The sequence below is a fragment of the Corvus hawaiiensis genome, chromosome 4 (assembly GCF_020740725.1).
Source record: "Corvus hawaiiensis isolate bCorHaw1 chromosome 4, bCorHaw1.pri.cur, whole genome shotgun sequence".
Lineage (NCBI taxonomy): Eukaryota > Metazoa > Chordata > Aves > Passeriformes > Corvidae > Corvus > Corvus hawaiiensis.
This window is the reverse complement of record NC_063216.1, coordinates 87,356-209,251: the sequence shown is the minus strand read 5'-3', so window position 1 is coordinate 209,251 and position 121,896 is coordinate 87,356. Positions and strand designations below refer to the sequence as shown.

At 48.7% G+C, this 121,896-nt stretch overlaps 5 protein-coding genes and 3 long non-coding RNA genes across 19 annotated transcripts in view; 5 read left to right on the top strand and 3 right to left on the bottom strand.

Annotated features, from left to right (window-relative positions):
* Positions 1–2,593: 2,593 nt before the first annotated feature.
* WASHC1 (WASH complex subunit 1) lies at positions 2,594–43,955 on the top strand. 6 transcript variants are annotated; one of them, XM_048299995.1, is made up of 12 exons: positions 4,064–4,222; positions 6,127–6,207; positions 14,831–14,984; positions 33,496–33,607; positions 34,318–34,464; positions 38,988–39,124; positions 40,048–40,183; positions 41,251–41,455; positions 41,935–42,099; positions 42,320–42,478; positions 43,069–43,137; positions 43,707–43,955. In XM_048299995.1, exons 3-12 carry the CDS (start codon positions 14,836–14,838, stop codon positions 43,856–43,858), a joined length of 1,431 nt encoding a protein of 476 aa, XP_048155952.1. In that variant the 5' UTR covers positions 4,064–4,222; positions 6,127–6,207; positions 14,831–14,835; the 3' UTR covers positions 43,859–43,955. The 6 variants fall into 6 exon arrangements, with proteins under 6 accessions (XP_048155953.1, XP_048155951.1, XP_048155950.1 ...); XM_048299996.1 differs by lacking the exons at positions 4,064–4,222; positions 6,127–6,207 and adding an exon at positions 2,594–2,751; XM_048299994.1 differs by lacking the exons at positions 4,064–4,222; positions 6,127–6,207 and adding an exon at positions 3,864–3,902.
* Positions 43,956–44,807: 852 nt separating this feature from the next.
* Positions 44,808–61,640, bottom strand: DDX11 (DEAD/H-box helicase 11). Of its 3 annotated transcripts, none has more exons than XM_048299981.1 (26): positions 61,458–61,640; positions 61,144–61,368; positions 60,570–60,656; positions 59,041–59,198; positions 57,886–57,931; positions 57,243–57,350; positions 56,619–56,706; positions 55,946–56,148; positions 55,219–55,371; positions 55,075–55,121; positions 54,221–54,300; positions 53,022–53,066; positions 52,829–52,896; positions 52,387–52,425; positions 51,798–51,921; positions 51,144–51,281; positions 50,573–50,685; positions 50,132–50,204; positions 49,663–49,766; positions 48,957–49,106; positions 47,014–47,082; positions 46,736–46,836; positions 46,242–46,326; positions 45,587–45,662; positions 45,266–45,420; positions 44,808–45,139 (listed from the first exon to the last, which is right to left on the bottom strand). In XM_048299981.1, exons 1-26 carry the CDS (start codon positions 61,608–61,610, stop codon positions 45,110–45,112), a joined length of 2,718 nt encoding a protein of 905 aa, XP_048155938.1. In that variant the 5' UTR covers positions 61,611–61,640; the 3' UTR covers positions 44,808–45,109. The 3 variants fall into 3 exon arrangements, with proteins under 3 accessions (XP_048155938.1, XP_048155939.1, XP_048155940.1); XM_048299982.1 differs by having other exon boundaries at positions 51,144–51,278; XM_048299983.1 differs by lacking the exon at positions 44,808–45,139 and adding an exon at positions 45,760–45,796 and having other exon boundaries at positions 45,276–45,420.
* A 164-nt stretch (positions 61,641–61,804) lies between these two features.
* On the bottom strand, positions 61,805–71,029 carry LOC125324557 (zinc finger protein 883-like). Its single transcript, XM_048300565.1, has 2 exons — positions 70,659–71,029; positions 61,805–64,157 (listed from the first exon to the last, which is right to left on the bottom strand). The coding sequence occupies exons 1-2, from the start codon at positions 71,027–71,029 to the stop codon at positions 62,816–62,818; spliced, it is 1,713 nt and encodes a 570-aa protein (XP_048156522.1). The 3' UTR covers positions 61,805–62,815.
* LOC125324329 (acrosin-binding protein-like) lies at positions 65,991–70,486 on the top strand. 2 transcript variants are annotated; one of them, XR_007202931.1, is made up of 3 exons: positions 65,991–66,097; positions 67,316–67,531; positions 67,903–70,486. XR_007202931.1 is itself a non-coding variant. In XM_048299998.1 (3 exons), the coding sequence occupies exons 1-3, from the start codon at positions 66,453–66,455 to the stop codon at positions 68,019–68,021; spliced, it is 369 nt and encodes a 122-aa protein (XP_048155955.1). In that variant the 5' UTR covers positions 66,351–66,452; the 3' UTR covers positions 68,022–70,486. The 2 variants fall into 2 exon arrangements, 1 of the variants encoding a protein (XP_048155955.1); XM_048299998.1 differs by lacking the exon at positions 65,991–66,097 and adding an exon at positions 66,351–66,486.
* Positions 71,030–78,409: 7,380 nt separating the features above from the next.
* LOC125325319 (ras and Rab interactor 1-like) lies at positions 78,410–86,845 on the top strand. Of its 3 annotated transcripts, XM_048302237.1 has the most exons (3): positions 78,410–78,910; positions 79,178–79,303; positions 86,024–86,845. In XM_048302237.1, the coding sequence occupies exons 1-3, from the start codon at positions 78,844–78,846 to the stop codon at positions 86,152–86,154; spliced, it is 324 nt and encodes a 107-aa protein (XP_048158194.1). In that variant the 5' UTR covers positions 78,410–78,843; the 3' UTR covers positions 86,155–86,845. The 3 variants fall into 3 exon arrangements, 1 of the variants encoding a protein (XP_048158194.1); XR_007203279.1 differs by lacking the exons at positions 78,410–78,910; positions 79,178–79,303 and adding an exon at positions 84,600–85,601; XR_007203280.1 differs by lacking the exons at positions 78,410–78,910; positions 79,178–79,303 and adding an exon at positions 85,608–85,918.
* Positions 86,846–106,104: 19,259 nt separating this feature from the next.
* Positions 106,105–107,215, top strand: LOC125325381. The gene is made up of 2 exons (XR_007203309.1): positions 106,105–106,142; positions 106,768–107,215. It is a non-coding gene; the product is annotated as an uncharacterized LOC125325381 (long non-coding RNA).
* Positions 107,216–113,293: 6,078 nt separating this feature from the next.
* LOC125325475 lies at positions 113,294–119,173 on the top strand. Its single transcript, XR_007203349.1, has 2 exons — positions 113,294–113,572; positions 117,169–119,173. It is a non-coding gene; the product is annotated as an uncharacterized LOC125325475 (long non-coding RNA).
* Positions 119,174–120,090: 917 nt separating this feature from the next.
* Positions 120,091–121,896, bottom strand: part of LOC125325474 — a 3,860-nt gene continuing 2,054 nt past the window's right edge. For both annotated transcript variants that reach the window (XR_007203347.1, XR_007203348.1), the window contains exons 3-5: positions 121,369–121,573; positions 120,665–120,757; positions 120,091–120,562 (exon numbers count right to left, since the gene is read on the bottom strand). This is a non-coding gene — a long non-coding RNA (uncharacterized LOC125325474). The remainder of the gene's footprint in view (positions 120,563–120,664; positions 120,758–121,368; positions 121,574–121,896) is intronic.

Here is a 121,896-nt window from a genome sequence, read left to right as displayed (position 1 = left end):
GTTGTGCCCTGGAGAACTTACAGTCTGATGGGCAGTGCAGGCACAGGGCATCAGAAGCGCTCTGGCACTCATGAGGAATAAGTAATGTGATGCTGGTGAGTGATGTTTAAAGCTGTGACTCCAGGGCTGAGCAGTAGGCTTGGATGATAGGGAGAAAGTGTAGAAGCAGAAGGGGTTGAGGAGGAGAAGGAACAAGAGTGGTCAAGAGGGGGTACAGGTATGGTACTTCTATCAACTTCACGCTCTAGTTTGTTCCTCTCCACTGCGTTGTACCCCAAAGCCCCACTTCCAGGGGAAGAGGAAAGCTACATGTTTGTGAGGAAGTGTGTGGAAAAAGTGTCTCCAGATATCTGAGTCAGAAGGGAACTTGTGCAGAAAGAAAGGGGGCTACACTTGGCCCTTATTTTAACTCCCTGCAGTAAGAATACCTCAGAGGTAATGCAGATATTAATGTTATAGTTAGAGCATCTATACGTCATGGGGAAATAAAGGTACTTTGCCTTTTACTTTTCACTCCCAAATGACAATACACAGTTTAGTTTTGTCTTGTTTCAACATCTTGTGAGCATATACTGATCATTAGTGTGCACTCAGACGAGGTGCTAATTATCACCAGACACAGAACAAGAGACAGATGTTCCTTCCTGCTTGTTCTTCTAAGGCAATGCTACAAGCAAAGCATTAGAGTCAGACCTGAAGCAAAACCTGAGCTCCAAACACTTCTAAAGGTTAGGTGAGCTCAATCCTACATCCAACTGCAATAGCAAAACATCCCTCAAATCTGAAAACCCCCAAAACAAGAGGGATGTCTGGAGTAACAGCTGATCTGTGTTCCGGCCTTGTGCAAAAGCAACTCAGACAGTTCTGCCTGAATGTTTGACAAACGCTGTTCAACAGACTACAGGAATTTCCAGCACCTTCAAAATACAACCACAGCAGCACTCTGTATTCTCCTCACCTTCCCTTTTTATTTTTTTCCTTCAGGTTCTGAGTTTTATGTTATTAAATTTTGGTATAAAACATTATAATAAATATTAAGCAGAAACATTTTCCATCCTAAAAATATCAAAGATGGAAAAATATTATTGTTTCCCTTTTTCTAGTGAGAAAAGTTGAGGCACTAATTACTTGCCCAAGGTGAGTTTGCTCAGTAAAAGATAACAAAAGAAAGAGAAAGTTAATTGACTGTTTTGAAGGTTGAGTGTTTTGCCTTTTTTTTTTTTGACTTCAGAAAAAGCATCTTTTTTTACTTTAGAAAAAGCACTCTGGTGGGAAAATGCAGTTTCAGAAATATGAAAATGAGCTCAGATACAATGTGAATCTAAAAGGATTGGCTGCTGCACACGAATTTGTGGCTGTGACACAACAATAGATGAGCGATCAATTTGTGTATAGATATTCGCAACGGGTCTAGCCTACAGGAAAAAAATGCTTTTATGCAAGAGTTCTGGACAGGGTGGAAGCACTTGAATACTGTAGTGATGGAAAAGCTAACAGACAGAAGAAGTCTCTAAACAGTAGTGCTCCTTTTGTTGGAGGAGAAGGATACTGTGTGTGACTTTTTGTTGGCTGGAACTTGCCAATGCAAGGTGGGGTGAGCTTGGTGGTGACAGGTGCCAGTTGACTCCCTGAGAGCAGCCCTTGCTGAAATAAAAGGGTCCTGTCCTCAGGACGACAAAAAATAGCCAGTGAAAGGTTATGAAATGTACCCAGTAAACATTGTTCTGGAGACAGAAAAAATTGTGTCCTGTATTCCACTGGCTGGGAATCATGTTCCTCCATCTCCACCAGCCAGTTCCACGAGCCAAGCCACGCAGCCAGATGTAGACTGGTGCCTTTGCAGTTGAATTAAACACTGTGTGAAGCACCTGCTCTCCTGATTTGCCTCCGGATTCTTTCTGTGCTGTTGTCCACACTTACTTGTGCCTGGTTAGACAGGTTTTGTCTGCACAGGAAAGAAGTTTGATACATGACAACGTTACCCAGGAGTTCACAATCATTTACAGCCTCTCACCCACTACCAGAGTCCTCCTAGTGCTTTATCCAGTCCAGTGCTACCTTGCTATTGCTTCTCACCTAGGACTTGCTGGGTCCCTGCTGCTCTGCCCACCCAGCCCATGATCTAGTGTTCCTTTTCTCTCTCTGTGTTAGCTCTCTTTTTGTCCTTTAATGATGGATTTTGCAAACTGGCTCCTCTTCCTCAGGTTGGGAGGGGGACATGGGAAGGGACTGCATCAGCCTGCCATCATCTCTTGCTTTCTCTTGTATTTTGTAAATGGTTTGAACTGGATTTCACCAAGCAGCAAAAAGCACTTGGAGGGCTTTCCGTCAGCAGTATATAAATAAAAATGGATCAGAATAGATTGGATTGTTGCTTCTTACATCCGCTTCCCCATTTTGTTTTTGACAGGTCCTGGCACCCACACACACTAGATCTGATTTTTTTGTCTGCTTTGAGTTTTTGGCAGGATTTTCCATTCCTCATAGAGAGTTTCAATAGCTCCTACCCTGGTCCTTAGTGCTCAGGCCTCGTGCCCTTATGCTTTCCATACTTACAGGTCTTACCAGGCCCGTCATCAAAACATCACAAGGGCAAGAACTGCACCTCCTGCACGCTCTGAAACAGGGAAGCTGCTGCTGCTGCTGGCTCCTGATCTCCTTTGCAACTCCACTGGGTCCAACATCACTCCCCCACTTCAGTCTGCACTTCCCACTGTAAAGGAGTGGAACTGAGCAAACAATCTGCAACAGGTAATTTATGTAATGAATGTACCCTTTTCCCCTGAGCTGAATATGCATGAGTGGGTGCTGATGTCTTCAAGTGCATTCCCTGTTTGAAGAGGCTTGCCTCGTTTTTTTCCCCTGTGCACCGCTTTTAATGCTACATATCAATCACAAGTGTTCCCTGGTGCATCCAAAAGCTGGTATTTGCTATTCAAATAGTGTGAAGTTGTAACTGTTTACATAAGTTTTGAGAAATTGTTTCTGATCCTTAAGTGGGAAAGCATTCAAATACCTCTGTCATGTGCAGCACATAGCCCTCTAAAGTGTGGGTTTAATGTTTACAGATGTACTCTCGCAATTCATTTTTCATGAGCGTTTGTGCTGGGAGACCTTGGTTGCTTCAATGTGTGCACAAAGGGAAGCGTGAAAGCAACACGATAGCAAAGTAGTGCAACATTCTTTAAAATTCCGCATTCGGTAAATCAGCTTTTAAATTGCCCAACTCTAAACATGAGCACTGGAGTGTGAGTCAGAGATTCCCCCTTTTGCTTGCCATGCTTTGTGCCAGATAACGTGGAAGCAAAACAGCATCCAGGTGCAGAAGTCGGGCTGGAACTATTAGGGAGTGTCCAAAGGAGGGCAAGGAGCACGGTGAAGGGTCTGGAGCGGAAGCCTACGAGGAGCGACCGAGGGCACTTGGTCTGTTCAGCCCGGAGAAAACTGAGGGGAGACCTCATTGCAGCTACAGCTTCCCTGAGAGGGGAAGAGGAGGGGCAGGCACTGGTCTCCTCTCTGCAGTGACCAGGGACAGGACCCGAGGGAATGGCCCGAAGCTGCGCCAGGGGAGGTTCAGGTTGGGTCTCAGAGAAGGTTTTTCCCCCCGAGGGTGGCTGGGCACTGGACCAGGCTCCCCAGGGCACTGGGCACAGCACCAGCCTGACGGAGCTCGGGAAGCGTTTGGACAACGCTCTCGGGCACACCGCGGGATTGTTGGGCTGTCCTGCGCAGGGCCAGGAGCTGCACTCGGTGATCCCCGCGCTCCCTCCCAGCCCAGGACACCCCACGCTTCCGTCGCTTCCTCTCGGACCGCGGCCCCGCGGGGGCGCCCTGGCCGGGCGGAAGTGACGCGCAGTGGGGGCGGAAGTGGCGCGGTGCGGGGGCGTGGCGGCGGGCGGCAGGTGAGGGGCGCGCGGCGCGGCGGGGAGCGCGCGCGGGGGGCGGGGCCGAGCCCCAGCCCCGGCTCCCCAGAGCGCCGGGAGGGCCCGAGCAGGGCAGGGGAACAGCTCCGGGAACAGCTCCGGGAACTGCTCCGGAAAGCAGCCGCGGCTCCGGTGGGTGCCCTCCCCCGGGCCCGAGCGGGGCCCCGCGGGCGGCTGTGCCGGGACTGCGGCCCGTCACGTCTGAGGGCCGCAGGCACCGCCCGTCGGGAGCGCCGCCAGCTGTCGGGCAGGAGACCTTAGCAGCGGCTGTTTAGAAAGGATAGCAGCGTCGGAAAGTGGTTCGTTGCACTTCTTATCCTGGGTGCATTAGTAAGAGCGTTGCCTGCAGGTCAAGGGAGGTGATCCTGCCCCTCTGCCCAGTGTTGGTGAGGCCACACCTGGAGTGTGTGTCCAGTTCTGGGCTCCCCAGGGCATGTGACACATGGAGCTCCATCAGAGAGCGAGAAAGTTGATTTACGGACTGGAGCATCTCTCTTATGAGGACAGGCTGAGGGAGCTGGGCCTGTTCAGCCTCGAGAAAAGGTTTTCCAGACAGGTTGTGGAGTCTCCCTCGTTTATATTCAAGGACTGTTTGGGTGCAATCCTGTGCCATGTGCTCTGGGATGGCCCTCCTTGAGCAGGGGGTTGGACCACATAACCCACCGAGGTCCCTTCTAACCTGACCCATTCGGTGCTGAGCTATGACATGGATTGGGAAATCTGGCAGGCAGGCATGGAGCATGAAAACCTCAAGTTGGCAGTGACATACAGGACTCCTGAGCTCCACACAGTGCTCCAGGGAATGACAAAGACAGTGCCTCTTTTCAGTGTAGATCAGGTACCCCGCAGGGACAGACAGGAGATGCTGCAGCCTGAAGGGAGGAACAAAAAAAAGAGAAGGAGGTGTCTGAGAGAGACATGAGACTGTGTTGTGAGTTATGTGATTTTTCCTCAGAAAGTCAGCTAATGGCTTGTGATGGGGTTTGGGTGTTTTGTACTATTCCAAGTACACTCCCAGGCCAGTAGTTGTGCTGTTGTAATGATTTGTGAAATAAACACATATTGTCAGTGTTTGCAAGTGAACCCAAACGCTGATGTGAAAATTGCAGTTATTGGAATAATCTTTTCCTATGTTCAAATTAAAGAATGAAATAAAAATTTTGTTCAAAATAAAGAATGAAATGGCCAGCAGTAAGAAGACCACAGGGCTACTAGACCTAACTGTGCACATGAAGAAAGGATGCTGATGGATGTAGAGAGCACTGTGATTCCACATCCAGCAGTGATGGTCGTTGATAGTATTTATTTTAGTAATCAACAGGAATTCCTGTGATAAGCTTTCCCCACTCCTTTTTGTTCTTTTATTTGTTTGTGGGGTTTTTGTGGGTTTCTTTTTCTTTTTTTTTTTTAGGTATTAAATGTTGTTCAGATATTGAATGGGTGAATACCACCTGGATTTTCCCAAAGGCCTCTTTCCAAAGAAGAGGCTAATTCTTGACTCTGTGCAAGTCACAGTGCAGCTTCCAATAAGGAGCGTGGGGTAGTGCTGACTGTGGTTGTGGCGTTTCACGTGATTGAGGCAAATGTCAATTGGGAGTTTGCCTGGAATGACCTCTTTATTTCTTGGAGGTTTCATGGTGGGTGTTGCTGGCAGTGATTTGCAGTCTGGGCTGACCTATCCTGGAGCAGATGAGGTAGAAGCTAAAACTGCTCCCATTCCTTGCCAATTCCCTGAAACACGGAGCCTTCCTGGAGCAGTGAAAGGAAGCGGAGCGGAGAGTACTGCCCTTGCCAGAGGCAAGGCCTGGAAGCAAAGTGGCTTTGGCGTGTCCTTGTAGAAGCTTTTCTGCGTGACAGTTTTCTGGGAATCAGAGGTGCTCCAGTCAACTGTCCCTTGCTTAGACTTTATTTTAGGAAGGTTATCTGATAAATTCTGATATTTCATTATGTTTGTCTTGTCCGAGTAGTAAAGCTGGGATGTAGAGGCTGCCTGATTTATCTATATCTGTATTCCTGGGATGTGTTGAATGGGGGGGAGACAGCCACACCTCCAGAGCCCTGAGGGAGAAGAGTGCCTGAGGCACTCCCAGAGCAGCACAGGCTGCTATTCTTAGCATCTGTCCTTCTTCTATCACTCTGGATATTTAAACTGAGTTTTAAATCTTCATTCCTTCAGATAAAAAGTGCTGTTCTCTTCTCTCAGCTCAGGAGTTCATGGGCCAGAAAACTGAAAGTAGGTAATTCCTGGGAACTACTCTGCAATCTGGCTTCTGAGTAATACCAGGTAACTGTAGTCACTTTAAACTGAGCTTGGGAGTGAAAGGGAAGGGTAGAAATTGAGGGCTGGGGAAAAATAGTACTGAGGTAATCCTGAAAGCAAGGCAGATTTTTTTCATAACATTTTTTTAGTTTGAAGGTAATGTGCAGAGGAAGAAGAGGATTATGTGTGAAATTGTTATGTTTCCCATGGCTGTGGTGTAAGAGATTGAAGGGAAACATTTTTATCACTCAGAAAAGCAGTTTCTGTAGCTAATCAGCTCTGCTTAGACCCCTTCACAAGATAACCTTTCCAAGAAAATAGTCCATCCAGGTGTCATTTTTTTGACCCAGCTTTTTGCCAGCTCCTGTCAATCAGGCCACTCTGTAGGGATATTCCTTCTAGCAAATGTGAACAGATTTGAAGACATTCCTTATTTGGTGAGTTCCCCTCCTGTCATCTTCTAGAAATGGAACCTTTGCCTTTGCTTTTGAATGTATAAAACAGGCAGGAACTGATGTGATTGCAAGTTTGATTTGGTTGTTTCCTTAACTAAATGTCTAAGGATTTGTTGTAATGGTGCATGTGGAGCCTGGGGTTTGTAAAACTCCAGAACTTTGGAGCAGAGGGTACTGAATGTGGAGGTGAAAAACGGGACATTGTGAGTTAGGGTTTGTAGCAGTGAGATGTGTCAGTGGTTAGATCTGCAGCTAAGGTCCCTCTGCAGGAGGGTGAAGCTGATTTTGTATCAGGAAACTAGAGGGAAAAACTAGCTGGGTTTTTTAGTCTTGGTTTGGTTTTTTTTTTTTCTTAAGTGCTGTGTTTCTGGAAGTAAGTATTCCTGTGGTCTGATAGTGAGAATGAGAAGCTCCAAACATTCTGCAGGGAGTCTACGGCAGCATTCCAGTTAGCCCAGTTTTGCAATTCCATTGTTTAAGAGAACTTATTGCAGAGAAGTGGCTCTCTAGAGGACTTTGCATAGCCAGTGGCTTCTGTGCACTTCAGGCATACAAAACCGAAGTGGCCCCGTTTAGGAAATCGAAGAAAGAGCTGTGTCTGGATGTTTGGGATGGGACCCTCAGCTTTACTTATGATGTCTGTATAGTAGGTGTAGCTAAGCTACTTATTTAGGCTTCTTTTGTAATAAGTGGTGATAGGAAGGGAACGCAGGCAATTAGCAGAGTGTTTGTGGTCAGTTGTATATGCTGCCCTAGAATCCATCAATTGTTCATTAGAGCGTCTGATTGTCTCCATTACTGGTGAGAGCCAAAGGTGGCAGTCGCAGAGGGGATTATCTGATTAACTTTGAACATCAACATCTGTCTGTCAAAATGAGCTTTATGTATCCAGCTGGAGGAAATCAATTTCAGCCTGTGCTTAGAGGACAGGGCCTTCTCAGCAAGGTGATGCGGTGAGGGAGGCTGCCTGTGCTTCACAAAACAGAGCTCTGTGTTGAGGGGAAAGATTGTCCTGAAGACAGTAGTGGCTTAGAGGGAGTCTTAGCTTATGGAGCTGGCAGGATTGAAGTGCACCTCTAAATTCTTTCAAGTCTCTACTTTTCAGATTCTCTTTAAAAAAAAAGTAATGTAATAGCATTCTCCCTTTTGGAGAGTCAATATAATTTGTTTGTACGTGATCCATCTTTAAATGTCAGGTATTTTGCAATTTGCCAAGGAGTTGCCGTATGCTATTGTAAAGCCGGGCTCTGAGATCTCAAATTTTGATTCTTTCTCTTAAGCCTAAGTGGAATACGGCAGTATGTGACAAACCAACAAATCTAAGTGGCTCTAAGTAGTTTTTAGGGAAAGGGAGAGTCTCCAGATTTCACCTATAGTAGCTGCCACAGGTACTGTTTCTTTCAAAGCAAAGTGTCTAAGCCAAAGACACAAAGGCCCTGGCTTCTTGAGAAGGGGCTGCCTTAAATGCTGGGCTCACATTTTCAGAAGCAGATTTTTGACAGGCCAGTGCTTTTCTTTAGGTAGTCCTGCTGACTGTCAGACTCCTCAGTGCTCTACTGCTCCTGCAGGGCCATGGTGTGCTGGGACACTGCCTCCTTTTGAAAAGGTTTTGGCTGTTCAGGTAGTCCCGTATCACTAGCACTTGTGGGAGCAGGAGATGCCGTGTAGGATTCGTTTTCTAAGTGGACTTTTTGTTGGTGGTGTTCTTCTGAGGTGATGCTATACTGTAAGGACAGGCTGAAAGACTGAGGTTGAGTAAGTACCCTCTAAAGCTGGAGGAGAGGAGCAGAAATGGCTTTTACAGCTGTGGCTAAAGTAACTTTGTGACGTAGATGTGGCAGAGGTGTGCTCCTGCTGCTGAGAGGGAGGGAGAATGATGGCTTCTCAAGCTTTTCACTTTCCAGCGCCTGTTGCCAGTTTTTGTGTCTGGGGAACTCCAGCTCCTCAGTTTAATTCACTCCTTGAGAGTGGGCGGGGTGGGACAGCTGGAATGGAGAGCCTTTTGGTTCCTGGAGTAGCACTCGGAGGCAAAATCCTCGCCAATGCCAAGTGCTCCAAAGATGAAGAAACCCCAATCTTGTCTAAAATAGCTACTAGAGGTCTTGAGACCAAAGCAGTAACATCTACAATGGAGTTTGAGGGCACTACTATAAGAGACATCTAGTAACATGAGCACCCTGGTGGAGTACAGCCTGCTACAGGGCCTAATTAGGGTCTTATTAATGCTTTCTTTCATCACTGCCTTCCAGCCTTCAGATGGTGATTAGATCTATTTATAGGGGCAGAGTTCCTTAATATTCAGCACAGTGTACTTCTTGCCAATCAAATCAGTAGCATCTGCATCTTTGATTGCTGCTTAATAACACTGTAGAAGATGGTTAATTAAAAAATATAAATAGACTTTTCATCCTCTTAACTTACTGAAGTGCTTCTCTTCTGCCCCCACTTTGCTTCCCCAAAAAAAACGTAAAGTTGGATTAGCACAGGGACTGTGGTGAACCTCTTATCTCACTTCTGGAAATGTATCCTTCTCTCCTATCCAGGATAGTTATCTCTTGTGTGCTCTGCTGGAGGACTAAATTTCATCCCCTCCTGCAAATGTCAACACAGGGCAGAATGATTTTTTCCTGCAAAATAATAGGACTTGTATGTAGGCTCTTATGCTGCATTTGAGCGATTACTAGCTTTTGTTTCAGTGTCTACATCTGTGTATGTGCACACACTGCCTTATCCTGCCCCTGAACAGGAGGAGCATGTGCAATGACATGTTTTGCTTTTCTAGCTTTTCAAGTCTCTTTTTTAAATACAGTTGTCTGGTTTTGCAGCTGGTAAACTCCTATGAATGTGCTTTATCTTTGGAGGACAAGGTGATGTAATTATCTTTTTTTATTGTTCATATTTTTTCCTTGGAGGATTTAATTCTGGTATTCGTTGGGATAGCCTCTAGGCAAGCCTCCAGAACAATCAAGGCATGACTTGAATATGCCAGCAGATTTGACCGTGGGAAAATGTTTGTCCGGGTAAACATGGTAGAAAGTATTACATGTAAGAAATTACTCTCGGTGAAGAATTTGGGATGACTTCTCACCGTTAACCAAGTTATTGATGTGACTTTCCTCTGTCAGAGGAAACAGCACTTCCTGATAAGCTATGCCCAGAGCCTGTCTAGTCCATCTTTTCAGTGTGTTTAATCTTAACCTGTAGTTCATTTGTGGCTTGGTCTGTTCCCACTGTGGAACCATACTGGTGGTAGTTGGGTAGTGGTATGTGGTGAGGGATGTGCAGACCTGTGTTTTATTGCGTATTGCTGATCTCTATGTCTTCACAGGTGGCTACAAGGCATTGATCTTTTATTAGGATCCTACAAAAGAGAGACATAGGGTTAGAGACAGCCTGCCACTTCTTTTTGGAGATGTTACTGCCTGTGGGAATTAAAGGCCTCTAGTTCTTGCTGCCTTTCCAGTGCAGTGACAGAAGCAGCAGCACAGTAATTGCTAAAGCAGCCCTTGTAGCTTTGAAGTATACACACTGATTTTTTTCAAAGTATTTAATCCCTCTTCTCCCCTGAGCCTGCTCTTTTTAGTTTCTTGAAACATGTTAAGGAAGCAGGTATTGTTGATGGCTTGCCTTATTCTCCCTTTATTTTCACAGCAAAGTACACATCTGGTAAGTGCTTGTATATAGCTTTACATTCTGCCTGTGTTGAGGGCAGCCAGGCTATTTTCTTAATATTGCCTTTGTTTATGTTCCTTTGAAAAACTAAGATATTTTAAGGTTGTGGGGTTGTTTTCTTTTAGATAATTATCCCAGTGGTCAGTCCTCCATAGAGCAGTATTTTCTAAGGAACTTAGGAAAGGTTGCTTCTTTTACAAACTCTGTTTGCTCTGTAACAAGTTCTTTTGAGCTTGCCTTAACGTAAGAAGTTTTATTCTTATGGAGAGAGGTGAGCAAAGCAGGTGGAGTATTTCTCTGCCTATCCAGAGCAGTGAATTGTATACTTCCTTTTCCAGGTGCAGAGCTTCACATATCCCTGAGTATTAGACTTGGCTGTGGTGAGTGAACAGTAAGCCCAGTTCTTGGTTCCAAATGCCTGAAAACCCTGGAGTGCTCAGCCTGTATTTGGCCTGGTTTAAGTCTTTTGGAAAGGCAAGACAGTCTGGTGGAGACTGATTCTGTTTCCCACTCTTGCTGTTTCTCTCAGCTTTTGCCAGTATGAGTGTTGGAACTGAGAGGGAGAGAACAGCTTTGAGTGCAGAGGGACAGCCACCAGCCCTGAGGAGCTTTGGAGCAGCTTGCCGGAGGTGAAAGGCACAGACAGCTTAAGGCAGAAGTGCAAATCTGAGCAGTCAGTAGCTTTAGTCAGAACTTCCAAATCAGGACATAGCACTTGGAAGCAGGTGGTGCAGTGAGAAAACAACCTTTTTCTCTTTGTTTTCACTTTAATAAGGTAAATGAGGTTATTATATAACATCAGAGCTTATTTGTCTTGATCATGAAAGTTGACATAGAAAAAATAATTGAATAAAGAATGGCTGGAGCCCCCAGATGCTGCAGCTCTTTTCCAGAGCCTCTTTGATTACAAAAAAATAAAAGCTCTATATTGCTGTTTCTTCTGCTTTGTGCGACCCATTGGTGGTCACACCACTCATGATTACATCTCTTGGGTGATCTGACATCTGTTTTTATGACTCATACTTGCTTTGGGCATGTGTGTCCATTTCTCACTGTAGCATCAGAGTATTTCATATCAGCTGTCATAATTCCAGCATGCTGTACTTCCTGCTGAAACACACCAGCTCCCTTTGTAAGATTCTGGAGTGATGCTGGAACCAGTTTGTTGCTTTGCTAAAAGTCCCTTCCATGTGTAAGGTATAAGCAGTTTATTTGCACCTTTGCTGTTTATGTTACATGAAGGCTTGGCACCCATTGGATAGGGTAGAAGAGTTGACATATTTTCACATGCAGCACTCACTTTTTTTTTTAATGTACTAATTCTGATAGTGGAGCATGGCAAGAAAATGTGCTGCTTCCTTCTCAATGCACTGGAGTTTGAGATAAAGGAAGAGTCAGTCTTACTAAGTGACATTCAGTCTTTGCTTTCCTTCCTGGCTTCTGCTGGGAATATTTTGAATTTTCTCTGTTAAAATATTCGTTGTTCCTACAGTCCCTCTCTGTTATGTGAAGCAATTCTCCTTTTATTCTAAGCATGTGGTGAGGCCCTTACTCAAATTGATTGTAAAACTGGCTTATTTCTCCAATTACTTTGGTCCTAAGAGGTAACAAATAGCAGCTGTAGCATAGAATTTTGCCCAAGTCTAGTCATTTAGTTGTTGCTGTTTTCCCTCCTCCTTGCTGTAGATCTCGAACTTGTTCTCTTGCACAGAAGGAATTATCTCTTGTGTCTGTGTCTGGCAGCAGTTTCCAGAGTCTGCCGTATTTCTCCACTGTGGTTTTCTTAGGAAAGGTGAGAATCTGAAGCTCGTTTGAGCATCTTCATTGAGAACCTCTGAAGGTGAAGTTTACTGACAGACAAACTGTGACAGTGTGAGCAGGAGCATCCAGGGATTTTCCTGCTTTGCCCAGTCCTGGGTGCTCCTCTCTTTGCAGGGCAGCAGTGGGACCTGAAGAACAGTCTGTAGCTTCTGACTGCAGGGAAAGAAATGGTTTGGGGGAAGCTAGAGGAGTGCTGCTCCCGAGTGGGAAAATCTGTCAGTCAGCAGCTGAACTGAGCTTGGTTTTAGAAAGGTCACTAGGAGAATTAGAATTGGTGAGAGATCTGAGAGATCATATTGGGGCTGTATAGTCTCGTTTGGTCTCAAGAGGTGAAAAGCTTGGCTTTCTCAGGATTACCTTTACACAGGTTTTGATAGTGAGGCAAGTTTCAGAAGTTTCCTTCTTGCCCCTGCTTCCTACTATGCTTCATGACTGGACAATTACAGCTGTTTATCTGGCTGCAGTAAATTGGGTCATTGAACTGATTTGAGTTAAAAATAGGCATCTCAAACATCAGCAGCACTGATGCAACAGCAGAGTTGTGGCCAGTGGCAGGGAGGATCATAAATTCTTTTTGCTGCTGGGGCCAGAGTAACTCACAGCCGTGTCCTTGCTGTGTTATCTGCTCGCTTTATTCCGTGGTGACAGTCACATAGTAGATTTGAAAGGAAAAGGATTGAAGCTTGATTGTGGTCAGCAGATCAAAAACTGCTGTCTCAAAATTAGCTGTACTCCTCTCAGATTAACTTGTATGTTTTACAGCTCTAAATAATAATTTCCTGTCTGCTGAGTAGGCCCAGTCAAGAAGACTAATCAGTGTGCAAACATTGCCGCTAAAGAGTTCAGATGCGGAGTCTGGCTGCCAGTGATGCATGAAATGAAATAGGTCTAGGCTTCCTAGACAGGCAGCAGAGCCAGCTCTCTAATGGCTGGGCTTGATCTTGCAAATTTTTTAGCTGTGGAAAGGCTTCTACATCGCATATGATATATTTCTAAACACACCCACCAAAAAAAACCCCCAAAACAACCCAGTAAACCCCCCATCCCAAAAAGAATACCCTTAAATAACAGCCACATCACATTTACAGAAAGCTTTTTCTACCCTACTGTACTTTTTCTACCCTTCATCTTGAAGGACAAATTTGGAGAGGATGGATGGTGTTTCTTAAATGTACAGAAATGGCTGTGGGCAAGTCTAATCTGTTATCTCTTCATTTTATGAAGCAAGATAGGGAATTGAAAGAATATGTGAAGACCCCTCTAATTTTCACATATTAAACTGTTGGTTTATGTTGTGACTATCTCTTTAGGCTCCTGTCTTGTGAATTTCTCCAGTGTGGGCTGTGTTTCTATGTTATTCTCAGCCTGTGCTGCCATAGAGCCAGGAATGCAGGTTGCACGCAGCAGTGCTCTCTGGACTAGCTCCTGCAGACTTCCAAGTACCACAGAGGGAATGTGGTGCATCCTGAGATATCCCTGTCTGTTTCTGATACCTTGTTTTTTGATCCTCCTTTGTTTTGCTTCTCCTGAACTTACTGAATATTTTCTTATACAGAGGTACAGAGCTCTGTGTGATATGAGCACCTGTAAACTCTGTGTTTTTTACAGCCTGAATGGGAAGAGACACAGAGGAAACAACTTTGAAGGGAGTTATGTAGACCTAGCAGTAGAGTTTGGGTTAGAAAACTTTATGGATACTCTACTCTGTTCGTTCTTCAGAATGTCCTAACAGTAGTGTATTTGTGAGTTTGCAATTTCTAATGTGCTCAGAGAAATGGATTTTTTTTGTCTTTGTATTCTTCCATGTCCCAGGAACTTTTTTGTTATTTTTGTAAGTAAAGACATGAGAGGCAGACTTTTTGGGAATTGCTGAGGGAGAGGTGAGCAAGGCTCAGGATGGAAACATGAGTGATGGGTGATTGTCTCCTGGCTGAGCTATAGAGCAGTGGTACTGGCCCAGCTGTATCCAAAAGTGTGCATACTGCTCTCATGTGTGTGTTGCACACAACTGAAACATTTCAGTGACTGGTTAGGCTTGAGATGTGAAAGGATTCTAAAATAAGGAGGCTTCTTTCAAGATAGTTACTAAGGAACAATCCAGTCACCAGAAGCAACAAACAGCTCCTGGGAGTCTCAGAATGGAAGAACTCTCATTAACCTACTTGGAGCAAGGGGGCATGTGCACATGCATGCCTTGTAATTTCATGGCTTCTGTTCTTAGAAGGGACTGATGGTGTGTTTCTTGGACCAGAAGTGTAAGATGAAATGCTGCCTTTTGCTAATAGGGTTGGATGACCTGAAATATATCTGCACACATGGAACGTGAGGAAAGGGAGGAAGGGACAGGGTGATTTCTGATGAGTCTTGTTGCCACTCTGAATTGACCTTGCTTCTAACTCTGGTCTTTGTTTTCAGCACGGTACTGAGCAGAGATTTGTTAAGTAGCATGCTAAAATGAAACGAAGGTTTCCAAAAACATTCAGATAAGCAAGAGATTCCCACCTCACTGTAGCTGCCTTGAATTTATTAAAAATCCAATATGTCAACCTTACTACTTGTGCCTTTCTCCTCAGCTCACCAATTCTGTTGCAAATGCTTTCCTAAAGTAATTAGTGGAGCAGAAAGTAGAAGTCCCTGAATAACTGCTGTGATAAAATGGCAGTCTGTTATTGTAATGACCTATTTGTTCTTTCCTTTAGGTACAATGGCCGCAGTAGCCCAGAAGCACTTTTTGGAAGGGCAGACATATTCAGTGCCCCTGATCCAGCCGGACCTACGCAGGGAGGAGGCTGTGCAGCAGGTGGCAGATGCACTTCAGTATCTGCAAAAGGTGTCGGGTGATATCTTCAACAGGTAAAGTGCTCTCCTGAGGGGTTGGGTGCTCAGCATTCAGCATTACAAAACAGAGTGCTGTGATTAGGTTGCAGCAGTGAAAGGGCATTGTGTTGGTAAGCAATGGAAGTTCAGAGAAGGGATGAAAAAGGACCAGATGCACTTCAATGTAAGTTTATTAGATTCGAGTCTGTCAAAGTTAAGCATAATGAAATGGCTGCAGTTAGCCAGAGATTGTTGGTTATTAATTTTTTATTCAGTGGCAGACTTCCACAAATTGCATTACTGCTTCTGCTGCACTTATCCTTTATTCCTTCTTGCTCATGTATTAGAGGGGAGGCTTTGTTATTTAGAGTATCTTGAAGATACGTCTTTTTGAGTCATTGTGCTTGAAGCAGCAAAGTAGAAAATGTCTCTTTGTTCTGATCTCTGCAACATACAAACTGTTCTTTTTGGGCTTCTGGTGTTTTGCACTTCCCTTTTGGTTGGAAGGGCTGAGTGCATGAGACTGGGTTTCTTGCCACAGTATCATAATCCATCTAAGCCCGTCTCTTCAAGGTTTTGGTCCAGACTTGGCATCTGTTGCATATGATCATGTTTAGGATTGGATCCATAAGACTGCCTATGTAGCAGATCAGAGAGATTCTTGTGTTTGCTTGCAAATGATGGTAGCTAACGTGATGCCTTTTTCCATCCAGTGCCATCTTTGACATCTCAGTGCTCTGAGATGGTGTGTAGTATCATTGGGAAGGAAACAGATCAGCATTTATCTTCTCATAGCCTAATTAGTAAAAGCAAATGCTTTGGTTTCAGGAGGTCCCATGACTATCCAGTTTAATTTATTATGGTGTGAGCAGGGTCATGACATTCTGTCTTTTTTTGAGTTTTGGAGGGTTTTTTTAAGGGTAGATTGAAGTTCTTTGGTTTCTGATAGTGCTACTTTGAAGGGCAGCCTTTGGGTGAAAAGCAGTCACCAAGGCTGAGCTCAGGTTATTGAGGGAAATAAAGGCTTTCCACTGGAATAGTTCTTTGTTTGGGCAAGAGCTGTGTGTGGGCTGGATTAGGTTGAAGACAAGGTCTCCTTCATTTGTGCTCTTCAAAGTAGGGGAACACGTCATGATCTAAGGCTGGGAGAAGGCTTTCTAGAGCTGCCGTAAACATGTGGAAAGCACCTCTCAAACTTGGGCCTGGTTGGCAGGTTGGCCTGTCTCTCTCTGTGGGGCAAATAAAACTCTTGGTAATACAGGAGTTGCTCTTTCTCTGTCTCTATTTTTCCCTATTTTTCCTCTCCTCACTGCTGTCTAACACAGTACCCTGTAATTTCCCTAGGGAGACAAGCCTGCTGCTTTGTATGCAAGTCACTCCCGAGTACTGAACAGTGACTGTGATGCTGTTCCCTCACTCTTCGGTGCACTCATGACTTTTAATTACCAATTTTCTCCAACAACAGAGGAGGCTTCATTGGCTTCTTTGTTTGCTTTGCCATTCCGCTGAGGTCTTGGCTCTCTGATATAATTAATAGCAATTTAGTAATTATGCAGGCATCTGATGAGAAGTTCCATGACCTTGGTTGTTCCATGTCAATCAAGGGGCAAAGCTCTCAAGGTGAGAACTTTGGCACTTAGTGAAGAGTGACCTTTTATCTTCCCTTGCCTGAGATAAGGCAGCTCTGTCTTCCATTTCCAGGAAGGAGCTGCCTTATCTGGGGAAGCTGACTGTTCTGATCTGCAAAATAGCAGCTTGCAGTGTTGATGGAGAGGAAACTTGTTCACTGTGGGAGACTTGGCTGAGTGTGTCAAACTCATTACTTCAGTACTACAAAGATGCAGATGTTCTGAGGTTGTTTTGTGGGAACAGTTGGATTGGTACAGTGCTTTTGAGAGTGGCAAGCCAATCTGCTTTGTTGAAGGTGGAGTGAAAGTGTCTCTTACTTTCTATGAAAAAAGGAATATTTCCATTGTTTCCATTTTAGCTAATCAAAGTTTCTGCTCAGAGTTGTTGCTGACATGACAATTGAGTATGAATTCTTAAAATGAATGTGTCAAGATGACACAAGAAAGATACCTTTCCATTTAGGGAGTTAGAAAAAAATACAAGGAGCTTTCCTCCTCTTCCCCCCTTTTTGGGCAATTTGGGAAATAATCCATGTGACAAGTCTCTGCCAGCCTCTCTTCTTTCCAATCATTCTCAAAGAAGCTTACTTGTTATTAACTGTGGCAAGATACTTGGTGAATGAGACACTGGAGAGTTCATTAGTTCATAGACAATCAAGGGATGTGCAGGTGCAAAACCACAGGTTAAGCTACAACTGAGACCCAGAGCATCCCCACTTGGCCCAGCCTTGGAGAGCAGGCCTGGACTGCAATCAGGAATCACTTCGAGCAGGATACATCAGCTCAGCATCCCTCTCCATAATATTCCTAACCCTCAGGGGCAGAGACCCACCTGACTTTTTCCTGACTTTTCCCAGCTCTTGGCTGCTGGGCAATACAGGTTGATGTCTTAGGCCAGTGCTGTCCAGCAGTGCCTTCCTCTGAGGAAGTCCTCTCCTCTTGGTGCTGATATCAGTGCTGTGAGGAGATCAAGAGGCTTCATGTCCTTCTCAAATTTATGCTTTGAAGTAATGGAAGTTTTAAGCTTGTGTTAACTGAATCCAAGTAATTAATCTGTTGTGGAAGCTGCAGTAAAGATCAGATTCCCTGCCTGTAGTTACTGAGATATTAATACATACCATTACTTAACATAGCCAATCTGACATAATACCTATTTGAATTTAACTCCTGGACTTTTAAGGAGGGTTTTTAATACAGATCACAGGAGGTGGGATGACCAGTTTAAACACTCAGTTAACAGTAGTTTTTCATCTATTTGTTTTCTCATTACCGGTATTTTCTGGGTGGGAGCTTGTGTTGGAATCATGTGCTTTGGAATATTTTACAAGAATGTTGTTGTGATAAGTACTTGAAATAGGTGATGGGTTTAGGTTTCCTGATATGCCCCCCTAGTTAGGTAGGCTTGTCCTTTGGGATTTCTCAGTTTCTGAGGAGTTTGTGTTGGCAGGAAATGTTAATAATCTCTAATGTTGTCAGTTTGCTATTCGAAGCGTTCACTTTTTAGTAATAGATGTGTGGAAAATTGCTTTTGCAAGTTATCTCATGGAGTGTTACAGCAGTAGAAAGAAATCAAATACTTGGGATTGGAATGTTGTTATCAAGGTCCTGGTTTCCTTTGCTTGTGATCCAACCCCAAATTGTCCAGTGTACAAAATTTCTCATCCTTGTACTTCTTTTTTTCAGTTTATAGAAGAATTTCTGGTTGTTATTTTTGAAGATCTTTATTCAGTGTCTTTTGCTTGTCTGGAATAATATTTTGCTAAACCAGTGTATCCTGTTTCCTCCCCAGTTGGATTCAAACTGATTTCATATTACATATTTGAAAAGGTCTTTAATATTAAGCAAAAGTTTAACTGAGAACCGTAGCTGGAAAACAAAAGCACTGTGGAAATGCTGTTAGGGGTGATGAAGAAATCTGGTGAGGCTGTGATAAGGAAGGTAAGGAGTAGCTGGCTGGGCAGCAGAGCCTTAAGGGATGTTTAGGACAGGAGCAGAGCTGAGATGTGAGTCGTTCTGAAATTGAAAATAGGAACAAAATCATAATCATGAGGTGCATTTGGGTGTTTTATAGCCCTCCTTGTTTTAAACTTATTACTGTGATTAGTCATGATGATCGGTAATGGAAGTGGGGGACTGAATACATCAGTGTAAATGTATTGTATTTAGGAGGCCTGTGGAATGGAAACTTGCCAAGAAGGGTCTTGCTGCAAGCCGTACTGTGCTGTTTGTTGTGCAGTGGGGCTCTGGAATGCAGCTTGGAGCTTGGACACTGCATGGTGTTGGTTCCTCTGCTGGCTGCAAGGGTTGGATCTTTCTAGGAGGAGAGCTGTCCACTGTGATGGCTCACCATGCAGGTGAGTTTACACCAAGAGACGCACTGTAGCACAGGGAACCAATTTTTCTCCAGTTAATTTGAGAGTGTTATGACTCTTGTTTAACAACAAAGTGCCTCGTGGCACTTTGAAGTTATCCCAGGGGTCATCTGAAAGAGGATGCTAGGTCTAGTTTAGTTTCAGATACCTCTCATGAGAGGCTGTGGGAGCAGTCATTTGCTGCCAGGAAGATTAAGCAGAAGCAGTGAGGTAAAGAGTGAGTGGAGTGTCCTGCAGACATGAGGAAATGGAGTACGGGGAAGACATTTTGCCTGCGGATAGTTGTTATTCTTGTAGATGTATGTCCAAGTAATGTGGATTTATTTTCCTTTTAAGTGTAGCGCACCCTTTGGAAGGCACCATTCATGTGCCCTAATCCTCTGGAAGCTAACTTTGACAGCTTGTAAAGATGTAGCTTTGTCTTAGGTTACAATGTAAGATGTAACCAAAAGTATGTATTCTATCACCATCTGTTAAAAGCAGGTGGGGCAGGGTTCTTTATCTCTTCTGTGGCACATCCCTGATAACTCCCTCTGGGAGATGTCTCCTATTAATGGGCCTCATAAAATTACATCATCCCTTTGTGAGATGCTCCACCCAAGGGGAGGAACCAACCTGGATATAATCTGAGGTTTGGAACACCGCAGTCAGCCCTTACCTACTGGATTCCCAGAGGACAAGGGCTACATAGCCACCACTGGACCTTCAGAGGAGACCAGACCCTTCTACAGGATCACTGCTTCAGCAGAACCGTGTCTCTCACCTCAAGAGGAGTGCAGCCACCACTTAATCAGACTGCTACCACCACCCTGCCCGGCAGGGTGTCGGGTCATATCCTGACTCTGTCAGGTTAGGCCAGTGTTTCCATAGTATTGCCTTGTTATACACACTAGTAAAGAACTGTTATTCCTGTTTCTCATAAAATTGCCTGAAAGCCCCTTAATTTCAAAATTATAATAATTCGGAGGGAAGGGGATTACATTTTCCATTCCAAGGGAGGCTCCTGCCTTCCTTAAGAGACACCTGTCTTTCAAACCAAGACAAGCTTCAGAGGTTCCCAGACTGTAGGAAGAAGACTTCAGGAGGTGACTCGAGGTTGTGATCAGCATGCTTGGAAGGCTGGGGGCAGCTGGCACTAACAGGCATCCTACACCCTTAAGAAGAGGCAAAGGGGGAGTGACTGTTCTGCAAGAGACTAGGTTGCAGCTCTTTCTGGATGCTGCCAAAATCCTTAGGCTTAAGATCTTCTGGGACCTGATCTGATCTGTGCAAAATTGCAGGAGATGTATTCTCCTACTCCTGGAGTTGGTCTCAAAGCTGCTAAGTAAAAGGAGGCACACAACAATTTCAGACTTTAAGGAGCTCTTGAGAAGGTTCTTTCTACTCTTACAGTGGTAGTGGAATATCTTGTGGAAATATGAAACAGTTTGATCAAAACAGACGGCATGTGTAGTAGGAAAGGCAAACAGTAAGGAGAAACTAAGGTAATTTCAGTGCATATTAACTGTTGATTTATTTTAGCTTGTGCTTTTTTTTAACCCTGAGGGGGAAGTCTCTTGTTTGTGCTCTGTTCCTTGTTGGAGAAAATTCAATATTGAATAGCAGCCTTCAGGTTCCTGTGAGTTAATTTTGTCCAGCAATAAGTCTCTGTTAATTAAAAGGGTTTTGGCAAAGATCTTATGAACTTCCCCATCCAGAGAGTTGTTCCTTTGCCCCGTGGTCCCTGAGCACAGGTGGCTGTGGCTCTCTGGAAATAGGCAAGGAGAGGCAGATCATAACAACAGATCAGTGTGTGCCTCACAGCAGAAGTGTTCCCTTATTTCTTAGCCCACAGTTTTGGCAATATTGTCAGATTCTCCCACTATTTGTGACACAACTGCCATGTTATTCTTTTATTACACTAAGTGATAGCTCTACCTTCCCAACCAGCTTCAGACACTGGAGACTCACACGTGTTGGAGTAATTTTCTGTTCCCGTGGATGACTTTTGTGTACTCAGTCAGCCCTGGAGGGAGAGATTCAAACAAATCATTTTGTTTTACAGGCGTGACTTCCATTAGGGATTCAGCATGGAGAAAACTGTCTAGAAAATAACACTGAGTGGCTTGAAATGTGTATTACAGGCTGTCTCCTATGGAAGTGGGAAGTGTGCACACCGAGGGGAGAGTTGGGGGAGGAGCACCAGCGCCAAAGGTCTGTTCTTCACACTTGACTGGTGGATTAAATTCCCTTTCCATGGTGCTTCTTTCTGACTTGCTGTGGTGCTGTTGCTGGGTTTTGCAAATGGGGAAGGTTATAAGGGTTTAGATATAAATGCAACTGACAGTTGAGTCAGAGCAGTGCTTTTGGAGACAGTAGACTCATTTGTAGATGCTAAGGAAGGAGTTTCTGGTTTTATTCCATCTAAATCCTCCAAAACCTAAATTACCCACCTGGGGCTTCTCTTTAACACACTCTGCCATCCAAATTTTTTATCCCAGGCTCCAGAAACTTTCATCCCCTTCTCTAAATCCTCCAGACATACATTTTATTGAAGGAATTCACCATGCTGTGCCATTAATAATTTTATCCCCTCCTTTCCCTGGCACAGCATGGGGAATTGGATTCCTTTCTTAATTTATCTAAGAATATGATCCTTATTCTGGATTAATGTGCATTATAAAACCAAGTATTTGCATTTTAATATACTTCTAGGACTCTTGTTTTAGATCAACCAGCAAAGCTGAATCTGAAAACATGCTTGATGCCTAAGAGGCATAACAAGAAATTCCTTTTAGAAGAGGAGGTAAAGCTGTTGCACTTCTGCTCTGTGGTAGTGCAGTAGGAATAGCTTTTCTGATTATCTATGACATATATATAACAGTCCTATATATATATATATATATATATGTATATGTATACACACACACACACATATATAACATTCCAATAGCTCAGTACCAAGAAGCAAGGAAGTTCATGGTCTCCACAGTGCAGTTCTCTCTGTTGCTTTGTCCCAGTAACTGGGTAGTTTGATTTTGCTTCAACAAAACTTTTGAAAGTGACATCCTGGATTTTGTTAATTGCAGAATGAACTCAGACTCCATGTGGTTTTCTTTCCTTTTGAGGAAGGGAGGGTGAGAAACTCACAACTGAGCACCTGGCAGGGTTTTCTTTCTTTTTTCTAGCACATGGGCAATTTAGGGGATGGGGAACAACCAACCACACAGCCAAAATCATGCCCTTCATTACACTTCATGCTTACTTTTATCTGGGATGAGGGGTTTAGCTGCTGTTAAAGCATTGATCATGAGAACTTTTCCTGTGTATGTCACAGGGAAAGTGGTTAAGCTGTTAAAGTGTATGAATTTACAGGTCTGGCAGTTTTGGGGTGGGGAAGGAAGTTTAGAAGGTACACTGTACGAATTTGTTCTGGTGTTACTGTAAAGATAGTCTTTCCAACAATGACTATTTGTGAGTTAGTGCATGGGAAAGGTAATTTCTAAAATGACAATGGGAAAAATGAAATCATGTGTCTAGACCAGTTCTAAAGGTGTCTGATCACTGACATGCCTTACACTGTTTCATTGAAATGACAGAGCAGCTGTCCGTGCAAGCAGAGAGGTATCTGCTTTTTGATGCTGTTAGGAACATCTCTGCTCGTGGCCCAAAGTTTTCAGGGGAAAAGTAACTAGAAATTCCTCAAGAAAGTAAGAAAGTGCTGTAATCACTCAGGAAAGGTGTTAGATGAATAAGGTATCATAAAGAGTTGTTCTAATTTGTTGAAGAAGCACACTCAAATTAGCTTGTTGATGGGCATATCATAGGAGGTGCCTTCTGAGATTTGAGCGACTGCAATTGATTGTAGGAAAATGAAGAAGTAGCACTAAACAACCTCTGTTTCTGAAGAGTAAGTATTATGAAATAAAAAACTCCATTTGCAAAAAATATGTGAAGATATCTTTCCTTTAAGAGAAGAAGGCGTGTTTTGAAACAGAGGATCCATTAAGAGAAGTTCTCTCTGAAAGCAAGGGTGAGAAAGGGAAAAAAAGCTGCTAGTGAGGAGGGTTTGTAACTGCCAAAGGGCTGGTAAGTGTTTTTGAGAAAGTGTATCTTAAGTGGTTGGACTTGTTTAATTGTAGCAAAATTTTGAATGAGTCTTGGGAATCCACGCTGCTCCTCACAGGATGCTGAACAGGATCATCGCTGAGCAAAAGAAGTGAGTGCAAGGAAATAGAAGAAATTTCACTGAGATGTAAGCTGTTGAAAAGTACAGGGATCACTGCAACAAACATGATAACCAGAAACATAGTACTGAGTGCAAAACAAAGTGACCTGGACACCCCAAGTCATGCTTCAAAGGCTGGTTTGGTCATTTACCAAGTATCTGATTACAACTTCAGCAGGTCAGCACAGTGAGGGAAGACCACAGAGGCAGATCCTTATTATGTGATGCAAGTCAGAAAGGAAGTAAGCGTTTTGAGAAGAGATGAAGTGTAGTTGTCTTTGAAACAGACATTTTATGGTAGCAAGTCCTTTTTCTTGGTTAGGCTTTCCTTCTCCTGAATATTCAAGTCCAATTTTGCAGGACAGCAGTTTTTATAGAGTAAGCACTAGCTTGTAAATGATAGCTTTTAGATATGTGTTATTAAAAAGTAGGGTTCAACTTGTGATCTGCTAGTAAAATTTCATGTGATTGCCATCAGCTGCTTGGAAGTGGAGAAAATTTCAAGTCAATGCAAAAACCTTTACTTGTAGACATGTGTTCTAAGTGTGGGTAAAGGCTACATTTTGGATTCCAAGAAAGAAGTGGTGGTGGTGAGAGAATGGTCAATGTTTTGTGTCAGTCCTTGCTGGCTGTAGTTTTTTCTGCAGAGCAGCAGTGGGATGGATTTGGTGATGGGAAGGCACTGAAAAAGGCAGATGAACTTGCACAGGTGGCCTTAAACTCAGCAAAATGGAAAATTAGGCAACTACTGAAAGGTATGTGCTAATTCCTGTGAATTAATGCACAGTTGTTCAGGTTAATGAATTATGGACTGAAAATCGGATCTGCTGAGACTATACTGTGAATTTCCCTAGGTTTTCTTTGTTCCAGGGGACAAATTATTCCACTCTTGGTTTCACAAGCAACCGAGATTTAATTAACACTTGGAAATTGCTTTGAGATCTTTGGGTGAAAAGCTATGAAGTTCTAAGGATATTTGATTAAATGCAAAGAAAAGCAGTACTTTTCTTGGAGCACGATGAGAGTGTGAACTCCTATCACCAGGAATCATTTTCTGCTCTGGAGGCAGGCATGTTTTGCTCAGTATTCTTATTCTTGATGACAATGGCTTGTTTTGGTGAGATCAACAGACTAGGAGCAGTGTTTGTGCTGTGTGTTGTCATGGTGTAAAAAACCTCCATCCCAATAAAGGAGTGGGAGCTCAGCTTTCCGGATATGTTCAGCCTTACATCAGGGCAGGACCTGCAGGGATGATCACTTAATTGTTTTTTGCTACACTTGTGTGACTGAGTACTCCTTACCTTGGTCAAGAAAACTGATTTAAAAGCATTTGGAAGGTATGGGGGAAAGCTAGGAATAAAGAGTAACTTCCTAACTGCCTGGCTGGGGGAGAGGAAGGCTCTGCAAATGGTCACTCCTCCCACATGATCATGGGGGTGTATTTTTGGTCAAGTGAGGCACAGGCTAAAAGGGCTGGGAGGGCCACTTGTCAGTACTCGTTTCCTGCTGTTGCTACCTTCAGGTGAAGGTCAGGAGAAACAGCATTTCTGGCTGGTGGCTTATGAATTTCTCTTGCAGTCCCACCTGGGAGAGGGCACAGATCAGACATTTCAGTTGAGGCTGATCTGTCTCCTGTGACTACTGCTAGTAGGAAACTGGAGCGTAATGTCAATTAAGAGTGAGCTGTGTAACAGAAATAATGTCTATGTAGAATCAGACACAGTACCCTCAGTGATCCAGAGGAATCTCAGACCTTTTAAAGGTGTTAGCTCTCCCTGCCGCCTGATACAGTTCACCACAGGGTCACCTGGATGTTTCTCCACTGCTTGTGTTTCCTGTGACTCTGTAGTGATACACATTTTCTTTTCAATGGGGACGGGCAGGAGGATCTTTGGCTAGTCCGAGAATGGAGCTTTGATGTGAGAAGGAGAAACTAGTGTTTGTGTACACACAGTTGATTAATTTAAGGTTACAAGGCGCCAAAACACCTTCTCAAGCTATCTGCCAAATAAGATCTATTACTTCAAACAACATGGAAAAAAACCTTACTTTTGACAGTCTTGTAAAATTCTGTCCAAACAGGATTAGCCTTCCTTTAACAAGTGATTAAAAAAAAAGAAGATAAACAAAACTGAAAACACTTAAGGCTATTGCTACAAAAGATTGATCTTCAGTGGGTAAATACTTACGAGATTTTTGCGAGGATGAGTGGAGACTCTAAAGATAACAATCCAGTTACTATACTTTATTAGTAACTTTTCTAGTAAAAATACTTTTCTGTGTCATGGTTTAGCATAGTTTGGGTTTTTAGTTAAGGAGGGGCTCCATCAGCCGCTGAAGTGATTCTTTGCAAAGACCTGCTTACAGTTTCCTCTAGACCCAACAGAACCAATCAACTGGCTAGTGTGAATACTGGCAACTTTTTAAAGCCACTTAAGAAGCTTGACACGCCTCTGTGATCCACATTTAAGAACGAACAAACCCCGGGAAAGCTCTCTCTTGCTTTCGGACAGGTAACTGGGGGCCCGCGGCGCGGCTTGGCTGAAGATCTCAGCCGCTTCTGCTCGCTGGACGCGCGGCGCAGCCCCCTCAGTGCGGGCCGGGAGACAGCCGCCCCGGAGCCCGCGGCCCTGCTCCGTGCAGGCCCTCGCCTTGTGCGGCCAAAAATTCATCTGAGGCTGCCCTGCCCGGCAAAGATCATGTGACCAACAGCGATAAGCGAATTCCAGCTGCAAGGCCCGGGTGAGATTAACCCTTTTAGTACTGTAAGATTTCTCCAGAACAGATGAAGCCTGCAGACATCAATCCTCTCCCAAGTCAAAAAAAAAGGAAGGGTGAAGGCATGTGAAGAGAATACCGTAAAGACACCAAAGTCAGTGAAGAAGGAAGAGCTGAAGCCCTGAGGGAGGAGAAAGAGGAGATGCTTCAAACCTAGAAGCTGAAATTCCTTTGTAAGGCTATGGTGATGGACTATGATACATCAGAGTACCCATTGTAATTTCATGAAAGCATGGGGGGGTGGAGCGTTCAAACTGCAATTGTGAGCAAAAGTACTTGTGCTGAAATGAGCAAATGTTGAAGTAGCTGTGATTTGATGAGAAACTTGAACAGAGAGAGATGACAGTGATGAAGACCCTTGCTCCCAGGGAAAAAGAAGACCTCTCTTCCTAGAGATGAAGATGCTCCCAGAGATGGGTGAAGAGAACCTTTGCTTCTGAACAGCTCATCCTTAAAATGCTACCCCATTAGCTAAAGATTGGACCCTTGAAAGCAGTTGTGGGGAAAGCTGTAAGTCGAGGGAAGGGATTTTCACATGTGAGCAGAGAACCATCCCGGGTGGTTGTCTTGCTGTGACATTGAAGCCATGAGAGAGCTGTTTCTTGTGGAGATGTCTCCATAGCATGAGCAAGAGAGACTCCTCTCCCTAAGTGAACTGAAAAAAGAGATTATTATAGAGGTGGTAAACTGACTAAAAAAATCTCAAGGGTTGTCTTTTTACGTTGTCAGTGGGAGAAGGGAGAAAGGTGGGGGGAAGAGAAGTGTTCTGAAGGTTTAGTCGGACTTTTTTTTCTTTCTTTTAGGTGTGTTAATAAACTTCTTTATATTCTTTTAAGGTTTGTGCCTGCTTTGCTTTCTCCTAATTCTTATCTCACAGAAGGAAAATAAGTAAGTAATGGATATTTTGAACCAAACCACTACAACTAGTTACAGTACTAGTATCAGTTACTACACCACCGCTCCTATGAGGAAAGGCTGAGAGAGTTGGGGTTGTTTAGCCTGGAGAAGACTCCGAGGAGACTTCATTGCAGCCTTTCAGTACCTAAAAGAGGCTTATAAGAAAGATGAAGACAAACTTCTTAGCAGGGCCTGTTGTGATAGGACAAGGAGTACTGGCTTTAAATTAAGAGGGTAGATTCAGACTAAATATAATGTAGACATGTTCTGTGATGAGGCTGGTAAAACACCAGAACAGATTGCTCTGAGTATTCAGGGTCAGGTTGGCTAAGGCTCTGACCAACTTGGATCATCTGAAGATGTGCCTGCTCACTGCAGGGGATTGGACTAGATGGCTTTAAGGGTCCCTTCCAACCCACACTATTCTGTGATTCTATACTGACTGTCATCAGCTGCCTAGTATCTCAAGACTCTTCCTGTGGCTACTGCTTTGGGTAGCAATTCCACTGCCAATGGAGGAACTCAAAAGGTCACTTGTGAAACTCCAGCAGTACTGGTAAAGAACCATTTTATCCATTTGTTCTTTAAGAAGTAATGGAGTTCTTAAAGTCGTCTTTCCCAAAAGTTGTCACTGTGATGGTAGAACCTGTGTTGTATATGTATAATAACTCTGTCAATGGAGAAGTAGTTTGACCAAAAGTAGCGTGTACAGTTTAAAGATCTAATGGTGTATTTTATTTGCAAACACAGACTTTCTGCTTAGTATATATTTCTTCTAAAATAACCAAAAGCACATCTGCTTTTAGATCAGTTGGTGGTGGGAGGCAAGTAAAGAGCTTGGAAGGTGGAAGAGGAACTTGTTTGTGACCTTTTTCTACTAAGAGAAAAAGAGAAGCTGCTTTTCTGGAGAGGAGAACAAGCTGCAGAGGAAAGGGGAGGAGGGTGCTGTGATGATAGGTCAACATTCTAAGTTTCCAGTTTTACATAAACTTAATTCACAGTAGCAGGAGGGCCTTGTGAAATGAGAGGTTAAAAATCAAAATGAAATGGTTTTGTGTCAGAACATGACCTGTGGAAAGTGATATATGCCAGATCCTGCTGAGGATAACCTGGCAACATGGATCACTCTCCAATCTGCAAAGCCATTCGGCATCACAGGAGCACGGCAATATGCGCATACTGAAACACCTGCAAATCAGGCTCGAGGAGCAATCAAAGTGAGATAAACATTAATTAGTATAATATCCAAACCCTTAATGGAGGAAGGAACGTTGATTACACAGCCTCACTTGGGATTTCTTTCTGTCAGAGATGGTGTATGATGACAGTTTCTGATTACACTTACTCAGACAAGAAGTAAGACTTCTAAAACTGCTTAAATATGGAGAGAGAAGAGCAGAAAGCAAACAAGTTGATCTTTCTATGAGTGGTTGAACATGTTTGGCTCTTCATAAGAGTATGTATTTTTCCTTTTTGCCTTTCAAACTTTTGAGGCGAATTGGCTTTGTGAGCCAGTTTTGAATGCTTCCCTGGATCACTGTAAACCATAAATGTCTTAGCAGACTTTCCTTTGCTCTCCCCATCTTAATCCTGAGATGTTGCCAGCTGCTGGGGCAGAAGCACTGTGTGGGAGTGGAGAGTGGGCTTCTCGCAGTGTTCATTTTTGACACTGTTTTGTTCCCTTGTTACCCTGCTCCAGCATCAGCTGCTTGGAGAGTCTGGGAATAAAATAAAATACAAGAACCATAAACTCCATCACTTCTTATTCATGCCTCCTGCAGTAAGGGAGGAATTTAATAAAAGCACACTTCATTTAGCACAGAAAAAAAAGGCAGCTTGACTTTTAGGCAAGAAGCCAAGGTTTTATAAAATAAATTTACTATGTGTACCCTGAAGTTTAGAACAGCAATGCCAAGCATCTCCCTGCTATCTTTCTGGCTTGTAGCTTGGGCTGGGAGGTGACCAGAAGCCTGATTTGCTGTGATGTGTTCAGTCCTCATTTATGGAAAAAGTAATTTAATACTTCGTCTGCCTTATCCTCCTGTGCAACTTCATTTCTCATTCTGCTCTGTAATGTTCTTTCTCCTTGGTTGATTGCTTACTTTTGTACTTCAGACATAAAATTGAAATTCTTTGGTATTCTAGAGAGGTTTGCTCCAGCCTCTGTGCCTACCCTTTCTTGTTCACCTCAGTGTGCAGCTTGCCTATCCTCTCTCCTACTTCAGAAGTTTTGTCATCCCTGTCACTTTCGGGTGACGTGGACGTTCAACACAGGGAGCAAAGAGTCTCCTGCTGCTGTGATGCTTCCTTACAGCTGAATTCTGTCTTTCTCATCCACCTTTCTGAGAATCTGCCAGCCTGTCTTTAAACCTTCCCTGATTTTAAACTTTTTTTCCAATGCTGTCTGATCCCTAGCAAGTACAGATGATAAAAATCAGAATTTTTTTGGTTGGCACTGTGGAGTGCTTGGAGACTCACATGCAAATGTAGCATTATTGCCACTTCTGACAGTACTGTCAGGCAGTATCTAGTGTCCTGGATGCCAGATTCCTAATGCCTCAAATCTTTTTCCTGTGGGAGTAAGGAAACAGTGATTTTCCCACCATGAATAGACACAGATACAGTAGAGGTCTTTCAGTAGACACCTGAATGTGAGATTTATCAGAGGAGTTATAAGGGAATCAGAGGCAGTGATCTGCTCTGTGGTTGCAGATGGGGCAGAGGATAGGGGGCCAGCAAGAGAGGCCCTGAAGGGCTCCCAAGAACTGGGAGGAAGTATTCCTGGAACTTGCTGTGGGTGTTGGAGAAAATTGCCTGTAAAATGGAGAGTAGCTTAAGGCAGCAGGATGAGGGCTTTAGAACAAAGGAGAAACAAGATCTAAGTTGGGGGTGAAGTGCAGAGGGGTTGAGGGCAAAAATATTTCAGAGGGACAAGAGAAAGTGAAAGCTTGAATCAAAGCAGCTGAAAGATTGGCTTTAATATCTGCTTAGATCAAAAAATGAAAGTCTGTATGGATTAAGAGATAATCCACTAGATAGATTTAATCTGCCACGTGTATTGCTTCCTCAAAGAAAAGCACTGGGAGGGGAAGGTTGATTTGGCTCAGTGCCCAGCATTTGAAGGTAGGTGATGTATTCTCCTTTTTCTACGGACCCCCCTTTCACTTGTCCTGGATGAAGCACATTACTGCTGAAAGGGAGGGGCTGTCGATGTAGCCTCCTGCTCCTTTGCAACTCCAAAGTCACATTGAATTTAACTAAAGGCGTGTATCAGGCAGAAAAGAGCACTGAGAGCAAAATAACACAGTAATGACTAAGAAAGTAGGCATGGGGTAGGTTCAGATGCTCATGATGGTTTTGGCTGCTTGTGCAATGGGTTCTGAGAGGCAGTATTGGGCCATTTTGTTAACACTTACCTCTCTTGTCCTGATTGTCCTTGTTCTCCCTTAAGTGGAGGTTAAGGTCTGAGTGCCACCTTGCCAGCACTGCCCCTGCAATCCTTGGCCACATCCCTCCATCCCTTCCTTCCTGTTTCCTTTCTTTACAAAAACTGGTTGTGTCCTCTGAGTAAGTTCAGTTTCCACAGCAGTAGAAATAGTTGATCAAATGTGAGAGGGTTTTCTCCGTGTATTTTTCCAGTAAGAATATGGTATTTGTCTCTTCTAACTAACACATACAGCTGTATCTTGAACTGTTCGTGCATAACAGTCATGCACTTCTGGGAGCTTGTACATGTGATAGAATTTGGATTAATTGGATTGAGGCGGTTTCTTTTTTTTTTTTTCCTCAAAGTTATCTTGTTCAGCAACAAATAAATTAATTCTATAGACTGATATGTATTCCTTCTGTGTTGTGGGCCTCCACTGTACCACCTCAGGTGAAGGTTTTTGGCAGATCTCCTAAGGTCAATGGGATTTGGGCTGTCAAATCCTAGAGCACGAGATCACAGGAGAAAGTATAGTGCCTCAGAGAAGATCTGTCATGGTTTGAAACACCTGAGCTGGCACTGGACAGCTTCCCCAGCTTGTGCTGGGAGTGGGCTGTCTGCCTGGTACTGTCTCCTGTTACTGATTATATTTGGTGGGCAGTGGGGATGGATGTCTTCTGCCTTTTTTTTTTCTTTTTCTTTGAGTGAGGGAAGAGAGAGGAAGAGATTGGTACCTGGTGAAGCACTGGGCGTAATGTGGGGCAGGAAGGGGAATGAGGGAAGTGTTTGACTGCCTCACTGGACCCACTCACATTCATGGAGTGAAAGGGAGGAGAACACTTACTGGTTTCTAGGCCTGAGCTTGCATAACTATTTGCTTAGCACTTCCTTCTGGGAGAGAAATATGTGCCTTGTCAGATCCTGAAAACTGTGTCTGGAAGTCAGCAGGGTACTGGCTAAAAGGCAGTTGATACCTTGCTTTTATTTGGAGCTTCAGGAAAGCTTTGTGAAGTTCTTCTAGGAGAGAGGTCTACTCACAGGTGAGAAAGAAAATTGCATCATTGATTTGAGGGAGAGCAGCAAAGCAGAAATAAATAGCTAGGTTTTTTCAGCTTTGAAGGGAAATAAAAATAGTCAGATGCCCCTAGGAGCAGTACTGGAAATAGTGTCAATCAATACAATTATGAAACTTCTAGAAAAGAGGTGAACTGTGAGGTGGGAAAATTTGCTGGTGAGAGCAGTTAGGGAAGATTTAGGTCCTTCAGAGGCATCTCACACTTGAACAAAACAAGGCAATGGGACAGCCCTATGACACATGGAATTTGCTGCAGACAGGTGCCAGGGAATGCGCACTGAAAGGAACAACAGAAACTACTCTGAGAACTTATCAAGTGTGTAAGTGATGTGGACTTACTCCACTGAGGCAGAAGGAGGGTGTGGGAAGGAAATCATGAACAGATTTGTACTCAGTGTTGGTACAAAATACAAGCTGTTAGACTGTGTTTAAAATAAAAGGATGGGGAAATGGAGAATAATTCTGAGAGGGAGAATCTCATGAGGTTCAATTTTGCTCATCTCCCACTCCAAACAGAATAAGGTAGAAACAGGCTGTGTGCTATCATGGCATATGCATCAGGAAGGATTTTTCATGCCTCGAGGAAGAGGAGAGCATGGCTGTAAACAAACAGAAATACTTGACGCTGTTTAGAGAAAGTGGGGTGGTTTTTTTCAGAATGGTACAAGGAGAATAGGCTGCTTGTACTTACTGTTTTTCACTACCTACATTGAGGGGGGGCTTTATATTTCTATACCATAATAGGGATTGTGCTGCCCAAAGTGAAAATACAGGAAAAGATGGATTTGGTACAGTTTGAAATTGGGAATCATGGATCACTGCTGATCTCAAATTTGTTACTGAAGGGAATTAGACAGACAGAGCAGAAAAAGAGCATGAGAGCTCTCTCCTCAAAAGCAAAGAGAGACTCCTGGTGAAACTTAAAGACAGTACTTGAGATTGATTTTTACAGGCACAGAATGGTCTGATGGAACTCATTGCTACAAAACAGTGCTGAAGTGGGGTGCTCTCTCTCCTAATGGGTTATGTAGCTATAAAAATATTCTTCCCTGGCTTCACTGGAGGGGTGAAAATTCAGAAGACTTTTCAGCTTTTGACCTTGAAGCTGGGGAGAACCTGCCGGTTATGCATGGGGAAGGAGGGCTCTCCTGAGAAGGTGACCCCGTCGTTACCTGTAGCTGATGCCTGCTCCCAGCATCCCTCCTAAGCTCTGGTTGGACCTGTGAGACAGTTCCAGCAGCACGGCAGCCCCTGTGCACAGCATGGAGGCAGTTTCAGTTGTGTCCCTGGCTGCCAGGTGGGAAAGGAATATGTCGACAGTGTGAATGCAGAGCTACTTAACCACTGACTGCTCTCCCCTGCTGCCACGGAGTGCTTTTCACCTCAGTCCCAAAGCATTCTGAATCTGATCTCTTGGCATAGTTTATCCCCAGCTGGCAACCAAGCACCACACAGCCCCTTGCTCACCCTACTCCCTGCAGGGTGGGGGGGAGGAGAACTGGAAGGGTAAAAGTGAGAAAATTCATGGATTGAGATAAGAACGGTTAAATAATTGAAATAAAATAAAACAATCATGTAATGTAAATGAAAATAACAGAAAAGAGAAATAAAACGCAAGAAAGACAAGTGATGCAAGTAAAAACAATTGCTCACCACCAACCAGATGAAGCCTCTCCAGTCCCCGAGCAGTGGACCCCAGCCAACACTCTCCCTAGTTTGTATGCTAAGCATGATGTCATATGGTCTGGAATATCCCTTGGGTCAGTTGGGATCAGGTGTCCTGGCTGTGTCCCCTCCCAACTCCTTGTGGTGGGGTGAGAGGCAGAAAAGGCCTTGACTCTGTCTAAGCTCTGCTCAGCAATAACCAAAACATCCCTGTGTTATCAACACTGTTTCTGTTGCCAGTTCTCTATCTTTCTGTGCCTCAAACAGCCACAGGAACATCATGCTGTGAGTCATGGACTAATCCTACTTTATGCTGGAGTACCTAAAGCTCTCAATAGGATGGATACAAGCATGTCTCAGCCAGCACTGTTTTGCTCTGTGAAACAACCCAATCCCCTGAGATCCACATCCTTCTCTGAGGGGCTGGGCATTGGCTGTTGCAAAAAACCCCCAACTTGTTCTGGATTCTTCAGCTTAAGAAATGTTCTTGCCTCCTAGAATCTCTCAGCGGGTGGAGGCCAGCCGGGCACAGCTCCAGGCAATTGGGGAGAGAGTCACACTCGCCCAGGTGAAGATTGAGAAGATAAAGGGCAGCAAGAAGGCTATTAAGGTAGTGACTTCAATGAAGGCTGCATGGCCTCTTTTCTTTCTTCTTTCTTTACTCCTGATGTAAGCTCTGGAGAAGAAAATGTGCTCAGCTGCTGCAGCTGCTGCCCACTCACCTCTCCATGACTTGCTGCTGGGCAGGATTGTGATGAGAATCCCGTTCCTAACTTGGCTAACTGATGAATTTTAGACCCATGAGCCACACAGCTCCAGGCTTTATGTAGCCTTTATAGGCTTCTGTCCCAGCTGCTTCCTGAGAAAGAGAGAAGGCCTGTGCTGAGCTAAGCCTAACGGTCTCACACTTCAGGCTCATAGACACTTTGATTATTTGAATGAAAGCTGCTGTTAGAGAGACTCCCCTTAGTGTATCTTAATCCCATAGAGCCGTGTAAAACTGGTGAAAATCCTTCTTTCCCCATTCTTGCTCCATTTTATAGCCTTTCCAACTCCTTTCCTGCCAGTGGAAGCCTTTTTGCCAGTCATCTCCTAGTACTTTTGGAGAGAGAGAAAGAAAAGCTCTGGCAGTTCCAGATTCAGAAGTGGCAGCCCATGCGTGTTTGGGTCTGTGCACATAGCCCTTAGGAGCCTGTTGACTCCAAGGCTGTCCATTCCCACTGGCAGCACAGATTGCATGTTTACTCCACTCCATGTGTTTCTGTATTGTAGGATTGCCTAGTTGTTGGGATTTTTCAGTCCCTCCTTGTTTCTCCATAGGTATTTTCCAGTGCCAAGTACCCAGCCCCTGAACGGCTGCAGGAGTACAGTTCAATTTTTGCTGGTGCAGAAGACCCAGCTAAACAGAAATGGCCAAGACACAAGATTCAGAGCAAACACCGAATGCTGGATGAAAGAGCTTTGCAGGTAAGGCGGAGAACAGACCTTGGGAAGGACAAGCAAAGAGGCTGGTAATCTCTTTGACAAAGTGGGCCAGGGCTTTGGGACATAGGCTGGGAGTAGAATATATTTTCCTTTGGTCTGTCAGTGGGGAGGGTGTGAGGTCAGGCTGGGGAGCTTGTGGAGATGCCAGTTGGAGAGGGCCATGTCAGTACAAGAGCTTGTCTAGGTGGCTGTCAACTGCCAGGTCTCTGGAGCAGTTCCATTTCCTGAAATGCTTCTGTTTCCTGCAGCAGTGTTGGTGGGTGATGCTGCCTGATCTTAAGGCTTGGCTGTGCATAGTGAGGCAGCTGGGATCAGGCTCATAGTTGTTTCAGAAATAGTTTCTGAAGGCTCTGATGTAAGTTCTGGTGAGAGGGGAAAGGTAAGAAGCCTTGTGAGTGTGTCAGGAGAAAAAGGAGTCTTTCATTAGAGCATTTTTCTGCCTCAGGAAATCATTGCACTTAGGCATTGTCCCTGGGTTGGAAGGAGAGGAGGAAGAGTTGCCATGCTTGAAGTTTAAAAGTTGCAGTGTATGTGCGTGTCAGGAGTAGCAGATGTGCTGTTCCTAGCAGGTTAAGGATCAACTTGACAACTTCCCTGCTTTCCTTTCTCCTAAAGAGACTTCCTTCTTCATCCTTGTGTGACTTGGCCAAAAATAAAGCTGCCACTGAATAATTTATCATGCTAAATTTTCCTGAGTGTTAATGGAGTTGAGACCTCACACAGCGAGGTAGTTATGAATATTTCAACCAGGCCAAGGAAGCAGGATTGCTGGCCCAATGGACAGCTGGCAAACTTGAGCAGGGTTCCTGCTTCCTTCCAGTCCTGCCAATAGCACAGGCAGAGCTTCATGGGACCTGCTGGTGTCTGGCAGGGAGGCCAGCAAGTGCTGCTGTCTGGCTGGTGGCCCCATTGCACTGGAGTGTGGGGGGAGCACAGGCAGGCAGGGAGTGAACAGGGAGATGGGTTCCCCCCTGAAGGGCTGGTGCCTAAGTACAGCCCCTTGCACAGGGAAGGGATTGAGAAGAACATCAGCTGTTAAAAAGGAGTGTCCCACAAAGAACAAATGGTGTGCCTGTTCAACTGGCCTGCTGGCTCCAGTAAGCACCGCATGCCATTCCCCACAGCCGTCTGCCTGGGATGCCACCTCTTCCAGTCCCAGTCAGTCTCTCTACCACTGCCATGTTCTGCCCTTTGTGACTAAAGCTGCCATCATCACAGGGACTTTGTTTCAGGCCCTGGGGGATGTTTGCTCCCCTCTTGCAACCCATCTTTTGATCCTCCTTTGGGACTGTTGGTCTTTCTCTGGCTTTGCTGAGTCTGCCTCATGCAGCAGTTGTCACTCTTGCCAAGATCACACACATGAGCTCCTGCAGCTCCTCTGAGGGGTGGGGGGATGCTGCTGTCAGCTGGTGAAGGATGGAGGGACTGATGTGCTGAGTGGGGCTCAGTGTGGCCAAGCTCCAACCACTTTCCAGGGGGACAGGCCCTTCTCGGCCATAGCTGAGCCAGAGCCTGATGTGCCTTGCAGTAATGAAACGTGACAGGGAGAAGTCTAATGTTTGCATTTATGCCCTCCTCAATTATTCAGGGCTTTCATCAGAGACTCACTGCCTGTTTTCACTTCTAACGAGAGCCTCTTTGCTGGGAGCAGTTGCAATGGCCTTTACTAAACTGCACTTGCACACGTGCACACACCACCTCATCAGGAGAGCAAACTCTGCTCAGGTCAGTTTGAGGGGAAGTGGTGGCAGCCCGTGCTCAGCCTTTAGGGTTTTTGCTCTGGGGGATAAGCAGCTGAGTTGGAAATGTCTGTTGTTCTGCAGTTTATTTTAAAATGCTTTCCCCTTGGAATTTCTTCTTGCCCCCTCCACCCCAAGCAAGTGAAAACTCAGCTGTTTAGAGGATGCTGTTTAGGTTGGTAAGGGTAAGAAACATAGTGCTTGTGGTAAGACTGGAAAGCCAGTTGCTTTGCACACTGCAGTGGTGGCAGCAAGGCAGGGCTCAGCAGGGAGCTGGCTGCAGCCCTGTGGGGCTTCCCAGGCGCTGGGTACTGCTTTTGTAGTGGGAGCTGTGTCTGGGTGCTGCACATGCCACTCAGGAGACTGGAAAACAGGGTGGGAGACATGGTCTGCCCGGGCTTTGGAAGAAGTCCAAGCAAAAGACACCATCCACTGCTGGAGTAACCTTGCTAGGCTTGGCATGTCCTTGTGAATTCTGCCTCTCCCAGAGCCCACCATAGGCATGTGGAGGCTAAAGCAGGTTTTTGTCACTTGCTCATCTTGAAGTGCTTTCCCAGCTGGCCTCAGCACTCCTTTGGTGTGGGGGGAGTGGGATTTCTGGTGCATCACACCAATTCCCTTTGTAATAGTGTGTGTTTAATTAAACTGAAGAACCAGAATGACTTTATATATTTTTAACTGTAGGTTCTTAGGAAGAAAACCACCTGAAAATGCAGTGTCCTTGGGGGTGTGATCCTGCCAGGTGCCAGACCCCAGGCTGGGGTGTTTGAGCATTCAAGCACACCCCCCCCCCCCATGACTTCAGTATGTCAAGGTTGCCAAACTTTGGCATAAGAACCTAATGTTCCTATACGAAAACTAATTTTTAAACGGCACCTTAACTTCTGGAATTCACAGTTGCAGGGTATTTTTGACAGCATGTAGTTGTTCCAAATTTCAGAACAGATCTAGATATTCAAATAAGATTAGCACTTTGATGGCATTTAAATTTAAAGGATTATATTTCATGTTTCAGAATACTCATGCTTAGTGCTTTTATAACTGCCTTAGATGAGGCTTGTAAGTAAGTGTAGGTAATGGTTGCTTTCTCACTACACCCTTAAAGTGATGCACAATCTTCCAGTGCTAACTGAAATCTACAAAGAGACAATTAAAAATATATATATATGACTTGAGGGCTAAGTGTGTCTGAACAGTTCTAGCAAAAAAAGCCAATACTCCCTCCTGCCTAAAAAAATTAAACATTGGGAAATGAATATTAATGATCAAAAGAACTTTTATTTTTGAGTCTCTGCTTCTACAATCTCTAAATAACAATTTATATCTTTTTGCCTATTTGCTTCTATAAAAAAATAGAAGGTGTTAATTTCAGTGTATTTTTCACAAGTTGGAACCTGAATTAAATCAAAACCTTCCAGGTCCTTTCTTATAGCATTTTTTAGTCTCAGAGCATTATATAAACTCTTAGTGGATTAACTGAGCTGTGACTAAGCCATTTCCTTGGATTTCTGGCTACCAGATTCAAGACTGAAATTTCAATCAACAGGAACTGCTTGTGTCACTGAGATGTGGTCTTAAAACTGAACCACCAGTGGTCTCCATTTCCCCCATACAAATACAAGGAGGGAAGAGGGACTCAGAGAATGGGGTGGTGCAGGGATGCTGGAAGTAGTGAGGCAGTGGGAAGCTGTGGACAGTATTTGGAATGGTCATTTTCTGGTGGCAGAAGAAAACCACAGGTGTGGCCACTTATTTAACCTGACAAAATGCTCTGGGTTTCTCCTGGTATGAACACTTCCTGCCTTGTAGCTGCTACTTGCCCTAGTTGTGAAGAAAGAATAGTAAAGAGTTGTGAAGGGGCTGAGGAGGGGTCTACAGAGGGGCCTGAGGCAGAGGTTTGTTCATCCCAAACTGTCTCTGTTCAGGAACTAATGCCTTTCATCCTTCTAGAGCAGAGTGCTGTGGGCATTGAGCTTCATATCCCAGAGCATGTGGCAGTGGGCACTGTCACGCCAGCTGAAACACTGGTCTGATGAGGGATGGCAATTCCTGTGCTCTGTAAAAGTCAGGCAGTTCAGATGTAATAAGTCCTTTTTGAAAGGGAGCTCTGTATATTACACATGAAGTTCTAGAACCGAGAGAGAGAAGATTTCAGTTCATTAGAGTTGAAAACTCCTGCAAATCCCTCAGGCTTTGCAAAACCATCTGGCACACGCTCCACCCTGCGCACTCCTTTCTGCCTGATCTCTTGCCTAGTGCAGGCACTCTGTTCTTTCCTAACCTCTTTCTCCTTTGCCTTCCCTGCATACCCCACCACTGGGATCACAGCTCTTAAAACATCAAGTGAAGGCAATGGAGGGGAGGTAATAGAGATGTGTGGGGAACTCCGCCTGCATGAAAATGTGTTGTAATTGGAGACACTGTAACAAAAACCTTTTAGGCTGTGGTGCTTGATCCCTGCCTCTGACTTCAGAGCTGGAGTGGTGGTTTTATTCTGGTGGATCCTTGCCACAGTAACCCCTGTTCAACATGACCCATCCACGGCACCAAAAGCACTTGCCAGGAGTCTGAACTGCTGAGATTTCTCACGAGTGTGGGGTTGCAATGTTCTCCACATGCTTCCTAGCTCAAGGAGAAGTAGAGAGGGAGCAGTAGGGTTCCCAGACCATACAGTGCATCCAGCAGTGTGGGTTGTGGTTGCTGGGGAGAGCTGCCTCAGCAACTGTAGTTCTAGTGTCTTACCACCTTTTATCTGTCTTCTTGCAGGAAAAGCTCAAGTATTTCCCTGTGTGCGTGAGCACCAAAATTCACCAGGAGGATGAAGCAGAAGAAGGCCTTGGCAGCCTTCCCAGGAACATCAGCTCCCTCAGCTCCCTGCTACTCTTCAATACCACCGAGAACCTGTGAGAGCTGGAGCAGTGCTGCGCTGCTCACCTGCCCCTGCTTGTCCTCAGCAGAGCTTTCCCTTCCCCAGGGGTAGCAGTAACTGCTCGCTTTCCTGGGGATGTTACTTATCAGGCTCCTGATGGGACAGGGTTTGGTACCTCTCCGCTGCCTTCCAGCTGGGAACCTTGCTTTCCCTGCTCTTTCCCTTGGGTGGAAGCAGTTATTTTGTCCACACCTGATCCTCTACTCACCTGCATTCAACCCAGTTTTGCACTTCCTTTTGCTTAGCTCTTCCTATTGTTCCTCTGTAATTTCTCTGCAGCCTTGAGATGTGGTGTCACTCCTGCCGTTCTTTGGCCTCTGTGCCAACCTAGGTACTGCTTCTTCTCCTGACAATTCCTCACAGCATTACTTTACTGGTTTTGCTGCTTTAATGTCTCCACCACCTCCCTCATTGCAGTTTCCTTTCCCACTGGGCTTTGCCTCATGGTTCTTCATTCTGCTCTTATTGAAGAGTTACTTTAAGCCCTTGAGCTTTCAGCTGCTGGACCGTCTCTTTCTGCTCCTGAGCCATGGATCATTTCTCCTTTTTGTCTGTCATCCTGGATCTTGAGTGTCAAGTCACCCGTGTCCTGCTGTGGGCTGTAGGATGGTTTCAGGCCTGGTGGTGGAAAGAGGAGAGCTTGGTCATGGTTCCACTGCAGTGGGGCTTTGCTTTAGAATGAGTCTGGAGGCTGCACTGGCAGGGTGGGGAGCTGGTTACCTCCTGGTTGCAGAGGGGAAAGGTGGTAAAATGGACCTAAAAGAAGGAACCTGGAAGGCCCAACATGTTGATCTTTATAAGTCAGGTCTCTGCCTCCAAGGCCTTCTTGTGTACACTGTTTCTTCTGGCCTTGGATCTCAAGGCAGCATCACTAAAATACTTGTTCTCTGCCTTTAGGTACAAGAAGTATGTGTTCCTGGATCCTCTGGCTGGAGCAGTGACCAAGACCCATGTGGCTCTGGAAACAGAGACAGAAGAGAAGCTCTTTGATGCACCTCTCTCCATCACCAAAAGGGGACAGCTGGACCGACAGGTGAGATGCAGCTGCTTACACTTCAGAGGGTTGTGCTCAGCTCTCTGAAAAGAGAGGGCTTCAATAGGACGGTGAGCAGGTAGGAGAATAGCCCCTTACGGGGCTGCAGAGTACCTCAATTATCAAAAGGATCGTGCCTGGTTTTGTGCTTGAGGTCCTGGTGTGAGCTTGATGGGTGAGACAAAAGCCTCAAACTTGGCAGGTGTTTCTCTCTGCTCAAGCCTTTGTTGAGTGGTGAAAGGAGAGTAATGGGATATTTACTCACCTTGCTGCTTGACCTTAGGGCTGTAGGGGAGTTTGGAGGATCCATCACTTGATCAGCTCTGTTGTGCCAACTCCTGAGCCTCATGAGGAGTCTGAGTGTGAGGTGCCACTGCCAGAAGGTCCCTGGGGTGAAGTGTGATCCCCATCATTCCTGCTGGGAAGGGGTGCCTGCTGGTGCAAACAGAAGGACTAGCCAGACTGAGCAAAGGGCTGTGCTTGGTGCACACATGGGGCAGGCAGTGCCCCAACCCAGTTGCCCCAACATGTGACTGATCACCTTCTAGAGGCTGTACCTGGGATGTACCAGCTTTGCTGGAGTGTCATTTGGGACTGGGGAAAGGAGCCTGGGAATCATTTGCTCATCATGTTGGACTGAAGAATATAATGTATATAGTGAACGAAGCCTTTATTCACAGTGTGCCATCGCTACTGCGTTGCCTGCGTGTTAAACACAAAAGCAAGTGCCTGTAACTACTAGGTTATGCTTCTCCTGCATTTTAATCTCAGAAATGGTTCAGACACTATCCTCTTCTGGAGAAGGGACTGGTTTATGTGGCGTGCAGCAGTTAGTGCATGAACCCTTCAGAGTTCACTTGCTACTAAGAAGATTCCTCCTCCTGCAGTCTGCCTTTCCCAAGCCTGGTGTGCAGGACGTAGCCTCTGAACATAGAGATGTAGGAGTAGCTGATGTACCCAGGTACACTAGCCCAGCTCTGACTGCTGCCCAGACTGTTCCCTGCAATTCCCCTGTTTGCAGCAAGCACATAGTCACTGCCTTATCTTGTTGGTTTGGGTTTCTTTAGGTTGCTGAAAATTACTTCTATGTGCCAGATCTGGGCCAGGTCCCTGAGATTGATGTGCCCTCCTACCTGCCAGACCTGCCTGGCATTGCTGCAGATCTCATGTACAGCGCTGACCTGGGCCCCGGCATTGCACCCTCTGCCCCCAGCAGTGCTATTCCAGAGCTGCCTACTTTCAACACAGAGTCGGTGGAGCCTTTGCAACCAGGTATTTTCAATCCCTGATCCCAGGACCCTATGAAGGAGGAAGGCAGGGATTGCTAGAAAGTGGAGATGAGGCAGAAAGTCCCTTGGTAGAAATTTTAAGATGGATGTTAGATGGATGACAGATGTTGCACTTCTGGCTTAGGCCTGAGTGAAAGCTGCACCCTGCTCAAGTTCTGGCCTGACTACAGTCCCTTTACCTCTCTCCCCCTCTCTGCATGGAGGAGGGAGAACAGTGTGCAAGGACTGGGCTCCTGTCAGCCCAGTAGGATGCCCTTGTGCGAGTGGGGTGCAGCTGGGGAGGGAGAGTAGGGGAATCTCAGACTCTGCCTTGGCCCTGCCTGCTGTTAAGAGATGGTGCGTGGGGTGGGAGTGCTCCACTGCAGGTGCTGAGGACTCTGATCTGTTGCTGCTGAGGTTTTCGAATGTCTGAGCTGAAGCTCTCGATGGGACTCTTCAGACGCAACTTCTTTCATCTTTCAGATCTTCAAGATGCTGAGCTGTTGCCACCTCCTCCCCCTCCGCCTCCCCCACCACCTCCTGTTATGCCAACTCCGGTGCCTCCTCCGCCGCCCCTGCCCCAGCCCACAGCACCCTCGGAACCGGCCCAGACAGCGAGCGAGGAGAGCAGCAACACAATGCCTACAGGTAAGGGCTGGGCTCCTCCACAGCTGCACCAGCCTCCTTGCCTTCAGCCTGTGTCCTTGGGGAACCCCCTGTGCCTTCCCAGCCTTCCAACGGAGGGGGGAAGCTGCAGTGGGAAGAGATGCTGTCAAGGTATTGGAGTAGCCCTTCCCGTGGGAATCTGGCTGGGCCTGTAGCTGATGCACTGACCCATGTCTGCTGCCTGTCCTTCCTGTCCCTGCAGCTCTGGTCCAAGGAGCCCCGAAGGAGGTGGTGAACCCCTCTACTGGGCGTGCTAGTCTCCTGGAGTCCATCCGCCAAGCTGGGGGCATTGGGAAGGCCAACCTTCGCAGTGTCAAGGAGAGGAAGCTGGAGAAAAAGAAGCAGAAGGAACAAGAACAAGGTGCTGAGGCTCTTTGGCAGAACTGCTTTTCCATGCTCAGGCTGCAGAGGTGTGGGTCTGGGGGCAGGTGGGCTAGTCAGGAGCACAGTGAACTCACAAAGCATTTCTGCTCACAGGCTGATGTAGGTCTCAGGTGTTCACCACTCAGCCAGAGCTCTGTGAACTTGCTAAACCCCACTGGCCAGAAGGGCATCTGTCTCAGGGCTTGTGGAGAAGTTTCACATGTGATGCACAGGACCAGGCACACAAATGAAACCCTGGGGGCCAAGTGGAACAGAGCTGAACCAATTTAAGCACCTTGGTTGAGGAAGCTGGGGAGTGGCTTGTTGAGCTGCTTTGGCAGAACGAGACTGCAAATGCACAGCCCCTCAATGAATTCCACTCTTGGATTTCCCCAGAAGATGCCATTAATCCTGCTGTGCCTAGTGTTTTCCTGACCTGAAACTGGACTATAGTTTTGGGGTGTCATACAAAATTCGAGGTTTGGAGTTTTTTCTTTAATCTCAAGGCAGTATTGCAGGGGAATGCTTTTCCCATGATGTTTGGCTCAGACTAATCCTTTTTCACTGACTTGTTCTGCTCTGTTTCAGTGAGAGCTACGGGACAAGGTGGAGATTTGATGTCAGACCTCTTCAACAAGCTGGTGCTGAGGCGCAAAGGTACTGTCCTGTAGAAAGGGCTGCTCCTTCCCCCTAGGAAAGAGGGAGAGCACTTCCTGGCACCCCAGTTGTGTCAGTCACAGCCTTGGAAATAGGAACAGAGAGCTTCCAGGGCAGTGTACCCCAGTGTGGCTGGGAGTGTCTTCATAGAGAATGAGCAGAGGAATCTCCACCTCAAATCCAGCTGGAAGCACTGGGGGGGTTTGTGTGTTTCAGAGGATGGACTCTGAAAGCTACCTGTGAAGAAGGGACAGCAGTGTCTTTTTGAATCCAGTGCTTGGGCAGCTTAGGCCCATCTGGGCACTTGAGATGCCCTGAGGCTGTGGCAGGTTCCTGGGGCATTTAGAGCCACGGTCACACCTCAGTGCTGGGCAGAGGACAGCAGGGACTTGCTCAGGGGGAGCTGTAGTTAAATGAGACCTTGGCACAGGTCTGTGGCAACATCAAACATGCTGGCTTGTTCTGGTTACCTGGGTGGTGGGAGCATAACTTTCCCCCTCCCCTTTGCTGAGCATCTTTGGTCTCTAGTCCCCAGGTGTCACTCACTGGTGACTTTCCTTCCCTCACAGGTATTTCAGGAAAAGGACCAGGAGCCTCTGGGAACACCGATGCTCCTGGCAGTCCTGCTGGTGCCTTTGCTCGTATGTCAGACTCAATACCACCCCTCCCACCCCCGCAGCAGCCCGTAGGTGAGGATGATGAGGATGACTGGGAGTCATAGATGGGGTCCATTGAGTATTAGTGTGAAACTGTTGCTGTCTTAAAATTTTCAATAAAGCTGAAGGAAGCAGGTCCTTGCTGCCTTCACTTCGGTAAAAGCAGGAAGTGCCATCAATTAAGAGTGTGTAAAGGGAAAGCCCAGCTGTCTAGCCTTACAGCACCACATGCCACAGGCTGGAGGGCAGCAGCTGCTAGAAGCAGGTGCGCCCCTCCCTGAAGGCAGAGCTTGTGCAGACCATGGAGTTTGGACCCACTCAAGGGGCGGGAGACTCACAATGGAAGTTTCTCAGAGGCAGCTGTTTCTTTCCCTGTGGGGCTAATTAACATACAGGAAGTGGGTAACAGCTCTGTGCCCTAAGTACTTTCTTCCTTGTGGGGAGCCTGGAGAGGTAGCATCCAGCTGCTGAAACTGGAAAAGAAGCAAACAAAGCTCCGTGGACGAGACTTGCTCAGAGGTAGCTGGGAACAGCTGTGGGATTATGTGGCTGTTCCTGGTGTTATTGCTGCCTTCCAGCACTGACCCATAACCCTGGAAAGGACCCCAGGAAAGTTAAACTAAAAAAGTAACTTTGAATTCAGAAACTTAGAGGGTAAGAAGAGCAGAGCAATCCTGTGCTTAAGCATGATCAAAGGAGAAGTGCTGTATTGTGGCCATAGCTTTACTCCCCTTGAAAGAATGAACTGCTTCAATCTATTGGCTGCTTGAAGCAAGGTAGAAAGAAGGGGATAGGAAATGTTACCCATAGCCACTCCATTACCACTCTGTGTTATTTCAGCATGACATAAATTAGTGGCCTGCTAGTTTACAATTCCTGTGAAAAGCTCAGTGATGGCATTGGTCAGTCAGGCCTCCTGCACTTGGTGGTTGATGGGAAAAAATCAGATGTGTTCAGTCAAAATAATTACTCCCCTTAATTAAGTGTACTTAAATAATACTCGCCATACTTGAGTGTTTTCATTCAAAGTATTTAATCAATTTAAATAAAACCTTAACAGCTGTAAACAAGTAGGTGCCTGCTGCTACTCCATTCACCTGCCTCAGACCTACAACCAGTTTCCCTCCTGGCTGTGGTGCAGAAGGCTGTCTCACCATCATTGTGCTCAGATACTGAACAGCAAACATCCACAAAGGAGGCAGAAGGCAGAGATTTTACAAAGTCCATGGTACAGAAAAGCAGCAACTTGTGTTACTTTACCCATTTTTCAGAGGTGCAACTCACAGAGCTGAATACCATCTGTTCTCTGGTCCACATCACAAAGCATCCAACTTGCCTCGATAGAACTGCGAACACACAAAACCAGGCAGTTTGTCCTTGGCCTTACTCTCAAGGAAAGGCTTGAGAAAGGTCCAGATGAGCACAGTGGGGAACAGTTTTGGTAGCAGCACATAAGATACAAGAGTTCTGACCTTTCTTAACTCAGCAAACGCTGATCCAAAGGCAGGTTTCACCTGGGTCCTCTCCCTGATCCATTGGGGCAGTTTGTTAAAGATGGCAGGGCGTGCGTACCTGTGGTCCAGGAGCAGGATGCTTGCAAAGTCCTTCTGATGGCGAATGGCTCTGCCTGTACAGAGGATAAAACAAAGAATGGCCCAGGCAAGTGTTTGTTCTCAGCCAAGGAAGCTCATGTTCCCATCATCTGTAGACTGATGGGTAATGCATTCTTTTTCCTACCGTCCTCCTTCAATGTATTCTGTATCCCCCAGCCTGTCCAAGGAAGGATGAATTACCTATTGACTGGTTCACTGCCTTCATGCACAGGTTTTCAGTCAGCACTCTGCTCGGTGCCTGGCCAGCAGCTCTGGGCTGGAAAGGAGAAATGGACAAGTTTGAACACGAGGCACAAGGCAGATGTAAATCAAATTGGGAAGTCTTACTGACAAAGTGAGGTAAATACTTTTACCCCTACAGAGTGAGAGGGTGGCCAGGCAGACCCCAAGCTGAGAGTAAGGAGGAACAGAAGAAAGGCGGCAGTCAGAAAACTGTGTTGAGCATTCACAAAGAACCAAGGCCCCCTTGAAGGCAGAGATCTTGTCCCCAGGAACAGCACCTCCAGTGAGCAATGAGAAAGGACAAATGACCCTGGCAAGCAGCTTCTACCACCCTGCCACCCTCTCTGGGTTGAAGGGTCCTTGCTCCCCTTGGAACTCAGAGGTCCCAGTAAGCCCTGGTGGCATTTCCCTCCACCGAGCTTCCTCCCTGTGTTTAGGGCCACCTGCTCAGGAGCAGCCTGGAGAAGGCTGGGCTCTCAGTACCACACAGTCTGGGAAATGAGGGCAAGCTCAAAGAAAATAAAACCTCCGAAGGCAGCTCTGGGACTCATGTGCTGGGAAGTTAGTACTAAAAAGGAGAAGTGAAAGAGACAGAGGCGTAAGTGGCTCTTACCATTCTTTTGTCAAGCCAAGTCATTTTTTCCTGGAGCTCTGGAGATTTAATGTTGGGGTAAGGCATTCCCACCATAATCACACACCTGCAAGGGAGGACTGCATTATTCTTCATGTCTTATCCTAGAGCATTTTGCCAACAGACTGATAAACTAGAGGTCACTGCACCCCTGAAAGACAGCCAGCCCTGCAAACCAGAGGCAGCAATAAAGCACAGCAGTCTGACAAGCACATACTGAACAGAGCTGCAGAGGGATTCAGGGTGCCAGAACAAGAGATTATCTAGCACAGCAAGCCTAACTGCATTATTCACAGGAAAAGTGGCCTGGACAGGCAGGTTTTACACCACCCAACAGACCCTCCTGCTGCTTTAAGTATCAGCTAAGTCACACCTTCCCCAGGATTTTCTGTCTATGCAAGTACTGATGTGCCCATCCTACTTGGAGTCACTGCACCACAAGCCAGACCTGGCTTTCCAAGGAGCAGTCACCTTACCTTCCCAGGTCATCGGAGAAATTGATCCCTTCACTCATTTTGCCTCCAACTACCGAAAGCAGCAGGGCCCCTGTCATCTGTCCTCCTGTCTGGCTGCAGCGCTGCAGGAGAGGGACCAGCAACTTAAACCAGAGCAGGGAAGATTTCAGTGCTACAGAAACACTCCCACACCTAGGCTAGAGCCCTCTTTTCTTGTTAAAAGATGCAGTGCCCTCCTTAGCAGCATTCCCATACCAGTTGGGCTGCCACACTCCCACCAGCCTGCCTGCTCAGCTTACCTTTATGCACTTGGCATATTCCACCAGCACCTGCTCCACCTGGTTGGCTTTCTTAGGCTCCTGAAAGATCTGTCAGGCACAGTTCATCAGTTACAGCAACAGGAAGCAAACAGTTTAAAGAATGTAAATCATTTTACTCCCATGCCATTTAACAGCATATGGAACTAAGGTCACAGAATGGAGAAGTGCCTGAAAAACCAACTAAACCACTACCTTCCCTCCACACTGAAAACACACTACAGCCTTTCAGCTGGGCTCTGAAGGGAGCAGCAGCTGCTCCTGTGCCTCCAACATTCCCTTTCAGCTTTGGCAGACTTGTTCAATCCCGCAAGAAATTACAAGTCATCCAAGAGCTGAGAGGCAGAAAAGCAAGGTGCACCTCTTGCACTTATGAATCGAGATCCTCTGGGATGAGATCTTGGAGGACAGGGACAGGACTAATCAATTTGAATCATCAATTAATTCCAAGTAATGGTTCCTCTTGCCCACTGAATAAATTACCTTTTCATGCAAAGCATAAATAAAGTAATATTTCTTTATGTTATTCTAGCACACCTAATTAGTAACTAAAAACCTCTGTAGTTAATTTAGCTGCATTTGTATAGATGCTGCACCTTGGCCTAAAACACAAGTAGTTTTCCTAGTAAACAAGAGGTCCAACATCTATCTTCTCTGTGACAGTAAAGAACCTACAGGATGTGTTTTCCTTTGGTTAGCAAGAAGTAGTATCAAATTTTACCAGTCAAAATCAGTCTTTCAGTAGAAAAATAACTGTCAATTACAAATATAAGCCAAAATTAACTTATTGAAAAGTAGCTATTTAAGCCTCTGATTTAAATTAACTTTCTCTGTATAAGTTATAATCTCAGTGTGATCTCACCACAGTAACCTCAGGAAAGCCTTGAACCTTCCCTTGCTAAGATCTGATCTTCCGTGTGGGCAGTTGAAAGTCACGCTTGCTGCACTTATACCCAGTTGCCTTGCTAACACATATCCAATTTGCTGGAGACTGCAAAGGCCAAACAAGAACAAATCAGAGTTGAAAGCTGGGACAGATTGTGTGATTGTTGCCCAAAGCCTTGGAGGAACCAGGCAGAGCCTTGGGACCCTGACAGGACATACCTGAAAGGCACGAAGAGTGGTAACTTTACAAACACACTGAGAAAATGAAGCACAGTGCTTCCACCCAGAAACCTACAGGCCGCCCCATGTGCCAGAATGCCAGCACCACGGCTGTGAAATGTCTGGGACTGTGGTAAATTGTTTAGCTTTTGGTAAACAGAAGTCACAGCCAGGGTGTACATAATTCTTTTGCCCCTGGCACATGACCCAAGATCCCTGCACCACAACCTGAACTGCCTGACTTTCAATACCCAGCTTTCAAATACCTGTGAGAGTCATTGCAAAGATGTTATATTTGCAGTGATCTCCCTATGCACTGTCTCATTGCTCCTTCAACAGGAGTCACCACTGTTAGCCTTCCAGTTCTCATCTCTACTTCTAGCAGAAAGCGAAACACCATTTGTCTTATGAACTGCAGTGTTGTCTCACTCTGCCTAGCCCTTGGCTGGGCTGGTCAAGGGACACACGGATGAGCCAGGGAAAAACTAATTCCCCGTAGGAGCTCAACCTGAACAGCCCCCCCAGCCACAAGAGAACAAGTCTGCTGGCTATGGAAAGCAAGGACTGTCTGCCCCATAGCCACTACGCAGACTGTGCACTCAAGAATGTATAGCTGCAATCAATCTCCTTTAGATCCCAGCTCAGTGCTCAGCCATCTGGGAAGTATCATTTATTCGTTACTGGAGAGATTAGCTGGCTAAACATCCGCTCTGCGCTGCAGACTATGAGAATAACTCAGAGAGAGGCCTGCAATGCATATGGAATTGTTTGGTTTTTGACACCTCCATGGAAAGTACCAACTGCCCTGGCTGCACAATCACCTTCTTCTTGGCTGCCAGGCGGGAGAGCAGCCCCGTCTTCTCCCAGTGTCCGTACACCTGCTTCTCATATTCGTAGGAGGGGAAGAAGCACACCACACCTCCTGGGATCACGTTGCACAGGTTGCAAAGGATTCGACCTGTCTCATCCATCTGCAAGAGAGATTAGAGCATATTGCAGCTGACAGGAGCCCCAGCTAAAGCCACTCCACTTCTCTGCTCAATCCCAGGATCACACCTTCCTTATGACATGCCTTCCGGGAGGAAAAAATGTGGGAAATATGCCAGGTCTAAGAGAACTCTCTAGGGAAGCTGGGCATCACTAAAAAGCTCTTCACTGCTCGGCCTTCTTCCCTAGCCCAGGGTTTCTGTTACAGCTGTGGAGCCGTGCTCATTCAGGAAAGGACAGTTTGCCTCAGTGGATGAAGCTGTCCTGCTAGAACAGATGTTGACAGCTGGTTAGCACATCTGGTTGAGATTCAGCAGGGGCAGAGCAGACTTAGTGTCTGGCCTTGGGTGCTTACTGGCCTGCCACAGAAAGAAGGAAGAAGTGCCAAAACACCTGCAGCTGCCCCCTGTGGTTTGGGATTTTCCTTGCCATGGCTTTTGCTCAGCTCACCTCTCAAACAGAGAGTGTACCCTTCTATGAAACATAAGCAAGTGAAGCCAAATAAAAGATCCCAAGGAAGGGAACAAAAGACAAACTGACCATCTGGGGCAGGTCTCTGGTCTGGTAAGTGAACTCCAGCTGCTGGTTGGAAGGACCACTGCAGAGGATGATGGGTAAAATATTTTCTGGAGGAATCACATGTCCTGGAGACAAAAACAAGCAGTGAGAGTCAACATCACTGCTGTTGGCACAAACCCCATAAGCTGAAGAACTTTAATTGCATTCAAGTGACAGAGGCAAATGTTCGCCTGGCTAAGCCAAAGTGCCTAAGTCACTCAGCTGCTCCAACTTCCATCCCCTGAGTCCCTGGGAAGAACCCATGGCACACTGCCTGCCAATACCAGTCAAGACCACAGGGGAAGCTCAGAGTGGGAGGGAACTCACACCCCTTTACTGCCCTGAATTTTAGGAAAGATGCCAGTTGCTTAGAGTGCTGACAGAACAGTGTTAAAGGCAAGCTGCAGCCCTTGCAGCTGCTGAGCCCTCTCTGCCAGCCCGGCACACTCACCACAGGAGAACTCCACGACACGGGCAGGGTCCACGCCAGCACAGCACAGCAGCTGCTCTCGGAAATCAGCCACCTAAGATCCACAAAACAAAGGCAAGTAAAATACCAGTGTCCCAAAAAACTCTACACCGGCAGCACCAGCACTGCTGGTCAAGGGCAGCCCCAGCCCAGCCAGAGCCTCTGCCTGGCCCAACAGAGGAGCGGCAGCGCCCTCTGCCCACACACAGCAGCACTGATTTTCCTTGAACACCCCCGTGGCATGGTTCCTGTGGGATCCCTGGCCCTGCAGAAATGACGGATGGCATCATGAGGTCATCCGACTGCTCACCGTGCCAGTTCCAACCTACCACGAGCTCAGCCTGGCTGCTCTCTTTCCACCCCGGCTTGCAGATAGCACCACTGACCTCCTGAGACCCCAGCACAGCATCCTTATTCCCTCACCGGCTGCATAGTGCCTCCAGCAATGATGACAGCACGGCATTCTGCCACAACCTTGGCAAAGTGGACAGCTGGATTCAGCAAGAGGAATTTGAGGCTGCTCTGACCAACTGTGCCTGGGAAAAGGAGAGAAAAGCATTCAGGAGCTAGCTGTGACACACAGGGATATGAGAGATTCTCCCTCCTGCCCTGGGCACTCTGGCAGGACCCCACCTCTCAAAGTAAGGACTTGTTATTCAGCACTGACAGGCAGCAGCAGGTAACGCCAACTTGGAAGTTACCCTCTGCTTCCTAATCTCCCTGGAGCTGTACCACAGGCGCAGTAAATTGCAGAACAAAAATTGACATTCAGAGTGAGAGCAGACCTCTGCAAACCCTGGCCCCAATGCCCTTGGCTGAGAATTCCCTTGGAGTCATAAGCATCCTCAGACAAAGACTGCCAGCCTACATCACAGATGGAACAAATGTTGCTGCAGGTTCCCCACAGGTTCTGTATGTCTTCCCTCAGTGCCAGTGAAGCACCCTGCTTGTGACTGACTCATGCCACCTTTCCCCACCTCACCCTCTCCAGTACCTTGCCTGCTGAGAATGACTCTGCCATCTTGGTTTGCATTTGTAAGGGCCGAGAGAAATCCTTCAATCTGCATCAGTGGAGAGGCAGTTCGGAGATGGTCGTGCTCAGCCTCCAGGAGAGGGCTCTGGGGGGTACCTGCTGGCCCAAAAAGGAAAGGAGAGGCAGGCAACTTAGGCCACACTTCTAAAGACACGGGCTAAGCACAAAACATGCTCTACAGGAACACAATACCTGGCCTACATATGCAGGCAGAGAACAAAGACCCATTAAAGGTGAAAACTCAAATTCTGTCTCATTGCTAAAAGAAAAAAAAAAAGAAAATAAAGCTCTGGTTTCTGTGGATGGCAGAGCCACTAAGCAGAGCTACTACACACAGTAGCTCAGGTCCCAGAGCCAGCAAGTCACAGAAGTGCAATGCTTGAATGCATGTGGAGTGAACATGGAATTACATCATTCAGCTCAAAAGGGACTTCTCTAATCCAATGTACAGTTGCCTAGGTCAGCTAGTCAGACCTGTTAAAAAACACCCACACAGGACACCTTCTTCAGTCTCATTCTGCAAATCTGCCTCCCTGCTTTCCTCATGCAGAGAGATGCAGGTTCCACATCCTCACTCTGCCCACAGGTGCAGAAGCAGACGATGCCTGAACTCACCCTCTTTATCAGATCCCTGCTGAAGGGTCAGAAGAAAGTTCTGCAAACCAGCCAGCTTCTGGTTCTCCTTGTTGGTCTTCACAGCTGAGGCGGGATGCCCATATCGCTCCACAAACCCAAAAAGCTGCCAAGCAAAAGCCAGAAAGACCAAGACTACCAACAGCAGGAATCAGACAAGATAAAGGCAGGTTTGCTGGCCTGCCACAGATAAAGTTACTTAGTAGGTGTTCAGTAGAAGCCTAATCAGAATGTATTAGCTCCCATTACCTTCCTCCACCCACTCAATCAAAAGCAAAACAAGTCTCTGATATCTGTTCTTCCAGGGCAACGCAGCCTACTTGGCGGGCAGATTTGAGGCCAAGCAGCATAGAATTGGCACCCCCTGGAATACCGTGGTAAACCACGTTTATGTTTCTTTTCCGAGTAAGCAAAAGTTAATCTGCCCATATAGTGCTTTTTACAGGAACCATTTTGTTTGCAGAGCAGGGTGAAGACAAGCTCCCACCCCAGCTGCTGCATCTTCCATCTCAAACTCCAGGTGTGAAACAGTATGGGAACACTGCTGACTATGAATCCACAGGGGAAGTACCTTCCTGCTGATGAGGCTCTTCTCACAGTAACGCTGAACCTGTTGGAGAGAAGACAGGAAATGAACTGGCATTCACCACCCCTTCTGCCATCCTGCTGTCCTTGATCCCTGTCGAGCAGGGCTGTCACTTGCCATGCTTTTGGGGAGAGGTGCACAGCTCTTTGTGGTCACTGCCTGCCAGACAAGAGTTTTACAATGACATTCCAGAGTGAAAAGACACAGTGTTAAGGTGCTGTGTTTGGAGGTTCAAGGCGGCAGTTAGGTTACTGGAGTAGTAGAATTTCTGCATCCACAGCCCTTACAGAGTAGCTTTGCCTACAGACAGCTAGAAAGCAGATTCTGCCGTGTGGGCTTTGGCTCTACTTCCAGCTCTCACACACGCTCCAAATAATCTCGAACAAGTCACCACCACCTGTGCCCTAACAGACAATGTTTGCATTACCTTGAAGAGGTTGATATTGTCAATCTGGCTCTGAAATAGAAAGTCATTGATGGATTTTAGCACTGTCCCTGAAAGAAAAGAGGGAAAAGGGGAAAAGAAATTATTACCTACTGCTGGGCCTGCACCCCTTACTGCCCCATACCCATGTCCCTGACTGAGAGCTGCATACCTCAGGAGTTCACTCCAGTCTTACCTGTTTGGGAAACTGCCTGACATCCAGGATTCTGGTTCACATTACCTGTAAAGCATGAAACCAATTCAGGGAAGGCTTGAATCTGTCTCAAAATTAAGCAAGAAACTAAAGACTGAACTTGATAGGAACAGTGCACAAAAAACCCAAGAAGTAACTACGGCTCTGCAACACGTAGCTATACAGACAAAACATCAGCTCCCACTCAGTTTTCATTTGCCCTGTAGAGTAGCCCTACATTGTAGGACACGTGTGCTGCTGCATCCTAAGGACCACCTACATTTCTTCTGTGGCAGGAAGCAGCAGGTAGGGTGGGTGATCAGAAATGCTCGCACACTACATAGTCATGCTGCAAAGACCAGTGGACAGGGACTGCAATGCATCCTTCACCCCTCCTCAATGCAGCAGCAGGGAGCTGGGAAGCACAGAGGCTGGCAGGTAACTGGGAGGAGGGGAAAAACCTAAGGACACCTACATGCCCAGAGCCCAGCAGCCAGAACAGGATTAATTGCTGCCACGCACTGCATTTTATGTCCTAGTGTTTAACACCCACCTCACATCTCACTTTTGCAACCCCTGTCCCAAAGGGCTGCATTTCCCCAGGGCATGGAGGAAGTTCCTTTATGAACTTAGGACATGCTCTCCTCAAGACACACTAAGGTCTAGCAAACAGATCATTTGAAAAAAGGAGTCCTGCAAATTCCTGTGGATCTAAAATCAAAGCAAAACAGTATTTTCTCACAAAGGAAAGGCACCACTCAAGAAAGATTCATTCTGCAGATGCATGCTGACACAAATAGAGGCCTTGCTACCAGATAACTGAGATATTAATTTCATGCAGTTCTTGTACGACACTGTTATGCATCTGTTATACATCTGCTGTATTCCTCACTTAGCATCTTATATCATCCCCATTCCAACTGGATCTGAAAACCACACAGAAAGAGAAGGAAACTACCAACTTACAATGTCATCTGCTGCTCTTCAGCTACTAAAACAAAGAGAAGGGTTCAACTAGACACCAGTCAACTTCCCCACATACAAACCAGCCTGAGAAATAAAATTACTGGCATCTGAACTTATACATGACAGCAACACTTTCCTGAAGTTTCTGCAGAGGGGGAAGGGGCACAGTGTCCTGAGGAAGCACTAACTAGCTCAGAGTCTGTCAGTAACCCTGGAGACACGAGAGGTCTGCTTACCTCCCAGCATGGCCACAAACCGCTCCAGTAAATACAGGATCTGCTTAATGTACATCAAGTTCTTTGCCTTCAAATGTTTCCTATGAAAAATGAGACACATTTAGGCCCCAAATCATCTTCAGGGATGAACACAAGCAGCTGAGCTTGAAACAAGTACATGAACTCTTCTTCATTTTGCTGAGATGGGAACTAGGATTTTTTGCAGGTTCACTCCCCCTGTTTGTGACAGGGCACAGTCTTCTGGATATCCTGCCCAAGGTTGTCCCAAAGCACTTACCCATGCTCCCCCCACTGTTCTTACTACTGCACTTCTCCTTGCGTATTAATTATAGTTTGTTTATTACGATGGCAGTGATGCCTCAAGACCCTATTGCAATAATGCTCCACAACTTCAGAGTTATTGAGCACAACAATCAGCCACTGCAGGGATGGCAAGATGCAGAGCCAGAACCCACATACAGCTTCCTCCTCCTCAGAGCTTCCTGCCTCTACCATAATGCCAGTCAGCACATGAAAGACTAAGGTCCCTGAGAGGCATGAAAGACTGAATCTTTTGAAAGTCTGCATCACAAAGTACAAGTGATTAGAGGGAGATACTGGGAAAGGAACTGAGTGTATAAGGGAAAGCCAGAATCCTCAGGGTGTCCCCTTCTCACTGCTTAATACTAGCCCCAGGAGTCTGACTTAGATGGATTCTAGACAGGGATAATGAAGCAAGTGTCTTTTCATCTGCAGAACTCTTAATGCAGTAACTTTCCACTGGGGAAAAGCAAGAAAGACCCTGCAGCCGTGAGGCAATCCAAGGCATCCACAGACTTTGCCTCTGCTGTGCTGTTTTCCGCTGAGATTCTCACCTGTATCTCTCCATGTACTGTGACAGCTGGGAGTGGGCACAGCACAGCTACACAAACAGAAAGCAGAAGCTGTTGTTATAAAGGAGACAAGAAAGGGCACTGCTGGAAGAAGAGCTCCCTCTCCTTTCACAGGCTGTGACTCACCTGAGAGCCGCTGACCTCAGCACTATGGATACAGGTGATGGTGTCTATGAGGTTGTGGGCCTCGTCAATGATCACAACCTGGTCCTTCAGCTTGATCCCGGCAGCATTCCTGGTAGGCTCATGCAAAAGCATCTGATAGGGCAGCACCACCAGCTACAGGAGAAGCATGCACTTCCCTGATTCCAGCTCTCATCCTTACAAACTTAAGGCATTCTACAACCACTCATTAACAGCCCGTATCAGAAGGCCTTGCAGAATTCAGCCAAGTGACTCACTATTATTATGGGAAAGGTAGGAAAAAAGCCAGGAGCACATGCTTGAGGGGGGCATCGGGATATAAGCTGAAGAGAAATGATTATGCTACAATTGCATATGGGCTCAGGTTACCTTCCAAATCTCCTCTAGAGCACTGAAAGCATGTCTTCAGAGAGAACCCAGCAAGGAAGAAGAGTGGTGTAAGAGCTAAGAGTACACCCATGTGTCAGTATTGCCTCACACTTGCTGAACCTTTCAAGTATTTCAAAATGCTGAGACATACAGCATCCCTATGAACTTCTGATGGGAATTCTCATTTTCCTTTGCTTTCTGAGCAAAACTGTAGCTTGACAGAAACACAGCCTGTTTCCTACAGACTCCCCCAATCTAAGTAACAGTAATAGAGGGAGCAGGCCATCAGTTCCTTCTTAGAGTGCCTGGCTTTAATGTCAGTAAAACTGTTACACCTTACCTGAGCAGCAGGGATGGCGAATCGACTCCCATAATATGGGCAGGCTTTGGTCTCCCTTCCCAAGGACACCAACTGCTCAATGTCCTTCACTTCCACTAGAACTTCATCACGGAGAAACTGCATTTGCTCGTAGGAATAAAATGGGCACACCGTGCGACTCACCCGTCTCTTCTTCCCCTCATTCACCTCATCACTCTTCTTTTCTAACAGCAGAAATCAAAAGAAAGCTATGAGCAACACACACAGCAGCCTAGAACAACCACTGTGCAGAACCTCATGGATTTCAAAGCAAGCTTTGTCATGTGTATTCCTGACCTATCACCTATTTAAAAATTATTCAGCAGTAACATTTCCTTCTCCACAGTGGACACTACTCTTGCCAGTTAGATTTAGCATATGACATCTTCCAACATTTTTGGTACTGAGTTAACAAACGCAAGTATCTTTCCAGTGCAGAAATCCTGACCAACTTAAGACACTCAGAAAATTTATCCTGATCTCAGCACAGCCTGGAGACCAAGAAAAGTAAAAGCACCAAAGAGTCCTTTTCCTCCAACCTGTCGTTTCCAAGCTCCTACCACTCTAGCTAGAACGGACTGGCAGTGCCCACTGTCTCCACACTCTCATGACAGCTTTATCAGGAATTGCTTCCCTAGGCTGGGAGCGTTCCTACCATGTTTGTTCTTTTGCATCTCCATGCAGCGGTCATTGATGAGCTGGAGAGCGCCCAGGCGTCGCACCTCCTCATTCACACACAGGTTCTGGCATGTGCAAAGAGAGGAAGAGGAAGGGAGTCAATTCAGAACTGAGTGCCTCCTGTGCACCCTCTGCTGTAAAATGAAAGATTTTCTTGAAAGCAATCTCAGGCCAGATTCCAAAAAGGAAAAGTCTACCAGTCAGACACTGTGCATACTAACTGCTACAAACATGCTCGAAACCCACAGAAACTTAGGAGAAAAAAAACGAGAAAAAGAGGGCTCACTGCTACGCAACAGCTTCTGAAAATTGCTGCCAGAAGTACTACTCTACTAAGACGACCACCTTCTCAGTGACTCGGACATCTGTAATACACCATATCAGAAAAGGTAAAACAGATTCTTGCATTTACATCAAAAGGTTAATGACCAAAACAGAGTTCACGGAAAAATGTACAGCACACAGATCTGTGTTCCGATTCATGCCTGCTTTAGTTTTTCAGTAGGAGACTCAGTCAATCCCCAAGGTGACTTCTGGTGGCACCAGACCCACACAGCTCCTGGCAATGTGTTCTGGATCTCTTGAGAACACCACCACGTACCTGCCTGGATCCCAAGGAGACCAGACGCGTGTCTTTGCCAAAAGGACTTTTCTGCACCTCGCGCACAAACTGGGACAGCTGGGAGTGAGTGCGGCTGCAGTAGTAGATCTGCAATGAGGAAGAACAAAGGGAAGACAAGAAGAACATGGAAGCCAACCTATGATCAATCCTACAAGGAAGCAGCCAAGCACTTCAACAAGGTTCACCTTGCTCAAGCCTTCAAAAACACAAGGGAAGGCACATGTTTGAGTGCCACCTTAGAACTGTTGAGGCCAAAAGCTCCACCTTTGTTTTTCCTTCTGCATTTGCCATTGTTTCCATTTAATTTTCCAAGGTCTCTATAAAACAGGGACTCACCATGGCAAAGTAATTAAAAATTATTTATTGCAGTGTGCTTTTACAGCAAGCCACAGCAAAAATTAGTAAGTGCTAGCACAGCAAGCTGCTTAGGCAGGCAGTGTAGTCCAGAAGGAGATGAACACAGCAGAACTAGTTGTCTTTATCAAGAAACCTGGCAGGTTTTGGATGCTAGCTCCTAAATCCTTCTGTACTGCCTGACTGTTGGAAAGGTGCAAGGAAGCCATAATTCTGCTCACTCCTACACTATTCTATGAAGTGGCACTATTTACTTTCCTCATCTCACCTTAGTCACATGCTCCTCTTCCAAATCATCATCGTCTTCTTCCAGCCTAAGAAAGAAAAAGCTCAAACAGTCTCCTTTCAGCAGACCACTGACAGTAAAAATCAAACGATGCTCCACTACAAGAATGAGGTCTCAAGAGAGATTAAGTCATCTCAAGAAAAGCCTCCAATCTCAACTCAGGTGGTAGAAGAAAAATCAACTTTTAAAGAATAGTGTAAGTGTGCATATTCAACTCAAGCCTTTCTCTTTAGAAGAAAAATCTCTTCTAGGTCATGCCTTTTGCAAGTTCAAGATTTTTTTTTTTCTTTTGATTCAGGGGCTTCTAGTCCTCAGGCATAAGCTAATCAGTGCTATACTATTCTTTGGTGAGATTATTTATTTTTGTAAAGCTTTCCCTTTAGAAGCAATTTACCACCCTCCAGCTATTGCATAAAGAAAGGCTTCAAGAAAGCGTTCAGCTGCCATAGAGCTCCTCAAAGGCAACAGCAGTTTAATGTTTGATAAACTAACTACATATAAAAAAAGTAGTTAAGTGTTCTTCAATTTTTAAGGCAGAAGACTCTGTCTAGACACTAATTAGTAAATTTGTATTTTAAATGCATTTGACTTTTTGTGTTGAAGTATGGCTTCTGGCTTTCTGCATAAAGCAAATGCATGAGGGAGAAAAGTGTGCATGGGGTTTTCATGCCAAAGCTCTGTCTCAGAAACGTGAACATCTCTGCTTTTAGAGTAACAAAAGATGTCAGTGCTAATCTGCAGAACTGACAGCTTCCTCTGGTGTCCTGAGTTCCATTCTGCTTTTCTAATGCAAGGAACTTGATCTTGAGTCATTCACTCAGCATCCAGAGGCACTCTCTGGGAAACTGAGTGTGGATAAAGGCAGGACACTGCCACACACTTTAAGATGCACTTTCTCAGAAAGCACTTCAAGTCGCTCAGATCAGTCTAACAAAAGTTTAAAAAAAAACAAACTAAAATAAAATCCACCTAAACAACCAATTAAATAAAAACCCAGAACAGCCACCACTTTGTACTGTTTGAAAAGGTGAGAAACACTTTTTTAATAAAATATGCACAACCTCTTTAATCAGGGCAAGACAAAAATTAGAAATAAGTTTCCTTAGCATGGAATCCCCCCTCAGTCCCTGTCCTTACCCAGATACCACTTTCTTTTCGTCATCACTCTCATATTCAGCAAGAATCAACTCCTCCTCATTGTGATCCAGCTGGTCTAGAACACCCTCTCCAGCTCCCTGTGGAAGAGCCTCCTTGCTGAGCTGAAGAAGGCGCTTTGCCTCATCCTCCTCGCATCTCTGGAAGGAACACAAGAGCACAGTATTTTCCAGATAAAAAGAGTAGCACAGGGGTTGCCTTATGGCATGGACAGGTCAGAAGACAGCACAGTCCCTCACAGAAGGCTGAAGCTGTTCAGCCCCACAGAATGCAGCCGTTACCAACAACCAAAGACTTACCCACACAGACAGTTATGAGGGGGAAACATAAAGGACCTTCTCTGCACAGGCCTACTGAACTAACAGACCCTCAATTAAATGTTCATGTAATCCAGTATTAGTTGCTTAAAGTGGCCCATAAAAGATGTCTGCCTGAGAGAAAATAGTGTGTAAATAAACCTGAACAAACAAAGATGTGAGGACATAATCATACACTCTGTGCACATTTAACTCAAAGTTAGAAGCAGCTCAGCATCTGGTTTAGAACAAGATTTCTCTTGCTGTTTTTTTCTCCAGTTGTGTGACTGTTACTCTAACACAGGTTTACCTCTCCACAAAAATTCAATTAAACTGTTGAAGAACTTCTGATTAACTTCTGTGTCACGATAAAGAAAAGTTCATTTTTTCCATCTGAAAACAGTATCTTCCAACATCAATGAGCATTTTGTTACCATGGCATTATCCAGAAAATGCAGTTAGTAAGCACTACAGAAAAGAGGAATCAGTCGCTTTTCCAAATCTCCATAATATTTCTCTTATTTGCTTTCTTGCTTTTCATCATGCTTCCCATTTCACATGCTCTTCATCCCCTTTTAAGACAGAAGGTTTTTTTCCATTTGGTTTTTTGCCATTCTTTACTATTTCTGTCATATCCTTTTGACAGGTGTTGACCAAAACATTACACAGTATTTGAGATGGAGCACAATACAAATTAATAACCTGGCAGCCTAATAAATCTGTCTATTTGAGGACCTAAACTGAGTATTTCTGGGAAGTTTGACTCATATAATCAAAAAGCAACAAGAGCACTGAGGCCAGTTCATGCATCTAAATGACAGGAAAATGTATCTGTGAACTTCAATACCATTTTTATTCCAGAAGTAGAGTGTTCACACATGCTCATAAAACAGAGATCTTGCCAAAAAAAGCCTCCAAGTATTAAAGCTTTTAAAAGTACAGCAGAGAGCCAGAAGGCAATCAGAATACACATAATTTCTGCCCACACACAAACATTTTCACAGGAAATTATCGATGCACAAATTGTTTTTCACATCTCTGCTTTTAAAAGAAAATCCAACAAATAGTTTTGGATGACCGATTTCAGAAATCTCATACAAAAATCTCCTCAAACAGGCGGGCTGGAAAAGTCAGTGTGAAGTCACACATAAGCAAGTATGAACAACACTGAAGGTAACTAAAACAGAAAGCTCTGATCTCTGTGGAGTAACTCACCTTCCTCTTTGCTGCGTACTTTAACTGCACGTTATGCCGAATTTTCTCAAGATGATCTTCTCGCTTTTTCCTTCTGATCTGCTCTTCCTACAATAAAGGGAGAGTGAAGGTAGGATGAAGTGGATTTAGTCCTCAACTCTTGGTATCACTACTTACGCTCTGGGCATAGAAAAAAGAGTAAATGAAACAAAATTGCCAGTACACGGTCAGTTCTCCCGGAGTGCTCGCCTACTGAGTGTTACTCTCCTCAAAGCAATACAGCTTCCTGTCTCGGGCAACCTGCAGGCAAAGACCACCACCACCAAATTTGCCTCACGTGTTTTCCCCTCATCATCCAGGATACAGGAACAGTTTGCCCAGAGAAGTGGTGGAGTTCCCTTCCCTGGAGATATTGAAAAGCCGCCTGGACACTGGGTACCTCGCTCTAGGGACTCCGCTCGAGCAGGGAGGCTGTTCTAGGTGACCTCCAGTGGTCCGTTCCAGCCCCGGCCATTCTGTGACTATGTGATATCAGCCCTCCCGATCCTCTCTCCTCGTTATTTCACCCGTCCTCTACACACGAGCGCTTCCCCACCTTCAGCCTGTCTACCATGTCCCGCTCCTCCTTCTTCTGCACGAAGGCCGTGACCCAGTCCGGCTCCCCGGCCGCGTCCGCGCTGCCCGGCCGTGCCTGCTGCGGGGTCAGCCCGTCCTTCCCGCTGGCCCCCAGCGCCAGCAGCCGCGCCTCCTCCTGCCGCCGCTTCTCCTCCCAGTCCCGGAGCCAGGACAGGGCCCCGCAGATGAGACTCAGCGATTTTCCCTGTCACGGAGAGCCAACAAGGTGAGGAGCACCGCCGCCACCGCCGCGGCCCCGCTCGGCCACAGCCGCGGCCCGGCCCTGCCACTCACCGTGCCCGTGGGGCTCTCGAAGATGCCGACCCGGCCGGCCTCCAGCGCGGCGTACAGCGCCTCCATGAACTGCTCCTGGATGCGGTACGGAGTGTAGGGGAACGGGAACCGGCCCGCCGCCGCCCCGCTGCTCGCCATCCCGCCACTCGCCATCCCGCCCCGCTTCGAACCGGGCGCCGGGACCGCCCCCGCCCCTTCCCGTGACGCGGCGGAAGGGCCGCCCCGCGCTGCCCTCTCCGCACAGACACCCCCCCACCCTTTCCTGAGCTCCCAAACCCGGTCGGCGCTCACCCCTCTTCCCCAGTTCCCTCCCATCACAAGCACAGTCAGAAAATTGGATTAGAGAGAAAAAAAAAAGAAAAAGGTTTTATTTAGGATGGGAACGCATAGCTTGTTATAAAACACTGCAATATATAAGAAGTGTATGTAATATGCAGCCATTAAATGCTGAACTTTATATAGTAATAGTTTGAAAACAATAATGACCTAAAGAAGAGTGGCATAAAAGTAACAACAGAATTGCAGTCACTCTCTGGACCAACAGTGAGAACTTGCCGTGTAGCATTTCAGACTAGGACACCTGAGGGCAAATCCTTTCTTTTTGGGTTAAATAATGTAAGGCCACATTTTTGTCCACGTTTTGTTGATGTCCCAAGTTGGACAGAGTTTCAAATCAGCAACAACAAATTTGGGAGAAGCTGCCACGGACTAGCAATAGACTGCCTTTCAAATGGAAATGCTTCTGCATTCATGTTTTCTGGGAACAGCCATTAGAGTTTTGTGTTACCTAGCTATCATAAGGTAGGAATTCTTTGTCCCATGTAAGATTTGGAGAATAGAAAGAAAAAACAAAAAGATTGAAGTTCAGTTCCAAAGTCACTCTCAAAAGATTTGGAAATGCCTTGTCAAACACTGTGTAAACATACGACGTTCATGAAAAATGAGGGAAGGTAATAAATAGAAGAGTTCCTAAGACTACTACAGTGTCTAACTAGCCAAAGTTTTGAGTCAGAACCAACCTGGAACATTTTCTTGTGATCTTCACTTCAGCTGTATTTTACAAGCCAAACTCTCCCAGTTATTATTCTGGCACATATTCACAGTCCCCACTTACCCTGAAGCTGGTGCTCATTCCTCAGGCTCTTGGCACTCTTCCTGAACCACCAGTACACAGATCTTGGGACTAACTCCCTGTTTCCAGATCTCCTGAAGTTTTTTGTGCCTCTGGGGTTAAGAACCCAGCCCTAACACCACATACACCATGTCTCCAGCCAGTCTCTTTCCACTGTGGTTCTCACCATGCATTCAGGTACCCCAAAAACGACTTCATTTTCCCGCACTGAACAACCGCTCCAGGCTTATGGCAGAAGTGAGCAGGAGGTGAGCATTCTTTTACCCACCAGACATTTATAAGGTTTCTTAGCCGTGTGGATTTTCAAATGCACTTTAAGTGTTGAGCTTTTCCGGAAGGTTTTCCCACACTCGACACACTCATAGGGCTTGGCTCCCGTGTGGATCCTCAGGTGGGCACCGAGGGCTGAGCTGTGCCGGAACGTTTTCCCACACTCTTCACACTTGTAGGGTCTCTCACCGCGGTGGATCCTCAGGTGCACGTTGAGAGCCGAGCTCCGGCGGAAGCTGTCCCCGCACTCCACGCAGATGTAGGGCTGCTCCTCAGTGTGCAGGCTCTGGTGCTTGGCCAGAGTGGAGTGGTTACTGCACCTCCGGCCGCACTCAGTACACTGGAAGGGGCTGGACAGGAGGCCGTCGTGGCACATGGGCAAGGCTTTTCTCCCATGGATCCGGTGGTGAGTGGTGAGCGCCGAGCTCTGGCTGAAGCCTTTTCCGCACACAGGGCACTTGTAGGGCCTCTCACCCGTGTGTGTTCGCATGTGGGTCACCAGTGAGGAGCTCTGCCGGAAGGTCTTCCCACACTCTGTGCACTCGTAGGGTTTCTCTCCTGTGTGAATCCTCTGATGCCGAATGATGGCTGAGCTGTCCCGGAAATGCTTCCCACACTCCTGGCACTTGTGGGGCTTCTCTCCGGTGTGGACCCTCCGATGTATGATCAGGGAGGAGCGGTCGCTGAAGCTTTTCTCACACCGGGGGCAATTAAAGGGTTTCTCACCCTTGTGGCTTCGCTGGTGGACGATGAGATGCGAGTTCTGGCTGAAGCTCTTCCCACATTCATTGCACAGGTAGTGCCTCTCTCCCGTGTGGGTGCGCTGGTGCCTGATCACGTTGGACCTCTGGCTGAAGGTCTTCTTGCACTCGCTGCATTGGTAGGGCTTCTCCCCTGTGTGGATCCGCTGGTGTTTGATCAGGTCTGAATTGCGGGTGAAGCTCTTCCCACATTCGGAGCAGCCAAAGGGTTTCTCTGACAGGTGGATCCTCTGGTGCTGGCTCAGGTACGAACTCCGGCTGAAGCTCTTCCCACACTCGGGACACTTGTAGGTTTTCCCCCCCGCCTGCTGAATCCAAATGGCACTGTTCCCACACATGGGCAGGTCCAGCTTGTCCCCAGCAAGGATAACCTTGCTGATGTGGGCTTTACCACTGTCCTTGCACTCCCAGACTTCCATCCCATAAGGAGGTACCATTCCTTGTCTCTTTGGAAAACACGTCTCTATCTCACTTTCTATTTCCAGCTTGTGGTCCTGTCTTTGATCAGCGTCCTGGAGGGAATCTCCTGTGAGCTTCCTGGAAGGGAACAGATGGAGTTCAGGTCTCATTGAACTTTCCTGATGAAGTTCCTGATGAAGGCTGCCCTTCTGCATGTCACCCATGGTCCTGTCACCTGCTGGAGTGAACAGAGGAACTAGCAATGAATAACCCCCTGCTTCTCTGAGGGAGAAGTCCAGAAGAAAAACCACCAAGACCTGCTGCACATCGGCCACCATGAGCTGACAGCACAGGAGACAGCCCCTTGGTATCTTCTCAGGGCACAGTGAGGGCATGGAGCCCAAGGTGAGTGGGAAGGGAATGTCACTCAAGGATAGGAGGCCACTGCAGCACAGATTCCAAAGGGGATCCTCTGTCAAAGTTACAGCCCTAAAGGGAAAGACCCATCGCTTGCCCTCAAAGTTCCCATGTCTAGCAAGGTTAGAGGAACATCATGACTGCTTTCCTTAATAATTCCCACTGCAGCTGCTTTTCCTGCTGCCTCTGAATCACTGCTCTTCAGCCAATATTCCCATGCTTGATCATGGAAGAAAGCAGCAACACCCCAGAAACATCCACCACTGCCCAGCAAACAATTTCCTTTCTTCTTTCCAGTCATAGCCCTTTTCCTTAAAAAGAAAGCTCTGCAGCAAATTGTATCTAGATTTTCTTTGTCTACAGAACAGATAGACAACTGAGTGGAATGATAAACTGTTTTATTAACCAAGCACGGAAATGAACCTTTAGACTGAAACATTTGGAAGCTGCTGGTTTTTCATTGGTTATAGTCATTTGGAGACACACCTTAGAAATTCATGCTGGAGTGTGAGGTAAGCAGATGAGCTGGACCAGCATTGCGTACAGGCTAAACATCATCCCCTCACATGGAATAGGAGGTGGTGCAGCAGATTAAACCCCTCAGGTTCTGTTTCAGCTGATCTGCAGGTTTTGGAAGACACCACTACACTGGTCATACCAGTCCCCAAAGTTTTGTTTACAACACTCAGGGCTGAAAAACATTTGCAGTATAAACAAAGTTACTCAAAAGCACCTCAAAGCAGCAAACTGACCCAGATATTGTCAAATATTGTCAGCACGAAAAGAAGAAAAAGCCACACTTTGGTTTATGTCTTTTAACATTATGAGTATATTCTTTGCTGAAAAATACACAAGATTGATTTCATTTTGGACAGGGTCTTTTTGAAAGGGTACTAGGTACCCCAGGACTGTGTTTCATCTTTGCCATACTCTGCCTAGAGATCTTCCTGGACGTAGAATCTATTTACTGAGGAAGCAGAAGAGGCAGGGTGGGTGTGGAGTGTGCAGCACGGTACGCCCCAGATTTTCAGCATTCAGCTCTTCCCTTCCCAGACACACTCCATGCAATTTAATTTCTCACCTTGTAAGCAGTCTCTCTACCGGCTCAGTGTTTAGCTGCTTCGGTCAAAAAGCTGCTTCTCTTCACCTTATCCAAAAGGTTAAGGCCAAGCTGAGGACTGCATGTCCGGATCAGAGGAAGGAAAACAGACATAATAAATACCTGTCATAGTAGCAGTGCTGTAGGGTGAGATTACAGGAGGATAAGTATTTAGGAGCTGAAAGTAACCTAGACCATAGGAAAATGATGCCCAGAAGCATGAGTCAGGGTCACTGTCAGTTCTGCCATACACACTGTGACACCACTGTTCAGGTCCAGTAACCAGGGCCAGCCTAGGTAGCACAGAGAGGTCAACCACATGTCCAGAGAGCTGCCTGACAGCTTTCTGCCTTCTCACAGGTATCTGGATGTTCCTCCTGCTGCAGTTCCAGACCAAAAATGCCAAATTTTTCTTTGTGTAAGAAAAATATCAATTCCTCAAACCATTTTCTCTCCATCACCTTTCTTCCCAGTGTTTTCTGCCATGGTTTGGAGCCCTGTTTAGTGCCTTGTGGATCCAGTCTCGATGGATCAGCCAAGCATGCACAGATCTGGGCAAGAGGTAAGATTTTGATCTGTTCACACATTATCAACAGCAGCAGCCCAAAGGCAGAATTTCCTGTCCTGTGCTCCAGAAAAATGGCTGTTTGACTGCCTCCTTCCAGATGGATTTTACCATCTGGGCTGGCAGTGAGCAGAAAGGAGGTCACACACACCTGTTTATGCAGGAACACTGCTGGGGGGGGGCAGCAGGATGGGGGGCAGCAGCATGGGAGGCAGCAGGATGGGGGGCAAGAGCAGCGGAGGATGGAATGTTTGGAACGCAGGTGTCTGTGACATCAGCAGCAAAGCAGCAGAGGTGACACTTCCAGCAGTGCAAGTGGGCCCCAACTGTCACAGGCACCACTCCCAGTGCCATGATGGTCTTGTGGGCTTATCTGGCCTTGTCTGGTGAGTAAGAAATGTCTCTCCTCCAAACCCAGCTGTAAGGAAGGGCAGTGGACCCAGCTGCTCAGCACCCTCCCCATCACTCCTCAGCTTGGGCAGTTTGGAGGCCAAAGGAAGAGATGGAGCACCCTCCAATGCCTCAGATGCAAAGATCCCAGGGCTTCTAATTTTGGCAGTTTTCACCACTGGAGTTGGTATTTTATTCATCGAGGAGGGCCACAGAGTGACCGAAGAGCCAGGCAGGAGTCAGAGCTGGATGCAGTGGGTACAGGGTGGAGCAGAAGTGGAGACTGGAGATGCCATGATAGGGACAGCTGGGTGCATTAAACCAGACACTAAGGCACAGGTCTGGAGTTAACCCACAAAGCTAAGAGGGAAGAGTTCGCCCAGTAAAGCAATAGGGGAAGCAGGAGAAAGAGGTCTGAGAGAGGACCTTGGTTAAAGACCTATGTAGCCAGAGGAAGAGTTTGCAGAGGCTAAAAATCTTGAAAGGAAACTGTCTACTTGCTCCAGCCCTGAAAACAGAGCAATATTCTCAGTTTCAGCCATGACTTCCAAGACACTTCTCCCAGTTCAAGATTTGAATCTCCAGAGCTTTGGTCCCTCAGTCATGTACTGTCACCAAAATAGTACACTCCTTTCAACATGGGCGAAACAGGTTTCCCACAGGTCTGGACCTTCCATCTCTAGCTTGTTAATGCATTTCCCATGTGCTGGATCCTGCACCCAGAAAAGGCAACAGAGATCTGGATTCAGCCCTCCAGCTCTTCCGAACATGCTGTGGTTAGCATTTCCTTCTCCCTCTGACTCCCTGCACTCTATTTTCCACCAGTGTTCTTGGGCTGGGGCTGCATAGCCGGCCCTCGGGGCACAAAGGCACAGCAGCTGGGAACACCACTCTCTGACCAGGAATACCACCAGTTCTTCAAGTTCCTGCGGATCACCATTCAAGCCAGCGCTGCCTGCCACCTTCGTGAGCTGTACGGCTGCAAGAACTCACTGGTCCAGAGACTGGACGAGTATGAAAACCACGGAGTCATCCCTCCAGGTAAAGCCAACCATGACTCCCAAGGGCAGGCAGTTGGACAGGGGTCCTGCATGGCCCAGATCACTGGGACAGGAAACACTCAGGAGCTGGGGCAGGGGAGAGAGGTGGGTAGCAATCCTGCAGTGAGGAGAAGGCATCTGCTCACGGGCATCCTCTCTCACATTTGATTGCATCCACACATGTCCCTAGGACCAGCCTCCTCTAACCCCATGAGTTGTGATGACCAAGAAGCATTGGAGTTTCTCACAAGGTTCCCAAATTACACAGGGGCTTTCATGGAGGGACATCACTCAGCAGGGAGGTTATTGTTAAGGGGGATGTCAGCACTGGAATCTAACACAGGGTCTGTGTCTTTATTTGCCTCTTTCTAGGGCCCATATGCTCCGAACTGCCAGGAAATCCTTTCTTCCGCAACTTCTGCACCTTTTCTCTTTATCGCTGTATTACGAAAAACTATTTCCTTAAGGTGAGTTGTTTAGCTATTTCCTGAAGACTACGGTGTGCTCTGAGCAAATAACAAGCAAAAGGGAGAGCCCTGAAAATGCGTAAGTGGGAAAACAAAGGGCTAAAAGACAGGGAAGATAGAAGAGAGCCATCGGCAGCCCGCCTTCCAGGGGCACTCACACCAAGCTGATTAGCTTACACAGATGCCACCTGCAGCCACTTGCCAAAAATGAGACTTTGCAGAAGGTATTCTTCAAAAAAATGAACCTTTGAGGACCACCTCAGCCCTCTTCTCCAGCTCTCATTCCGAACCAAGTTGAGACAATCTAGGTTTCTCCAGGAGAAAGGGGGATTCATGTAGGCTAGAAGAGGAGAGTATAGAGGGCTGTGAGTCCCAAGAGAGATTTATGAGGAGACTTGACAAGGAAAGGATATGAAGGTTTATTTTTCTTTCCTGGGCTCATCTTAGTAGGAATTGGGAAAAATGAGACTGTGCAGTGAGAGCTAAACACACAGAACAGGGCTGTGCACAGGTGCCTGCTCCTAAGCCTCTCCAGAGGAATGTTTTCTCCTTCACAGAGGACCATGTGCCCAGGACACAGCAGAGCCAGGCAGCGCAGCAAAGCAGGCACCAGCACCACCACCACAAGCAGTGATGCCATGTCATCCAGCAGCTTTGGTCCCCAGCCAGTCCCCACCACGTCTCCCACATTTGGCTCCAGACCTGGCACAGGCACGGCTGTGATCCCCACCTCCTTACCCACAAGCACACAACCAAATCCTTCTGGCCCACAAGCCACAGAGGTGACAGCCAGTGGCCAGCAGCAAGGACAGCTGCCCAACAGTGACATCGAGGATCTCCTCCTGAGGATACTAGACAGCCAGGTGCAGACTTCACTGCAGACAATGAAGTTGCTGATGTCCGTTGGGAAGATTGTGAAGGAGGAAGAGTTGCGGAAAGCTGCCACGAGCCTGCTGGTGGCCCTGAACAACGCAAACGTGTCTTGGTCACCAGCCAACTGATACAGTTCAACAGTGTGGTAAACACAGGGGAAAAGCCATCGCTTCCAAGTGCATGGGGAAACAGAGCCATGGGAAATGCTACTGCTCAGGATTCAAAGAAAAAAGATGGTATCCTCTTGGAAGTAAATGTATTGAAAAGATACCATTCTCTCCTGTAAAAACTGTTTGCTCACCGTTGATGGTGTTTGTTGTGTCATTCAAGGGATGTCATGGGAGAATATTGGCTTTTCTTTAATAAATGTAGGTGCTCCTGCTCAAAAGCACTAAGAGAAGAACCTTCTTTGGAAATATGTGTGTGAATATACATACACAGATATACAAGGGGTGCTCTACAAGTACAGGAAGGCCTTATCCTGCAAGAGAACTGCTGGTCCAGCATTCTCCTTGTACTGGGGTTTGCACACGGTTGACATCTACTTCTGAAATATTGTTATGAAACACACAGGATAAATATTCATATTAAGAGCTTCCTCTTGTCTCTCGCAAAAAATCTGAGAGTCTGATTTATAAGGAACTTTGACTAAAGTGCTGTTTCTTTTCTAAACACTGAACATGCCTGTAAGTAAAACAGTGTGAAGCCATCTGGAGTCTGCACTTGCTGCTAAAACCAGAGTGGGAACTCTCCAAGAAGCAGCTCTGGTTCTCTGAATCTCCACTCAGAAGATGTTGCTACCTCAAACTCAGTCTAAGCTCCAGTGGTTTTGGCTTTCCAAGAAGACCACCACTGAAGTGAGAATGCCCTATTCACCTTTCCTTCTACAGGCTTTCTTGTTATCTGTTCCACCAAGGGCTATGAGGAGAAAGGGGTCAAAGGCAGCTCTCTTGATGATGCACCACACCAAGCAACATCCCTGTGGAGAGGGTCTGGGATGCTGGTTCCCTTTATACTGCTAAGTGACACAAACACAGCTGAGTGAAATATAGGCTCTGTGTCTATCCACTGAAGGAAGTCCTTAGAAAGAAGATCTCAAAATCACAGGTCCTCCATTGTCCTGGGAAGTGTAATCTTTCCCAAGGCCAAAGGCAGGTCACACATGGGAAACGTGCAAGCCCTGGAACAGTCCCTAGCAGGTGGGATCCGTAACAGAGCACACGCTGCCCCGGCCTTACTCCGGCACACCAGCTCATTCTTTTCTCCCTGGAAGGCGCCCAAAGCTGCCAGATCCCTGCCTGAGGCACCACGGCTTGTGCCCCCATCCAGCTGTCTGGACAATGACAGCTTCCCCAGCTCCAGCAGCGGGGGTACTTCTGGCAGCAGCCTTTGCCCGCCTTCCCCACCCTCCGGGCTTGGCTGGCAGCCCGCGCGTTTGGGTGCCAGATTTGGCAGCCGCGAGCCGATCGCTGGAGATATCCCGCTCGGATGGCTCCGGCCAGGCCCTGCACGAAGCGGCGGCCCCGTGCCGCGTTCCTGGACCATCCTCCCGCCGGGCCTGCGGGGGCTGCGGGCCGGAAAAGCCGCTCCCGCACGGCCCCGCCTGGGGCCGGTCCCCCCACCTGCCCGGCGGCCGGACCCCACCGAGGCCCCGCGGAGCGCCCGCCCCGTTCCACCCCGCTCCTTTCCCCGCTCCCCCCGCACTGTGGCGGCGTTCCCAGCCCATTAGCTCGCCCGGCGCCGCCCAGCTTTTGTTACGGAGGATCCGCGGGTCTCCCGCACACTCACCGGGAGCGGGGCCATGTGCGCGGCGGCCGGAGCTGCGGCGGGGGCGAGGGGCGGCGGCGGGCCGAGGGCGAGGGCGGTGCGCTCCGCTGCTCCGGCTCGGCCGCGTTCACCCGATCGTGCGCCGGGCGCGGCCCCAGCGCTACCGCCGCCGATGGGGAGGGGGCGCGGCTGCGGCGCTGCCTCCCCATGCGCTGCGCGGGGCCGCCCCCGGGAGGGAGGGGCCCGCTCGGCCGAGGGGCAGCGGGGATCCGCCCCCGGAGGGTCGGGTCGCTGCCATCCAGCACCGCCGTCCGCGGTGGTCGTGGCCGGGAGGCGGCCGCGCACGGGTTCGCGTCCTGTTGGGTACCGGGGCTCTCCAGAAGCGGGAGCATCGTCGGCTCCCGGGTCGTAGCTCATACCTGCACAGACACGCGGCAGTCAACGGCTAGACACAAGTCCCAGGGAACCACCCAGCGGGGCTTCCAGCGGTCCTTGCCGCCGATTCCCTGCGCTGTCTGGGTTTTACCGAGCCTGCAGGCCCTGGCAGGGAGGGAAGCATCACTGCTGAAGCCTCGAGCTGCTTTCTGTCACAAACTGGGTGACAGGATGGTGTTTTCTTCCGTGGGGCCACTTTCCTTCAGGTGACTGGAGGCTTCACTCCGCTACTGCTTCTAAAGGCTTTCTGAGACTCCGGTCACCATGGCAGTTTCTCTGTTCAGGCGCAGCATAATACATCCCATACGCTGTACATACATATGTATAGCTTATGCCACAGGATAAGATCCATCCATCCCAGACAAAGTTTACCTATTGTCGTACATCCTGCAAGCACTGCTTGTGCTCAGCCAGGTACTTTTTCCACATGAGAATGCAGGAACGGCTGTTCCCTTTGAATGAGATATAGCAGTAAGTAAGGGGCTGAGCTATGTTGCAATGACTGAAATGTTTTTGATTGTCTTTTGAGGAGAATGGTGGAAAAAAGGTTCACGAAGCCCTCCCCATTTGCAGCTTAGGAAAAAATTTATCATTTTTCAGGTGCAACTGACTTCTCCGTTCACCAGCTGCTGCAGAAGTCTCCTGATCTTGGGAGATAGTAACCACAGCTCCCAGCAGGGTGCAGCCCAACATAGCAGGTTTCAAGATACCTTTATCAGTTTTCTCCTGCTACCATGCATAGGTAACAGCTTGTTGCACCTGGCAAAGATTTTCTTCACTAGAGATTCAAGACCAGCTACCGTTGTGCTTTTTCCACATGCCATTTATCAAACATTAAGTTTTTGTAGGGGCTTAATAATCTCTGTTTTCTGTAACTGCTTTCTTTGCTCTGTGAGACACCTGTGGCCAACAGAAGCAGAGTTTGCCATTAGACAATAGAACATGGCTTTTCTGAGCCACATTACCTCTCAATCCCACTATCTTTAACACAAATCAAGTCTTACCATATTTTTTCTGTAACTGAGGGCAAGCATTATTAGTTCCAGATGAAAGCGTATCACACATCAACCTTCACTGATTTTCTGTCTGCCTGAAGGTTAATAGAAACAGCAACTGTATTACACTACATAGCAGTGAAAAAAAACCAGGAAACATTAGACATTTCAATTTAAATTAAAAGGAAACTGGAATCAATGAAAAAGGGTAACAAGCCTTGCTTTGCTTCTTTGCGATTGTACAAAAATATCAAGATCAGTCTCATCAGACTGCATTTCACAGTCTTGCAATACAAGTCCTCACCCTCATTTTCTTTTCAACCTCAGAGTTAATCTAGGTTCAGTGATGGTTGTGATCTAAGTCTCATACATCTTAGGACCATATTTGTTCAGTTAAGGATTCAGTCCTTTAAAAAAATCTTCCTTGTTAATTTAGAGGCAAAAAGCCTAAAAAGGAGCTAAAAAGGAATACCTGAAATAACTCTGAAAACTCAAAGATGAAGCCAGAATCAACAATTCCCAATTCATTGAGTCCACTTTAATTTTCCTTTCTTTTTTTCCCCTTTTTTTCCCAATATTAAAAAATAACTATTTAAGTTTTTCAAAGCTGACTAAAGTTGAGTCAGTTACTCCAGCTCCCTCTGAAATGAACAGTTTTGTGGGTAAAGTTGGCTACAGCTGACTGGAGACCTGAATTAGTTGTTTCCCTATTCCCCATTAGGCACAGCCTTTCAAAACAAACAAGAGCTGACTTTGCATTTTCAGGTATGTTACCTGAGGGATTTACAGAAAACCAAGGGTTACGTGAAACAAGCAAAAAGAAACTGGTTTATTTGCAGGAAACTTTTAAAGAAAACAAAGTATTAAAAACATTCTGAAATACAGAATAAAATGTCTCCCAAAGACCTTACTCTGTTCCCAGAGCAATGCTTTGAGAACTGGGAGAAAGTTCGGGATATTTTTCCATAATCTTGAAATAACCAAGCTTGTTTTTCCTAACTTCCATTTGTGTTGCTGAGGAGACTCATTATATTCCAGAGCAATAGGAAAGCAAATCTCTGACTTCTCTATGTGACATTCATATTCTGCTGCTCAGTGACCACGGATCCCTGATTATGTAGGTATTACCTGCATCCAGCTAGGCAGCAGCTCCTCCTAGACATGGTACCTACATGCATGACTCTGAAATCATACAGGTGGGAGAACATGGTGCTGAAAGGCAGCCTGTTGGCACGAAAGCAGTAAATTCCGAGACCTGTGATTTAAATTCACATGTAACTGTAGCCTGCAAAATTATCTTTGTCTTCTTTCATTTTACTGCAAATTAATTTTTGTCTTCTTTCATTTTAGGATAAGAATGAAAACATGTGAGGCCAGGTCTCAAACTCCAAGGTCCTCCTAGTCAATCATGTTGCCTGTTGCAAGCAGTCAGCAAGATGTTTGTAGAAGGAATATGGCACACACAGGTGCATGCTCTAAGGCTTCTAAAGGTGGTGTAGAAGAGTATTAAGTACAAGAGGGCTATTATCACAGGCCTAGGCCCCACCATGTCCTGCAGCCGTAGGGAGGAAGAGGAGAGAAGCTCCAGCAGGCAGGAATTGTGCAGCAAGATTGATTTATTTCATTATTTTACAAACTCTTTTATAGACTTTTTCTTCATAGTCTAATTGGACAAGGATCAGCCACCCCTTGGGGGTGACTGGCTAAAATCCTAAAACATCCATTGTCAAAATATTTTTCTACTGTACCGTAAACAAGACTTTTCAAGGCTGCAGGTGGTGGTTTGGTTGTTTACATAATTCTGCTACCTCTTCTGTGAGAGAGAAAAGTCTCTCACGGACTTAGAAAATAGCAAGAAAATCCTTGCTAGCAGCATTTCTGTATCCACAGAGGGCAACAAGGAAGAAGGAAAAAAAATTCCTTCTTTTGGAGTATTCATATCTGTGAAATAAACATAGTTTCTTTGATTTGTAGAGGTTCTCCAATGTGAAATAAGAGACTGAAGTCTCAGCAGGTTCAATACACACTTGGCATTAAATTTTCTGACAATTAGAATCCCCATCAAATTTTTTCTACCCCAGCATCCAGAAACATCCACCCTTTCTTTCCTGAACACCACCTCTGCATGAGATGATCCACTGGTACATGAAAATAGGCGCTATAAAAAACCCCACCGTTCAGTCACAGCCAAAGATGAGACAGCAAAGTCAGGCTAAATTTAAATGAGGTTTATAGTCAGTCACACACCCAGGCACTTGGGAGCTGTTGTCCTCCTCCTTGTAGGGCAGGAGCTCTGGTGAGACAGTGCTTGTACAGAGCACCCAGCTGTGGCTAGACAGGCTTTAGTGACATTAACACAAATGGAAACATACAGGTTGCAAACACTTGCCAAGTTACTTTTAGCTGCTCTTTAAACATTTGAACCACAGCTTTAAAAAACAAACAAAAAAACCCAAACAAAAAAATCCTGAAGTAAACAGAAAATAACCAGACTAAAGACATCCAACCGTAAAGGTTCAAAATGCCAATTCAGTAGTTTTTGTGTTCTATGGGAGGCAGATTTTAAGTTAGGTATACGGTAAAGAAAGTTAATACCGTTTTCTAACACAGTAGGCAAGTAAAGGTTTCAGAACAGGTCTCTCTGCCCCAGTTTGTCTCCAGTCTGATCCTCTTAGGCCTGTTCTCTGTTCTTCTTCACAATAGCATATATTACAACTCTGTCTTTTTTCTTTTTTTCCTCCTATGGTTCTTATGAAAAACAAAATAGCATTAGCTGCTCTAACAGCATGCAAAATGTCTTTCAGGAGCTCCTGCTGATCTCTGCTTGATTTCAGAAAAGAGTCTTTTCAGATGCTACCTCTCCAGGCTTCATCTCCATATTCTTCTTTTCTTCCCAAAGCCTATCCTTCAGGCATTTGCACTCTGAAGGAGAAAGAAGCAATCTCCCTGGCAGGCAGAGCTCTGTGAGACCACAAAGTCTTATTTGTGCATGCAGGCTGTCTCCTTGCACTATGGTATCCTTGTTCCCCATGAAATAGTATGACTCTTGCATATCTTCAGCTCTGTTTATAAGCACCCAGATGAGTTCTGTATAAGTAAGCTGGCTTCTCAACCACCACTTAAAATAAAGGGAGACTGACTGTGTTGTAGCTCAGCAGAAAAATTATTTTTAGATCTGGAAGCTTTTTTCAAACAAAAAAGCTAAGCAATCTTAATTCCATTTTTCAGTAGACCTTTCAATACAGGATATGTGGGAGTAGATGTTGCACTGTGGAATTTCTCAGGCAGCCCTTGAAAATGGCTGGAAATTCTGTTCTTTGAAGCTCAGCTCATTACTCAGCCTCCTTCTGTGGCTCTGTGCCTGGCAAATGCAAAAATGGTGGGCATTAGTATGGGCTCTAATGCTGGATTCCCCATAGCATAACCACAGGGAAAGGCAAACAATGATCCAACACTGCAATGGAGCTTCTGGCAGAAAAGCAAAGTATAAATATATATACACTTCAAGCTATGGCTGTAATGTGTCCTGATCTGTCAGCATGAGTTCTATTCTTTTCTCGGTTGGTATTTTGAAGAAGTAGCTCATTTTCACAATTTTCCTTATCTGTGAGTTCTTATGAAGCTTATGCTTACCATTTACATCTTTCTGTACCCATATGAGCCTGCTGAATTCTCCAAAGAATATCACATTTCATACTGGACCAGCGGTTTGAATGCTGCAGACAACCTGTAAAACACAAAAAAACAAAGGCTGCTTATAGTTTTATCACTAATACAACAACTCAGGTAGCATCCAGTTCTGTGCTGGAATCAATACTCATCTCTGTCACTGATACTCCTCTGGCTCACAGTACCCCCAGTGCCAACACCTGGCCATGCTGAATGCTTCGCATCTTCAAAATGAAATAAGCCAAACAATGAGGTAAACGTAGAGAAGAAAGTCAGGCCATTGCTGGGACATCATGGGCCAGCCTGCCTCATTGCCATACTCCTCTGGCCTCCTCCATTTGTATCAGGTTTGCATCCTATACCTCTACAAAAAAATTATGTGTTAAAGTCACTAAGGGACACAGGGAAAGCTTAACCTTTCCAAAGTTCTCATATCTTGGAGCAAACAACCTAGGATACGACAACGGCATGCATTAAAACAAATGACTACAAAACAGGGACACGCTGCTGTATGGCTCCAGCCATCTCTGTTGAGCCCCTCATGATTTGCTCCTGGGGTTTGTTCCTGTTTTTCTTTCAGCCTTACATCCAACTTTCCACCTCTTTTCTTCTCTCTGTCCAGTGTGTCTTTTGTGTTGCCTTCTTGTCCTGTGTGCTCCCCATGCCATTCCCTTTCACTGCTTCACTCTCTCTTGTTTTTCTTTTAAGAAATAAATACTCAATCTTTATTTAATAAACACCGCAGAGAGGAGAGGGGAGAGAAATATTCCCTGACAGCTGTGAAGTTGAAGCAGACAGCAAAGTTCTGTAATAGGGATGTCCTCGTGTTCTTTTAAGAAATACTTACTGATCTTTATTTAATAAATTCTGCTCAATCCCTCTCCCTGTTTTGTCTCTCTCTGTCTCCCTCGCCGCCCGCATCTTTCTCTTTCCTTCTTTCTTGCTCTCCTTTTTCCTTTGTGCTGCAGTCTGACTGTATTTCTTTGTCCCTCTCGCTGTCCTTTTGCCTGTCCCTGTCTGCATCGGCTGCTCGGTCCCTCTCCCTCACGGTACCCTTCTCTTGGGAGCCCCTGTCCTGCTGCCCATCCCTCTCTTTCCCCATCCCTCTGCTGCGCCTTGCCCGTCTTCCCCGCACGCCCCCGTGCCGCGCTCATTTCCTCCCTCCGTCCTTGTTTCCCTCTCTGTCTCTGTATTATCCCTCTGTCTTTGCTGTGTATTTACCGCTCCGTCTTTCTCTGTCCTTCTCCATGCCTCAGTGCTGTTCCTTTTTATTCTCGGTGGATCCGTCGTGCTCCCTGTGCCGTTGTTTCTCACGGGATCCTTCTGTCCCGTCCCCTGGCCCTGTTCTTTTTTAATCCCTCTCTGTCGTGCTGCCCATCGCAGGTGGTGGTTTTTTTCAGTTTCGTCCTGCAGCCTGCTCTTCCTTTTCCTCCTGTGTCCCCTCTGCTCCCGCTCCCTCTTTCTGCCTCTCCTGGTCTCTCCCCCCGTGCTCCCACCGCAGCGCTCGATGTGTCCGTGAGCGCAGGTTGGGATCCCGGAGCCGCGGCCTCGCGGGGGCAGCAGCGGCGCGGTAGGGAAGGGATGGGACAGCTCCTGCCCCTGCCCCGAGCGCAGGAGCGGAGCGGAGCCTGAGCGGGAGCCGCGGCAGCGTCGTGGGGCGCGCTGCCCCCGTGCCAGCCCGGGACAGCGGAGCTGGGGAGGGGCTCCGAGCCTTCTGGGGGCTGCCCCCCTTGGCTGTGCCTGCCGAGCCCCTTTCTGGGAGATGTTTGCATGGAAATGGCTTTATTAATGTGCCGTGCTGCCGTCCAGGGCAGTTTGTCTCGTTTTGTGCGTTCTTTGGGGGTGAGGAAAAAAGGCTGGGGGAGGGGGTGGAGACTCGGGGGCTCTGAATGTCACTTGGGGCCCCCCAATGTCGCAGGGAGAGCCACGATGCAGTGGAGGAGCAGGTGAGTGGGGAACGAGGGGGGGCCAATGCTGGGTGACCTCCCCCACAGGGGCCCAAAACTGCCAGAAAATCCACTGGGAGGGATGTGTGTATGACAGTGTAAAATACTAAAAGTTCTTCATTTTTACAGCTATAGACAAATGCTGCTAATTTACATGTAAATTCATTTTGAAATAAGCCAGCACTCTACTCTGTTGCATATAGGAGTATAAGAAGCGGGGAATAGAGATCAGCAGGTTTTGAAAATAACGAGCCGGCGTTTTTCTCCAGGAAGCAAAGAAGCAAGTGCCTGGCCCCAGGAGCCGAGACGCTCGAGCTGCAGGAGCTGCAGAGCGCCCAGAGGCGGCTTTTCCCTCTGCTCTGTCCCTGCCCCCGGGCTGAGCTGGGCGGCGCTGCTGCCGCCCGGTGCCGGCTGAGCCGAGAGGGCGGCGGCCTCGGTGGCTGCCGAGCGTGGCAAGGGCAAGGAGCGGGAGCGAGCGGGGCGGCGTCTGTCAGCGGAGGGGAGGGGCTCCCGCCGCCCCCCGCTCCCTCCGGCCCGGGGAGCTGCAGGGAAACACAAAAGCATCGAGGAAGAGCAGGCACCGGAGCCATCCGAGCCATCCCTGGTAAGCCCTGACCATTTGCTCCCGACCCTGGCACACCCACAGCCCCCCCCCCCCCCACAGCGTGTTATCTGGAGCGTGTGCCTCAGCTGGTGTCACTTGAGTTTCACCAGAGTCGCAAGTTGGCTCCTGCTCTGGGCAATTTGGAGTGACCATCGCATCAGTTCTGCACTAAACACCGTTTAGCCAGACCCAGAGATTTGGCCACATAGTGACTTCTGAACAGAAAATCAAAATGCAGGAGAAGTGCCAGGACCATGGATGGGCCTCGTACAGCACAGTCTTTGCAGGTCACTGTCAATCCAGGCCCTTACAGTCCCTCCTCATCTTTCTTGTAGGCTCCCTTCAGGTACAGGAGCCATTGCTCACTGGTGGTTTTGACTATTTTCTGTCAAGGAAATGAGTTGAATTTCCTTGTTAAATCTAATAGGCTTTTATACTTGGGCTTCTCTGCTGTGGGATTCATACTCAGAGAGTGGTATTTGTGTCTGGACGCTTCCAGAAGGTGGATGTTATCCCTGGATGTATAAAGAAAACGCCTATCCATCATCTCTCAGGCAATGAGAGCGGTGCAGGTGTCTGGCATGGCAGCCTTTCCACCAGTTCACCGGTTGAGCTGGTGCCAAGGTGAGCCCACTCTCTAAATTTCCCTTGCATGCCTCAAGGCGTGCATCGTAAGATTCGTGCTTGTTGGAAGGACAGGATTGAGCCGGTCTTCCGTGCAGTGAGTGTCAGGCGACGTTCTCTTTGCTGCACGTTGGTGACTCCAGGGGGTTCTGGAGTAATACAGACATGCAGGCTCGAGAAGGCACAAAAGAGTGCTTTCCTTTCAAACATGGGAACTGGTGAAAAAGTAGGGTTTGTCTCTCACTGCCTGCGTTCCCTTCAACCCAGGGAGGCCGTATGGAGCTGATGACTTCCTGCCTGTGTTGATACATGTGCTAGCCCAGCGTGATGAGCTGGAGACTGAAATCAAATACATGACGGAGCTGCTGGATCCATCCTTGCTGTGTGGAGAAGGTAATGGATTTTTTTATTTTTACTAGAACTGCCTGAAGGACTAGCGAGGGGACGTTCTTCCTCACAGCACAGTTGCTGTTCCCCTTGTTTGAATAGGAATGCTGTTAAGGGGAGACCTAATGACAGGGATGTTGATAGTGTAGCAGGAGAATGTCCTAATCATTTGCACTGCTGGGTAGCTCGCAGAGCACAGGCCCCAGCGGCCTGAAAATGTGCTGCTGTGCATTGCTTTATGAGCAAATAGGTTGTAGTAGTTCTGATGTTATTACACCCTTCTCACAGATAACAGAAGTTTCCTAAGAACTCTCCTGGAACAGGGAAAGAAGAGAAAGCACACAGACTTTCAATGCAATACTCTAAAACAAGCAAGAGATTTAGTCTTGTCTATCAAATGTCAAAAATCATACACATAATTATGGAATGCTGATGATATAATAATTATGCATAATTGTAACTTTATAGTTAAAAAGATACTTCAAAAACCACCCCTGACAGTTTACCTGCAATTGGCATCAAATATCTGTTATCCATAGGAAGGAAAGCCCCGTGCCCCGGTGTGTCAGGCGCAGAGGATGAGCTGTCCAGGGAATGAGCAGCAAATCCTTTCTGCACCTGCCCTCACCCTGGGACCGGCAACAACCCCAGGTAACGCAGCGTTTGGTGCTCGAGGGACGAGCTCTGGCGTGCCCCAGGTCAGAGACAGTCCAGCTGCGTTACTTCTGCCCGCCGCAGAAGCGGCTTTGGGATCAGGAAAAGAGCTGCTTGCTGGGTTAGCTAGCTAGCTTCTTGGCAGAGGAAACACGGCAGGAGCCGATGATGTTGGCTCGCGTTAGCTCGGAGACAAAGGAAAAGAGAGGCTGTTCAGGTCTGGCTTCTAACAGGTTTAATGCGATGGGATGATGATGATGAGGTCGGTCGGAGGGATGGGATGGGATGGGATCGCTCCTCGGACCCTTGTCCTCAGTTTTATAGGGGAATTTGAAAACCCCGGTGAAAGGGGGAAACAGCCAATGAGTTACAAGCCAGTGGGAGGATACAATTTAACAAGAACCACTGGGGTAAACCGAGAGGCGGGAGTTGTAACAGAACCAATGAACGACCGAGTAACCGAGAATTTTCCCGAGCCGGGGGAGGTGGCTTGGACCCGGGCACCGCCCAGGGGGTGCGGCTTAGGCTTCTGAGCCGCCCCCTGAGTCTGACTCTTCGGGGAACTCGATCCGGGGGATGGGCTGGGATTGATTGGCACCGCTGCCCCAGCCCTGCAGTGGGCGGAATCACCCCAACACCCAGGTGTGAGCTGTGACGGTGAGGAGAGGGCGGCTCCTGCCGGGGGCTGTTCTGGGAGGGTTTTCCTCAGCTCCCTTTTGCATGGCGATGCTGGAGGAGAGGGGCTTGTGGTGGGCTCCTGGGGGGTCTCTCACGGAAGGACGGTGAGAGCATCTCCCAGGGTCTGGGGGAGCGCTTGGATGTGGAGCGTTGCTTGAAGGAGGTGCCGAGGGACGAACCTTTGTGCCAGGCAGCAGCAGGTGAGCCACACCTTCCCCAAGTGCCCCCCCAAAAAATGGGGGTTACGAGGACAGAAGGAGTTTAAATTGAGGGAAGAAGCCCCGTTGTCCCTGCTTCTTAAGGGTTTTAATTGAGGTAAAAATCGTCCTTTTCCCATCATTTGAGAGATTTGAGGAAAGCCCCTGTCCTTCTGATATGTCAGAGGATTAAATTGAAGGGGAGAACCCCTTTATTTGCCATTGTATTGGCTTAAATGGAGGTAAACGGCCCCCGTTGCCTCAGTTGCAGGGGTTAAATTGAAGGAAACTCCAGCTTTTCCAGCATTTGAAGGGTTTAGGTGGGGCCGTGCCGCTGCATTTGAGGGCGCTTCTGGCCGTGCCCCGGCACCGAATGTCTTGCGCGGGAGCACTCCCGGCCCCCGGGGAATTTCTGAGGAGGAACGGCAGTTTGGGGGCTGGGCTGCCGACAGGGCCCGACGGAGCCGCGCCGGTCCGAGCCGTGCGGAGCCGAGCCGGCCCCGGCCGTGCCGCCCGCTGCGTGCGCTCCGTGCGCGGGGCTCGGGCGCCGCCGGGTCCCCCTCGGCCCGGTGCCTGGCTTTTGTCCGGTGAGGGTGTGCTTGGGCATTCAAGGTGACTGGAGAAATCACAGCTGTGGAACTTGAGCAACAGCGGGCGCGTTTCCCCCAGAGAGCTGCGGCAGCGGTTCCATCTCTGCCCTCTGGCTGCAGACTCAGCGCTGCGCTCGCTGCTGTCAGGCGGGGGCAGTGGAGGAGCGCTTTGTGAGGCTTCAGTGAGAAATTTGCTTTGTTTCAGTGCAAAGCTGAGCTCGCCCAGAGGCAAGGGTGTCGCTTTGTACAGTTTAGGACAGGGGGGCTGGAAAACCAGTGGCTAAGTCTTGAACTATCAGGATCTGTATCAGCATGCCTGCGTCTCCTGGTAATCACTTGTAACTGGTAGATGGTTCAGAGGTTCAAGACAGCTTATCTGCTGTGCTGACCAGCGTGTTTTGTTATCTTTTGATGTGTAGGATGGTGCTAGGTTTGGATGGCTTGATCTAAGTTTCAGCTGGCACTGGGAGCGCTGTATAGAAGTATTTTACACACCTTTTTGGTCAATGGTTAGTCTTTTCTTTGTGCTGCAAAAATAAGGTTTCTAGTATGGCTTAACTTATAATGCGACCATTTACCAAATTGATGTCAGTGCTGTGGATTACTTTTTATCTTTCTGATTTTTGTCAGCGAATCCATTTTGTTGTTACGATAGGCTTGTAAGGTCTGGGTCAGGTAGAACTGGACTTCTATGGCTCAGAATTGAGACAACCATTGAAGCTTTTTCTTGCTGGAACTTCTCTTTTTCATTCACTTGCCACTCTAACACTTTCAGCGGTACAATCACCATGTGGCACCAGCCCAGATAACCATACAAAATTAGTCATACAGTGTTTGTCTTTCTTTTTACTACCAGTGCTATGGCTTGTAATTCTTTGGCTGGTACACGTCCTAGTCTTTTTTTTATCACTTGTGCTCTTGTTTCAACATTTTGAGCTATTGCCCTGTATTTCTAGAAATGCAGGAGTATTCATTAGAACCAATTTTGCTGTAGGGTGCGATATCACCAGGATTGGCTTGGCCTTTGGTATTTAAATCTCGTCTTTGCAAGCAGGCAGAGCTTGGGGGGTTGAGAGACAAAGGGAACTGGTTTAATCTCTCCCTCAGGCAGGAGGAGTTTCTGCGGTCTATCTCTTTCTTTAGCAGTGCTAATGTGTATCTCCTGAAGTGGTTCTCTTGATTGCCACACCCACACACAGAGGTAATTCACATACAGGAACAGAATTTTCAAATGGAAGTTAAAGCATCTGAGCGAACTCTGTGGCTATCGCAGAAAAATCCAGGAACATTTCCTTTTGGTGGGGAGTAGATAGAGCATCTGCTTTTGTAATTACAGTTTGATTCACTGGTTATCAGTTTTCAGGAGTTTCACCTTCGAGAGGGAATTTGGTATTTTGCTGAAGGCAGCCACTCCTACAAACTGCCCTTTATTTATGTGTGAATGCATTTGGGACGGTTGTAGGGACAGGGTTTTGTGTTAGGATTCGGTTTTGGGAATCAATTTTTAAACGCTGGCTTCTGCTTGCCTCTTTGATTAGTCAAGCAGAAGAGTTGTGAGTAGAATGCATTCTAAATATACTGCTTCTTAATGATATCCCAACAGATTTTAGCCGTGTAAGAGATAACACTTTTTATTAGAGTTAGTTTCACCAATTCTAATTTTATTTTTCTAAAACTTGAGTTTAGTCTTTGGCTTTTGTAGGGAGTACAAGGGGCAATCAGAAGCTGTTGAAATGCAGGAATGTGGGGAAGCTGGCTGATGGGTCATCTAGCCCTTAGGATGTGTGGCCTTTGCTTGCTGTAAAGGAGCGTTGTTAGGTTGATGGGTTGGTTGATTTGGTTTTTATTTGTGAGGCGTTTGAATTGCCGCTTCCCCCCCCTGCCACTCGGAAGCAGGTTTTGGCACTTGGAAACTCCAGGCAGTTGTTTCCTGTTTCTCTCCTAAACAATTTCTTAGTACATTTGGAGTTTCTTTCGGCAGCGGTCTTAAACGCCTTAAGATCTGCCTCTGCAGAGGCTGGGATGCTTGCGTCTGCACGGCTGTGTTGTGCTTGCAAGCAGCCGGTTTGTGTAGCAGCAGCAGAGGTATTTTTAGCTGACTGCACAGGGGCAACACGTTCCCCTCTTTTCATAATATTCATTCATAACATTCACTTGACTACTCCAGAATGTAATGAATGGATGATGTGGGTTTAAAGAAGTCCCTGCCTTTAGCCCAGGCCTCTGGTAGCGGGCAGTCACGTTACGGAGGTGGCCAGCACGCCAAGAGCCGCTCTCATTCGTAAGTTCTTTAATGATGGCCGATTTGGTCTATTATAGAATGAATTATTTAGTGAATGGACACAAAACTAACAGACATGAGACTTAAAAGAGACTATTACTACACAGGAGTAAGACAAAAGGGACCACTAGTATTATATGCACAGGGTTAAATGTACCATTAAATTTTCAGCTAGCTAAGAAATAGCAGAACTTAGGATCCAATGTTCCTTACCACCAAATGGTTGAAGGGGCACGCATTGAAATCCTCTCCCTCAATTTCTGGAAAAACGACCACGAAGTTGCGTCCGGGCTTCAGGGAGAAATTGTCTTGCCCGTTCCCAGGGAGCGTGTCAGAGACTTCTGCCTCCTGACAACCTGTACTACTTCTACAGTGTGGAACCAGGCCTTTTGGTCACCTCTGGTTTTTTATCTCTTCCCACAACTCTTAAGCTGGCAGACCTTTTGGTGCCAGGAGATGATACCTGCTGGGCCTTGCCCGCCTGGGTTGTCTCTCCTGTCTGCACCAGCCGCCTGTGGTAGGGAGAGGGGCGATATGCCCTGCCCCTGGGCTAAGTATGGATTTAAACGGGGCTGGGTGTTAGTGTTGGGAAGAGACATTTTTCATTCAGACTGCCAAAATAAACACCTGTAAAATCCTAGCTCTGCATTCTGTGTAACATGTTTCTATTTCATATTTGTGTAATCGCAAAAAGCAAGGAAAGAGTAAATGTGACTGTTTCCCACTATTGCAATGTGAAGGTTTTTGAAAGGCTGGTGTATTTATGTTCTATTTTTCCACTCCAAGCTTGGCTTTTTCCCTCCTTTTTCAGTGTCTGCTGCATTGGGTGTCCCAAGGAAGGCTGGATTCCTCAGCAGGAGTCTTAGGAATTGGTGCCAATTCTGCTTTTTCTGAAGGTGTATCCAAGGATGCTACCAAAATGGCTGTTTTCTCCGCTGAAAAGCTTTCCCTCTATGACATCAATGCATGCATGTGTTTTAATCATGTAGCCAGATGTACTAAGAATTGTACTTTCAATGCAAACACCTGCAGTAGGTCTCTGTTTGGTTTGTGTCTGCGAGAGGTGGGATTTGTGCTGGAGAGGTGCTCTTGAGTACAAAGGACGGAGTAAATCGGCTCCCTGGTTGTGCAGTGAAGGACTGACTTGCAGGGAAGGGGAGCATTTATAAACTGCATCAATATTGCCCTGAAATTCTGGGTAGTTGGAGTTGGCTTGGGCCTGTCAGGGTGAGCCATAAGCAACCCGAGCAAGCCCCTGAAGCCTCAATGGATGTTGGAAACACTTCCACAGAAAGCCAAAGCAGTAACGATTCCAGAGGAGAAGTTATAGGTGATTGCTTATGATCGGTGGGGAATTTCCTTGGCAATTATTAACCTTGGACATAGGGCATTTTGGAGGTGGAATTCCAGTTTCAGCCACAGGCACCTGGATGAGAAGGAGAGCTCTTTGCCAGAGGAAGGGAAGTATTCTTTTGCCAGTTAGTGCTGTTAGTGAAGTGATCAGAACAAAAGAGTGACTTCTTTTGGGATAGGCTTATTTATTATATGGATGATAAGCAAGTAAGAGGAATGAACTACATGGATAAGAAGCAGTAACAGCAATCAAGGTCGAAAGGCAATGCATCAAATCATTATTATGTATTCTAGTAGGGATTAGGAAGGGATACAACAGCAGTTACCCTAAAACGTTACTGTCATCCTGCTCTGTACTTGAGCTGGGGAGTCCCATTGCAGAGAAAGACCAGAGAAACCCTCCTGGTAACCCTTAGGGAATGATCCAGACTTGCTCCAAGTTGGTCTCACTTGGATATTGTTTCTTGTACAAGGGTATGTGATCACGTGTTTTGCTTTTCTTTTTTGTGACCTGGGGCTCTGTCACACCCGTCCACTGGCCAGGAGTCCAGGTATGTTGAGCGCGCAGCTCCTGTTTTCCTAAAATTGCAAATCTGGATTTGAAGAGACATATGTCTTTGGAAGTGAACATGGAGTTCAGCTTGAGTTGATGTAGTGATCGACTTAGGTTCAGCTTAAAAAAGGCCCTACCGACATTTTATTGTATCTAATCCCTGCTTTCCCCTGCGTTTTAGTTCTTGCCTCTCGGCCCACTCTGTTTCACGGGGCTGTACATGGTGAAACACTTCCCTGTGTGCTTTCTGGGTTTGAGCTGCCCTGCCCCGGCACGTAGGGTCACGGTTAAGTAGAAGAGTTATCAAACTTAGTGGTTCACCTCTTTTCTGTGGGTTTTTGGGCAGAAGACTTACGGGCCCGGTGTGGGAATAACTCCCAGCCCTCGGCGTCTCGTTGACCGCCTCCCGTTGTCTCGCAGGTCCCCGAGGCGGCTTCGGATCTCCGCGGTCACCGACGCTGCCGATTTTCCCGGCGCGCGCCGTTCGACGTCGAGGAGCGGCATCCAGAGGCTGTGTCGGAGCATCTTCCTGGCTGGAATGTTTTGAGTAAGGGCTGCAGTCAGGGTGTAAGCTGAAGGGTGTGTGACTGTGTGTGTGTGTGACTGTGTCTGTCTGCCTGCGAGAAGAGTGCGGGTGTGGAATGGTTCTGACCTTGTGTGTGGGAGTTTTGCCTTTCAGCTACTTTTTAAACTTAGAGTAAAAACAACCCAGCTGCGCTGGCTGGGGATTTTTTCCCTCCCGGCTGGGTTTTTTTATCTGGGACCCGGCCGGTCTGTGAGGTGCCGTTCATCGCCAGGGTTTGGGTGCCGACCGTGCCGGGGATTTGTCAGGCGGGATGATTTTGGGGCTCCCGGGAACCGCGTTCCCATGGGGTGCTCTCGAGACGAGAGCGAGGGTGGGTTTGTGTGTCAGCTGAAGGAGGTGTGTGGTGGATGAGTGTTTTCTTCTCCGTGTGCTGCTGTTGTTTTGGGTTTCCTGGAACAATAAAATGTCCTAAATTTTCCAGAAATAGAACAATTGTTACATTGTACTGATAGGGGGTTGGCTTGTGTTGCTCTGTGTTCGTGTTTGCTGCTGCACTTGCACATATTGCTCTGTATGTCAGTTGGACTTTGACCAGGGTGCATATGGATTGTACTTGTGCTTGTGTACATTGTTGTTTCCACTTGCTTTGCTGAAGTGTAAATAAAAAACCCTCGTTCAATCAAGCTGAATAAACCCTAATAAAGATACCCCCCCTCCCCCCTTGTGGTTGCTCTCTTCCTTTGGTGTGGTTTAGTAATTTTTTCACCATATTTCTTGCTTTGCTGCTCTGCTTTGCTTTACTTTTCAGTCTATTCCTCACTTGACTTTTTCTAACTCTTTATCTTTTTCTCACTGTTTAACTGTTTCTGGATGTCTCTGTCACTCTATTTCTCAGTTTCTCTTTTTCTCTTCAACACTAATTCTCTTTTAAACTCAATTTCTTTTTCTCTCAAACCCTATTCTTCTGTTTCTCTATTCCTTTTTCTCTCTATTTTTCTTTCTCTTTCTCTCTGACTCTTTCTTTCTTTCTCTCTGACTTTCTTTCTCTCTGACTTTGACTTTTGAACTACCTTTCTCACCTTCCCTCCTTTGTTCATTTTTACCTTTCTACCTTAGGTTGTTTCTGTAGCAGCTTGGAAAAAACCAAGAGACCACTCTTTCTTCAGGCACGATCTGCCCCAGGCTTTGTGTTTCTATTTTGGGAAAGTTTTAAGAGAGTTTTGGCAATGGGCACAGGGAAAGACAAAACAGATCCATGCCCACACACTTGTCAGGGCAGACTTTCTGCCCCTTCTAGGCCACTGACGCAGACATGAAACCCCCCAGCTTTCTGGGAGGTGAAGGAAGAACAGTCACACCTGGTGCTTCTACCTGTAGCCATTTGCCTGCTCTGCATCTTTCCCAAGAGAGCAGAAGGCCCTTAGCAAAGTGAAGATCAGTGGAACAAGTTGCTCTTCCACTCAGGGCTCTCGGTAAGGCTGGAATGGCTGCTGCCAGCCTCTGCACTTTCTGCCTCCCCAACTTCCTCCCTTTGTTTATTTCTACCTTTTTAACTTTCTACCTTTGTTTGGTTCTGACTCTCTACCTTTCTTGCTTTCTACCTTTGTTGCTTTCTACCTTTCTCAGTTTCTGACTTGATACGTTTGTTTGTTTCTACCATTCGAACTTTCTATCTTTCCATCTTTCTTCATTTCTAACTTTCTACGTTTCTACCTTTGTTCATTTCTACCCTTCTGACCTTCTGCCTTTCTACCTTTTTTGTTTCTACTTCTATGACTTTGTACCACCTAAGTTTTCTCTCTTTTTACCTTTGTTCATTTATACCTTTGTTAGTTTCTAACTTTCTACATCTGACTTTTTCTCTTTGTTTGTTTCTACCTTTCTAGATTTGTCCCTTTCTGCCTTTGTTTGTGTGGAACTTTGAAACTTTATACCTTTGTTTTTCTCCCCATTTTTACCTTTCTAACTTTGTTTCTAACACTCTACATTTCTAACTTTGTGCCTTTCTAAATTTGTTTTTTACTTTCTAACTTTTACCTTTCTAACTTTGATTCTAACCTTCTTGTTAGAGTGAAGGCTCCTCTGGCCTCAGGCCCAGAGGGAAGCCAAAGCACTAGGTTTGAATTAAAACCTTTGGACAGATTTTTAACTTTTAGTAGAAATAGATGCTAAGTGCCTTAAACATGAAAAAGCTGTAGCAGAGATCTTAAACACAGCTCTTGCTGCAGCAGTGTTACCTTTTCACAGAATTCTTTAGACAAAATCTAGATCGAATTAGACTGTTCACATGTTTTAGATGGAGTGTTCACATAAACAATAAGAGCTGATCGAAACTGTATGTGCAAATCTGTGTAATACAGATGTGACACTTGTGTGAGGCTTACAAGTGTTAGAATTAGACCAGGCTGGGTTAAGAAAAAGAAAACTAGAATGGTGTGTTAATCTTACTGGTCAATTAACAAATAGAATCCACACTTCTGTAAGAAAAAATACAGTGTATGGAGCATATAGAAGAAGCTGGTTTTGCCTGCTGCTGCTGCTTGGCTTTATCATGTGACCCCATTCGAACTCTGCCTTCAAGACAGCTGTGAGACCGTGAAATAAAGAACTCAGCAGAACAGCAGCCTCCTCTGCTCTTTCACCCTGGTCCGAGAAGGAGGGGTACCCTGTCAAAGGCTCAACACCTTCTGCCTTTGTGACTTTGTTTATAAATTTCTACCTTTCTAACTTTGTTTCTAATTTTTTTTTTTTTTGTTTCTAATTTTGTTTTTAACTTTCAACCTTTCTACCTTTAGAAATTTGTTTGTTTCTTGTATTTTACCTCTTTGTTTGTTTCTAACTTCCTACTTTTTAAATTTCATTTGTTTTTAACTTTTTACCATTCCTCCCAGGGAGGGATGTGTGCAGAATACCAAAACCTGTTAAGTTCTTCATTTTTACATCTCTAGGCAAATGCTACTGATTTAGATGTAAATTCATTTTGAAATGCGCCAGCCCTCTCTCTCTACTCTGTCGCATACAGGAATATAAGAAGCTGGGAATAGAGATCAGCAAGTTTTGAGAATAACGAGCCGGCGTTTTTCTGTAGGAAGGAAAGAAGCAAGTGCCTGGCCCCAGGAGCCGAGACGCTCGGGCTGCAGGAGCTGCAGAGCGCCCAGAGGCGGCTTTTCCCTCTGCTCTGTCCCTGCCCCCGGGCTGAGCTGGGCGGCGCTGCTGCCGCCCGGTGCCGGCTGAGCCGAGAGGGCGGCGGCCTCGGTGGCTGCCGAGCGTGGCAAGGGCAAGGAGCGGGAGCGAGCGGGGCTGGGTCTGTCAGCGGAGGGGAGGGGCGAAGGGCGGTTCGGAGCGCCGAGGGACAGGGCCGTGCGTGAGCGGGGCCACAGCTATGGAGAGGAGTGGGCGCCGTGCGGGGCGGCGACCGCGAGGAATGACAGCGCGGGGGGCGGGGCCGGTTTTGCCGGGCAGCAGAGGCGCGGTCGCAGCGCGACCCGGGCGGGGAGCACCGGGCGGGCACGGTCGGAATGGAGCCGCCCGCGTGCCGCTCTCAAAGAGGCGGCTCGGAAAGGAAGGCGCAGTTGGGCGCTCTCGGGACGGCGGTAAGTGACGCTTTTTTTAGCACCTGCCAGGACCTTGACGAGAGCTGGTGCCACTTCCGCCACACTCAAGATGGCGGACGCACTAGGCCCCTTTGAGAGGTGTCCCTGCCGATGCCTGCCGCCGGTCGCGGAGCAGTCGCCCGCCTCCGGCGCCGCTGACCCCACCAGCCGTGTCCTCGCGCCGGGAAGCACCGCGGAAAATCGCGCGGAAAGCGCGGGGCCGGCGTCGGAGTCCGGGCCGGATTCAGGCAGCCGAATAGACGCCCCTGTAAAGGGCGGGGGGGGCCCCTTAAGGGTACCACACTAAAGATGGCGGCTCGACCGGAAGTGGCTTCTGCCAGCACCCAAGATGGCGGCGAAGGGCGGAAGTTTCGTCACCGCCACACTAAAGATGGCGGCCGTGTACGCTGTTTTCTGACCTTCTCAATATGGCGGCAGGGAAGCCCCCCCCCCCCCCCCCCCCCCCCCCAAGGTGCGTCTATTCGGCTGCCTGAACGCGACGCCGACGCCGACGCCAGCCCAGCGCTTGCACGCAGATTTCTGAGGCGTTTCCCGCTATGCGGACACCGACTGTGGGGTCAGCGGCGCCTGGGGCAGGCGGGAGCATTCAGGCAGCCGAATAGACGGAGCGGGGTCCTTCCGGCCGCCATCTTGAGAAGGTCGAATAGCCACATTGGTGCGGTCCCGGTGACTTCCGCCCTTCTTCGCCGGGAGCGGCAATGGCGGGGAGCCCGGGGAGCAGCGCTGCCGGGCCGGGGGCACCGGGCCGGGTGCTCCGGGCTCGGAGGTGAGCGGGGAACGGGGACAGCCCCGAGCGGACGGTGGGGGCCGCGGGGGATCGGTATTCCGGCCCAGGGATGGCTGCCCCGGCCCAGGGATGGGTGTCCAGGCACAGGGATGGGTTCCTGGACTATCTAATAATATTATATAACGATCGTACAAGGAGATCTATCTAAGAAATCCTCCATGGTCATCCTTCTTCCAGCCCCGCTGTGTTTTCAGGGTCTTGGGGGAAGAGTTTGGGTCTGGACAAGGCTCTCGGGCACAGGGTGGGATTCTTGGGGTGCAGGGCCAGGATTTGGACTCGATGCTCCCTGCGGGTCCCTTGCAGCCCAGGAAATGCTGCGATCCTGTGCCTCTGAGGGTGAAATAAAGGGCACCGGTGGGGTTTGTGCCCGCTGTGTTCACGGCCCCGCCCGCTCAGGGCGGGTTCAAGGCGCAGCTGCCCCCCCGAGCCAGCGGGACCGGCCGGGGCTGCTCGCTCCCGGTGCTGCCGCCTTGTGGGGAGAGCCCGGCACTGCAGCCCGCACAGGCGCTGGACCACGGGATCGGCGTGGAACAGCAGCGCAGGGAGTGCTGAGGCAGCGCAGGGAATGCTGCGGTCCCAGGGAATGCTGCGGTCCCAGGGAAGGCTGAGGCGTCCCCTGCCCGAGGCACTCGGCAGCAAATCCCTGATGTTGAGCAGCAAAAGGAAAGTTCTGGGTTAATGGGAGGAGGTTTCTGGAATGGAGCTGGGACAGGTGCTGATCCACGCATGGAATCACGGGCTGGTTTGGCTTGGAAGGGACCACCAAGATCATTTCCACTCTGTTTGTTGTCTGGTTCCACAGCAAAGACCATCCAGAACTGCCACCTCACCCTCACGGACAGCAGGAATGTCTTCCACAGCTCTTGTTTTGGAATGGGAATGGCTGTTGGGAGCTCTGGCAGGACCAGGTAAGAAGAGAAATGGGATCATTCTGGCTGCTGCTGGAGGTGGTTTTCTGCTTTCAGGCTGTTCTTCTCATTGATCCTTTCACAGCAGTGTTCTAGGGCACATTTGAGGGTAATTCCAGGAATTTCAAACCAGATAAAAACTGGTGGGGCAGAAATGTGCACCTGATCCATTTCTGGTAATTCCAAGCTTCTCCCACAACACCGTTCCAGGGGAAAGCTGATGAAAGGGTAAAGATGCAGAGGAACAAGTGCTGTAAACCCCCCATGCGCTCTTGACAGAGCAAACCTTGCAGTACTCCCAGCAGATCTCTTGGAGAAAGTGTGGGATCGCAAGGTTTTCCGGGAAAGCAAAACAGGGGCGGAGATGAGGGCCTAGGCTTCCAGTTCTTCCTTTAGCTGAAAGCCTGGGGGAATTGAGAAGGGCCACAAGAACTGTTTGTGTAGGAAAATGGGAGTTTGGGGGCTGAATCTGAGTTTCCCTCTGGGGCGTTTTTGAGGGAAAAGCTGAGGTGCTGTTTAAGGGAGAGAATGCACATTTTTGGGGTGGAAAAGGTTTAATCAATATTGTAGAGGAAGTAAAACGTTGGGGGTAAAAGTGGATGCAATCTGGAGGGGACAGAAGGAATATTTTGGAGGCAAAATGGGGAACTCAGTAGTGGACAGATGGGGAACATTTTGGAGGCAACACTTGACAAAGTCTCTGGGGTGGAGAACGAAGACATTGAGGGAAAAATGAGGTGATGAGCAGTGGGCACGTAGGGAAGGTGGTGGGGGTAAATGTTGAGAAAAGCCCCGTGGTATTCAAGAAATCCTTGGAAGCAGGACTGAGGAATTCAGTGGTGGAAAGATAGGGGAATTTTGCGGGGGTAAAACTTTAAAAGATCTAAGAGTTGAGAGTGAGTGTTTTTAGGTAAAAAGGATGTCTTGTTGAAGTTGGGCGTCTGGATTGTGGCATTTCTGGATCACAGGGTGTTTTTGCAGAAAGTAGGAGATAAAGAAGACTCCCAAAGCCTCGGTAGCTGTGTTAAGAAATCCCTCGCAGGGAAGAAAGGTGCCAAACAACCTCCTAGAAGTAGGGACTAATTAGCATGGGAAGGGAAAAACCCACCCCCAGTGGGAGAGAGCCCGCCGGGTAAGGGAAGAGAAGGATGCCCTTAAGAAGGAGCAGGGAAGGTGAATTTCTCGGTTTGCTGAAATGTATCAAAAAGTTTGGAATCTGGGTCTGTGTGGAGGCCGGGATTTTCTCGGCCATATGCAGAGCCCAGCACTAGGAATAGAGTAATTCCAGGCTTTCCAACGGCAAAAATGCAGTACCAGAGAGTTCTGTTATCCCGAGGACTTGGGGGATAGTTGGCAAAAATTTCCGGGGGCCCAGGCTGGACCGAGCTTTTAACGCTCCCCGGATTCACGGGATCGGGGATTCCAGCGTGCCCTGCACGGTTTTTTTCAGGGAAGTCCCAAATCCGTGTGAGCACAAAGCAGAATCCCCTGGGAGCTGTGAAGGCAGCGGGATATTTCTTGGGAATTTTGAAGGATTGGGTGAGTCCTCAGTGTTAGGTTGGAATGAACGCAAATTGTCCGGGAGTTGCTGGTTTAGGGATGGCCGGGTCTGGGTTTGGATTTGTGGGCACCGAGTGTTCCTTGTGTCAGTTTTAGGTCTGGATTGGTGGGAATTGTCAGAGAAAAGAGAAGGCAATTGAAATGTGGAGCTCCATTCTTGGAGAAATGATCAGGATGGGAGAGGAAAGGCTGTGGAGCTGCTGGGAGCTCCTGTAGAACGAAAGGATCTGAGGTCTGGAGGCAAAAGCTGTGGAACAAAGCCTGAAAAGGGTGCGGGGTGGGGCGGGAGGGGGAGGGGGAGGAGGGCACCGTGGGGGGGTGAAAGAGGGAAAGAATCCCTGCTCCGGGAATCCAGCAGGGACCAGGAGAGGATCATTTTCCATCCACTGCTCTCAGTGTAATCCTACTGAGGACGGTCAAAGGGAAGTGATTCATTTGTTCTTAGGTTTGGAATGAAAGGTGCTCTTGCAGAGGGGAATATTCACCTGTTAAAATTCTGTTGGATACAGGAAAAGAGGGAGGAAGCAAGCAGCTGGGGAATGAACGGGTGGATTTTTTGGTGGATACAGGGAAAGACACGGGAAGGGGCTCTTAAGTAAAATACACCTCACGGGCAGCACCAGGAGAAGCCTCAACTGCCCTTTTTTTCCAAGCTCTGACATTCCAGAGGAGTAAGCAGTGGTCAGCCCATCACTTTCTGTATTCCTTGGATGCCCAGTGCTTTGTTGGGAAGAGATAATATTTGGAAATGAACAAATCCGGGGATGTAATTTCCTGATAGTAAAGCCCCAGAGACCCTGGTTTTGATATCCTTCCAGCACCCAAACGCAACAGAGGGAATCCTGGCGGAGCTGGAAATCGCTGTCGCTCCGTCGGTGGAATTCCTGGGAAATGGAAAGCAGCAGAAGCAGCAAGAACAGAGTTGGAAGCAGGCTCCAGCCAGGTAAGGCAGACACCAAATCCTTTGGAACTGGGCAGGGGTGGGAAGAATTAATTCTTACCTTTGTAGCCCATGGATTCCTGAGCAGGATCCCGGCAGGGAAGACTGCAGGGATCAGACTGGGGACTGATCCCAGCTGGGGGCATGAGCCTTGGAATTGGCTGAAGGGAAGAAAGAGGGATCCTTTGAGCACAAGGATCAGCTGTCAAATGCGGAGATGGCATCAGACAATTCCTCGGGAGGGTTTAGTTCCTGGGCCAAATCGATCTCCTGCCTTGTGAAGGAGCTCAGAGACCTGGGAAGAGCCCAAGCAACGCAGGGAATGCAGTGGCAGATAAAACTGCCGGGGAACGGTGGGGAAAAGCATCCGAACAGGGGGCCTCGTTTTGTACAGGAACGGTACAAAAAATTGTCCGAAAGAATAGGAATGGAATGGGATTTTACGTATTCCTCGGAGGCCACAATCCAGTGGGAAGGCTGAGAGAAGGAAGCAAAGCCTAAAAAGGCAAATGAGCCAAATCTGCCCAAAGCCTCCAATGGCCACATTCCCTGGCATTGCTGAGGACTTCAGCCGAGCTCCAGGCAAAAGGTGAGCCCCTATGGAATCCTTTCTGGGAGACCATATCCAGCTGGGACCCTTCCTGGAGAAGGCCATGGGATATGGGTTATGCCAGGTCCAGAGAATATGTCATTTCCTTGGAAAAACACTTGGATCACTGCATCACTTTCTTGTTTTAGGCTCATCAGTCACCCAGGCTATCCAAGTCCATCCTCCCCAGCGGGGAGAGCGGGAGCATGTCCGGCCACGGAGAATTTCTGGGAGAGCCCGAGAGAAGAAAGAAGGCTCCAGCTTCACAGATCTGTGTCATAACCCATCCTGTCGGCCGCTCCTGTTTGATCCCGGTGCATTTGTCCTCTTGGATTCAACCTGAGCAGCGCTAATTGCTGGGAATGAAGCAGCCTTTGGTACTTCTTTGCCACAAAACCTCTCCATCCTGCCCTTCAATCCTGTTGCAAACACGGGGAAAACCCAAAACTCCGTTTTTTCCCCTCTCCCCTTCACTTTGCCTCCTCTTTTCTTGCAGGCTTTGGGCTATCCAGGCTTGCATGTGGATTAGACACCCTGTAGGCTCAGCTCCAGGTGGGATTGCAGCGGTGTTGGAAGCACCAGGGATTCTCCCAAGGTTTGGTGTGAGGAGCTGCATCTTGGGAGGGGCTGGGATTTTGTGCACTTCTGGGGGTTTTTTTTCCTGTTTGCCTTTTGGGCTGCCTCAGAGAAAAGGCTGAAAACCGAAGAAGCTGAGGGGGGGTTCCCAAATTCCTTTCCAGCCCTTCAGAGGAGGCACAAAGCCACGTGCAGCTGAGGAGAGGGATGTGAGGAGAATGGCAATAATGGAGCCTTGGGACTCTGCACTTCATTCTTTTCACGTGTTTGGAGGTACAGGAAATGCCAAACCCCACAGGAATTCTGCGTCTGTAACATCGGGTGCAACCTCTTGAAAGCCAAGTGCTCAGAGTGGGGTTTTCCCAAGGGTAAATCCCGATGTGACATGGCAAAGCTTCAGTGAGGATTTCCAGGCTTGACTGCACAGCTTTTGAGAAAGCTCAGTAACCAAACAAGAGCAGATTTCTGTCGGATTTGGATCAAACGTGGCGTTTAAATCTGGGACAGCTCCGCTCCCCGGGTGGGAAAGTGCTTGGAGTAGCTGAGAGCTGAGCCGTTTTTGAGAATTCCAAGCGTTGTGTCCTTACGCTCCTTAATACAGCGTTTAAATAATTGATCCTGAATGGAGCCAGTATCAGAGGGATTTGTTAGAGGGGCAGGGATGTTTTTTCACGTGGCAGTGTGTCGGGATAGTCAAGACTCCTTACGTCAGAATTAATTGGTCTTCCTTCTTTTCCCTTTTGTTCTTTCTAGATTGTGGCTGAGTGGGGAGAATATTTGGGATAAAGAAACGAAATGCCTGAGGGAAGCTTCGTGTTCCCGTGGGGATGCTTTAGGCACGTGCAGCTTCTGAGCTGCACCGAAAGTTGAGGCTCCCCCAGAAGCCTTCCGAAGCTGGAAGGGCCGGGGAAGAGAATTCCAGGAGAGGTGTGGGAAGCGCTTTCTGCCAGGTCTGGACAGCACCGAGGTGGGAATGACTTCAAAGTGTTCCTTGTCCCTGTCCTGTTCCCAGCCCAGGACAAAGTTGGTGTTCCCTGAACGGCTGCGGTTCCCTGGATGTGGCAGGAGGAGGTCTCTGCCGGGGAGTGGGAGAAGTGTCCCTGCCCGGTGCCGTGTCCTTGGCGGGCAGAGAGCGCCGATCGTGGCAAGGGGGGTTTGTGAGTGTGGAATCAATCCTGGCTCCTTTTTAAGGGGGTGTTTTAATGAGTCATCAGCAGGGACCACTTTTAGCCAGCTTTAGTTAAGTTCCTTTTGCACAGGTTTCATGTGGCTTTGATGGTGAAATCACCAAACCCTGAAGTTTGCCAAATTACCCCTGAAAAGCTTTAATGAACCAATCCTGAGGGAACTGGGGATTGCATATCTGGGATCTTATGGCCCTTTGAGGCCATGTTGGGTTTAGCCCCTGATTTTGGTGCCGAGGGAAACTCCAAGTTAAGAATAATCCAAATATGAAGCACTTCTCACAAAACTCAGCTTTGCAAAGCTTTATTTGGGCTAAAAAAGAAAAGATGGGAATGCCCTTGGCAGAAAAGCAGCTGTGAGGCACAGCAGGCTTCAAATGCCTGTCAGCAGGCGCTCCAGGAGAAACGGCTGCTGGCTCCGGGCATCCTGGGCTTTCCAGGCAGGTTTTGTACTGGATTGCAAGGCAGTTCTCCTGCCTCTGGGGGGTGGCACCTGCATCCCACTGGAAAGGGAAAATGTGGAGAGAGCGGCAAGCGGGAAGACGGTTGCTGATGTGTGTCCTTGGATTGCAGTTCCTCCCGGTGGGTCTGTGCTGCTGGAAGTTTGAAGGAGATCAGCCTTGGAGTACGTGTGGCTTCACCTGTGGGGTTTGGGAGCGACGCTGGACATGAAATTCCAGGGATGTTCCCCTCGCTGGAGTGAGAAGCAGTGGAAGCACTTTGCTGTCTGCTTCTTCATCGCCCTCACCTCAGTCCCCTGGGGCTCCAGGAAATCCCCTCTCACCTTTGCTTTTCCAAGGGTCTCTAAATGAGGGCTTGAGCTTTGGTGCAGCTCCCTTTACAGGGAAGATCTGTTCCAGGAAAGGTCTCCTGGTCTGGACTGATGGTGTTGCAGGAAGAGCAGGAAACCCCAGAGCTGCTGTGGCTCCCTCATCTGATTTGCCTGCAGGCAGCAAGGATCATTCCCAAGTGTCATCCCCTGGCTCCGTGACTCGGGGAGGTTGTGTTCCCCCAAAGGCCAGGGGCCGCTTTGTGTTGCAGCTCACGGAAGTCCAGCTCGGTGGTGCTGGGTTTGGTTTTTGCGTGCAATGAAGGCACTAAAAAATTCCCCTCCTTCACTGGCACAGCCCTGGAGTGGGAGCAGATTCCCCTTATCCCGGAGTTATCCCGCTCCTGCCCTGGATCCCTGCGGTGCCGTGGCAGGTGAGGAGACTGAAAGCTTTCATTAGGAATTGGGCATTATGAGCACTGACATTTACTGTGCTAGAAAGTCCAAGGGACAAATTTGTGCCAATTAATGTCACGCCTTTAACTACGAGGATCAATTCGTGTTATGCTTGTACCAGAGTCTGGTGACAGAGGGGGTTTCCAAAGGAAGTCTTGGTCCATGGAGGCCTGTGCCCAAAGAAAATGCAAAGAGAACTGAGGTATGAAAAACAAAGGTCCTTTATTTATATAAGAGCAGCAACAAAAACGAGCTACAGAACATATTTACATTGTAAGAACCTTTGTAACAACAACGATCTGTAGAACGTATTTACAAGAACATATCTATCAATACTATCTTAAACGTATTTACAGAAGACAAAAAGAAACGCTAAAACGTATATACAGAAGGGTGCCATCTCTGCCCTGGATCTCCGTCAGTCCTGGAAGAAAAGCAAGTGACACAGTCATTGCAGTCAGGCACAGAGGGCTGTTCCATGTGCCCCAGGCTGGGACACACTGGCAGAGCGGGACTCTGCTGCCAGCGCTGAGCCTGGCTGGGGCTGGGGGTCAGGCCCCAGGCAGTGGCACGGGGCTTGTGTGAGCCAAAGCAAGTGCAGGACAGGCTGGGGATGGTGCTTGTGCTGTCAGAATCCAGCCCACGGGGCACCGTGTCCCTCAGCGGGGCACCCAGCCCAGCCCCAGCCTGGCAGCAGGGCACCCACTCTGCCTGTGGGGAGCACATACCTGTCCTACTGCTGGAGTCCCTCTTCATCCCAGGACCATGTCCTCCTCCTCGTCTTTTCCATCCACATCCATGGCCTCACTGTACACTTCCATTTCCACCTCCATCTCTTCCTCCATCTCCTCCTTCGCATCCACCTCCATCTCTTCCTCCATCTCCTCCTTCACGTCCACCTCCATCTCTTCCTCTCCAGTCTCTCCTCCATCCACTTCCATCTCCTCCTCTGTATCAGTCTTTAGATCCACCTGCATCTCTTTCTCTTCGTCTCTGGAAACCTGCAGATGTAGCAAAACCTCAGAGTGGGATCCCTGTCCCACAGCATCCCCACAGAGGCACTTAGGTGGTGTCCATTTCCACGGAATGGCACCTTACCTTCCTCGGGATGAATGTGAGCATCTGGCAGGGATGAATGGCAAAATCCAGGCACAAGAGACCTTTGGGAACTCTTGGGAGTAGCGGAGCAGGGGCCAAGCAGGGTGACGGGTGTGTAGGCACAAGGGCGAACGGTTGTGTTGTCCTCTTTGCTGGATGCTGGGAGCTCCGGTGTGAATGCAGACCGTGACATCACAATTCACAGGAGTCCAGGGTCACCGTGGAGTGGACAACGGGGATCACAGAATGATGGAATCCCTGAGTGGTCTGGCTTGGAAGGGACGCTAAAGATCATCTTGTTGCAACTTGAGCAATCTTCTACCAGAGCATGTTGCTCAGAGTCCTGTTCCCACGTGGCCTTGGATGTTCGCAGCGATGGGGCATCCACATCCTCTGTGCACAGCCTGGGCCAGTGCCTCAGCACTCTCAGTGTGAAAAAGCAGCTTCCTTAGAGCCAACCTAAATCAACCTCCTGCAGTTAAAAGCCATCCCCCTTCTCCTCTTGCCACTGGCCCTATTGAACACTGTCCCCATCTTTCCTATGGGACCCTTCGAGTCCTGCATGGCCACAGCAAAGCCTCTCCAGGGCCTTCTGTTCTCCAGGCTGAACATTCTCAACCCCACATGGACAGCAGTGACTTAGATCAGCAGAAATCAAAGCTGCAAGGTAGCAAATAGCACCAGGAACTGAGAGAGGGAAGCTTTAGACCCAGGCTTGTCTCGAAATAGACAAAATTAGTAAGAGTGCAGGGGCAGATGGTGGGACACTGGCTCTGTTCTAACTGATGAATGTTTTCTTTTTTTCTTCTTTTCTCTCATGCTGACCCAGGTTTTGCTGTTTGAAAGGAAGCTTGGCACAGCATCCATTGTCTTCTGCATTTGTGAAACACCGAGCAGAATCTGAGCAGGCTGATGGCGCAGAGCAAAACCTGCAAATATCTTGATAATCCTGAGCCTGGGGGATGCAGCTAAACCCAGTCCAAAGGAATTTCTGGAAAGTCGAGCCTGGTTTACATTTTCTTGAGTTTGGCTGTGCCAGCTTCACCAGACATTTAGAAAAAAAGCAAACAAAAAACTCCAACCAAAAAAGACAAAAACCCAAACAAACAAACCCACACAAACCAATCAAACAAACAGATAAAAAACCCCAAATCAAACCAAAAGGAATGAGGAGTTCATAGTAGTTGTGAGGATATCACAGCAGGCGAACGGCTGCTTCCCACAGGATCACCATAAAAAGCCACATGGAACAGCTGCTCCAAAAGATCCACACCAGGGGCAATAGAAAAAGGGATACATGGCGGCTTTGGGGGTAGCTCCACATGAAGGTGAAGGATGAGCACTCCGTGGTACAGATCCAGCATTCCCCACACTCCAGGCCGCTCTTTGCTCCTGATGAAAGACCCTTGCAGGACTGTGGCCCTTCTCAATGCAATGTAAATCATCGCCACAGCTCTCAGCTGAGCCACTGGCATTTCCAGAGCGAGATTCAGGCACAATCCTACTGCCTCGGAGCATCTGTGGAAGATCCTGAACTTCTTCACCCCCAGAAACACAAAGCAGCTCAGGCTTTCCCTGAATTGGGTCTTCAGAGGAGGTTTCCAGTATCTCTGAGATTTGTTCACCCCTCAGCACGTGTGACTTTATGTACAGTGATGCATTTGGGTTCCTTCCTCACCCCTGTGTGCCAGAGAGAAACCACCCACGTGGATGAAGGATAATGTGTACAGGGAAATTTATTCCTGGATTGTCATTTTGCTTCACTGTCACTTAGTTAAACATGGTCCTTATCTAAGAAGGACTTAGAAGAAATGTGTAGGAATTTTGGCTCTGAGAGGAGCAGAAAGCACATTTTCTAAAGCAAATTCCCAGCTGATGCAGCTTCCCTGGCAAAAGAGTGATTCCCATTCATCTTCCTGGGAAGAATGTGAAGACCCATTCAGAGATCACAGGTTCAGCTGGCCTTTGGCTTTGTGTACCTCATTTCACATGTCCAGTTTCATTAAAGGAGGCACAAGTTTGCCTTGCAACACAGAAGTGCTGTAGCTATTCCCAGGAGAAAACCAAGAAATGACTGTCCCACGGTGTGGTCACTAGGTTGGTACCCGGGGTAGAAATCCCACCACAGTTGTGGCTCTGTGAGCAAAGAGAGCCAGTGCTTTTTGGGGCTGTAACAGCTGAGAGTGTGGCAGAGCAGTTTTTATATTCTTTTTAGAGTCCTGAAAACATTGTTCCCAAAACAATCTTTCTCTCCCATCTTGTGTCATAAATTGTGGAACAGAGAAAATGGAAAGGAGCAGAGGTTTGTTTAAATTGGCTTTTTGTTTGTTTGTTTTTTAGTCTTAAAATAGCATCAGCGTGATGCATGATACTTTAGAAATTGGATTAGTGCCACCTATTTTGTCCCACCAGAGAGGTGGGATTTAAGACTTCCAACAATAGAAACACCAGATGTGCAAGAGCTCAGTTTTCCACCCCTCACAGCCCGGTATCTTGCTGTGCTATTTTAAGCAGCCTCAGCCAGGTATATTAAAATACTGCTCCAAACAACAACAGAATGAAAATGTTCCACCAAATGGGGAAAAATAAGAAAAGTGGGCGGCAGCTGATGTTCATTTTGCAAAGTCAGATGCAAACAATGTTTGCTGGATTCCTTTCCTAGAAAAATGTAGACATTTAATAGAAATCTACCTCTCAGGCTGGTAAGTTTGGTATGATTTTAGATCTGGGAGGAGCAAAACAGGTTCTAGAGAAGCTGTGATTGTCGCAGCCTTGGCAGTGTTCAAGGCCAGGTTGGATGGGGCTTGGAGCAAAGTGGTCTAGTGGAATATGTCCTGAGTGTGGTGAGAGTTGGAACAAGATGAGCTTTAAGGTCCCTTCCAACCCAACACATCCTGTGAGTCCATGAAAAGAAACTTTTGGTTTTCCTGAGGTGTTGCCTCGGCAAGGGGAGGTCACAAATACCTCAGGTAGTTTGAAATGCCCTGAGCAGAACCCAGCTGTGCTTTATCACAGGTGCTGAGGGCTTTTCACTTGTATTTTATGGGGGATTTTCACAGGGCAGTGCAAGAGCAGCTGAATGTGTTTGACAGGCAAAGAGGGCCAGTGTGGCAGCAGCTTCATTCAACAGAGCTTTTCCTTCTGTGATCCTGTATAACCTGAGGCGCTCTGGGGCTCTTGAACCCGGCAGCTGGGCAAGTTAATCATGATAATAAGTGATAAATTAACCTGCTCCACTCTCCTTAGCATGGGGGGTGATGAGCATTAGGTACTTTGGGGAGCATTGCCAAGATGGGAGCTTGTTTTTTGCCAAGGAGAAGGGAGAAAATATTGCTTAGACTAAATAAAGCAGCTCTGCTTCCCCAGCAAGAGGAAAAGAAGCGATTAAATATGTGAGTGCTGCATGGAATCATTTGCATGAGGATACATCTTGTCTGCTATGCAGGATAGTTCCCAATAAACCATGCTTCTCCTGACCTTTATTTTTGGATTTCTACCACATAGTACAAGAGACAAGATTAAAAATCCCCAAATACTTTGTGGGCAGGGAATGAAAAGTGGGGAGGCACTTTTTTGTTTTCTTCAGCCTGCCTCTTTCTTTTGTTCCCTTCAGAGATCTCCCTTCATTTCTGCTGGTTTTTGGAGCACATGTGCTTAGCTCTTCCCAGATCCCCTGGGCTTGTTTTAGCTCTGGGTGTCATGGACACTCTAAATTGTGAGGTTTTTTCCGTCCATCTACCTCTGCTTCTTCAAGTGGTTTACCTTCCTTTACCTGTTGGAGTGATGGATTTTTCTCACCTTTTATTACTTAGTGCTTTTTCTGTATTTCCTTCATTCTCTAAAACCAACTTTTCACTTGCCCTGTGGCTGTTAGATGCCAGTTATGGGAGCATTAATTCTTTCTCTACTGCTTGTCTGAGCTTTCACAAGGAGCTGAGAGCTCTCTCGGGTTAAACTTGACTCGCTTCATCACCTTCCTTGCTGCTGCCTATGTCCTTGGACACTTAAGGGAATAAAGTCTCAGTGTGGAGGTGTGGAGATTGTAGTTGTGAAATTGTGGGTCTTTTTGAGAGACAAGAATGCTGTTCTCAGTCTTTTCAAGGATAAACTGACCACCTTGTTTTGGGGCCAAGCGGGCTCAGATCAGCACAGAGGTGCCTGTTGCAGGTACTGAGCTTTGGAGGGCTGGCAGCAGCTTCTTGGGCTGTGTTTGTGTGGTGCTGTAAGGTTTGTGTTGGGTCCCTGGAGCAGTGGGAACAGAGCCCCTGTGAGATGCACATCAGGAAATGTGGGTACAAAGGGCCTGAAATGTGACCAGCTCTGGCATAGTTTCCATAGGACAAAATATTTTTACTGGGATTTTGGACAATTTGAGGCTCTTCCTCTTACCCTTTGCCTGGTGAACATTCCCCCTTTGCAAGAGTGGGGAATCCTGAGCTCACACCATGGAAGTGCCTGATAAATATTTTTTTCTATTTTTCAATGTTTTCATCCCAGCAGGAGTCAGAGAATATGTGATTTTTCCCTCAATTTAAACCCTCAGAAAGGAGGGCCAATAGGGCTTTACCCTTCCTTTAAACCTTAGGATGATGAAAATGGGGGAGTTCTGCTCAATTCAAACCCATAACATAGCATTGTCAAAGTTATCTGCTTCCATTTAAACTAGAAAATAATGGAAACTAGGGATTCCCTGTCAAGCAATACCCCTAAGAGCATGGAAAAGGCAGGGTTTTCTTCAATTAGTACCCTTAAAATTGCAGAGGAAGGGGATTCCCCCTCAATTTAAACACAGTCATGAAGAAGGACGATTGTCCTTTTGTTTAAAGCCCTTTTCTCCTGGTAAACCTCCTTTTTTCTGGGGGCACTGGGTTAGGACTGACGAGGTGAAAGGGGAAAGTTGAACGTTTCCCCCTGAGACCCCACGTGCTGCCCTGCCTCCTTAGGTGCTGCCCCTAAGGAGAAAATACCCATTTTGGTAGCACAGATCCCATGTTGACAGTATTGCATCTCTGCCCACATAAGACGTCAGAAAACTGGGATTTTGCAATTTGGTATTCTGAAACGGGGCTGTTTTGATTTTTTTGCAACTTGATTTTCTAGTATTTTGAAACTGAATTTTTTTGGTATTTTGGAACTTGGTCCTCTGGTACTTTGAAACTAGATACTCTGGTATTGTAAAACTGGATTGCTGTTGTATTTTGTAACTTGGTATTCCAGTATTAGATGTAATTTCCTCAGGAAAAACACTTGGATCACTGCATCACTTTCTTGTTTTAGGCTCACCAGTCAGCCGGGCTATCCAAGTCCATCCTCCCCAGCGGGGAGAGTGGGAGCACGTCCGGCCATGGAGAATTTCTGGGAGAGCCCTGGAGAAGAAAGAAGGCTCCAGCTTCACAGATCTGTGTCATAACCCATCCTGTCGGCCGCTCCTGTTTGATCCCGGTGCATTTGTCCTCTTGGATTCAACCTGAGCAGCGCTAATTGCTGGCAATGAAGCAGCCTTTGGTACTTCTTTGCCACAAAACCTCTCCATCCTGCCCTTCAATCCTTTTGCAAACACGGGAAAAACTCAAAATTCCGTTTTTCCCCCCCTCTCCCCTTCACTTTGCCTCCTCTTTTCTCGCAGGCTTTGGGCTATCCAGGCTTGCATGTGGATTAGGCAGAGCACCCTGTAGGCTCAGCTCCAGGTGGGATTGCAGCGGTGTTGGAAGCACCAGGGATTCTCCCAAGGTTTGGTGTGAGGAGCTGCATCTTGGGAGGGGCTGGGATTTTGTGCACTTCTGGGGATTTTTTTTCTCCTGTTTGCCTTTTGGGCCGCCTCAGAGAAAAAGCTGGAAACCACAGAAAGAGAAGGGGGTTCCCAAATTCCTTTCCAAATCCTCAGAGGAGGCACAAATCCATGTGCAGCTGAGGAAAGAGATGAGAATGGGAGTGAGGGGGGTCATGCTGGGTGCCCTCCCCCAGAGGGACCCAAAACTGCCAGAAAATTCACAGGGAGGGGAGTGTATAGAATACTAAAACCCTCGTTTTTCACTTTTAGGTATATTGATGCCTCCTACTAATTTATGTATAGATTAATTTTCAAATACAGCCTCTCTATCTACCCTAACATATACAGCAATATAAGAAGCTGGGAATAGAGATCAGCAGGTTTTGAAAATAACGAGCCGGCGTTTTTCTCCAGGAAGGAAAGAAGGGATTGCTGTCCCGGCACAGCGGGAGCTGCAGGCACGGGGCACCGGAGCTGCCTCGGCCGTGCGGGGCCCAAGGCGTCGCTCCGGGGTGGATTCTGTAGGGGACAAAATGAACATTTTGGGGTAAAATCTGGGTTAATCTGCAGGGGAGAGAATGAACCATTTGGGGTAAGAATGAGCTGATCGGTGCTCGCCGGAGGGACCAGCTTGGGCTGGTTCTGTGTTGCTGTGAAGAATTTGCTTTGTGGAAAGAAAGAGACACCTGAGACTGCCGCGGGAATCCTGGGCTGGAGCCGGGAAGGAAACCTGGTCTGACTGTGGGAATGGGCAGGGGGGGTCAGGAGGGGTCCTGGTCGGTCACTGGAGCCGCCGCCGGGAAGGCGACGTGTAACAATGTATAGCGAGGTGTAAGGAACATATTGATTACTGGATTATCTATAGCGAGGTGTGAGGAACATATTGATTACTGGATTATCTATAACGAGGTGTAAGGAACATATTGATTATTGGATTATCTATAGCGAGGCATAAGGAAGATATTGATTGCTGGACTATCTAATGATACTATATAACGATCGTACAAGGAGATCTATCTAAAAAATCCTCCATGGTCATCCTTCTCCCAGCCCCTCTGTGTTTTCAGGATCTTGGGGGAAGAGTTTGGGTCTGGACAAGGCTCTCGGGCACAGGGTGGGATTCTTGGGGTGCAGGGCCAGGATTTGGACTCGATGCTCCCTGCGGGTCCCTTGCAGCCCAGGAAATGCTGCGATCCTGTGCCTCTGAGGGTGAAATAAAGGGCACCGGTGGGGTTTGTGCCCGCTGTGTTCACGGCCCCGCCGGCTCAGGGCGGGTTCAAGGCGCAGCTGCCCCGAGCCAGCGGGACCGGCCGGGGCTGCTCGCTCCCGGTGCTGCCGCCTTGTGGGGAGAGCCCGGCACTGCAGCCCGCACAGGCGCTGGACCACGGGATCGGCGTGGAACAGCAGCGCAGGGAGTGCTGAGGCAGCGCAGGGAATGCTGCGGTCCCAGGGAAGGCTGAGGCGTCCCCTGCCCGGGGCACTCGGCAGCAAATCCCTGATGTTGAGCAGCAAAAGGAAAGTTCTGGGTTAATGGGAGGAGGTTTCTGGAGTGGAGCTGGGACAGGTGCTGATCCACGCATGGAATCACGGGGTGGTTTGGCTTGGAAGGGACCACACCAAGATCATTTACACTCTGTTTGTTGTCTGGTTCCACAGCAAAGACCATCCAGAACTGCCACCTCACCCTCACGGACAGCAGGAATGTCTTCCATAGCTCTTGTTTCGGAATGGGAATGGCTGTTGGGAGCCCTGGCAGGACCAGGTAAGAAGAGAAATGGGATCATTCCGGCTGCTGCTGGAGGTGGTTTTCTGCTTTCAGGCTGTTCTTCTCATTGATCCTTTCACAGCAGTGTTCCTGGGCACATTTGAGGGTAATTCTAGGAATTTCAAAACAGTTGAAAACTGGTGGGGAAAAAATGTGAACCTGATCCATTTCTAGTAATTCCAAGCTTCTCCCACAGCACTGTTCCAGGGGAAAGCTGATGAAAGGATAAAGATGCAGAGGAACAAGTGCTGTAAACCCCCCAGGCTCTCTGACAGAGCAAACCTTCCAGTAATGCCAGTACATTGCTCTGAGAGACTCTGGGATCACAAGGTTTTCCAGGAAAGCAAAACAAAGACAGAGATGAGGGAATAAGCATCCAGTTAAGAATGGTTTGGTGGGTGTAGGAATGATTCTTATATGTTTGATGCTTCCCTTTTTATTCCTGAATAATTTTAAAATGATTCCTTGAATAAATCATCTAAATTTGGGAATTTAAATTTGAGAGGGAACAGTGCAACATTAATACAGGCAGAGATCATGGAATGGTGGAATGGTTTGTGTTGAAAGCCCCATCTCTGAGCCTGTTCTGGGCAGGCTCCTGCCCATCGGCCACTCCTTGCAGGTGGACATGGAAGTGATGGAGGCGTTCAGGGAACGCTGATTGTTTTTCCCTGCCTCTGGCAGTCAGGTCATTACAAAGATTAATTGACCTCTTCCAGTGGGGAGACATTTAAACAAGAGGTGCCAAAAGAATTGGAGCTTCTGCACGATGAAATCTGCATGTATCCAACTTAAGATCCCCCCTGGATCGTCACCGGTCCGACTCCCACGGACTGATCACCTTGGCCAGGAGTGTCCAATCCTGCTGTCAATGCATTGGGCCGGGGTCTCATTTTCATTTCATGGAAAGACCCTCTGGGTGCCCCCCAGTCACTGGAAAGACCGGACTGGGCTCCCAGGACAGTAATTCCAGGTGTTCTCTTCATGGGAATAGCACAGGAGCCTTCCCCTTGGCCAGAGGAGCGGCCAGTGCCTCCCTCAGTCCACAAATCCCCAGGACAGAACACAGAGAAAGCAACAGGAATATGGAAATCCCCCACAGTGGGAGATTCTGGTGCTCTGGATTAGATTTTGGATTTATAACGTTAAAGGGAGGGGTTTCAAAGACTGAAATACTATGTTTTATGACTTAAACATTTTCTTAAAAGACTTTTGAAACTGTACTACAAAAGCTGCAGAAGACTCCCACACCCTGAATGGGGCCCTGAGGCCTGACACTGCTCGCTGATGAAGATAAGATAAAGTAACAACTCAGGGCTGGGGATATTCCCGGAGCTCAGGCTTAACACCTCCAAGATGAGGAGCACGGCCCCAGGGCTATCAGCTGCCCGGGCTCGCACCAAGGGGTGGAGGGAGGAGAGGCTTTGGGTACCTTGGAAAAGCCGGTGGTCACAGACGCAGTGACCGCCCATCCTCCACTGTGCAGAGCCCAGCTGCGGGGTCCTCACCGGGGGGAGGAAGCTCATCCACAGCAGAAGGGGTGACATGGCCCAGCACAGGGGCCCCCAGACCCTGCAGCAGAGCACCAGAGATGATGCAACAGACCCTCAGTGTTGCAAGGGACAGTGTCAAGCCGGCCCCTGCAAGAGAGGCACGTGGGCGTTCCCGCCTGGCCCAAAGTGTGCACTAACCCACGGAATTCTGCACCCTTCGGCTGTGGCAGCATGTGGCGGCGTGGCCACGGCGCCCACGGGGGACCCTCACCACCGGCAGACCGGATGGAGGGGAGCAACGAGACGTCGTTGGCACCCTCAGATGGGTGATGGGCTTCCATCCAACCCCTCTCCCTGTTCCCCCACGCACCCTTCTGTTTTCTATTTCTTTCTCTTTCTTCCCCTCTCTTTGCCTCTCTACTATTAAATAAAATACATCCATTTTTTTGGCAACAACATCTAGCCTCGTTTGGTTTTAATCTCGTTTCTGGGGATATTTTGAATCTTCTAAGTTCTTTCTGGTTTAGGCACAGAGACTTAGCTTGCTTTGCTTTTCTGGGTTTAAACCGGATCGTAACAGGGCGGGTGTGGAGGAGTTTTTCTCCCTCTCCTGTTCATTAGTGTTACCACTGCTCTTGTTGCTCTCACTATGTGTTGTCATTAATCTCAAATGATTGTATTTGGTTTCCATTCTTAAACTGTTCTGAGCTGGAATTTTGTCTCTGGTCTCTTCCCCATCCCACGGGGTCCAGCCGTGGCCCCGGGCACTTCTGGGGGCTCTGAACCCGAGGGACAGGAGCGGTTTTGGGCTCACAAAAAGAGACCCAGTGCTGCGTTTCGGGGGCTCAAAAGCAGGCGCAGAGCTAAAAAGCAGAGACTGAATCCTGCATTGTGGAGTCCTATTACCGCAGGCCGAGGCCCTAGGGTATATCACTGTGTCCCGCAGCCGTAGGGAGGAGGAGGAGGAGGAGAGAAGATCCAGCAGGCAGGAATTGTGCAGCAAGATTGATTAATTATTTTACAAACTCTTTTATAGACTTCTTTCTTCACAGTCTAATTGGACAAAGGATCAGCCTCCCCTTGGGGGTGATTGGCTAAAATCCTAAAACATCCATTGTCAAAATATTTTTCTACTGCACCATAAAGAAGACTTTTCAAGGTTGCAGGTGGCTTGGTTGTTTACATAATTCTGCTACCTCTTCTGTGAGAGAGAAAAGTCTCAGAAAATAGCAAGAAAATCCTTGCTAGCAGCATTTCTCTATCTACAGAGTCCTGAGCGCAGGCTCCTATGGCCAGAGTTGGGACTCAGTGACTAAATCCTGTTTTCAGGGCTTGAGGAAGAGAGCGAGTCCTGTGTGATTGGGCTCACAAAGAGAAACGGAAGTGCTGCGTTTTGCTGGCCCTGAATTAAAGCCCAAGTGCCGTGTTTTGATGCTCAAAGCGGGCTCTTCGGGCCAGGGCGAGTCTGTGTCTCTGGGCTCCGAGTCCTGCCTCAGGCACAGCCCGAAGCCGGGCTCGCCGGCCCCACGCAGAGCTCGGGAGCAGCGACTCAGCGCCGCGTCCGGGGCTGGCGGCAGAGCCCGGGGCCGCGTCGTGGGGCCCAAGGCGGGCTCCGGGAGGGGCTCAGGGCTGGGAGCGGAGCCCGGCCCGGCGCGTCGGGCCCGGCTCGGGATCCCGGGGCTGCCCGGGCGCCGGCAGAGCCCCGGCTCCCCGCGGAGAGCCGGCCGGAGCAGGAGCGGCAGCGCCGGGCTCGGCCCCAGCGCCCGTCCCGGAGCGGCTCCTGCCGGTGCCGATCCCAGCCCCGATCCCGCCGGGGGAGAGGCGGCACCGCCCGGGACCCGCAGCGGCCGCCGGCAGGACCGGGACCGGTGCGGCCCCGGTGCGGCCCCGGTGCGGCCCCGGTGCGGCCCCGGTGCGGCCCCGGTGCGGCCCCGGTGCGGCCCCGGTGCGGCCCCGGTGCGCGGGGCGGGTCCGGCCCGGGAGAGAGGGGCGGGGCCCCGAGCGATGGAGCCGCCCCCGTGCCGGGCAGGGCGGGCCCCGGGGCCGGGCGGGGCCGGGGCTCTGGGGCGGTCCCGGGCGGGGCCGAGCGGGGCCGAGGGCGCGGCTTCAGGGGCGGCCCCGGGCCCGGCTCAGGTGCGCGGGGCGGGGTCCGCACAGGTGCGCGGGGTCCCAGGGCGGCTGCGCAGGGCGGGGCCGAGGTGATTTAAGCCCCCGAAATCGCCCCCGCCGCCATTTGCTCCCTCAGAGCTCGGGGAGGCTGCGGCCGGGTCGGGCTCCCCCTCTTTCTTCCCCCTCTTTCTTCCCCCTGTTTCTCTTGCCCTTATCCTCCTCCTTCTTCCCCCGCTTATCACCTCTTTCCTACCCCCCCAGTTTCTTTCTCTCTCCCCCACACCCTCCCTGTCTCTCCCAGCCCCCCGCCTGCCCTCTCCCCAGCGCCCCCCACCCTCTCTCCCTGCTCCCCTGTGCATCCCCGACCCCCCCACCCCTCCTTTCTCCCCTTTCCGTACCCCGCTCCCCAACCCGACTCCCCTCTCTTCCCCCTCCTCTAACCATCATCCCTCACCCGGCCTTTCCCTTCCCCCCTCGTTCTCCCCAACCCACCCCGACTCCTCTCCCTACCCCATCTCATCCCTCCCCTTTCCCTCTTTCCCCCGTAGCCGCGGGGCTCGGGGTGCCGGAGAATAAAGCCCAGAGGGCCGGAGCCCGGCGCCCCTGCCCTCGCTGGAGCCTCGCACGGGGGACCCGCTCGGCGGGTCCCCCGTGCAGTACAAAAACAGCGCCGGGGCTCCGGCTTTCCACACATCACACTGGGGATCCCCTCCTCAGGAGGGGTTCCCGAGGGGGGTGGGTGGGTTTCGGGGAGGGGGGTGTGTTGGGGTAGGGTGGGCCCCCTCCTGAGGAGGGGGTCCCGGGGGGAGTGGGTGGGGTGGGTTTCGGGGAGGGTGGTGGGTTGGGGCGGGCCCCCTCCTCAGGAGGGGGTCCCGGGGGGATGGGGTGGGGTGGGCCCCCTCCGGAGGAGGGGGTCCCGGGAGGGGGTCAGGGTGGGCCCCCTCCGGAGGAGGGGGTCCGGGGGAGGGGGTGGGGCGGAGGGGGGGACTTTCCCCCCCTCCAGTCCCCGCCCCCTCCCCCGGACCCCCTCCTCGGGAGGGGGCTCCCCCCGGCCCCCTCCCCGGGACCCCCTCCTCCGGACCGGGGCCCCGGGGGGAGGGAGGGGGGGCGGGTGGGGTGGGGGGGAAGCAGAGGGGGGGTCACGTCACTCTGCGGCATGAACAGACATAGAGATCACAGGCCAAACCAGCAGCCCCACCCCACCTCCCTCCCTCCCCCCGGGGCCCCGGTCCAGAGGAGGGGGTCCCGGGGAGGGGGCCGGGGTGAGCCCCGTCCGGAGGAGGGGGTCCGGGAGAGGGGGCGGGGACTGGAGGGGGGGAAAGTCCCCCCTCCGCCCCACCCCCTCCCCCGGACCCCCTCCTCCGGAGGGGGCCCACCCTGACCCCCTCCCGGGACCCCCTCCTCCGGAGGGGGCCCGCCCCAACCCACCACCCTCCCCGAAACCCACCCCACCCACTCCCCCCGGGACCCCCTCCTCAGGAGGGGGCCCACCCTACCCCAACACACCCCCCCTCCCCGAAACCCACCCACCCCCCTCGGGAACCCCTCCTGAGGAGGGGATCCCCAGTGTGATGTGTGGAAAGCCGGAGCCCCGGCGCTGTTTTTGTACTGCACGGGGGACCCGCCGAGCGGGCCCGGCCCGTGTGGGGCTCCAGCGAGGGCAGGGGCGCCGGGCTCCGGCCCTCTGGGCTTTATTCTCCGGCGCCCCGAGCCCCGCGGCTGCGGGGGAAAGACGGGACAGAGGACGGGAATAAGGGAGCAGAGGGGGTCAAAGAAGGAGCGCAGGTGGGGGGTTCGGGGTGTGCAGGGAGAGGTGGGGTGGGGGGACAGGAAAGGAGGGGGGGGGAGGACGAGGACGGAGCACAGGAGGGGGGGGTCAAGGTGCAGAGGGGGAAGAGGAACAGGGGGAGGTGGAGGGGCGAGGAAAGGTGGGAGACCGAGGGGGAGGATTGAGGGCAGGTGGGGGGAATTGGGAGGGGAAGGGGAGCAGGGTGAGGGGGCAGGGGGGACCCGGGATGGGGGGGAAGGAACGGTGGAGAAGGGGAGAGACGGTGGAGGAGTAGGGCAGGGTTGGGGTGTGTAGGGGGACAGGGAGGGGGGATGGGGGGAACCGGGCTGGGGGGGAGGGAGGGGAGGGCTAGGGGGGAGAGGGAGGGGGGGGGTAGGGGGGGGGAGGGTGTGGGGGGTGGGGGAGGGGAGGCAGAGGGGGGAGAACGGAGAGGGTTAGAAGAAGAAAAACAAACACAAATATAAAGGAAAAGAAATACAGAGACATAGAGATATGGAAATATAGAAATACAGAGCTCGGTCCGGCCACAACCGCTCCCACCGAGCGCCGAGGGAGCAAATGGCGGCGGCGCCGATTCCCGAGGCTTAAATCCCCTCGGCCCCGCCCCGCGCAGCCGCGCTGGGGCCCCGCGCACCTGTGCGGACCCCGCCCTTCACACCTGTGCCGGCCCCGCCCCGCTCCGCCCGCGCCCGTAAATGCCGGCGGATCCGCGCCCGCTCCGCTTTGTGCGGTGAACGCTCATCCTGCTCATCCCGGGCTGCGGCAGGACCGTCGTTCGGGGCGCTGTGCGGAGCCCGGCACCGGGGGCTGCTCCCGGCGCTGCGTCGAGCCCGAGGCGCTGAGGTGGGAACGGGACCCGGGCCCGGGGATTCGGGGCTGGGTCCTGTCGGTGTCTGCTGGGGGTCCCGGGCCGAGCCGTTTGTCTCTCGGCGGGCGGGGTGCGGCTGCCGGGGTCGGAGAACTGAGGTGGGACGGGGGATGGCATTAGCGATCGGGATCGCCGCGGCTGGCAAGAGCCGCTCCGGGATTGGCGCTGGGGCCGAGCCCGGCGCTGCCGCTCCGGCTGCGGCCAGCGCGGGGCTGGGCTCCCGCCGGAGCTCCGGCTACGCTCCCGCTGCGGCCGCGGGGAGCCGGGGCCGTGCCGGTGCCGGGCCCGCCGGGAGGGCGGCGCTTCCCCGCAGCAGGCGCTGGATCGCGCCTGGAAGCGGGCGGGCCGCGGGGACCGCCCGTGCTGGCCCCGGCACCCCCCGAGGCCGCCGCTCCCTCAGCGCCGCCCGCCCTGTGGGGCGCCCCCTGGCGCAACCAGAGCGCCGGCGCTCCCGGCCCGGCCCCGCCCGCAGCCCCCGCGGGGACGCGGAGCTCCCCCAGCCCCGGCACTGCCGGGGCCGCCGCACCCCCTGCGCACAGCAGCGCCCGCCTCCCCCTGCCCCGGGGCCGCTCCCCCGGGGACCTCCCGCCCGCCGCGGCCCCACCCAACGAGCGCGGCTGCAGCGGGACGAGCCGCTCCGGGCCGGGCGCTGGCGCCGAGGCCGCTGCTGCCGCTCCTGCTCTCACTGTGCCCGCTGCGGGACCGGGGCCTCGCCGGGGCTCGCTGCTGCTTGAGCCGCTCATCCCGCAACTGCCGCGTGAGACCTGATGCTCTCCTTCCTCCCCCCCCCCCGCTTTCTCTGGGGCTTGTATGCTCCAATGCAAAAACTGGCTTTAAAAGTCCAGTAAAAAATGTTTCTTCTTTATTTCCAGAGCACAGGACATCCTGAGTGGGTATGGATACACAAAGACCACCAAGTCGCACCCTTATGTGAATGGCTCCTCTGGCGATTGAACCCACACCTGGGCACTCTCAGCACCCTGCTCCAGCCAAGCCAATCTCAGCTCCTGGCAATGTCCTGCCTGGGATAGGAATGCCAAGTGCCAGCAAGGTCATTCCTATGCAAATACAGCTCCTTCTTTTATGCTAATGCTGCTTTCCACACCAGCCCCTGCAATGGCCCCAGGGCAGAGCTCCATGGCCAGCACCTGATCATGCAACAACACAGGTGAGCAGTTGTGTGACAGCACTGAACTCTTCCCATAACCTGATTTCCTGCCCTTTCCAGGATTTACCCAACAGCTGTAAAGGTGCTCGTTCCATGGCCCTTTCCAGGGAGAAATCAGCAAGGCAAGTCCTGAGGGTTCACTTGGTCCACGGCCAAAGCTCTTCTGGAGAGGGTCAGGGCTGCTCCTGCCTGCAGAGGGACCTTTCCCACAGGTGAGTGTTCACAGCCCAAAATCCCAGGGGCTGCTGAGGCCGGGCCAGCTTTTCCAGCCCAGAGCTGCACAGACCTCTCAGTGACTCCTGCTCACTGCCAGGAGTGTTCCTTGGTGCTCCTTCCGTGTGTCCCAGCTGGCAGGGAACAGGGGGAGGGAGAAGGCTGGGAGGCCCAGGAAGGGAAGCAGCAGCTCTTGTGCTTTGGATTTGCAGAGAGGAGCTGTGCCTGCAGTGTCCTGCCTGTGGCACACAGCGTGCCAAACACACATGCCGGGAACGGGCACTGGGCTGCCCGGGCAGTGCTGGGATGGACATGGATAAAGGGCTGCCCGCGGCCCCTCGGCCAGGGGCTGCTCTGAACAGGCACCCGCAGATGCTTCAGCCCCGACAGACCCCACTGACACCCCAAAAATGCCCCAAGGAACAGCTGGCACTGGGGAATGTCAGCACGGGCTGTTTGCAGAGGGGCTCAGACAGCAATTCCCGGTGCTGACCTCCCACACTCCTGCCAGCTATGTCCCAGCCACCCAAAATGCCTTCCCTTCCAGCCTGAGGCCATCATCCCTCAGCAGCATTAAAGCCAAGGCAAGCTTCCCCCACAGCAATGAAATGCCAAGCAATGCCCTCAGAGATGCCTTCAAATGAAAGGCCAGAGTCAGAGAAATCTGTTTGGATTGAGTTGGGAGTTTTTGGGGAGCCAGCTGGAACTGCACAACTGATGGAAAGCTTTCCCAAGTGGCTCCCACTGCTGGTGCCCTGAAGGCGGGGATGTGCATCCCTTTCCTGAGGGAAAAGAACTTGCAGAGGCCACTCCTGAGGCTCTGGAATGAAATCAGCTCCTGCAGGGAGACAAGTCCTCCCGTGGGCACAGGGGCTGCCTCAGCAGGGGCTGGGAGCGCGTCCGGCCAGCGCCTTCTCCTGCTTTAAAATATCACCTGGAGCCCGGGCTCGGGGGGTGCAGGCAGCTGAATTCCAGGGAACTCTGTCAGGTGCCCCCAGGGACATTGGGGGGGGGGGCTGGGGGATGAGGGTTACAAACAGCAAATTCTATGGAACATGAAGCTGTCCTTGCCCTGACCCTGCTGAGCTTCCCTGGAAGCTCTGCTGGTTCCTGACACACCTGGTGTTAAATAGGCAGCTCTGCATGGGAATATCCATGCTCCAGGAGGCGCTGGCAGGCTATTCCAGTGGCAATGCAGCAGGGAATTCAGGGCTTGGGGTAGAATTCATCTGCGCACCACCCAGGGAACAATCTTTGTGCTGCCCTGGCAGCCAAAGCCCCTGGGCTGGGCAATGTCAGCAGGCAAACGGATGGAATGATCTAAATGCCAGCATCCCCCAAAGGGACAATGCAATCACCTCCCTTTGCTCCCAAAGTGTCCACTGTGTTCCCCACAGGTGCCCTGGGGATGCCAGGGAGGTGCCTTTGCCCACAGTGCCTTTCTCCTGCCCCTCTCCAGCCCGAGGCCTCTTCTCCCTTCCCTGCCAGCTGCTGCCAAAGAAGGAGGACACAGTGAGTGCTGAGTTGACCTCCAAATAGTCCTTCCCTCACCTTGAGATGACCTGAGATTTTACCCCCAAAATGTCCCCATCTGTCTCCTTCTGAGTTCCTCATTTTTTACAAGGAAGCATTCTTTCTCTGCTCTGGAGACTACCACAAGATTTGCCCCCAAAACTTTCCCCACCTGTCCACTACCTCTTTCCTCATTTCCACCTCAATCTTTTCATTCTTTGCCCTACAGATGCTTTCAATTTTTACCCCTCCGAACTTCCCTACCTGTCCATAAGTGATTACCTCAGTTTACCCCATCAAGTGCATTCTCTCTGCTACAGATCACCTCAGATTTTACCCCCAAAATTTTCCGTACGTCTCCACCACTGAGTACTTTATTTTTACCTCCAAATACTCATTTTCTACCATGGAGATTCCCTCAAGTTTTACCCGCCAGATTTACCCACCTGTCCACAGCAATTCCCTCAGTTTACCTCAGGATGCTCCTCTCTCTCCTAGAGATGACCTCACATTTTACCCCCTCAGTTTTCCCTACCTGCCCAGTTCTGATCACCTCCTTTTTACCTCAAAACATGAGTTCTTTCTTCTACAGATGAACTCGGATTTTATTGCCAAAATGTCTATTTTGTCCCCTGTACACTGACAAGATTTTAAAACCAAAACCAGGCAGGTTATGTCTGTCTTACCCCCAAAATGTTCATTCTGTCCCCTACAAATTAGCTCAGATTTTTTCTCAAAACCACTTATGGTTCCTACATAATTACCTCAGGGTTTGCCCCCCACATTCTACCTCATCTTGACTACTGATCACCTCATTGCTTCCTCAGTATGTTCATTCTTTGCCCTACAGATCTTCCCAAGTTTTACACCCCAAATTTCCTTGCCTAGCCCCAGTGATTGCCTCAGTTTATGTCAGTGGTCACACTCTCCCTAGAGATTACCTCAAGTTTAACCCCCAAAATTTTCCTTAACTGTCCCCAATTTATTACCTCATTTTTACCAAAAAAGATTCATTCTCAACCTTTAGATTATTTCAAGTTTGACCCCCCAAAATTCCCCTACCTGTCCACTACTGATTCCCTCATTCTTCCTTCAATATTTATTTCCTTTCTACCATGTAGCTTCTATCAAGATTTACCCCCAAAGTTTTCCATCTGTCTACTACTGCTTACCTCATTTTTACCTCAAAATGTTCTTTCTACAGCTTATTTAATATTATTTTTACACAAGTTTCCCTATCTGCCCACAACTGATTCCCTCATATTACCTCAGTGTGTTCATGCTCTCCCCTAGAGATTAGCTCAGATTTAGCCCCCAAATTTTCCCCACATGCTCAGTACTCATCACCTCATTTTTCCCTCCAAGTGTTCATTCTCTGCTCTTGAGACTTTGTCAAGTTTGGCCTCCCAAAATTTTCCTTCTTTGTCTACTACTGAGTACCTCATTTTTACTCCAAAATATTCATTCTGTCCCCTACAGATTACATCAGGTTTTACCCCCCAGTTTTTCCTTCCTGTACAATATTAACTCTTTTCTGCCCCAAAAATGTGCATTCTCTCCCCTAAACATCACCTCAGCTTTTCCCTCAAAAATGCCACCTTGCTCCGCTTGACATCCCCTCCCATTTTCCTACACAAACAATTCTTGTGTCCCCTCTCAGTCACCCCAGGTTTTCAGCTAAAAATGTCTCCTCTGTCCCCTTGAAGTTATCCCAGGTTTTCCCAGTGAGGAGCTGCAAGGAATTCAGGCAGGGCCAATGACACCAGGGAACAGCTGTAAATTCAGAGGCAGAGAGAGAAGATCTACCAGGAAAGGGGAAAGGTTCAGAAAACATTACTGCAATCAATTAATTAATTAATTATTATCTCCAGTTCCCCACTGAGAAGAACACAACCTCACAGCTGTTAAGGCCTGACAGTTCCCTGCAGGGAGAGCTCAGCACATGTGCCCAGAGGCAATCCCAGCATCTGAAAGAAAGAAAGAAGCAGCAAAAGGTGATTGCTTCTCTTTCAAAGTTATTTCAAGTGCTCACACCCAAACCCACCTTTGCTCTTGATTCTGGCCGGGTGCATGGTGAGCAGTAGGCACAGGTCATGTCATCCATGCTGGTGTGAGTGATGCTTTCTGGGGGAAAGCAGCTGATCTCCAAAGTTCCCTTCCTGCCCTGTGCCTGATCTGCACAGGAGAAAACCTCTTCCAGGAAGGGATTGTGCTCCCTCTAATCCCATTTGCCCAGTCTGTGCCATGGGGATATTGCCAGCCTGGGGCAGCAGAGGCACACGCAGCTCTCAGCACTCTCTGCTCCAAGCACAGCTCTGGGCTCCTTTGCAGACTGCCTCTGCCGTGGGGTTTTCTCCAGGAGAAGCCAAGGAATTGCTCATGGAAGGGTGCAGATTAAGTTATCCCAAAGGGAAGCAAAGAGTTAAGTACTCCAGGAAGAGCCCTTGGCATCTGCTGGGCTGAGGTGGGAAGGGGACATTCATTCCCTGCAGAGCCAATACACAACAACCTCCAACCCAAAGCACAGACTGGCAGGTGGGGTCTGACAGCACCACTCTGACAAACCTCCTTGTCATTCTTCCCTGCAGTGACTTTTGCAAGCAAACTCTGAAGCTGACAAGCCCAGAAGCTCCATCCATCCACTCTGGAAGGAAAGGATACTCCCAGGGATGAGGCACATTCCCAGCAAACTCTCCCAACACAGCCTGGAGGCAGCGCTGGAGCTCGGCTGTGGGGCTGGGAAGGGCTGCCAGGAGCACGCAGCCCCCAGGTGGGGTGGCAGCGGCAGCAGCAAATTCCCACAGGCTGATGGCACAACAGAGAGACAAAGGCCAGCAGTGCCCATGGGAGGTGCAGGGTTAATTCTGCTCCCTGCCCTGCCCCATCCCCGCAGGAAATCTCCAAGGGGGAGAGAAACTCTCAGGGTGCCCAAAATGCAGCATCTGTCACCCTGATCCCGCTTCAACTCAGCGTGGGGGGCCAAACTCCCCCCACAGGTAAACACTGAGCTGACCTGGTCAGTCTCAAACACAGCCCCAGTTCTCACCTCCAGCCTGCTCCTGGGGCTGCTGCCACATTCCTGACAAGGAGCCCCTGTGGACAGGGCTCTCTCTGTGTCTCAGGTGCTGGGCACTGCAGGGACCAGGGCAGCCCCCTCTGGGGACAATTGGGGATTCATCCCACACCACAGGCAGGACCAGGGGCCCTCCAGTACAGGCTGGTGGGGCCAGAGCCCATTGGGTTTGGCTGCTCAAATACCAAAGCTTTTGGCAAAGATGGGACAACTTAAGTGGGTTTTCCTGTCCTGAGAGAGAGAAGAAATTGTTGAAATTAAGCATGGAAATTAAGTCCACTGTGGAAGTCAAAGGCTCCTGGCTTTCCCACTCCTGTTCTGATTGCTCACTAGAGGGTTTTATCCATAAAAAAATAAGAGGTGGCACCAAATAAAAGAGCTCTTTTTCAACGTTTCTCCCCTACTTACTTTCATACCTAAAAAGGATGTCCATTTTTTCTTAGTGCATTCTTTGCCTAATTTTAACAGAACCGTTTTTCCTTCCAGGCCCCACTTGTGGGTTATTTGCTCCTTTGCCAGTGGACTTTGGACAAAGGAAGAAAAGGATCTGCTCCACATGGGTGTCATCCTATGGGGAACACCCCCTGTACCAGCCCCAGCCTGGGCCAAGCACGCTGCCTCACTTTCCCCATTCTGGATGCTGGCTCCAATCCAGTCTGAGTTTTCTCCTGGTTTCCATGTCTAAGGACAGGAACTTGTCCTGGTCAGGATGTAAGGCCTTAAACTGCACCTTGATCTGGGGGGCTGTGACTGGGATTCCAGCAGGGAATTCATTGTTTTACAAATAAAAATTATTCCAGGGAGCTGCTGCTTCACCACACAGTGTCAGCAAAAGAGAGAAAACACCAAAAGTGTATCCAAAAACAAGGATGAAATAATTCCTCCTGCTTTGAGTGGGATCAGGGCTTATGCTGCCCTGGAATGACAAAGAACTTCTCCCTCAGCCCCCCAGAGAGCCCTTGAAAAGCCAAAGTGCAGCAGGGAAGGAAGGAAAGGCACCTGCTGGGGACAGCACAGGTCCAGCTGCTCATGGGGACTGGGAATGAACCCGGAGCCAAAAGCCCCTTCCCAGGCTGGAGGGGCTTTCCTAAAGCACCACCTCTGGGAAGCAAAGGGCTATGGAAGAAATGGAGTGGCAATTTACAATAATAATCATAATGGATCAGGAAAGAGCAACAACAGAAGCAACAATCATTCCAAGGGAGCAGGAGGGATGCTGAGCTTTAAACAAGGTTTGAGTGAGGCAGCAGTTCCTGGGAGTTCTAACCCACGGCTCCAGGTCTGCGCTTCCAGGAGCACTGCAAGCTCCTCCTGCCCAGTCCCTGGCTTTGCCTCCTGCCAGTACTCGGCACCTCGGGCACGGTTGGGTGCGAGTGCTCCAGTGCTGCTGCCCAAGGGAGCAGGAAAATGGCCACTAAACCCCTTCCCACTGGGCTGGCTCCGAGCTCTGGCTGGGGAAAACATTTGGCACCCCTGGCCTTTCAGTGAAATCAATTTCCATCACTTTGAAGATGCACTGAATAAACCCAGGGCACATAAGTAAACCTCTCCCCATAAGGACAGCCCCAGGGAATACACAATTATTCCTATGCCTGGCCAAACAAACCAGCAGCCAGGTTTTGGGGAGAGACTCCAGACTCTTATCTCCTTCCCTGGCTGTGAAACCCTTGCAGAGGCTTTGGAGTTCATACAAGCTTGTCAGGATTTGGCTACTTCATTTAAATTCCATTCAGATACTGGAATGGAAGTGTCCTAAAGGCACCTCCACTCAGACTTTAATTTTAAGCCCTCTACCACCAAAGAATTTAGATGCTCTTTTCTTAGGAACACCCCACCTCTGCTTCTTTAGGTGTCTCCATGTGGGGCATAAATTAAATGTGGACAAATTTTAGAATGCAGCTTCCAAGTCAAGTTACCTGCTAGGAAATTACTCCAGCTCTCTGGTACCTTGGGCTGTTTTAAACACAGCCTGGCCCTTCATGGCTGAGGCTCTGAGCTACACAACTTGTGAGCTGGCAAGTAACAGCAGCTGAGGTCTCATCCCAGCTGTACACAAAAACAGGGAGTGGGGGCTGCACTTGGATACATGCAGGCAGGGTTGGGCCCCTTCTGAAAGCTTCAATCCCTGTTTTTCAGAGACTCAATCAGGGATAACGACATTTTCGCAAAGCTCTCTTAAGGCACGTGAAAATCTGAGCAAGAAAATGGAATCAAACCCTTTGTTCCACTGGCCTCACGCCCCAAATTCCAACGGGACAGACAAGTCTCTCTCCTCGCAAGGCAACGTCTCCTACCTGGATCTGTGCCTTCCCCAGCCTTTGGTGGCCGCTGTCTCCATCCTCACACACTTCCTCATCTTCCTCCTCAGCAGGCCTGGCTTCCTCATCCTGCAGAGCAAGCACAGGGACAGTCACCAGCCTGCTCATCCCAAACCTGGGCAGCAGGGATGGACTGCTGGGACCCCCTGGACAGTCACCCCTCTGCTGGGCACCATCCCTGCTCTGCAGCCCATTCCCGTTCCTGGCCTGGCATCTCCTTTGAACGGGATGTTAAACCACAACCACTTGCTCTGCTGGGTTTTGGGACATCAGAGACTCCCCCAAGGCAGTGGACAAAGCTCCTGTTCCCACAGCCTCTGCCTCCCAAAGCCCTGCTAGGGCCAGGCAGAGCAAGGGAAACCCCTCAGTTCCTGCTGGAAATTCCCTCTTGTGCCCGTAAACCCAGGGAAATCGTGGCTGCCCCATCCCTGGAAGTGTTCAAGGCCAGGCTGGCCGCAGCTTGGAGCACCCTGTGGATGGAATGAGGTGATCCTTAAGATCCCTTCCCACCCAAACTATTCTGCCATTCCAGGATGATTCTGTGATCTCTCCCTGCATTTATTTTGCATCGTTTCCTCTCTAATCTGAATTCCCAAATTGAAATGATTTTTTAAAGAAATCATTTAAAATTATCCCAGGAATAAAAAGGGGTGCATCAAACATACAAGAATCATTCCTACCTCCATCAAATCATTGTTAATTGGAAGCCTCTTTCCTCATCTCTGTCCTTAGTTTTCCTTTCCTAGGAAACCTTATGATCCCACAGCTTCTCCAAGAGATTTACTGGGATTGCAGAAAGGTTTGCTTTGTCAGGGAGGCAGGGGGGTTTACAACACTTGTTCCTCTGCATCTTTATCCTTTCACCAGCTTTCCCCTGGAACGGTGCTGCAAGAGAAGTTCAGAATTACTAGGAATGGATCAGGTTCACCTTTTTTCCTCATTCTTTTCCAACGACTTCCAAATTCTTGGAATTATCCTCAAATGAGGCCTAGCAAGCTACTGTGAAAACATCAATCAGAGGAACATCTTGAAAAGAGAAAACCACATCCAGCAGCAGCCAAAACAATGCCATTGCTATTCTTACCTGGTCTCCAGGTGCTCCTGCCAGAGCTCCCAACACCCACTGCCATTCCATGAGGGTGAGGAGGCAGTTTTGGATGTGTTCTTTGCCACGGGATGGGATAACAGAGCCCAGAGGGTCTTTGTGT

Excerpts from the sequence above, each read along its gene's own strand:
- WASHC1 (XM_048299991.1), top strand. The coding sequence starts at position 14,806 with ATGACCTATTTGTTCTTTCCTTTAGGTACAATGGCCGCAGTAGCCCAG. Across the intron at positions 42,100-42,319 it reads CAGCAACACAATGCCTACAG|CTCTGGTCCAAGGAGCCCCG; the intron begins GTAAGGGCTGGG and ends CTGTCCCTGCAG. Across the intron at positions 43,138-43,706 it reads GCTGGTGCTGAGGCGCAAAG|GTATTTCAGGAAAAGGACCA; the intron begins GTACTGTCCTGT and ends CTTCCCTCACAG.
- DDX11 (XM_048299981.1), bottom strand. The coding sequence starts at position 61,610 with ATGGCGAGTGGCGGGATGGCGAGCAGCGGGGCGGCGGCGGGCCGGTTC. Across the intron at positions 60,657-61,143 it reads ACATGGTAGACAGGCTGAAG|GAAGAGCAGATCAGAAGGAA; the intron begins GTGGGGAAGCGC and ends CCTTTATTGTAG. Across the intron at positions 51,282-51,797 it reads GCAGGGATCTGATAAAGAGG|CAGGTACCCCCCAGAGCCCT; the intron begins GTGAGTTCAGGC and ends TTTTTGGGCCAG.
- LOC125324329 (XM_048299998.1), top strand. The coding sequence starts at position 66,453 with ATGATGGTCTTGTGGGCTTATCTGGCCTTGTCTG. Across the intron at positions 66,487-67,315 it reads GGCTTATCTGGCCTTGTCTG|TGTTCTTGGGCTGGGGCTGC; the intron begins GTGAGTAAGAAA and ends ATTTTCCACCAG. Across the intron at positions 67,532-67,902 it reads CCACGGAGTCATCCCTCCAG|GGCCCATATGCTCCGAACTG; the intron begins GTAAAGCCAACC and ends GCCTCTTTCTAG.
- LOC125324557 (XM_048300565.1), bottom strand. The coding sequence starts at position 71,029 with ATGCTCCCGCTTCTGGAGAGCCCCGGTACCCAACAGGACGCGAACCCG. Across the intron at positions 64,158-70,658 it reads CGCACATGGCCCCGCTCCCG|GAAGCTCACAGGAGATTCCC; the intron begins GTGAGTGTGCGG and ends GTTCCCTTCCAG.
- LOC125325319 (XM_048302237.1), top strand. The coding sequence starts at position 78,844 with ATGAGAGCGGTGCAGGTGTCTGGCATGGCAGCCTTTCCACCAGTTCAC. Across the intron at positions 78,911-79,177 it reads CCGGTTGAGCTGGTGCCAAG|GGAGGCCGTATGGAGCTGAT; the intron begins GTGAGCCCACTC and ends CCTTCAACCCAG. Across the intron at positions 79,304-86,023 it reads ATCCTTGCTGTGTGGAGAAG|GTCCCCGAGGCGGCTTCGGA; the intron begins GTAATGGATTTT and ends GTTGTCTCGCAG.